The sequence below is a fragment of the Camelus bactrianus genome, chromosome 11 (genome assembly GCF_048773025.1).
Source record: "Camelus bactrianus isolate YW-2024 breed Bactrian camel chromosome 11, ASM4877302v1, whole genome shotgun sequence".
NCBI lineage: Eukaryota > Metazoa > Chordata > Mammalia > Artiodactyla > Camelidae > Camelus > Camelus bactrianus.
The window spans coordinates 80,397,934-80,538,360 of record NC_133549.1 but is presented as its reverse complement, the minus strand read 5'-3'; the positions used below and the strand labels follow the sequence as shown (position 1 = coordinate 80,538,360).

The following is a 140,427-nucleotide window of genomic DNA, read 5'->3' as shown; positions in this document are numbered from 1 at the left end:
CAGGCTGGCACAGAGTGGACTGTCCACAGGCTTGGAAATGAGTAAGCAACAGGTGGACAAGTGCCATTTCCTCACTGAACTTCTCAGATGTCATTTGGTAGCAGACAGCCTGACCTGGAAAGTTCTTCTTGTCTGACCCCAGATATTGAGCGAGTTCCAGCCTCCCTTGTGGAGTGTTTAGTCTGCAGAGTTGCTGAGCTCAGAAGGGATTCTGTTCTTCCTCTAGTGACGGGAAGGAGGGGGTGGCGTAGGCACACCCCAACCAATGCAGTGGGGGGAGGAGATCAAGGTCACTCCCTGAAGCACATGTTTTAGGTGCAAAGCAGGGCCAGGGTAGGGGTGGGGCGCTGGAGTGCAGAGCCCTGGGATGGGGGGTGGTGGGGGAAGGCAGTGTGCCAGGGCCCCGGGGAGCCAACTGGCTTTTCATGGCTAATTGAAGGAAGAACTATAAGGATCCCCATGTATGGGATTTTTTTCAAGGCTACAGTCCCATATGTGGAATGACTTGTCCAAACCATAGTGCCATTTTTGTGTTTCTTAATTCATAAAGCCCAATGGCTTTCTAAAAGCACGATGTTGGTTCCATTGTCATTAACTGTGAAGGTGTCTCTTTCTACCTTGATGGCACCCAGGGTTGTTACCTTAAAAAACTAACTAGCTAATTGGGAAATTCTGCCATCTTGCCTAATTACTGCCCTTTGATGATTAGATGTCAGCGTCCTGCCCTCTTGGTGGCCTCCAGGCACTGGTCTAGACCCCACCTTCACAACTCAGCAGATCTTCCGCATGCCTGCTCCACCCACCTCAGGTCCTTTGCACCTGCTCTTCCCTCTGCCTGGAAAGTAATCCATCTGCACGTCTCATTTTCTCATCTCCCTTCCATCTGCATTTGTTAATGAAGCCTTCTCAGACCACCTTGCTTAAAATTGCACCCCAGCACTTTTTACCCTCCCTGGCCTCTTTATTCTTTCCAGTGTGGGTGAACCCATATTCACAGTTTATAAACTATATTTTCTGCCTATCTTCTTTCCCTGGAATAGTTAGAAGGGCTCATGGAAAGGGAAACAAGGTGAGGGTACAGAGTTGAATGTCAGCTAGAAAGAGAGAAGAAGCCAGCCACATGCATTTCCCTGGAGGCCACGCCCTCCTAGCTTCCTGCTGGCCCCCGCCCCAACTCCATCCATCCCCCTGCCCACCCCCCAGCAGGAAGCCCAGCACTGGCTGCTCAGCTGGACTGAAGGGAGGAGCTGGGGATGCTGCCAACGATGGGGAAGAATAGGGGTGCCTCCTGCTGTCTGATCCTTCTGCTGCTCTTGGGGGAGGACTAGGGGCAGAGAAAGACTCTTACCCACCTCTGCCCCTCAGCAGCATACTAATGCAGGGGAGATCTCTGGGCCATTCCCTGCCCCAGTTGCAGTTTGGGTGACCATGCAAGACATGTAGCAAATGAAAGGGAGATGTGCATTCCAGCTTCACTCACTGGGCAAGGCGTGTCCTCCAGAAGCCACATCGGAGGGAAAGATCACAGAAGGTCTCTGAAAGGCTCATTCAGAATGGAAACCCCTGGAGACATGCAAGGAGCTGCTCCCAGAATTGTGAGTAATGCAGACATCAAGTCCTGTGGAACTGGATGAGTGGGTGCTGCCCTTGACTGAATGGAGAAACAGGGGACACAGCGAGTCCCTTTGGAGGCCCTCTATTTTAATCAGTCTTTCAGCATCAGAAGTGGGGTGCAGCTATCAGTGGGGGTGGGTGGGGAGAAAGCCGCCTAACAGAGTGGGTTTGGCCTTGCTCTGAACTTTGAAGGCCCAGCTGAGGGCTCAGGTGAGATGAAGGATGGGGTCTGGAGTATCTTGGTGGATGGCAGTGCCACACTACTGCCAAAGAGCTGGCCTCTGTATCCTGTTAACTGAATTGAGACTTGGACTCAGAATTTTGGAAAAATCAGTAAAGAACAGGTTTAGACAACCTACAGAATGTGAAAAAAATATTTGCAAATGATGCAACTGGCAAACGCTTAATCTCCAGAATATATAATCAACTCATACAACTTAATAACAAAATAAACAAACAACCCAATCCAAAAATGGGCAGAAGACCTAAACAAGCAATTCTCCAATAAAGACATAGGCACTTGAAAAAAGCCTCAATATTGCTAATTATCAGAGAAATGCAAATCAAAACTACAATGAAGTATCACCTCATACCAGTCAGAATGGCCATCTTTAAAACATTCACAAATGATAAATGCTGGAGAGGGTGTGGAGAAAAGGGAACCCTCCCACGCTGTTGGTGGGAATGTAATTTGGTGCAGCCATTATGGAAAACAGTATGGAGATTCCTCAAAAAACTAAAAATAGACTTACAGTATGATTCAGCAATCCTACTCTTGGGCATATATCTGGAGGGAACTCTAATTTGAAAAGATACATGCACCCTGATGTTCACAGCAGCACTATTTTTAATAACCAAGACATGGAAACAACCTAAATGTCCAGTGATAAAGAAGATGTGGTATATCTATATACAACAGAATACTACTCAGCCATAAAAAAGAATAAAGTAATGTCATTTGCTGCTACACAGATGGACCTGGAGAACATCATTCTAAGTGAAGTAAGCCAGAAAGAGAAAGAAAAATACCATATGATATCACTTATATGTGGAATTTTAAAAATGACTCAAATGAATTTGTTTACAAAGCAGAAACAGACTCATAGACATAGAAAACAAACTTATGGTTACTGAGAGGAAAGAGGGTGGGAAGGGATAAATTGTAAGTTCAAGATTTGCAGATAGTAACTACTATATATAAAATAGATAATAAATTTCTACTGTAAAGCACAGGGAACTATATTCAATATCTTGTAGTAACCTATAACAAAAAAGAATATGAAAAAATGTATGTGTATGTATGACTGAAACATTATGCTGTACACCAGAAATTGACACAACATTGTAAGTTGACTATATTTCAATTAAAAAAAGAGGAAGAAGACAAGAGCCTTATTGCTTGGCAAAGGGGAGTCAACAGCAGGCTTAGAGACTGTAAATCCACCTTGGGGTTGGAGCCCTGAGATTTTACAGAAAAACTGTATGGAACAGAAGGGCCATGCAATCAGAGCATTTTCTGGGGTGCTGTATTTTAATCTTGATGAATCCACCTTGCGCCACAGAGAAACTCCAGAGGGTCTGTTCATTCTTCTGAGGCTATCAGCCTGTGATCTCTTTCCTGGAACACAGTTTCTGGGTTAAATGATAAGCTATTCTGGTAAAGAATGTATAGGGAGAGGAGAGTGTAGAGGAAAGTTTGGGGGCTGTTTAGCACAAAAGCAGTTGAGCAGGTTAAACAGAGATGGGGGTTCATTAGCAAAAAGAAAAACGAGTTGCAAGATTTCTAAGTTCAAATGAACCAACAAGCAGTTTTAGCATCAGGGGAGCCATTTTGTTAGTTTTCTGCTCTTTCAAATCCCTACTGTTAGTTTATTCCTTCCATTTCTATGGATATAGAGAAATGGAGGCAGCCATGACCACAGGTTGGTACCACAAATCCACTGGGTTCCATTCGGGGCCATCTAGGAAAAGCCAGTATGTAGTGAACCAGTCACTGGTTTTTAAAATTATGAGGTGGTCACAATGTTCAAGGCGGGGGTCCACTCTAAATATTGGGCAGAGTTAGCCAGTGATGGAGAGTATGATTCCACTGCTCCCGAAACAGGGGGACTTTGATATGTATTCTACCATATTCCATCCCATACTAATTACATCCTTCCATTGTCCTGTGTGGATCTTGAACAGACATTGGCTGTTTTTCTTTTAATTTGAGAGCCATATTTAAACTTTTCTGGATAATAGCACTTGAGGGAAAAGGGGAAATTGTGGCCTGGCAGATTTATGATATTTTTAATAGGCCATTTTAATGGGTCATAATTAGTGATTTTAGTGTTTAACTCAGTTGGTATCTTACGAATATCATAAATTAGAATGGTCAGCTCTTTACAGTCTGTTTCCTGTAAGGGTGAAACCCACCGAGGAAGCCCGGATGATCCAGACATAGGAATCTGGCCACAAATCCAGCAATTAGAATAATTAAAAGAATCAGCGTAAGAATAAGCCATAAAAAAAGTATTTCCCGGAGTTTAGAGGGCAGTAAGCAAAGAATAAAAGATTAAGAAGAACTAGTTTCATCATGTTGGAAGAGATATGCAAGTTCACCCAGGAGGTGAATTTTCCACTCTGTTTTCTCATCTGTGGGAGGGGAAGCGGACAAGAAACCACACCGCTGGGTGCTTCACCCTGGTGTGGTGGATCTGTGGCTTTGTACCATCCAGCTTCCGCGGTGTGTGGGTGGTGAAGAGCACGTCATACGGACCCTTCCACTTCCAGTTGCTGGTCTGGTCCTTGGTCTTCCCAGACTTTCAGCAGAATGTAGCCTCCCATTTTGAAAGGATGCAATGGGGCGTCGAAACACGAGGGAGACCTGGAAGAGACAAACTCATGTGTTATAGTTAGTATCTGATTTATTTGCTGAACATGTTGTCTGACCCTCATTTCTTGGGCTACGTGTAAATCTTCCATTTTATTTTTTTCTTTCTGGGCACTCAGAAATGGTCTCCCATATACTATCTCATAAGGACTCACTCTAAGTCTGCTTCTAGTGGCCACATGCACACGGAAAAGCGCAGTTGGTAAGGCTTTTCTTCACTTTAAATGGGCGTTTTGGCAAGTTTTTAATGGTCACCTTTAAGGTGTGATTCATTTTTTCCATCTTTCCCATGGATTGAGACCTCCAGAAGGGGTGACATTTCCATTTAATTCTAAGGGCTTGGCTGACTTGTTGAGATATTTTGAAAAGGTATCTACAAAAAATGGTAAGTACCTAAGATACCTGGTTGTTCTGGACACTTGAGTAAAGTCAATCTACCAGTCATCAAAGGTGTGTTCCCCTGTACATTGGGTTCCTTGTGGAAATCCCCTCTTAGTGATTTTAGGGTTATTCTTGACACATATTGGACAATTTTTAGTCACTTTTTGTACAGTCTGTTGTATTTCTGGGTCTCTAACCCACGGTTTTAGGAGGTTCCATTAAGGCATCTTGACCATAATGTGTGTTGTCGTGAAGGTGTTTGATTATTGGCCACACCAGTGCTGCCGGCGATGAAATTAGCCTGTGATCATTCATTTTCTATTTCTGAGTGGGGATCAGTTCTGTTGAAGCCCCAATTAGTAGCTCTTTGATTATCTTGTTCAGAATAAACAGCTGATCTTGGCTCAAGTCCAATAGTGACAAAAGGGCTCCCATCATTTGTAACGAGTATCTCATTTGTAACATGTGTCCCGTTAATGCCACCTCCTTGGCTGCCTTGTCAGCTATCTGGTTTCCTCTGGCTACGTAAGAAGTTAGTTTCTTGTGTCCGAGACAATGTATGATGGCAACTGCCTCAGGTTCTGTTATAGCCCGTAGGAGGGCCAGTATTTCATTTGGATGCTTAATGTCCTTGCCGCCCATTGTTAGAAGTCCTCTCTCTTTCCAAATTCTCCATAGGCATGTGCTACCATGAAGGCATACTTTGAGTCAGTAGAGATGTTTACCCTTTTTCTTTTTGACAAGTGCAAGGCTCAGGTAAGAACAATTAATTCTGCCTTCTGAGCAGAAATCCCAGGTGGAAGAGCAAACACATCAATAACCTGTTGTTCTGTGGTTACAGCATACCCAGCCTTTCATTCTCCATCTCTCAAGAAATTACTCCCATCTGTGAACAGTTCCCATTCTGCCTCTGGCAGAGGTTTGTCGGTTAAGTCAAATTGGTTGGAATAGACAGTCTCCAGGATTTTAAAACAGTCATGTAGTGGTGGCCTTCAGAGGGTGTGGGTATCAAAGTAGCCAGGTTCAGAGCGGTGACAGTTCATAGTGTCACATCTGGGACTTCTAAAAGGGCAGCTTGGTATTTGCCCTGTTGACCGAAATAAAATGCACAGACTATAGGATGAGAGTTACGTTTTTAGTCTATGGACTTTCTAAGGACTCAAACCTGGGAGGCAGCCTCTCAGCTCTCTCTAAGAGACTGTTCCAAAATGGCAAGGGAGGAGCCAGGATATAGAAGAGTTTTGCCACAGAGACCAGGTATTCAGAACATCGAAAGATTACTGTTAACATTAAAATATTTTGTTAATTAAAGAAAGCCAGATATCTCAAGTTAAGGAACTTAGCACTTTTCTATGTATGGGAAGGTGGAAAGGTCTGTGTTCATTGAAATCGTTTCTTTGATATGCACCTAGCTGTCTAGGTAGGGGCAGTATCCTGTTCTTTCTCATCCTGAGTTCCCGCAGGGTGCAATGTTAGGGGTGGTGGTAGTGGCTGATGACTTGATGGCCACAGCATCCTTTGTTTACTGATATGGATGACAATATTTTTGATTCACAGCCCATTCTGCTGGCTGTAAGCCAGTTAACCTCCCTTTTGTTCTAACAAGGTGGTGACTTGATGTGGGACATGAGTGGTTATGGGCTGTCCAAGAGTACATTTTTCAGCTTCTTGAAGAAGTCACAAGCAGCTGCAACCGCCCAGAGGCGAGGGGCCAGCCCTTAGCTGTACTGTCCAGTTGTTTGGACAACTATGCCACTGGCCTTGGGATATCTCCAATTTGTATGAGAATGCCCAGAGCTATTCCTCTGCATGTAGAGCTTAAATTCCTTTTTCAAACTGGGCAGGCCCAATGCAGGGGCAGTTCAAAGACTGTCTTTGAGAGATGAGGATGCCTTGTGGCATTCTGCAGGCCACATCAGAGGCATCCACACACTGGAGTTCTGGTCAAGATGGCAGAGCAGTAGGACCACGAGCTTGTCTCTCCTCATGACTACAACAAAACCATAACCAAATCCTAAACAACCATTGAGAAAAAAGACTGGAACTTAGCAAAAAGATCCTCTACAGCTGGAAACATAAAGAGGGAATCTCAGCAGGACGGTAGGAGGGGTGTGCTTGCGATATAATTGGGCCTCATGCCCGCTGGGTGGGCAGCCCACAAGCTGAAGAATAATTAAGTTGCAGAAGTCCTCCCACAGGAGTGAGAGTTCTGAGCCCCACATCAGGCTCCCCAGCTCGGGGTTCTGGCATTAGGAGGAGGAGGAGTCTCCAGAACTTCTGGTTTTGAAGGACAGGGGGGCTTAACTCAAGGAGCCCCAATGAGACTGGGGGAAATAGAGACTTCACTCTCTTGGGAAGCACACACAGAACTGTACACGCATGGGGTCCAAGGGCAGAGGCAGTGACTTCATAGGAACTTGGGCCAGACCTGCCTGCTGGTTTTGGAAGGTCTCTTGGGGAGGTAGGGGGTGGCTGTGGCCTACCCTGGGGACATAAAAGCTGCTGGCGGACATTCTGGGAGTGTTCATCTACATGAGCTTTCCTGGAGGCTGACATCTTGCTTGGATCATTAGCACCAAGACCTAGCCCCACCCAACAGCCTATAGGCTTAAGTGCTGGGAAGCCTCAGCCCAAACAACCTATTGGGTGGGAATGCAGCCCCACCCATCAGCAGACATCCACAGTTAGACACAGCCCTACCCACCAGAGGGCCAGGCTCAAGCTCCACTCACCAGTGGGCAGGCACTTCTGTTGCCAGGAAACCTGCATAAGCATCTAGTCCAGCCTCATCCACTAGGGGGCGGATACCAGTAATAAGAAAACAACACCACCAAAGCTTGTGGAAGGAATCTGCAAATGCAGGCCAGACTCTACCCTGGGACCCACTGGGCCCTGGCCCTTGGGTGACAAGAGAGGAATATACTGTTGGGACACACAGGATGTCTCCCACAGAGGGCCACTTCTCCAAGGCTGAAAAACATAACTAACCTACCTAAAAATACAAATAGGAAGTTGACAGTATAGGCTGCAGAGGAATATCTTCCAGGCCAAGGCACAAGATAAAATCCCAGAAGAAGAATTAAGTGATGAGGAGATAGGCAATTTATCCAAGAAAGACTTTAGAGTAATGATGGCAAAGATGTTCAGAGAACTCAGGAGTATCAATACACAGAGGGAAGTTTTTAGCAAAGAATTAGAAAATATAAAGAATGCCTAGATAGAGTTGAAGAATATAATTACTGAATGAGTAACAGACTAGAAGGAACCAAGAATAGACTAAATGAGGCAGAAGAATGGGTCAGTAATCTAGAAGACAGATTAGTGAAATCATTAACACAGAAAAAAAAAAAAAAGAATGAAAAGAAATGAGGATAGTTAAAGAGAACTCTGGGACAACATGAAGTGCACTAATATTCTCATTATAGGGGTCCCTGTAAGAAAAGAGAGAGAGAAATGACCTGAGAAAATATTCAAAAAGATAATAGCTGAAAACTTCCTTAACTTGGGAAAGGAAACAGCCACCCAAGTCCTGGAAGCTCAGAGAGTTCCACACAGGATTAACCCAAAGAGGAACACACCGAGGCACACAGTCATCAAATTGACAACAATTAAGGATAAGGAGGAAATATTAAAACCAGCAAGAGAAAAGCAACAAATAACACACAAGGGAACTCCCATCAGGTTATCAGCTGATTTTTCAGCAGAAACTCTACAGGCCAGAAGGGAGTGGCAGAGGCATCCGCATACTGTAAGAGGATCCCCTGATTTAGATTTAGGTCCCTTAAATGTTTTGTCAAGATCTCATTAAAGATGGTTGAAGAGTTTTTGAATCCTTGAGGCAACACTCTCCAGCAATATTGAGTTATTGCTCTGGAACTGGGGTCCTGTCATTCAAAAGCAAACAACAGTTGGGACTTCTTTTCTAGAGGGATGCAGAAAAAGACATCCTTTAAGTCCAAGACAGTAAAATATTCATAGTCACCAGGTATGGTGGTTAGCAAGGTATATGGATTTCGCACAGCTGGGTGTACATCTTGGGTAATTTCATTAATTGCTCTCAGGTCCTGAACAAAAGGACATTCTTCTGAGTGAGGTTTCCTTACTGGCCAGATGGGTGTATTGTAGGTGACCTACATGGTTTGATAAGTCCATATTCCAAAAACCAATTTAGGACCAGTTGAATGCCTTTTAGAACCTCGCTTCTTAAAGGGTATTATCTTTTCCGAAGGGTAGGTGCCCCTTCTTTTAGCTGAATGGTGATGAGGGTAACAAACTGAGCTCATCCTGGGACCCCACTAGCCCAGATGGTTTTACTCACTTTTTGCAGAATATCCTCCAGTATAAGTTTGGCTTCTTTTTCCTGTTGATCCAGGATTTGTTGATCCAGGAATAGCAGAGACTTTTCAGGAGAGACTCTTAGATCGTTTGCTTTTCTGGAGAGAAGGTTATATGTGCATTCAGTTTACATAATAAATCTCTTCCCAGGAGTGGGATAGGGCAATCAGGTACCTATGGGAAGCTATGTTTAAGAGTCTTTTCTCTCAGTTTGCACTCAAAGGGTTGATCAGTGTTGCAATTGCCTAGTCCCCATCCCCAATGGGAATGGTGGTTCTGCTTAAAGAGGTTAATTTACAATTTAGAACAAAACAAAGTAGGTAGCTCCAGTGTCTACTAAGAAATTCACCAATTGAGAATGCAAGGGTCTCTAAGACTGCCAGCAACCCTGGGCCCCTTCATTCACTGTCATCATCCATTTCATTTCTCTGGGTCATCATGACCTCTTGGGGAGGTTTGCCCCTAGGCGTTTATGCCTGGTTTTTAGCCTTACACAGTCTTTTTACCCCGTGCCCTTCCTCTATGCTGTATGCACATTGATTGGTTTCTAAAGGTGAATCCTTTTTCTTTCCTGCCCTGGGATTTCTCCTACACTCCTTTCTTTTTCCCTAGGCCTCATACATCACCCACATGGGCTTTAATTTTCCTCTTTATGGGCATGATACATTTTAAAAGCAATTTCCGCTACCCATCTTGGATTCATAGCCACTGCCCCATCAATCTTATATGATTTCCTTTTGATATTCTCTGTGCTCTGGTTCATATTTACCATTTGAACATTTTCAGGGTCTTCTGGGTTTAGGTCAGTAAACTTTCAATAGTCTGAAGGATTCATTCCAAAAAGACAGAGGAGTTCCCATCAAATTTTTGTTTAAGGGCTTGGGCTGTATTTAAGCTCTTTTGTTTCGAGAATCCGTTCTTTAAGCCCTGCCAGGATGCATTGTCTAGAACGATTAAGCATGGCCATCCTGGTGTCAGTATTTGGATCCCAGTCTGACTCTGTGTCAGGGACAGCTAGCTGTGGTGCGGGTTCCCTCAGGTCTTCAGAATGTAAGTGCTGGTCTTCTTCCTTAGTGTCTTCATAAACCATTCTCTGTTTGTCTCCGGTTAAGAGCATACACATCAGGGACTGGACTTACTCTAGTTCTGGCAGGGTAAGATTTTTTTTTCTATAAACCAGGATTATATATTTAATGGTGCAGTTATGCAGTACAGTTTTACAGTGCGCCTTTTCAGCACTGACGCATTTCATAAGAGGAGTTGCAACGTCCATAGCAATGTTCTTGCTCCCAAAGTATATGAGCAGCCAAAGGTCCAGACAGAGGCTGGAAGGAAGGAGGAAAAGAAGCTCCTGAAGGAAAAGAGCTTCAGCAGCGGCTGGGGCTTTTTTTTCCCCTCTGCCTCCCGTATTCACACCTCAGAGTTCTCGCCATCCATACGGCAGCCTCAATGGCTCAGATGTGGACCCCTTCCTCTCCTGTCCTGGATCACACTGGCTATTTGGCCTCCTGGGGTTCCCCCAACCCTCCACCGGTCCAAGGGAAGCTGGAAAGGGGTAGTCTGCAAGGTGTTAGGTCCAGCCAAGGTATCCAAGCACTGGAAAGAGGAAAAGGGGCGTCCCGCCATGGTTGCCAAACATTGTTACCAAAAAGCTGGCCTCTGTACACCGATAGCCAAATTGAGACTCGGAGGCAGAGTTTTGGGAGAATCAGAAAAGAACAGCTTTATTGCTTTGTCAGACAAAGAGGAGCCGCAGCAGGGTAATGCCTTAGAGACTGTGAATCCATCTTGGGGTTGGGGCCCTGAGATTTCATAGAAAAACTGGACAGAACAGAAAGGCAATAACAATCAGTGTGTTTTGAAGGGTGTCGTATTCTTAATCTTGATGAATCCATCTGGCGCCACAGAGAAACTCCAGAGGGTCTGTTCATTCTTCTGAGGCTATCAGCCCGTGACCACTTTCCTGGAAAACAGTTTCTGGGTTAAATGATAAGCTATTCTGGGTAAAGAATGTATAGGGAGAGGAGAGTGTAGAGGAAAGTTTGGGGGCTGTTTAGCACAAAAGCAGTTGAGCAGGTTAAACAGAGTTGGGGGTTCATTAGCAAAAAGAAAAACGAGTTGCAAGATTTCTAAGTTCAAATGAACCAGCAAGCAGTTTTAGCATCAGGGGAGCCATTTTTGGGTTACTTTTCTAGTCTTTCAATATCTGGTCTGTCCTGGGGAGGAGGGCTCACCCCGTGAGAACAGCTGCAGAGCTGGCAATGCCTGGAGGAGGCGTCAAGGCCAGGGAGAGGGCAAAGTGCCCAGGAGCAGTGACAAAGGAGGTGAGACTCAGGGAAGGGGAGCCTGGGGTGGGGCCGGAGGGCGCAGCCACAATCCTAATGGCAGTGAGCACTTGCCACGTGCTCCACAAGTAGCAACTTTCCACACAGCTCCACATTTAGTCCCCCAGCCACCTTGTGAGCTAGTTATCAAAGATCTGCAAATCCTTATCTGAAACCTTGAGGCCTTAGAGTTTTTAGAATTGAAACTTTCATATTTTAGCAAAATAAGGTAATGTATAGACTGTATCATTTATACCTTCCCAGCAGGGTCTGGGCGGGGGACACCCTATAACCAAATACATCAGTATTTTCTGCAGAGAAATGTATGAATATTCACACTTTGCAGCATCCATAAAGACCACGAGAAACACAAAAAGACTCATGTCCATTCGGGCAGGTTTGCCACCCAGTGAGTTAGGTCAGGACAGGTTTTTGCAGCCACGTGAGTTACAATCTCTTGGCATTTAGTGCTTTTTAGATTTTGAAATTGCAGATCAGGGATCGTGGGTCTGTACTCACCCCCAAACTGAGGTTCTGGGAAGTGAAGTGATGGCAGAACTAGGAAGTGGCAGAGCTGGGGCTCAGGGGCAGGCTCTCTGGTTCCAACAACAGGCTCTTCCCTGTGCAGCGCTGGAGGGCAAACTAATATTGTTATTACACTACGTCTAGGAACCTTGAGGACGTAGCGCTGAGAAGCCAGCTCTCTAAAATCACATGTGGCTGGAAACTTGGCTGTTTGGAATCATGAGCAAGAACAGGACATCCCAGGTGTCACAGGAGGATCCGAGCCAGGGGGTGACTGTGAGTCTGAGAACCAGTCCCCCTCTCCACCAGGTCCAGAGCGCCAGGTGAGGGGTTTTCAGACATAACATCCCACACAATCTTACCTTTGTGGTTTCTAAGGAAACAGGACCCCAGGTCCACATCTCAGTGAAGACTCCTTTGCACACAGCCTTGCTCTATCTGGACTGTGTCAAACGCTACTTCATCTAGATGTGTTCCTACGCTCTGCCCTTCCCCCTAACCTCCCAGTAGCCCTGTCGCTCTTCTGGTAGGACACCCACAGTTCTCTACTGACGCTAGCAGTGGGAAGCAGCCTTCTTAGCTGCAGCAAGTGAACAAACCTGATTTTGTTGGGCTATGGTGGTGCATCCTGAGCGGTCTTTATCAGATGGGCTTTGTTATCACTGATTAACAGGAACCTCATATTCAAGTCTCAAAGCCCTTTCACACATGGGGGTTTCACTGAACCTCCACTAAACACCTGCGAGGTAGGTGTTATTACTAGCCCATTTTACAGATGGAGAAGAAGTGCCTTGTGTTAGTCATTGTGGTGTGCAAGATCTCATGATCTGTGAATGCTGGAGACAAGATGCAAAGCCAGGTCTGCTGACCAGGGACCAGGCTCTTCCCTCCCCTTGTGGCCCCCTGGGAAGGGTGATGGTTTCAGCCTGTCACTGCTGTTGAGTGACCTGGGGCACAGAGCCACTCTGCTGTAGTCCCCAGGTGGCAGGCCACAACCTGGGCTTCACGTATACATCTGTATTTCTAATTTCTCTGGAAAAACAAGAAAATCTGATCACTCAGGGCTCTCTTTTCCACCCGGCAACAGCCCACTGAGCCAAGTAGCAGCATCCTGCTTTAGACAGGGCATTCGATCACCAGCCTCTCACAGGTCCCGTCTGGCTAAAACACCAACTTCAGATGGTCTCCTGCACCCTGTAGGTATTTGGGCTTGTCATCTCTACTCCACCGTGTCTCTGACAAGACGGGCAGCGATCTCTGTTTACATACCTCCTGGCACAGGAAGCTCACTACTTCTGGAGGGAAGGGAAGACCATCTCCACATGCTGACAGCCTAGGAGGTAGTACACACTAGACATTGCTTGATAGTTTGAGAGGGTATCCCACCAGCAATGATGAGTGGAGGGACGTGATTAGATGGAGATGGTATTGCTCTGGCCTGAAATTGTCTTAAACCTTCTCTGAACAGGCTGCTGGTCCAGAGACCACGCAGGCTTAGAAGATTCCATTACTGGTCTTTGCTGCCACCATCTGGTCACTCTTGAGAATGTCATGCTCTCCCGCTGATAACATCAACATTCGTTTGAATTTTAATTTCACTAAGAGTACCCTCACTGGGATACATTTTTTTCCTTATAAATTTCTCGGTGAAGATTTGGTTTATCCCTTGAGCTTAAAAAATCCGTATCAGATCTCATCAATTTAACTTCTACTTCTGTTTCTCTTTAGGGGTTTCTTTAGGGAATATTATCATTATTAACTGATAGATTTCTTCAGTTAAAATTTTTCATTACGCTGTTTTACTTATGGTATTTTGTGTTGTCTTTTAAATAAATTTCTTTTTTCTCCTCAGGCCGTTTGGTGAAAAAGTTACTGGAGATGGCAGGGTCAAAATGTCCTGCTTTGTCCAGGGCACTTAGGATTATGAACTGACCCCTGTCAAAGAAGAACCAAGAAATCTGAAAGCATCACAATTGGAAGACCTGGATTGGAATGCAGGCGGTGCCACCTGCTGGTGTGATTTTGGATGAGTTACTGGTTTTCTGTCTCCTGAGGATTCAGTGAGAGAACGTCTGTAAAGCCACTCACACACAGTAAGTGTTTTAGCTCCTGCAAAGATCTCGGCTGCATCCTCTCTCCAGGCTAGACTGTCCCCTGATGCTTCCTTCTCCCTGAAATGGAAACATCAGGCCACCTAGAGACGGAGTGCAGTCCGAGGGTTTCGCGCCTCCTTCATGCCGGGTTGTACACCTTGCAACACCCATGCATTACCTGCAGAGACAGCTGGGACTCAGGGTCCACATGGCCCTGGTCTGCGCAGCTTGTGGGGATTTCTTGGCAATGGGGCGGGGTAGGGGGGAACACAGTGGGTTTGTCTGTAGCCTCAGTCAAACCCCTCTGAGGATGAGTGAGCAGCTGTTTCAGCAAAAAGGTGGGAATGTTCCAACCTCTATGACTTTCTGGGGCAAAACTGTGTGTCCACAATGACAGCTAGAAAACATTTCCTTCGTCCTGTTTGGGGCATAAAGAGACAAGTCCCCCCAGTCTATTTATTTAGACATCTATCAAAAGAGTAAGTGAGCAGGGTTTTTTAAATGATTTAGGCCTGTCTTTATTACCTATAACTTTTTCAAACTGGTCCATAATCAAAATAAGCAGGATTTTTTAAAGGAAGAGGCTTTCAAACAGAAGATACACGTCCTCCTCCTTTCAAGCAGCTTCCTAGGCCACTTATCTTTTGGAAGACACATAGAGGTCTTGGTGTGCCTTGCTGAAGGACAAGGGGACAGTCCATCTGTCCGTAGGAGACAGAGAATCATTTCCCAGCTGTGTTCAGAGGCACTGGCCACATCCAAGGCATTTTCCCAGGACCTCTCATAGCAGGAAGCATCACCATTTCATTCGGGCTTGGGAAAATGCTGACACGGAACACCAAACCATTCAGTGACTGAAATTTGACGTTGAGTTGTCTAACTTCTTACTCCCCAAGCTCTTTGACTTCTGGCAGTGGGTACATCACTTTTTGCAGGTATTTCGGATTGAGGATGAAGGGCAGGGTCCCGTGCCACATTTAACAAAGTAAAACAGATTTGGGTACGGGGCTGGGGGTGGTTTGTGATTATCACTGTGTTGTATTTTACTCCAGAGCTTCTTGGAAACTTTCATGAACTTATCCAGTGTCTTCCAAACTGATGTGACCACTCAGCATTTTTACTTCTTTTGAGGATTATCTTAAGGGATTGAATGTTGGGGAAGTGCTGGCGTGTTTTTTTAAAAAATGGCTTGGGATTGAAGAAGACAGCAGGCTGGCCCATCTCCATGAAGATTTGCTCTGAGTCTCTTCTGTGTTCCAAGGTTTCTGGAAGGGGACCTGCCCTTTTCCTCCCTGATCCATGACCATTCATAAATCATCCCCAGCTCAGTCCACAGGAACCTGGGGAGGGTCTGACCCTGTGGGAGAAGGTCAGACGTTGGGCCTCAGAGGACAAATGCACTTGATGGATGTATTCATCAGGGTTTTCCAGAAAGATAGGACCAATAGGAGGTGTGCATATATACAGAGAGGGAAAGAGAGATTAATTTTAAGGAATCGGCTCCTGTGATTATGGTACGTGGCTTAGAATCTTGTACTTCTGCCCTCTGCCTTGAGAAGGTCAACTGGCAAGTTCAAAATCTGCAGGGCAGGCTGGCAGACTGGAGACCAAGGGAAGAGATGAGACTGTAGCTTGAGTCTAAAGACTGGAGGCGGAATTCCTCCTTCCCTGGGGGACCTCTGTCTTTTTCTCTAAAGACCTCCAACCTTTGATGCGACTCACCCAAGTTATGGGGGGTAATCTGCCTTACTGGAAATCTACCTATCTGTGTGAAAATCTCATCTTAAAAATATCTTCAGAGCGACATCTAGACAGCTGTCTGACCAAACATCTGGGTGCCATAGCCTAGACAGGCTGACACATAAAATTAACTATCACAATGGTCCATGAAAAGTGAGTGTCCCAAAAGCGGTGGTCAGATTGGGGCAAGGAAGCAGGGCTTTCTTTGTCTTTACCTGAAAGTGTCTTTTAGCTTCACTAAGACAAGGGAAGCAAGGCACTAAGCCAGGTGCTGGGGGTGAGGGTGAAGGTCAACACATGCACAGGGTACACTATATTGTCACACAATTTCACCACTTCATGAGGTTGACCAGATGGATGGTATTTTTTCTGCACCATCTTCCTCCTGTCTGTCCTTGCCACAGCTCACTGCGGGAGGAGTGAACGCCTCTGCCTCTCTGGAGTGGGGTTTGGTCCTGTGACTTGCTTTGGCTGATGGAACTGTGGTCAGAGGCTTTCGTGTACTTGTGTGATGTGGTTTAGAATCTCGTGCCTCTGTCCTCTGCCTCAAGAAGTTTGTGCTCCAGTGGTGCTGGTTCCTGCCTGGGGTCACCCTCAGTCAATCCCAGCTTTGCCACAGCTGCCCACCACTGAGGGAGACAGAAAAAGAGAGAGAGAGAGAGAGAGAGAGAGAGAGAGAGAGAGAAAGAGAGAGAGAGAGAGATGTTTTTTGCTATAAGCTGCTGATCTAGGGAGTTTTGTACGCAGAAGGGCTGTGGTGGGAGGAGACAGTGCAAACCCTACTCCCCACTGGTCCTTGGAGATATGGCAGGAAGTACTGTCCCTCGCTGACTGAGAACCCCTGGTCTCATGTCAGATCTCCTGGGGTCCAGATCCTGGCCACACCATGAAGAGGCTGTGGGATGGGTGCTCAAATGGGGGAAGCATGGGTTGTTCTTTGAGCACCAGGAAGGGGAAGCTTCGTCAGTGTGGAAGGATCAGGGATGGTTTCACCGAGGAATGAAGTCTAAGCCAAGTCAAGAACTGGCATGGTCCAGAGGCCAGCATTAAGCACTTAATACATGCATGTATGTGTGTACGTGTACATATATGTAATTATTCACATTCATAACATATAGCCACAGACATGCACACACACACATTAAGCCTGCCATTTTTCTTTTAAAACCCATTTTGCATCTCCCTTCCCTGTGCCCTATTACTAGGTCATCTTACAACAGCCTCCGCAAACAGAATCATCCCTATTCCGGGTCCTATGTGATTCCAGGCCGATGTTTTGGAGGTCGTGGGTAAGCCTGCTGTATTTGCTCTACCGTTCCATCCCGGTGCTTGGCTGATACACTCAGTCCCCTGGGCCCACCTTTCTGTCATTGTGTCCTTCGGTCAGTTTCTCTGCTGGGCGATGGGAACACAGAGGAAAACAGCCATGGCTTCTACTCTTGAGGTTCCAAACCCAACAGACTTTCCTCATATGTCTTGGCTCACCCTGCCCTCTCTTGTCCTAGAAATCCTATGCACCTTTCCAGGCTCATCCTTCCATGACTTCCTCTTCCGTGATGCTCCCCCTGGTGGTGGCAAGCAGAATCAGTGGCTCCATTAGCCGCTGCCTGAGACTCAAGTCCCAGAATGAATGGATGGGCTAGCCAGGGACAGTCACTTTCTGGTTGTTTCACTAAAATGAGATACTGATTTGCTGTTGGGTCATGAGAGTCAAGGAAATGTGGGGAAAGAAGCAAAAAGGCGATCTCGGCAGCAGTTGGATCTGCTTTTGCAGCTCAAAGCTGAGACCAGCTGCCAACCGGCCAGATTCTAGGATGCTTCCCTGACTGCCCCACTCCACCTCGACAGGCCCTAGGAGGGTGTGAGACGTGTGTAACTCCGGGGGAGTGGAGGGCACTGGTTGTGGAGTCAGGGAGACCTGGCGCCATCTGCTCTGTCCCAGTCTTCCCCTCCAGTGCACGTCCTGCCTCTGCTCTCTGACATCTGCCTCTCCCACCCATCCTGTGCCCCACCGCAGTGGGTGGGAGTGCATCCTCAACTCAGGCACACAAGAACTATGGATGCTCTTTATTCTAATTCCAGTTCCCGGTCTGCAGAAGTGAGAGAATTCTAATCTTAACCAACACAGATTCTCCCACTTCCCTTATGGCTAGGCTGGAAATTGGGGGAAGAGAGGGCTTCTGGTCCTTGGCGTCATTTACACATGCAGGTCATGGGGGTGGGGGGAGAAGCATCCTTCATCTCTGTTGCACAGTCTTGTAGGGATCTGCTGCCTTCCTGTCTTCTGTAGTGCTCTTGTCTCTTGGGAATCATTCTGTTGAGAGGCTGTCCAAGCTCCCCTCTGCTTGGGCATCCAATGCAGCTGTTTCCTCTAGGACTGCCCCTACTGCTTCCCCCAGGCCTCTATCCCAGGCCTCTACCAGGAGGCAGGCATAGCTTGCTTCTTCTCATAGACCCCACAGACTTATCTGGATTCGGATGCATCCTTCAGTCTCAGCCTGGGGACAACCTGCAGGACCACTCTCTTTGAGACCCACACAAATGTACACTTTCACTGTTCTCCCTGCCCCCAAATCCTCTCTTCTGAAAGCCTCAGAGATGGTTTCCCAGTTGGTGGGAGACTGGTGGCAGAGTAAGCTGGGTGGTATCCTTACTCTTACTCATCATGTTTTTCTCCCAAATCCATAGTCTGTGTCATTTTCAGGCCTCCTTAGGTCTGAAATTCAAACCCAGGAGAGGATCCCTTTTTTTATAATAAGCTTGTGGCTCTCCCTCCTTCTATGGGGCCATGAGCACACAATACGAAAGGGCTGGGTGAGGCGAGGCAGGGATAGTCAGGGAAGAATGCTATCCTCCTTACTGCCTCGCAGCACCTCGACTTCCTACACCCCAGGGGCTCCCGCCTACATCACCTGGTGGTGCTCAAACCCATGGCTGTTGCCATGAGCTCACACCAACTGGTGCTCTTCCAGTCCTGCAAATATAACCCCCTGCTCGTGCTCTCTGACCAGGAACTCCAATTACTTAGGCTAACCTACTTCCTTCTTGTCTCGTGTGCTTTTCATTCACCTAGACCTGCACCCCTCCCTTTTCTTCTGTACCAGTTGCTCCCTTAGTTTGAAGACCTTCCCATGGCAACTGCACTGGGGTTTGGATCCCAAGATTAGGTTGGAGAGGAGCAATTTATCTAAGGGGACCAAGAAAGAACACTAGACAGTAACTCAAAGTCATACGAAGAAATAAAGAACTCTAGCAAAGGTAATACATAGGTAAATATGAAAGCAGGTATTACTGTAATTTTGGTAACCCATTTCTTGTTTAGTATGTGACTTAAAAGAAATTATAAACAGGCACACAATAAAAAAAAACAGGCACACAATGTATAAAGATGTAATTTGTGATAGTAACAATATAAAAGAGGTGGATGGAGCTGTATAGGAGCAAAGTTTTTGTATGCTATTGAGGCTAATTTTCATCAGCTCTAATTATATTGTTATAAGCTTAGGATGTTAATATTAATCCTAATTACAGCCACTAAGAAAATACTTATGAGAATATACAGTAAAGGAAATGAGAAGAGATTCAAGGAGGTACACTGTAAGCAAAAAAATCGATTAAACAAAAGAAGGCAGTAATTGAGGAAATGAGGAACAAAAAAGGTAAGAGACATACAAGAAAAAATGGCAAGAGTAAGTTCTTTCTTATCAGTAATTGCTCTAAATATGAATTGTTTAAACTCTCCGATCAAAAGGCAGAGATTGGCAGAATGGATTTTAAAAACATGATCACTATAAAGTGTCTCTAAGAAACTAATTTTAGATTCAAGGCTTGAATAGGTTGAAAGTGGAAGGATGGAAAAAGAGATCCCGCGCAAATAGTAACCAAGGGAGCGAGGGTGGCTACATTAATATCAGAAAAAAATAGTCCTTAAGCCAAAAATTATTACAAGAGATAGAAAAGGTCAGCACATTGATAAATGGTCAATTTATCAAGAAGATATAATAATTACAAACATGGCATATCCATTAACAGAGCCCAAAAATAAATGGAGCAAACACGGACAGAATTGAAGAGAGAAACAGATCATTCTACAATAATAGTTAGAGATTTGAATACCTTCTTTTAACAATGGATGGAACATCAATAAGGAAATAGAACTTAAATCTTACTATAAACCAACTAGACCTAACAGACATATATAGAACCGTCTATCTGACAGCAGCAGGATACATACTCTGCTCACAAGCAAATGGAACGTTTTCCAGAACAGACCATATAATAGTCCACAATGAAACTCTCAAAATTTTTTTAAAGTTTGAAACACCAAACTATATTCTCTAACCACAATGGAATAAATAAATAAATTAAATAAATAAAAGCAGTAGCAGAAGGAAAATTGGAAAATTCACAAATATGTAGAAACTAAACAGCATTCTAATAAACAACCAATAGGTTAAAAAATCACAGGGAAGTTAGAAAATACTTTGAGATGAACAAGAAAAATAACATATCAAATCTTACGATATGTGGCAAAAACAGTGTTCAGAGGGACATTTATAGCTGTAAACACCTACATTAAAAGAAAAAAAAGAAAAATCTCAAACCAACAGCCTAACTGTACAGCTTAAGGAACTAGAAAATAAGAACAAATACAATTCAGCCATAAAAAAGAATAAAATAATGTCATTTGCAGCAACATGGATAGACCTGGAGATCACCATACTAAGTGAAGCAAGTCAAAAAGAAAAAGAAAAATACCATATGATACTACTCAAGTGAGGAATCTAAAAAAAGGGCACAAATGAACTTATTTACAAAACAGAGACAGACTCATAGACATAGAAAACAGTCCAATGGTTATTGCGGGGGGGAAGGGGGTGGGGAAGGATAAATTGGGAGTTTGGGATCTGTAGATACTAACTCCTATGTATAAAATAGATAAACAACAAGGTCCTACTGTACAGCACAGGGAGCTGTATTCAATGCCTTGTAATGGCCTAGAATGAAAAAGAATATGAAAAGGAATATATATATATTTCTGAGTATAATGTGGATTTGTCTATTTTTCATTACAATCCTATCAGTTTTACTTCATGTATTTTTAACTTCTTATTAAGGGTCATAAATGGCTATGACTGTTACATCTTCTTGATAGATTGACCCCCTTTATCTTTATGAAATGACCTTTTTCAACCCTGATATTGTTTTTGCTCTGAAATCTTCCTTGTCTGATGTTGACACGCACTGTAGCTTTTTTTCACTAGTGTTGGCTATGTATGGCATGTTTTCTTTTTTTCCACCCTGATATTTAATGTATTTCTGTCTTTATATTTAAAGTGCATTTCTTTTGGGCAGAATGTAGTTTTAGTTTTTTTTTTTTTTTAAATCCAGTCTGACAATCTCTGTCTTTTAATTGGATGTTTAAACCATGTACATTTAATATGATTTTTGATATGGTTAAGTTCAAGTCTATCATTCTATTTGTTTTCTAAATACCCTGTCTGTTCTTTGTTCCCTTTTAATTCATTTCATGCCCTCTTTGGATTGAATGCTTTCTAATATTCAGTTTTATCTTCTCTGTTGGCCTATTAGCTCTTTGTTTTGTTACTTTAGTAGTTGCTCTAGGGTTTATAATATATATAATTTATCAGTCTATCTTCAAGTGGTATTAAATTTTTTTCACATCAAGTGGTAGTTTTCAACTGGGAGCAGTTTGTCCTCCAGAGGACAATCAGGAAGATCTAGAGACTAGAGACCAATAATGGATAAAGGACAGGGATGCTGCTAAAAATCGTACAATGCACAGAACCACCACTCATGATGAAAAATTATGCAGCCCAAAATGTTAACAATGGTTGAGAAATCCTGACATAAATCATAAGAACCTTATAATAGCATACTTTTCTCCTAGCTTTTATGCTATTTTCATACACTTTACTTTTATATATATTATAAATATAATATATTGTCCTTATTTTTGTTTAAACGGTTGTCTTTTAAATCAACTTAAATGATCATTTTAAAAGTTTATACTCCCTCATACAGTTACCATTTTTGTTTTTCTTTGTTCTTTGTATAGATCCAGATCTCTATCTGGTATTGTTTTACTTCTGTATGATTTCCTTTAACATTTCTTTTCTTTTCTTTTTTTTTTACCTTTAACATTTCTTATATTGCAGGTCTGTTCATGATAAATTCTTCCAGCTTTCATATGTCAGAAAAAGTCTTTCACTTTTATTTTTCAGTTTTTTTCTTGGGGGGGGATGTAGAAATCTAGATTGGTTTTTTTCTATCAGTACTCTAAAGATGTTGCTCCACTGTGCTCCTGGTTGCATTGTTCTCAAAAAGAAATCTGTAGTCATCTTTATTTCTCTGTGTATAACATGCCCTTTTCCTCTGGCTTCTTTTAAGATTTTCTCTTTATTGCTGGTTTTGAGCAATTTGATTATGATAAAACTTGGTGTAGTTTTCTTCATCTTTCTTGTGTTTTGGGTTTGTTAAGTTTCATGGATCTGTGGGCTCATAGTTCAAGTTTGGAAAATTTTCAGCCATTATTTCTCAAATATTTTTCTGCTCATTCTTTTCAGGGAATCTAATCACACACATATTAGGCTGCTTAAAGTTGTCCTACAACTCACTGGTGCTCTTTTCATTTTAAAATTCATTTTCTCTGTTTCATTTTGGATAATTTTATTACAATGTTTACAAATTCATTAATCTTCTATGCAATGTCTAGTTCTCCATTGATCCCATCTATTTTCCATTTCATACATTGTAGTTTTCATCTCAGGAATTTAACTTGGGTCTTTTTTTTTTTTTTTAAATATAACTTTCTTTTCCTCATTATGGATCATGTTTTCCTGCCTCTTTGAATGCCTGATAACCTTTGATTGGATGTCAGACATTCTAAGTTTACCTTGTTAAGTGCTGAATGTTTTCTATTATAAATCTTCCTGAGCTTTGTTCTGGGATGCAGTTAATTTACTTGGAGACAATTTGATTCTTTTCTTGGAGACAGTTTGATTCTCTTAAGTTTTGATTTATGGTTTGTTTGGTGGGTTTGGAGCAGTGCCCAGTCTCAGGTTAATTATTTTGCACTATTGAGGCAAGTTTTTCCTGAGCACTTCTATTGTGAATTACGAGGTTTTCCAGTTGCCTGGTAGGAACAGGCACTTTTCCAACTACCGTGTGAGCATTGGGCATTGTTCCCCAAATAGTCTTGGATGGCTCCTTTCCCAGACCTGGGTAATTTCCTTACACAAATGTGCTGGTCAGTAATCTGCTAAATACTCAAGGGGGACTCCCTGTAAGTCTCTATAATTCTCTCTCCTCTCTGGTAGAACTCTAGCTGTCTTGGTTGGCCCAGACTCTCAGCTCCATGTTCTCAAATCAGAGAATCTTCTGGTTCTGTTGGGTTCTCTGTGTACTGTGGGCTAGAAACTCTCTCCAGGAGGTAAGCCAAGGCAATTGTAGGGCTCATCTCAAATTTTTTTCTATTTCTCAGGAATCCCTGTATTTCATTATCTGGTGTCCAATGTGTTGAAGTCCATCGTTTCATATGCTATGATTGGATTTCTGGTTGTTCCATGTGGGAGGGTAAACATGGTCCTCATTATGTCCTCTCAAAATCTGATTTTGTTTTATTCTAATTTCTCATTATTTCTGACTTCTTAGCATCAAGCACAGAACCTGGAATAGAGCAAGTGATCAATAAAGTTTATTGGATGGGCAGGTGGGTGGATGGATGGTATATAGGTTAGTGAATACCTGGATGACTAAAGGCAGAATATAGTCCAACTGAGTTGCCAGGTTCAGCACAGGGTAACAAAGCCGAGACCCAAGGACTGGAGAGATATGAAAGGACACTGGATAGTCACTAGAGTGCAGTGCAGTGACGGAGAAAAAGCTGACCCAGAGCAAGTCAGAGAGCTGGCACTGGCATGAGAAACAGCCAGAGTAGCTCGGTGATATTCAACAAAGAAGCAAGTCATGGCAGCCAGGCCATGAGAGTGTAGGGGATGTGACATTCTGAAGCGGTAGGGCTGTTTCTGAAATTTCAAGATTTGTTCCACAGGCATCTCTGTGCTTCCTCCCAGGGTGATAATTAGGTTAGCATCAGCAAGAGGGATCAACACCCAGCTACTAATTCTTCTCTCTGGGCCTTGGTCCTAATAAACAGATCAGATACAGGGCCAGCTTAGTGTCCATGAGAATCCAAACTAATACACACAGTCTATTGTTTGTTTTGTTTTGTTTTATGTACTATAGGGAATAAAACACGGGATCTTGTTTAACCTCGTAGAGTTGTATCTGTAGTGTCAAATTTTAAAAGCCAATAGTCCTTTGAAAAAGAAGGATAAGGAGAGAGAGAAATTGTAAAAGAGGAGAGAGACTTAGGGAGAAACATCTGATACAGTATTTTACGTAGAAATTTGATTTTCAAAAGGTTAATCTATTCTGACTCGACGATCTCTGACTTTCATTTGTGCGTGCACATGCTCGCTCTCTCTCTCTCTCTCTCTCTCACACACACACACACACACACACACATAGTCAAGACCTAAAGCTCATGGGTCCATTACACTGAAACTCTCCTTTCGCCCAATCATCACTATGATTGCTACTGGACTTCACGAAGGAAATAGTGCTGTCTCTGCTCCTGCTCCACTATTTCCACCCTAAACTCTCTTGGACAAGAATAGTCACCCACTTCTCTTCCACCCACCCAACCCCCACCCCACTACCACCATCTACTCCTAACATGCAGGCAGACAGGAGAGTTCTGAAAACTGAAATCTGGTATCCTTCTCTTACTAAAAACCAGTTGGTAGTTTTCCTGTTACAACTAGAATAAAATTTAAACAGAGACGAGCCTGTAGCTCACAAGACCCCACACGACCCATCCCTGCCCACGTCTTGGATTCACATCAGCCCTGCTCCCCTTCACGTTCTCCACTCGCTGCCCCTTCTGTTCATTGAATATGTGGAAGTCAGCGAACTTTCCTCTCTCCTTGCACCTCACTCTAGATTTTCCCACATCTGGTTTCCGCTGGGTCATCAGGCCTCATCTCACAGATCTTCTCCTCAGAGCGGCCCTCCCTGTCTGCACTATCCAAGTCCCCTCCTGTCTGTCCAGCCACTGTCTCTCTGTCACGTGGACTTCCGGTATGGCATGTACCACTGCCTGATGTTACTGCATTTATTTATTTGGTTACTCATTTGTTATTTGTCTTTCTTTTTCTGCCTAAGTATCAGCTCCAGGAGAGCTGAGATTGTTTCTTTGTTATTTGCTGTTGTATCCTCATTGCCAAGAACAGTGCAGGCATATAGCAGGCACAGTAAATATTCACTAAGGGAGTGATGGCTAAGGAAACCAAGGCTCCAGGATACTCACTTGCCAGGATGCACATTGAGTGACTGAACCAGGACATCGGGCCAGGCATGTTGCTGTAATGCTCCAAAGCTCGTGGCCTTTCGTGCCCTCAATGGCTGTCATGAGCAACAGTCCCAGAAACCTCTCCTCTGGTTTCATGCATGGATAGGGAGCATGCCCATGGCTTAAGAAAGAGGGCTAGATCTGATGCTCCTGCTGAGGACTTCCAGGATCAGTCACTTAGGGGAGGAGGGGGACTGTGCCCCAGGACATTGGATGCTGCAGCTGAGTTTGTGGAAGCCAGGCAGCCGGCTGCAAGCAGCAGAGCTGGCAGCGTGTGCAGTGGGTTGGGTACCATCACTGGTGCGATGTGCTGCTGTCTCTGCAGGGAGGATGCTGCTCCCATAGAACCGGGCTGTGCACAGTGGAGGGGCCTGGGTGTTCTTTCAGGAGGCTCTAACCACAGAGGAACTCCTGGGGCTCTTGGAGCATGCTGTCCACCATCTAAATGGAATCAGTCAAGAAGAAAGGTAGAGTTTAGCTTTGGGGATGTTTAAAGAAATCTCTCGAAACTATGAAGTCCATGGGGAGAAAGTATGGTCCACAGGCTGTGGTCTGGTTTGCCACATAACCATAATTCCCTGAGGAAGAGGTCTGGCGTTTTGACAGCTAAGGGTAACAGGGGTGGGGACGACTGGGACACTGAGTAAAATGTGCCACCTTCTCAAAGGGACTGTGATTTATGAGGACAGCACCATGGTCCTCAGCCTGTCCTTCACTGAGTCTGGGGATGATAATCAGGGCTGGGAAGAGAGAAGGACAAGAAGAAATTTTCAGGCTCAAAGGAAATAAAGGCTGGGTGCAAATGCACAGCAGAAAGGAGGGGCTCATTCTAGGCGAAGCCTGGCCCGTGAGGTCTAGTGACCAATGTAGATGGAGGCTCGGTAGCACAGGTGGACACAAGGCCACTCCGTTCTTCTACCAGGCCTGGAAAGGCCTGCTTGCAGCCAGCTGCCTGGCTTCCACAAACTTGGCTGCAGCATCCAATGTCCTCGGCATTCAGCCCCCCTCCTCCCCTAAGTGACTGATCCTGGAAGTCCTCAGTAGAGGACCTTCCGAATCTTCCTTCTGGAGGTCCTGCTCCATGGAGGTCCTGTCCTGGCTGTTCTCTGTGCCCCTTCTTTCCCCCATCTCTCAGAAGATTTTGCTGCACCCCAGGAAATCCTGATGGGTGGTTTGTTTGAACGGAAACACAGCTTCCCTGAGAGCTTCATTTAACTAGAAGGATGTGGGTTCCTGGGGGGCAGAAGATGCATGAGCCCCCAAAACTTCATTTATCTCCATCCTAGCACCCCATCCCATGTCTCCACAGAAGCAGTCCCACGCAGACCCAGAAACCCCAATGCAGCCATTTTTCTCTCACTCCCGCTCTGCGAGGCTGATGTGCTGAAGAACTGCTCACACCGGGCACTTGGGCTGCCCCATTTCGCTTCTTCTGAGAATGCATGGATCTGACAGTCCACACCTTGTAGTTTTCAGGTTTTATGATGTCAAAGATGACTCATTAGGTTGACGCTAGCTTTACTGATTAATCTTACTTATGCACGTGTCTTGTTTTTCCCTGAAGGCTTGCTGCGAGCATTTATTTCTGCTACACTAGGAACAAAATCGCAGGCAGGTCTCAGGAGCATGGCATAATGCAGACACCATCTCTTTGGCCCTCCACATTAATTTCCTTCAAATGACACCAAGGGGCCAATATGTTGCACACATACCTTCGCTTTGATGAAATTTTTGCTTTCATTTCTAATCCTTCCTGTAAAAAGCTCTGGGTTGGGTTTGCTTAGACCTTTTGGGCAGGGAATTGATCTCTTCCAACTCATTTCCAAATTGCTTCCACTTTGGAATCTTGCTTAGCCCGGCATTTTCTCTCTGGGACCAAAGGCCTCGATTGTCATCAGTCAGAAAACAGCACACACCATGCATGCTACAACTCCCAACCCTCATGCCCAATAAGGATTAAAAAAGTGTTTTTTTTTTTAATTAAAGCTGTGATTCCCAAACCACTCGTTGTTTGAGAGCATTTTGCATTCTTTTCTTGAACATTGTTTTGTTAAGCTGGGATTTTTCCTGGGACCTTTGCTGATTTCTGTACCTTTGTTCCTCCATCCCTACCTCTATTGCTTCTGTATTGACTGGGGCTAGAACAGCCAGCTACAAATACAACACTACATTCCTCCAGCGGGAAAAATGTAACAGTGTAACTTTATGTAAGATGTTACCACTGGACCCCACAATAGTTATTCTGATGGGCAAAACAGGCCAAGCTGAGGGCAGTAACAGGAAGTAGAGATAAATGAAGGAAAGGAAATGTTGGCTAAGCCTGGGGTGGGGGAGAGGTACATGAGGATGAGGATGAAGGAGGAAAGGAGGCTTCCCAAGGGGTGAGGAATCAGAAGTGCCTCCCCTGGTCTGGAGGTCCCGGAGGCCACCTCTCACCACGCGTCAGGCCCCATGGAGCTAGGGAGACAGTCCTGTCCCTCCTGGGGATTCCAGTTCTGGGGATCTGAGGGGGGCCTGGGAATCTGTGTTTAATAAGCACACCCATGAGGCGGATGCAGGTGGACCTCAGACTATGCTCTGAGAAGCACTGTTCCAAGCTAAGAAGAGGGTGCTAGACCCAGGGAGGTAGAAGGAAACTCTCCGACAGACCCTTCCGGGACCTCATGTGCCAGCCTCCCATGCATTTCATAAACCCCAAACCAAATCGCATCTGAGGCATTGTGTTATTGTGTTAGGCAGGGAGGATATGGAGGTACATATCCTCAGGCTGTGTAAGAATGGGACACGTACACAAGCCTTATAACACAGTGTGAGGCATCTTCATGCTGATAGAGCATCATACTATAGCTTAAAAATATTTGTGGAGCACGGGAGAAACCACTAATCAACTGAAAAAACAAATGTCATGTTAATATTCACTTGATGTTTCTTAAAATCTGGTCTTTAAAATAACTAAAGTGTCGGTGGCAGATGGGGATGTGGTATGGAGCCTCATTGTAGGTGAACTGCAATGCAGGCCCTCAGGATTGTGGAGTAAAGCCCTGCCATCCTCCACAGATAACTCCTCTGCCTTTTGAGAAGCAGCTCTTGGCCAGTCACTGGATTTTAGTAGAGACGGAACACTTCACCACAGGCCACCAAGTTGCCATGTGACCTGGGATGCCCATTATGAACTGAGTGTTATCTGACCTACCAAGCCATGCCGTTAGGTGGGCACAGCCACGTTCCATCGTAACGTCCAGAAGTGGTCCAAAAGCCCACTGGTCCCCATCCTGCTGCACTGCCTTCTCTCTCCCAGCCTGCACCTGTGGCCTCTTGAGGAGTTCCTTAGGACCAGCTGACAGAAGAGGAGAAGACTCTGGACTGGTTTACTGAAGGTTCTGCACGATATGCAGTCACCACCCAAAAGTGGAACAGCCAGGGTACTGCAGCCCCCCTGTGGGACAGCCCTGAAGGACAGAGGTAAAGGAGAAGCCCACCAGTGGGGAGAAGTTCAAGCAGTACATCTGCTTGTTCACCTTTCTTGGAAGAAGAAATGACCAGACATGTGATTGTGTACCAATTCCGTGGCTATAGCACATGGTTTGGCTGGATGATCAGGGACTTGGAAGGAGCATGTTTGGAAAACAGGAATTTGGGGAAAAGATATGCAGATACTCCTCTCCAAATGGGCAAAAAAATGAAGATATTTGCATCCCATGGGAACGCTCACCAAAGGGTGACCTCAGCAGAGGAGGACTGTAATAATCAAGCGGACAGGATGGCTTGTTCTGTGTGTACCAGTCATCCTCTTTCCCAGACACTCCTGTGATCACCCAATGGGCCCATAAACAAAATAGCCATGGTGGCAGGGACGTGTGGGGTCAGTAACACGGACTTCCACTCACCAAGGCTGACCTGGCTATAACCAGCACTGAGGGCCCGAGGGCCCAGTCGGCTAGCAGCAGAGACCAACACTGAGTCCCCAGCGTGGCACCATTTCCCAGGGTGATCAGCCAGCTACCTAGCGGCAGGTTGATTACACTGGACTGCCTCCATCGTGGAATAGGCAGCATTGACCTTGCTGGAAAACACTTTATCTGGATATGAATCTGCTTTCCCGGCACGCAATGCCTCTGCCAAAACTGTCTGTGAACTCATGGAATACCTTATTTACTGTCGCGGTATTCCACACAGCAGTGCTTCTGATTAAGGAACTCACTTCATGGCATCAGAAGTGTGGCAAAGAACCCAAGCTCATCGAATTCACTGACGCCACCATTCTGAAGCAGCTGGCTTGGCAGAATGGTGGAACGGCCTTTTGAAGACTCGGTTACAGTGCCAGGTAGGTGGCAATACTTTGCAGGGCTGGGGCAAGGTTCTCCGGAAGCCTGTATATGCTGGACAATCAGTGTCTAGTATATGATGCTGTTTCTTCCACAGCCAGGATTCACAGGTTCAGAAATTAAGAGGCAGAAATGGAAGTGGCACCATTATTACCCCTCGTGACCCACTAGCAAATTTTTGGCTTCCTGTTCCCTTGACTTTGTGCACTGTTGGCCTAGAGGTGTTAGTTCTAGAGGGAGAAGTGTTTCCACCTGGAGACCCAATAATGATTCTACTGAACTGGAGGTTAAGACTGCCATCTGGCCGCTTTGGGCTCCACATGCTTCTGAGTCAACAACCAAAGAAGAGAGTTATTGTATTGGCTGGGATGATTGATCTTAACTACCAAGGGGAAATTGGACTACTCCACAGTGGAGGTGAGGGACTATGTCTGGAGTACAGGTAATCTCTTAGGATATCTTAGAATGAGAACTGTAACTGTCATGAGTATTTCCTCCTTATTTTACTATGGGTATGCTTGTGTTTGTAATATTATACATATTATAATTTATATACAATATGTATGTATATAAATATATATATATATGTTTAAATGTGGTAGCACGTGCAGCTGGAGGTGATTCCAACAGCTTACTTGGTTGGTTGACTGAAACCTGGACTCAACGCTGGCCTACATTCAGTAAGATTCAGATGCTAGAGGTGTCCTGGCATGATACAAAGAATGGAATTCAAAGGCTAGGGAGGTAAGAATATTGGACTAGATTTATCATGTGCAACCTGCACATCTACACCCATACCCTAGCTTACTGACTTTCCAGAAGGCCAGAAGACACTCTCTTAACTAAGGCATTGAGAATACATTAGTGAGCAGAGCTCCTGCACCCCTGCAACAGCTCTGTGGTTGCTTTCTCTGTAGGTCAGATATGATGGTAGGGGATGCGTTCATTGAGATGGACTCTCTGGTTTCACGCAGGGATGAAGTCCTAAAGTAGCAGAGGCTACGACTTTGTCAAAGACACGTCTCCTGTGGCGGGATGCAGGGATGGGCAGGCAATCGGAATGCCTTGACCAACATTTGACAAAACATCGCAGTGGCTCAACTGACAATATTATGCTGGTCAGATCCGATGAGCAGGAAGTAACAAGTTCTCTAAATACCTTCGTAAGGTAAGAGAGGGTGAGAGAGAAAACCATTCCTGGTACCAATTCTGTATCAGTTAGGGATCAAACAGGAGTGAGAAATCACATATTAATTTGAATATAGACAGTTTAATATAAAATTTATTAACCAACGTAGGGGAATGGAATAATAAGGGATTGGGTAGTAAAAATTAAAGAACTCTAAAGAACACAGGAATAGCAGACTTAAGGAATAGCCATTCTTCTAGGGCAGAGATAATGCACCCAAGGAAATGGTCCCCTAGGGATGGAAATCATGTGATGTAGCAGGGGCCTTCCTTCTGGTGACCTGCTCTCTCCTTCAGTCAATGGGCTGAAGAGCCATAAATTGGCTCAGGTCCAGAAACTGGGCAGAAGATTATGTTATATGCTGATGTTTGTGTTCCACCCAATTCACATGCTGAAGCCGTAACCTTCAATGTGGTGCTATTTGGAGAAGGGGCCTTTGGGAACTAATTATAGTTAGGTGAGGTCATGAGGGTGGGGCCCTCATGATGGGATTAGTGCCCTTATAAGAAGAGACACAGAGAGCTTGTTCCCTCTTTCCCCACATGCACACAGAGAAGAGATCATGGGAGCACACAGTGAGATGGCAGCCAAGAGGAGAGGTTTCAGAGTGAAACTTACCATGCTTGACCTTGATCTTTGACTTCCCAACCTCCAGAATGGTGAGAAATAAATTTCTATTCCATTAAGCCACCTAGCCAATGGTTTTGTTATTGCAGCCTGAACTGACAAGAGACAAATTTTGTTTTAGTTGGCTTAGCACTCATCTGGCCAGGTTATACTGTGACTTGACCCCGGTCATTAGTCTGGTGATTAGCAGAGGAGGTAACAGGGAGATCCTGAGGAGGTGTGTGTTGTCTTGTAAAGCATAGACCTACCCTGTCTTTAAGCAAGGTGGGGGAAGGTCCTGGACTCTAATAAGGAGGCGAATACTTCTGAAGACTCAGAGAGTGCAGAGGGACATGGTCTCAAAGTTCTCAAATGCATCAACCCAGATGTCTCCATCCCTAACATCAGGGTCTCACTCCTTCTCATCCCTGGCTCTGACCATGGCATAGGAGACTTGCTGGGGAGGAGAATTCAACCTTGCTTGGAGTTCTACTACTTTTATAGTTAACTCCTGGGCTTGATTTCAGCTTTTGCTGCAAGAGATGAGAATCTACGTCGCTAAGAAGGCTCTCTAACTTTCACACTATGCCTTTAATCGATTATTTATCACCTTCAGCCCTTCTTTGCCTTTCTTTCACTGGGCATCAATAGTAAAGGCCAGTCAATTTCATTGTTTTTATGGTCAATACCTCTCTTGAACTTCTCAGAAGCCTGAGACATTGCACCTGTAATATTGTTTTACTGCTGTCCCTTTCTGTGCATGACTGGTGTAAGTTTTGAGAATTGCCCTGCTTCAGCATGCTAAGGGCCGTCTACCCCACCCTTACCCCAGTTATGGGGTCCTCACTTGTCGGCCAGTGGGTGATACAGCCCTAAAACCCCATTGCAGAATCTGCTTCCTTGAACCACTCCTGACTCCAGCTGTTTCAGGTCACGATCCCTGAGGAAGAGACTCTCAGGCTGAAGAAGTTTATCAAGGAGTGCTCTTGGTAAGAGCACAGTGTGGAAGTGGGGGAAGCAGGACTGGGCAGAGAAAGGAAGTTCAACTGGAATGCAAGAAACTAACCCTTTCGGCGTGCTGGAGTTAGGCTGTTTTCAACTGTGCATGGTGGCTGCTCTTTGGATCGCTACATCCATCAGCCATTAGAGGGCAGGTAACTTTGGACAAGGTGGCTCCTGTTAGCTAAGGACAGTTTTCGTGGAAGGATCACAGACCCACCCTGTGGTTATTTTCCCTGTCCCCAAAGGCGCAGTTGGAAGGTACATACTTGATAGTTGACCGAAGTCCCACAGCAGTCCCTTGGCCTGTGGGGGTAAGAGCTGTCACAACAGGGGAGGCCACGTAGGAGTTTCTAGAACTGCTCTTCCTCATCCCCAGGCAAGACAGTAAATCAGAACCAATACTGCATCCTAGGGGAAATGAAAAAATGCAGCATCCTCCTGCTTCAATCTGGAGGGCTATCCCGGTTCCAAAGTTCCCCATGGGCTGAGTCAAGGCCTCTGTCAAAAATTACACTGAAGTCCAATTTTCCCCTATGCCCAGTCTTGCTTCCCTCAGTCCCCTTAAATCTCTGCACACAAGTCTCTGCTTTAGTGCCTGTTTGCTCTGGGACCCAACCTAAGACACGGCCCATGACATGACTGAGAAAAGCAGTTTGTAAAACCGCATTCATTGTGAAATTCGTCTACACAAAGCGGCAAAGAGGTAACAGTTAAGAACACAAGCTTCCGGAGTCCAACTGCCTCAGCTCCCATCCAGGCTCTGCTACTTACAGCAGGGTGATCCCGGGAAATTCGTTCTGTTTCTCTGGGCCACAGTGAATTGACAGTAAAATGGTGACAAGAATTGTACTTATATTCTTATGTGTTGCAAGGATTAAATAAGTTACAACGTGTAATGCATTCTGCACAGCACTCAGCCACAACAAGCCCTCCATTAAAATTAGTTATTATGTCAAGGGATTCACCACCATCTTGCATAGATCCATGAAGGATGTAAACCAGAGTTGACAATGGTTGTCAGTGTTAGGACTTCTGGGGTTTTATTACTATCTTATAGTAGTGAATTTTCTATAACAAGGCTGTGCTGTCTTTACACACACACACACACATGAAAAAACATTTTAAAGAGAACTTACCACTGATATTTGTACCTTGTCAATATGGTGGCACCAGGCTGACTCTCCCCCTCTTCTTGGACCATCCATCTTCCCCGGCCTCTGGGTTCTGTCTGGGCCCCTGGGCTGCACTTTCTTCTCTGTTAGGCCTTGGCTTCAGCTCCTCCCAGGTGCTGCTCCTCAGATCACCCTCCAAATACCCCACCCTGTTGTCCTCAGGAAAACAGTGCCTGCTCGTATTAATGTCATATTGCTGCACAACAGATTACACACAAACCTAGCAGTTTAAAGCAGCACTGTTTAACAGCTCCCAGCTTTGTAGGTCAAAAGCCCAGCGTAGCCAGAATGGAAGACGGCATGACTGTTGGGAGTATCACAGGCTGGAATCAAGGGTCAGCAGGACTGAGTTCTCAATGATTTTCATACTCAACACGTTGGCATGAACAGGGGTCCTCAAACGCATCTGATCCAATGCACTCATTTCTGTAATGAATACTTCTTAACACTCCCTACGCACTTGCACGCAGTTTTTTGAAATCAGTATAATGCCCTGGCTGCATAAAATAAAAGGGAAGTAGTTCATAATAAAATAATATTCATTTCAACATGTAAATGCTTGGGCAGGCCTCCACTCTGGGACAAAATGAACTGTAAGATCCTTGTATCTGTGTGTGGACTCACCTTGAAAGTGACAAGCTATGGCTGAGGCTGATGCAAGTCTCACATCATACTGGTGGATGCTGGGAGGAGGGTTGGCATGGGGCATGGGACTTTTGAAAGGTCCCAACAAAGTCCCAGCTTATCTCGCTCACACGGTAGTTGCATGTCTGGAAGATTCCTCAGTCAAACTGTGCCAAAAGGACTCGGCGTTTACATGGAGTTCAGGTCTAAGCCCAAACAGTCATAAACAGTTACCTACGTGAATATCTGGGAGAACATCTGAAAGTCAAGTAGGCTGTACAATGCTTCTTCCTTTCGTATCCGACACATTGAGAAAGTCAGAATTCCAGACCCCCGCCCGCTAACACCCTACAGTGCAGCCTCCTCATTGCGTCCCCTGCTCCCTTCCCTGAGGACCAGGACATCAAAGTACACCAAGGATACACAGGAATGGACATCCTGTGTACCACTCTCCCCCTGTTCCCTTTTCTTGGGAAGGGTCAGAAAACTGGAACAGTTCCTGTGCAATTAATTAATAAGATATACTAAAATGGGGATTCCACCCATTTGTAAATTGCACCCGGGGTGGAGGAACTCCCTGCGGCCTCGTTTCTGCTGGCTCTTCTCTTCTGCTAAAACATATCATGCACCGTGTGACATTTTCATTATTTACTGCTCTGAGGCTCAGAGAGTAAGATGGCCAGGCTGGTCTCCACTCACTCGTTCATTAGTTTTAATTAAACCCTCTAATTTTATTTATGCTGCCACAAACTGATTAACAGTTTGTCAGCTAAGAGCAGGAAGTCTTAAAAAACATCTTGAGGAATCTGTGAGTCCCTAAACACAGCCCTCATAGAAATGAGGGCGGTTGCGGGTAGGGGCTCATGCCAGACTACAGGGGGCATATTTTTAAAGCTCCATCACTTGGAACCACCTTAGAACAGCTGATGGCTCTGAGATCTGTGGTCCCCAATGGGTCGATGAATTGAGAGGCAGCATCTGGACCTCTTTATCTGAAGTGCTTGACAGTCCTCGTGCTCTGGAGGGGGGAGTATGAAGTGGAGCTGAGGAACAGTCTTTACTTTTTGGTCACATCTCTACCATGGCCTCCTTCTCAAAACAGTGGGGAACCACCATATATCCGGGAGAAACTGTTTTCATTTTCAAGCATGAAAACTAGTATCTTAACAATGCATTACTATTTTCAATATTTTACACAAGAGATCACTAGAATTCTTCATTCCTTTTTAAAAACAAGTTACATTTTTATGTGAGATGGCTCCAGGCTTAAGCAGATGGGCCCTGCTAACAGGAGAGATACAGTGGTATGACTGAGCATTACCAAGTACAAGTACACTTCCCAACCCCCTTTTCCTATTGTCCAACTTCAGGCTTCAAAATGAGGAAGACATGTCCTTACCCAGGCCCCAAAGATCCTTCCCACAGTAACTGCCACTCCCAGAGGGCTTTCTTGCTCTGGACCCTGGAAAATCCACCCTCTCCCAGAGCAGCAATCCCTGAGCTTAGAGGCTGCTGTTTGGCACACCCATCCTGGGCTGCTCCTTCTTCAGGGGAAGCTCAGTTTCCTTCCTCTGTTCTGAACCTGTGTGTGTGTGGACATTTTTGGTTCTTCAAATGCTCCAAGGTCAAAATCTCAGCTCCTTACCACTTTGGTCTGAAGACAAATATTAAATGACTGACTCACTAACACAATCAAGACATTCACGTACGCCCACTATGCACACACAGCACCCCGCACAGGTGTGTGTGTGTGAAGCGGAGAAGGGAACCAGGGTAAAAGGCCCTCTCCCTATCTCTGACAGGCTAACAGTCGTGCCAGATGACCAGGAAAGGCCACAGCATCAACCGTGAGCGGCTACTGAAATGTGAGGCGCTCAAGCCAGCTCCCTTCCCCAAGGTTACTTTCTCTTTAGGGTTCCCTGTTAATTGCAAGCACTTGATTTAGTACAGCACACTTGTACACGTACCTCTCTTTTTCTGGAAACATGCTTTGTAATTCTTATAACCGCCTTTCTAGAGGTATGAGTGAAGCGCTGGCCACAAGCCACAGGTCAGGAGCCGAGACAACATTCGCAGCTGTGACTCAAGCAGATAAGGAGGCGCTTCATCCTCTGCTTCAAACCACGTGGCCTGGCCCGCGGTTCAAAATAAACCGCAGCCGGCGCATGCGTCCTAGGCCCCAGCCGCGCAAGCCCGCCGGGTCATTTTTGGGGGCGGTGCTTACGGCGGGCAGACGGCGCACGCGCTGTGGCCGGTCCCAGACCGGGTTCCACGGCAGCTGACGGCGGCGGCTGCGTCTACGTTTCCGTACGGGTGGCCGCGCGGCCCTGGGTGAGTGTTCTGGCGGCCGGGTTGAACGTCGGGCGGGAGGTGTCTGGGGCCCGCCCGGGCTCCCCAGGAGGCCGCTGCCCCGCCCCGACTCCTGGCAGCCGGGAGGAAGCCGTCCGCCCGGGCGGCCGGGAGCCGGCCCGCTGGCCCGGCGCGCGCCTTGCGTGCCAGCGCACCTGCGGCCGGAAGTGACGATGCTGCGCGCTCACCTGGGGGGCCCGGGGGGCCCATCCTCTGGCTCCGCCGTGGGCCGGCGATCCAGCGACTGAGCATCAACTTCTCGGCTTTCTGTCCGGCCCCGCACGCAGGGTCATCTGGGCCCTGCTTGATCTCGATTAAAACACTGGAGTTGTCATTTGAAAGACAGAATCGGGGTAAATACGACTCAGGCACTTCAGACATTGATATAATCAGGTGGGTGCATGTGGAGGAGGATTGAGCAGTCCGCATAAAATTGCTGTAACAGAAGGATTTCCCACGTAGCATCCGTCTTCACTGCTGTCATCCTGTTCCAAGCTGCTGTCACTTTTCACCAGTATGTCCTCCCAGCATGTCCATGTTGCACCGTTTCCTCCAATCCGTTGTCCATACAGCAGCCCAAATGGACTTTTACAAATATAAGTTGGTTCATGCCATTGTCATCCTTTTAAAAACTCTTCAGTCACTCCGTTACACTTGGAGAAAAATCCAAGTTCATGCTTTCCCAGGCCCTGTGTGATCTGGCCTGTGCCTACCCCTCTGTCTTCACTTAACACCCCTTCTCCTCCCCAACAATACATGTATACAACCAGACCTCCAAACCAGAATCCCGCTCATCCCACAGAAGCCTCTGTGCTTCAAGGAGGACAATGAAGATATTGTTTTCTCAGATGATGAAGCCTTGCAGAGTGTTAGAAGATATTCTGTAGAATTTACACAATAAGTGGAGTCATTATCAGCTCCTTTAACTCTTATTATTCATGTGAAATAAAGTAAAAATTCCTCATTTATGCTCCAGCCTTCTTCCATTTTCCCAAACTCATCAGCTCTTACCAGCCTTAGAAATTAAACATGCTATTTCTTTGCAAAATGTTCACTTTTGGCCTGTTAACTCCAGTTCATCCTTCAGATACTGGCTCAGATACCACTTTATCAGAGAGGCCTCCCTGACCTCACACCTCCTACTTCCACAATGTCAATTAAGTTCCTTTGTTACTTTGTCATAAAGAGTCCTGCACTTCCTCTTACAGCAGTGACCACAGTTACATTTGTGTGTGTATAGTTTGTATATAAATACACATATTTACATATCCTAAAATATGTGCCTAAGCTCTATGGGGACAGAGACTAGTTAATGTAGTACATTGTTTGGTGTAACTGATTCTTAGTAAATATTTATTGAATGGATAATTTATTTCACTTCTGAACCTCCTGGTTTTCAACTCCTTTCCCCAGGAGACTTGCCCCTTGTTCCACAGTCATTTCCCAAGTGGCTTTTTGGCTTCCTCCCTCCCTCCCTTCTTTCCTTCCTTTCCTTAATCCCTCCTTCTCTCCCTCTTCCAGTCCCTTCTGTCTTTTTTTTTTTAAGCTACCCAGCTTGGACCCCAAAGTCAGTTACTTGAACTCTTCTCCTCCTCAGCATCTTCACCCAACACCTCCATGCCCCACACCGTTTTGTCCTTCTACTGCTTCTGCTCTGAAGACCCCCATCGGTGTCATTTCCCCAGGACTGCGCATTACTGAAGGAGGAGATTGTACAGCCTTGGGGATTGTTGGCAATCCATGGTTTTAGGGGGCCAGCCTCAGGTAGACCCTCCACACCTCTCACCAGTGCTCCCCATCACCTTTTCTCTCCTACAGGTTATTTTTTCCAGATTATTCTTCTTCTCCAGCCCTCATCCCATCTTTGTCCCCTGACTCAGGAAATACCTGAACTTCCTACCTTACGGGATATTTTCTCTACGGTCCACTCCAGCTTCTCTTCTCTGAACTTACAAATTTAGGTACATCAGAAGCCATCCTTCTGCTGGAGTCAGAGAAAGATGTGCTGTGCCTTCTGTTTACGTCTGTACCTGATCTTTCCCTGCTGCTCTCTTGTACAACTTTCTGAGTAGGTTACCTGCCCGTTCCCTGTCAGCTATTGATTGTATCCTGTAGTTTTCTTGACCTAATTTGCCTCCCCAAGCCTACGGTGACATTATTATCCCAGCTATTTCCCTTCCATAGCCAAGCTCCTTCAGGGGATAGGCTACCCATTTGTGGCCTCCGTGTCCTCACCTACTCTCTTCTTAATTCACTACAGTCCAGCTTTTATCCCCATTGCTCAACTAAAACTTCTTACTAATTTTTTTTTGGGGGGGGTGATTAAGTTTATTTATTTATTTATGTTTAGAGGCAGTACTGGGGTTTGAACCCAGGACCTTGTGCATGCTAAGCATGCGCCTTACCACTTGAGCGATGTCCTCCCCCACCAACTAAAACTTCTTTTACTGAAATGATGAGTGACCTCATTTCCATCTACTTTCTAGTTTCTGTGTGAAGTTGCCATATTATTTTTTCACTTCTAACCATTCCCTGTTACTCATTTTCTATCGTTAGAGGTTTTCTCTGAACATGATTATTTTAACCTTGCCATTATACTACAATATTATTACTTAATATTTTTGATTGATTTAATATCTTTTTTTTTTTTTTGGTAACTGAGAAAGACATTCTTGTATACAGACAAATAAGAACAATGAAACAGAATTGTTAAATTCCAGCTCGTATGAAGGCTGTGAGCCAGAATCCTGCTCTCTCTATTGCAGGTGGAGACTAGCTAATGCTACAGCACCAGGCTGATCCTTTCTCCTGAAAATAATCAGAAGGGCCCCAAATGGAGGAACTTTCTTACTCTGCTGCACACTTTTAACCCGCTCAATGTGAGCCTCTTCTTAGCCTCTGAAAGGATCTCTGGTATCCGTGATAGCCCTGGGATCCCTGAGGCTGTTTACTCTGCCGAGACACCCACATCTTGTCCAGATTGTCTCTAGAGCCCAGATTTGCATTTCTGACTGCACGCAGGACACGTTCCTGGCAGCTCTCCACCAGCCCCTCTCCCGCTTTCCCATCTGCTTCCTTCTGATTCATATTTTTGTGACTGAAATCACCGGTGACTCAGTTGTCCAGACCAGACTTGTTATGTTAGACTCCTCTCTGAACCTTAATTCCTTTCCGCATGTGTTGAACACCTGTGTTTCAGGTCCTGGGTCACATGTTCAAAGCTTTAGTTCATCTATGTTCTTTGAACCCCTTTCCCAACGTGCTGTCCCTTTTCTCTGTGTTCACCTGGCTTCCTGTCTGTGCCTCTCCTGCCGACCTGCCCTGCTGGGTTATTACTGACCTACTTCTTCATCGGGGCAGGATGACACTGTGTTCTGGCATCTTTGTATCCCAGCACTTGGCCCCTGGGATCATTTCATTTAATGAGGAATGAGTGGGGCTTATTAGAAGAACTTGGGGTCACTTCATAGAGATAAAAGTTTTAGTGCTGAGAGAAACTAGTTTATTCATAGTTAAGTAGAAAGAAAGGCTGTCACTGGTTTTTTCTTTTCTTGTAATATAATTAAATGTATTAGATGGAGTTATACAGGCAAGATAGCAAACACATTTTCATTCAAGGAGTTTCTGATTATTGGGAGGAAGATGTGAAAGTTCCTTTCCATTCTTCCCTGTTCCTTCTGCTTCACTCTCGGAATTGTTGCAGATTTAATATGTATCACTAGATCATTTTGAATGCATTCCAGATACACAGATGTGGATACACATTTTTTTTCAATATAAATGCCTTCATACTTTTACATTTTTCTTGGCTTTTGTATCAGTACCACTGAAAATACTTAATGCCTTTTTAAAACTGTTTAAAAACCATGTTACAATAAATATCCTTGTGTCTAGGTGAGTATTTCTCTGGAATAAATACACAGTGATGTGCATTTTAAATCTTGATAGATACTGCGAAGTTGCCTTCCAAAAGAATTTTACTAATTTACACTCCTACCAGCATTGTATGAAGGTGGATCTTTCTTGCCTACACTGGATATTGTCAGTCTCTATGTTTTTGTCAGCTTGATGGCGAGAGATTTTATCATGCATTGAAATGGGGTTATTTTTGAGAATGCTTTAATGAATCTTCCTCAGAATCTGATTTGAGTGGTGCTATTTATTATCTCCAATTCAGAGTTTCTATTTGTTGGAGTAAATATTCCCCCTAAAAGTTTCTAGTGTTAGATTTGTACAGAATCTCTTTCCTTCTATCACTAAATCTGTATGTTACCTCTGATCGTGCCGCTAAATGTAGGTCATTTGTGCTGTAATGCAGTGAAGAGGCTAGGTTAGAAAGCAGCATGAAATGACTTCAGTTGATTTGGATGGAGACGATTCTGCAGGCATCACTTTTGGCTTCTGGCTGCCAGCTTTCTTAGCTGGCTCCCGCAGTGTCCTTTGTTAATGATACTGCATTTCTTCTTCTGATTTTTTTTTTCTGTTGTTGTTCTTAATTTTTCTTATTTATTGTCAAGAACTCAAGAAGATACAGGTTTTGCCCTTTTAAGAAAAATAATACTTGGAAGCTTGAGCGTATGTAATTGGAGAATAATTTCTTGATCTTTTGAGAAATCGGTCTGCTTTGAAGCATTTAAAAAACTATATAAATATCCATTCTGTATACCCAAAGGGCATCTTGAAAATTTTTTTTTCCTTTTAGGTGGTGTGTAGAGGATGTCGAATGAGAGAATCCCCCACTCAAGTCAAACTCAGGATCAAGCTGGTGTGCAGAGTCAGTATGTCTGTGAGAGTGAAGGCGTGACAGTCAAGCGGGAGAATGATGGCGATGCGGAGCTGGGGGAGAGCCTCCCTTCTTGTTCCTCTGCCAGTGGGCCATCCACTTCTGCCGAGGGGCGTCTGTCCGAAGTTCCGAGGCGAGGGCCAGGCCTGCTGCACATCGACAGACATCAGATCCAGGCAGTGGAGCCCAGTGCCCAGGCCCTGGAACTGCAGGGGTTGGGGGTGGATGTCTACGACCAGGACGTGCTGGAGCAAGGTGTGCTTCAGCAGGTGGGCAGCGCCATCCATGAGGCCGGCCGCGCGGCCCAGCTTGCGGACGCCGAGAAGGAGTATTGGTCAGTCTTGGACGACCTCACGTGAGTGTGCACCACCTTCTCTCTGACTGCAGAGTTTGTATTTACATATGATGGGGAAATTCAGACAGTAGTTGTGATAGTGCAGACATTTGGGAGATTTATAGAACCTCTTAGTCGGAGGATGGAATCAATAAAGAGGGTCCTTGACCTTGTGTTTGAACCCCAGCCCTGACCCTCAGGAGCATTGTACACAGTAGTTAGCGTCTCAGTTCAGTTCCCGGCAGCCTGTGTATGTCCTGGAGAGGAGTGCTCTTCAAAGGGCCCCAGATCTCACAAGCTTGAGCCCAAAATGGTTCTCAGGAGAAGTGTTCCTAAAGTTCTGATGTGTCCTACTCAAGGTACCAGGAACACACCTGCCCCCTCACATTTCCCTCTGTCCTATAGTGTCTTTCCAGTTTCCTGTCCCTAAACTGAGTGCCAGTCTTCTGGTACCCCTTCAGGTTTGCGTTTCTAGAAATGGTGAGAAACAACTCCCTGCGTTTCCTTTCTTGTGTCCTACTTTTGACTCCGTAAGAAAGGGTGAAGTCCCGTGGAGACTGCATTTGCATTTTAAGGGAGAAACAAATTGGGGCCATGTTGAGCATAACATATTGGTGGGGAAGGGGGACCCTGGACCTGGGCTAGAAGAGGGGTCAGAGGATTGAGCTCACTCTCCATTGCCAGGCTGCTCTCCCTTGGCTAGTGTTCTGGCAGTGTCAGGCAAGCAGGAAAGAGAGGGGGAGGACTGGATGAAGGGATGATGTGGTCTCAGGTGGGAGTGGCTGGGGGAGGGGAGAGGAGGGAGGAGCATGGAGCTGTTGGCTACCAGTGGGGGACGCTGTGGTGCAGGTGGCTGTTAGCACTTAAAGGACGTGTTTTCTGCCAACAGTTTTCTTGCGTGTTCTTTGGGCCTCTTGAGTAGCAAGTGTTCTCAGATAGTTGTAGTCTGACCTTCAGGTGTGAGGACCTCGGTTCCTTGTAATGAACACTCCTTTTACATTTGACCTTGGAAACGTGTCCACTGCTTGCCAAGCAGATAGAGCAGGGTGCTGCAGAGTCACAGGGCAGGTGAACACTAGGCAGGTGGTGACACGTGGTGCTGAGACCACCAGAAACTTGCTTTGATCACATCTTTTTTTCCTGAAATCCACAAAGGATACAAACAGAAAATTACACAAGGGTCAAGATTGAATTTGTGTTTTCCAAATTGAGAGTTGCAGTTCTGTGGTATCAGTTTTAGGAGCAATGTATTATAAATTGACTTTTTTTCTTCATACTACGGAGTGTAATACTATAGCAAGTAAGTCTTCTAGTCATGCAAAAGGAAAAGGTGGTCACAGATGCCTGACTTATGTAAGAAAATGTTGAAGTGTTTTCAGTACTTTTCCAAACTTTGGAAGACTTCCATAATGGGCTTTAAAAACCCATGTATGGGTTGTTGACAACTGGGCAGGCTGTGCATATTTGGGGTAAGGAATCTAAGGGAAATCTCTGTGCCTTCCTCTGAATTTTGCTGTGAACCTAAAACTGCTCTCAAAAATAAAGTCCTAAAAAAAAATATGCATTTTTTCATCTCAAAGGACAAGTTATTGCATGTTGTTTTTGCAGTCTCTTGAATAAAGTACACACTTAAAATGCTTGTAGAATGAATGAATCAGCCTGCAAGTGGAAATGGGCTGATTAAAATTAGCCAGATAAAGTAAAATACTTAACAGTCAGCTTAGACTTCTAACAACCCTTCAAGTTCTATTGGTGGCCAAAAACAATATGTATTCTTTGATCTTTTACTTTCTTTGGTCTTTTAGTTGATAAGAGGTAAAAGGGACGTGTTTTTAGCATTTCTTTCTTCATTTTATACTGTAAAAAATATTACGGGTGGGTGGGAATAGCTCAGTGGTAGAGCATGTGCTTAGCATACACAATGTCCTGGGTTCAATCCCCAGGACCTCCATTTAAAAAAAAAGTTACAAGTGGAAAATAGACATTTTGTCTTATTTTTCAGGTCATGTACGACATCCCTAAGGCAAATCGATAAAATTATTGAACAACTTAGCCCTCAAGCTGCCACCAACAAAGACATCAGCAGGAAACTGGATTCCGTGAAACGACAGAAGTATAACAAGGTGACTCCAAGTAACACATGAACTCTTGCATTTTTGAAAAAGTCATTATTCGGGCTCATTGAATGTTTAGGAAATGCGTATTCTGAAAAGTACTTGAAAGACACGAAGCAAATTTATAATAGAAAATTTTGAGTTCCTTTTGTAGGTTTAATTTTTCAGCTGTTTCCCTTTAACATCCTCTGTTTAAAGAGGGTTTTTAAAAATACACATGCATGTGTACACATATGTGTGTAATTGAGAAAGACTTCCCTTTTTTGGCTTTGCGTGCCTTCTCGCCTGTGTGCTTTCATAGTCTTGTGTCACCGCTTTCTTGCACCCAGGGCGGGTCCCTGCTGGGCGTGCCGGCCTCTCGCTCAGTCTCCTCGTGGTGCAGGAACTTTCTCTTTTTTCTGCTTGGCACCTGCTCGCACTGACTGTCTGCACCGCGCTTCCTGCCGACACAGCCCTTGCACCTCACGCACCCCTGCTTACTGTCCCCCGAGACCGGCCTGCCCCAGCCCCACGGACCTGGTCAGCAGTTCGGGTTGTAGGACTTAAGGGTAGGCACTGCCTGTTCCTTAGGACATCGTGTTTATGAGGTTTGAAATGTCTTTTAGAATTTATGTACACTTCCCGCGAATGCATCGCAGTGGAGAGAAAGGACTAGTTTGGGCCATTTTACTGCTGCCATCCCAAAGGACTGACAGCTCGCCCTGTGCTGGCAGCTGCTTCACTGCAGTGAGGACGGTCCTCACAGCCCTTCCTTGGGCTCTGCTGGCGGGGTGGGGGGGTGGTCAGCCCCAGTCCCTCCTTTTCTTTCCACTCACCCGTTCATCGTCATCACCACGCCATCTCTCTCACGTAACCCCACAGCAACAGAGCTCCCAGCGGCTGGAGGCAGCTGGGGTGTCACCAAAGCAGAGGCGGGGCTGTCTGGCCTCTGTGGGAGCGCGTGAAGAGTGGGCTTCTGGTGGGCCGGGGTGTCGGGGAGCAGAGAGGCGCTCTGGGTACTAGTCTAACGCAGTTACGCGTTCCTTGCTTCCTTCAGCAGCCCTTTGATGTTTAGAGATAGACTATTTAAAGAGGGAGGCTGTTTCAGTGAGATTTTGCTGAGAGAAAAACTGCAGGAGAAAACAAATTGCAAGTCATACAATATGGCGTTTATACTCAGGATGTCCCTTTGCCCCCCACTCAGATCTGGTGTTTGTTTAAACGGCCTTGACCTTGGGAAGAAGAACCAGCTACCACGGGCCTGATTAACCGGGCAGGCCCTAGGGATGGCCGAGCTCTGGTGATGCAGAGGGAGACAGGACAGAGGGGCCTGGGGAGGACAGGGTAGAAGGGTGTATCAGAATATATTTTCCTGTTAAAATTCTGTGTTGTGCAGAATACTGTAAAGGACAGTCATGAATATGGTAGGTTATCAGAGGGGACCGACTTTTTCAACTTCTCGAGTATTTGTGTTTATGTTTCTTATCCCTGCAGCCTGTTGACCTCATAGCCCATTGGCTGCTAAGGTCAAACAGAGCAATGTAGTGATTCACGCAGTGTGTCACGGGGAAGCCAAGGGGAGCGGTTCCACCTCCGAGGTCAGCGGGGAGTCACTGCACCTGAACTGAGGTGCTCAGGCGTGTGGAGAGCTGAGCCACCCAGTCAGGACAGGGGGTGGGGCGGGGGGTGCCCACCCACAGGACATGCTTTGAGGCTTACTTCCTGTTAGAATAAAAGTGGACATCACTCAAATTACGTTCTTTGTAGTAATGGTAACGTATGGAAGTTCCATTTTATTTTCATTTTGCTCTTGATGAAAGTTTAAAAAATTTTGTAACGCTGTCTTTTGTATTCCACAATAAATCACTTCGTTGCTGTTTGCTGTATTCAGTATTTACCATTTCAGGAACAACAACTAAAGAAGATCACAGCAAAACAGAAACGTCTCCAGGCCATCCTTGGAGGAGCAGAGGTCAGAGTTGAAATAGAGCATGCCAGTCTGGAGGAGGAGGAGGCAGGTGAGGGGACTGGGAATAGTGTCTCTGTTCCTGCATTGAGGCCCAATGCCTCTAACCACTGGAGGGTCTCTCTTCAGTCCCGGCCTGGATGTGGGAAAAATACATTTTTTTACTTAGTGTCAAAACAGAAATGGGAAAATTTTATTTTCTACAGTTGTAGAACCAAACCTCTTTTAAGTCTTAATGGGTTTTAGAGAATGAAAGTGAATTTTTAACTCAGTCCAGTAGAGGCTGCTGGTGCACATTTAGTATGATGTTTAAAAAACTAGGAATCTTAATATTCTTGTATAATTAATTTCATAAAGATAACTAGCATTTTGATTAAATTATTTTGTAGACCCAGCATCATTTGTCACCATCCATTCATAGAGTTGCTTTCACATACCTTTTTGGGACATATTTCGTAGGCTTTCCACGCGTCAGTTCTGTTAAGAAAAGGTGTCTTAATCCAGGTTATATTCCAGGGCCATGATTTTGTTTATATCACTGTCCTGGATGGCTGTCTTTTGGAAAACCTTTTGGGAAAATCATGAAAGTGAAATCTTTGTAGTCAGTGTGTGTGTATGTGTGTTTAGAAATTGTGTGTAGCTGCTCAGTTATTTACTACCTGAAATACAGATTAAGACTTCTTAGCATTTAAGCCCTTCAAGCAAATACTTTCTGCTAGCTCCAGAAGTCTATTCAGTAAGACAAAAGAATTGTGAAGAATTAATTGAGGTGATGGAAAATGTGCTGTAAATTAAAGTTCAGTCTCAGAATTCACTGGGCGTATGACCAATATTTTTTGCTGCTGAAATACCACATTTCTCATTGGTAAAAAACTTTGTTCCTGTCTGGCTACCTAAAACTAGCTGCTGTCTTTCAGTTCCTGTTGCTTATTTGGGAAAACTTGGCCCAGGATTGATTGTTACTTCCCCAAATCCAGAAGTTCCACGTGGCCTGTCTGTAGGAGCTGGTCCTTCCGTGCCTTCCAGGATCCTTGTCTCTCTCCTGGCTTCCCTTTCAGCCCTCTGACCATTTCTGTGTAGTTAATTTTGACCAGCTTTTCTGGGCTTATCGTAAATGTTGATTATTCTCAGGATTTCTTGCTGAGCCCTCTTCTGCTTCTACTGCCCTTCCCCAGATAATCTCATCCATTCCCTGTGACTTCTGTGGCCACTTGGGTTCTAGTATCTTACAAATCCGGAGACCCCTGCCTTGCCCCTTTCCTGATTCCTGGTTCCCATTATGTCTCTTCACTGGGGCTCCAGCCAACACCTCAGACTCCTGTACAAAAATAAATTCCAAATGGATTGTAGATCTCAACATAAAACAAAGCTGTTAGAATATAACATAGGAAAACACTTTCATGATCCGGGGGCAAAGATTTAGCAAAGCACAGAAATGCCCACTGTAAAGGAAGAATTTCGATGAACAAACTATGTTACAACTAAAACTTTCTGTTCATCAAAAGATAGCACTAAGAGAGTGAAAAGGCAGCCGCAGAGTGGGAGAAGATGTTCGCAGAATCTGTATCAAAGGACTTGAATCCAGAATGTATGAAGAACTCCTTGAAGTTTTTTCTTTTTAAGGCAGACTGCATATGAGAAAAATGGGCAAAAGACTTGAACATTTTCTTCAAAAGAGGCTATCCAAAAGATTAATAAATCTATGAAAAGTCTCCCTAGTTTATTAGTCATTAGGGAAATGCAGATTACAGCTACAAAGTGGTGCTACAACATACCTACCAAATATGCTAAAATGGAACAGCAAGAATGTGGACCAGTTGAAACTCTCAAACGCTGTTGATGGAACTTAAAACTGATAGGACCACTTTTGGAAATCTGTTGGGTAGCATCTACTAAAGCTTAATGTATCCGAAGAATTATATACATAATGTTGCCAAAGGATGTGTACCAGGATACTCATAGCTGTGTTATTCCTATTAGTCAAAACCTGGAAACTACCCAAATGTCCATTAACAATGGAATGGAAAAATTGTAGTAGAGTTATGTAACAGAATGCTGACAGCAATGAGGATTAACAGACTGCAGCCATGTTCAACAGGTGTGAATCTCACAAGCATAGTGTTGAACAAAAGCCAGGCACGAGTACAAACATTTCCATTTCCATCAAGTTCAAAGCCAGGTGCAACTTGTCCACAGTGTTAATAGATCAGTCGCTATTTTGTGGTGTAGAAGTCCGGGAGGTGCCATGAAGGGCATATCTGGGGGTCCTAGTAATTTATGCTGCTTGATCTGGATGCTGGTGTACAGGTGTGTTTTTTTTTTCTTCTGAAAATTCATTGAGTTGGACACTTAGGATTTGTACACTTTCTGATATATGTCTTTCGTTACTGCACATTTAATGAAAAACTCACTGTGGTATTACTGGTCTGTAAGAAATGTAGATTTAAAAATATGGCTTCCTTCCTGTGAATCCTTACTTCTTTGGGTATTTTTGGCTTTGGGTAAAGTGATTTTGCCAGAGATTAATTTCAACTAATGAAAGAGGGATGATTTCTGGGTGGCTTTATATTGTTAGGGCATCACTTCCAATTTCAGTTCATTCCTTCGGTTAACGAATGTTAACGCATCTAACACGGTGCGGTCCAGTAGACCTTCTAGGAGTAATAGAAATGCTGTCTGTCTGTATTGTCCATTGTGGTAGCCTTTAGCCACGTGTGGCTACTGAGCACTTGAAATATGGCCAGTGCAACTGAGAAAATGAGTTTTCAACTTGTATTTAAATAGCCACACGGTGACTATCCTGTTGGACAGTGCAGAGCAAACATTTATGTTTTACCCCTTTACGGGCATGCTGATTCTTCTGATGTCTGTTTTCAGACACTCCCCGTCTCTTGAATTTAAGTTCATCTGAATGCTGGTGTATAAGCAATAATGTGGAAACTTGGGAGAATGCTTCCTCAAGGGCTACTCTTTAATTGTTAAGGAAACAGCAAAATTTCTCTCTATATGTTGCATATGGCTAGATTTATCTTTGGATGCACAGAGAGTATATTTATAGTGCATTGCCTTGGGAAAAGTTCCTGAGAAGTTAGTTACCTTTTTGAATAGGAGTATATTAAATGTGCCATGAATGCTACAGTAAATTTCATGCTGTTCTTTATATATAATACGCTTTAGTACATCAGTGTATTTTTTTTTTTAATCTGTGTATTGAATAAGTGCATGCATCTGTTGTTCTCATGGAAGGTTTTGTGTTTGTGCCCGACGCACTGTCATCCCTCTTTCAGCCGCGGGGCCGTCCTGCCTCGGCAGCATGCTCATGCCCGCTCAGGAGACCGCCTGGGAGGAGCTCGTCCGCACTGGCCAGATGACACCTTTTGGTACCCAGATCCCTCAGAAGCAGGAGAAGAAGCCCAGGAAACTAATGCTCAATGAAGCATCAGGCTTTGAGAAGTATCTGGCAGATCAAGCAAAGCTGTCCTTTGAAAGAAAGAAGCAAGCTCGTAATAAAAGAGCAGCTAGAAAAGCTGCGGCCCTGGTCACTTCTGAACTGAGCTCAACACTCAGTGAAAAACCCAACAAGAGCAGCAAAGTTCTCTCGAAAACAGATAAGCGCTTGAAAAAGCACATCAGGAAACTCCAGAAGAGGGCTCGTCAGCTGCAGGGGCAAGTGGGGTTGCTAAAGGGAAGGAAACCCTTGGGGTCTGACGCGAGGCCGAGGGCAGAGGGAGACTCTGAGGGTGAAGAATCCGAGTACTTGCCCACCGAGGAGGAGCGCGAGGAGGCCGACCTGTCGGGGGAGGGCACCGACTGTGATCGGGGGCCGGTGCTCAGTCGCCGGAAACGGCAAAAGAAAGTCACAGAGCAGGAGATCGATGATGACTTTTTCCTGAGTTCCGGGGAGGAAGCTGACGCTGCAGGCGGAGGAGGAGGAGGTCGGAAAGTAGTGAGACGCCGAGATGATGGAGATGAAGATTATTATAAGCAGCGGTTAAGGTGAGTCTGCAAGGACAGTACTGCTTGCTTTACTGTCGGTGGTAGGTTTACGAATAGAGAGCTCTGGTCCCCATTCATCCCCAGCTTGGGGACCCTGCAGCCCTAGCCTGCTGGAACCATCAGAGCCCCTGAGCCCTCGATGGGGCTCACCCCTAATGCTTCTCTTTCTGGGTCTTCATTCACATTTGGGGGCAAGTCTAAGAAGAAAAGATGAGGGGCAGGGCTGGGGCAAGAGGCAGGCGGAGGACCAGGGCATGAGCTGTGTGCCTTTACACAGCGGGTGGGGCCTCGCTGCACGGTCAGGGGAGGGAGGAGGTTGGCGAATGCAGTGTGTGCTGGGTGAGAGGAATTTTAGGAGACCTTCCTTCAGAAAAGAGCTGAAATAGAAGCTCTCGTGTATGAAAGAATAAGCTTGCTTTCCTAAATCCCTCCTTCCTTGTCTTGAAAAAGGAGTTCTCTACAGAATTATAAACCATATCGTGCCAGAAACAGGCCTGGTAGGCACCACGCACCCTTCCTGCTCACTGTCTTTTTTAATGCTAGAGACTAACTTTGACCTTCTTCCGTGACTTTATCAGTATAGGGTGTGAGATAAAAGGAAGGCGAACACGTTTGTTCATGAAGTCGGCATCGCGTGTGGCCACACGTTTTCTATGAGCCAAGAAAACCAGTCCGTGTAGGTTTCTCCACCGAGACACTTTGGCTTACTAAGAGCGCTGAGAAACTCGGAGGGATGGGAGAATCTGCTTAATGGATAACTTTTAAAATATTTGCTCCAGGATGGCTTTTCTCCAATCCTCGCCAGTTTTTTGTTGTTTCTCAGTGTCAGGAGACCTGGTTTATTATAATTCTTGTAGCTTTCCCCTGGCCTTCGTGAGTAGAGATTGACCTGGCGTCTTCTGCTATTTAGAAGTGCTGATGCATTACATCCAGGCTGCTCCGTACATTCCCTGACCTTTTAGAAGCAGCTGCAGCATAGTTCTTTTCACAAATCATTTGAGGGCCTGCATCCTAAATCCGGTTCCCTAGAGCTGTTACACTCAGATTGTAGTGGTACCTTGTGCAGCGAGACTGAGTTGAGGAGTGGCTTAATGTTTGTCATCTCTCATCGCAACTGTGATGTTATTTTGCACATTTAACATCTATAAAGTTGTCCAAGGGATACTGCTCAGTACTCTTGGACAGTGAATGGTGTCAGTCTTTTTCTTAACTACTGTAGAGAATTAATAAAAGTGTTAATCTCCACATATTGATTATTAACGGAGCGAATATTCTTCCCATTAAGTTGAGTCAATATTAAACATATTTTAAGTATATCAGTATTGCGATCAAGAGCAATTTATTTTGATTGAATTTTAAATACGGGCTTAGTTTAAATTCCTGAAATATGTTTTTCTTAATAATGTTAAAATTGTAAAACTGTTATTGCCAAAGCCATGTCATAAGCTAGTTTTTTGCTCAAGTTAGAGTAGAGTCTCAAATGAATTTCCAAAATATCAATAAGTCTAATTGCCACCAAAATACAATAGCTCTTAAAATTTTATAGCTGCAGTTATAAGACAGTTGTTAAACTGCAGATATCCACACTGAAGTGTTTATGCTGCGTCTCCTTGGGTATTCCATGGATTGGGGGGTGTTAAAAAAAATAAAATGCTTAGGATTGAGAAGCGTATGAAGAATATTTTAAAACTGCCAATCATTCTATATTCTATTTCTTGTTGATCTTTGTAGACAGAGTGAAACTATAATGCTATTCCCTTGAGTAAAGAAAAAACACTTCAGGATTTCTTAGCAGTGGTTTGGTGATGGATGAGCAGAAAAAAGCCCTATATAGTTTACAACATAGAAAATGAGTTTTTCCTTATGGTTAGAATTTAGGAATGTGTACCCAGGCTAGTTACCTTTTGAACTTAAATATATATTGGGTATAGCTCTGCTAATTGTAATGCTGTTTTGAACTCTTGAAAGTGGAAATGGGCGACTCTTGGACATCTCGTCTGTTTTATTCTCTCAGCTGGAGAGTATGAGGTCTCTCGTTAGCTCTAGGGTAGACCTAACTAGGCATCGTGGTTTTAGCTGATCCTCAGTGGGAATTTCCTATCAAGCCTTTTCTGCAGCCTGACCTTTTCTGGATCTGAGTAATAGCACATATGATCCTGCTTTCTCTGATTTAGCCCCAAACCTCAGAGCAGTCTTGGAAGTTTTAACCATCTTTTACGCCGCCTGTGTATTTTGCCTTTCCCACATTTTTATCCTGCTTCCTTTTCTGTCCTGTTGCGTTTGGAGGCTGTCTCCCCAGTGGTGTTCGCTGACTCACACCTCTGATAACGCACCATCATGAATGAGCCACTTCTTAGAAGCAAATCATTCTGCTGCTAGGCTGTTCAGGGGAGCTGAGGCCTGTTTGGGTTCCCTGGGAAGCAGCACCACAGCGCACTGGTGATGTCTGCCATGGCACGGGGACCGCAGGGCGGCGCAGTGGCACTTACGCCAGCTATTTGCCAAACTTGAGACCTAATGCAAACAGAAAAAGGTCACCAGCTCTTGCCTCTTTCCCCAGCAGGGGTCAGCACTGCTTGGGTCAGACTTGGGGCGTTAGATCAGGTGACATCCCGAAGGAGAGGATGCATTTCCAAATAAGTTGTCTCCTGGTGGCGCGGCGAGGGTCAGTGTTTGTACGTTGACTTAAACCCATACCTTGAAGCTCTTCTTTCTGTTTCCATTTGCCAGCCATTGCTGTATAAGTTGCTAACCTAACAGCCTGTATTTCCTTGGTGACAAGTGTAGACTAAAGCAAAGGTTCCCAGCCCATGGGCTCATTGTGCAGAATCACCTGGAAGCCCCACCCTCGGAGGTGCTGATTCAAGAAGTCTGCGTGGGGCTCCCAGGCAGTGATGTACGAAGGCTTTCCCAGATGAGTCTGATGCACTGTCAAGTTTGGGAACTACCTGACATATGTAGGTTGGTTTTATATATTCTTTTCCTTTCTGAGGCTATAGCTTTTGGCAAATTCAGTTTGTGTATCATTTTCTCTAAAATCCTCTTTTATGTATCCCGCACAATCATTTTTACACAGGAGAGGACCTGAGGAGGAAGCTTGGGGTCAGTTTATTCAGCTCCGTGCTGTGTATAATGGATCATCTGGTTCTTGGCAAGGTGTGTGCTTCAGAATCACCTGGGAGCATCTTCAGGGCTCGGCCTGGGGTGGGAGGAGGTGGGCACTGCACTTGTGCTTTGACCGAGCTCCCAGTGATTCTGAGTTATAGGCTCTCACTGTGTTCCCATTTAGGAAACCTGTGAGGAGGTTGGGAAGAGTGGTTGGCAAGGGTGTTGGGGTCTGAGGATGGAATGCTCATCTGTAGCCCAGAGTTAGCTTGGTACTGGAATCAATCACCACCACCGCATCCCCAGTCAGTGAAACACAGTAGAGTTCAGGAACTGAGTCTGCTCAGATTACCTGGTACTCTTGAGTCCCAGCCTGAAACTGATTTGAGGTGGTACCTCCTAATAGGCAGGGTTTCCACACCCTGCCCCCCATCTTTCACTTTTGATGATTCCTTGGTTTTTCAGTAGTGAAATTATGATAATACTAAGATGAAAAAAACTACTTACACTTCTTTTTTTGGTTACTTTTCTACAGTTCATTCCAGTCTTTGATCCTGTGTGTATGTATCTTTCAGTTGTTACATTTATAGTAGGCTGTACAAACACCCTGTCTCGGCCCTTTCAGGTTGATCAGCCTGCCCATGATCTCACTGTTTAAAGGGGTAGAGCTGGGGTTTGAAGCCAGGACAGGGTTGTGTAAATGTCACTTTCCTTTCATTTGTGAAATTGGGTGGAATGGGCAATATCTAGATATGGCCACAAGGTGGTGCCAAGAATCAGGACATAGCTGCCTCTACCTCCCTGAACTGGAAACCAAACCCCAGCCCAAGCCAGCTGGATGAAGATTTGGGGCGATTGCTAGGGAGTCTGGAAAACCTGACAAGTCCGGTGTGACAAGTCCAGTGTGGGTGGGGATAGAATTTGCCTCATGATGTGGTGTAACCTGATCTGTAGTCATGATGCCTGTTGGTGGAACTGGTTGTTAATACATTTTGACATTAAAGGTTTTTCTTTTGCCCCATTCTTTTTTTTTTTTAACATGCTGGTTGTTCTTTTTTTTTTTTAAATTGAAGTGTATTGATTTACAGTGGGCCATTTTTTACTTTATTTAACGTGAATAACTTTGACTTAAGAAGGGCTGATGGCTCCATTCATTGTGTAAATCTTACAGAATATCTTCTAAGCTTCATCATCTGGGAGAAGATTATCTTCATCATCCTCTCCCTTGAGCCCTGTGGCTTCTGTGGCCAAGGGCGGGCTGGATCCCTGTTCGGACGGTTTGGCTGTATACATGCATAGTTCTAGGAGGGCAAGGCTGTCAGTATTTTCAGGTGCCGAGTGGGGTCAAGCCAAGGAGGATACATGTTGAAAAAAGTCTCCTGAGTTTGGAAATGTGGACCCTGAGGAAGGGTGGCGTCTGTTGCGGGTGGGAGGATGTTGTGTTAGAACAGAGACCTGACGGTACTGAGTGCCCGCCACTGGGCCATGCTTCCCTTTATACAGGCCTGTTGGTTTAGTCCTCACAACCCCCTCGGAGATGGGAACCCAAGGAAGCTGAAGTAATTTGCCTGAGATGACAGTCAGTGGAGAAGCCTGGAAAAGGGGAGGGGCCTGTCGGCGGTTCGGGGCAGGAGGGAGTGTGCTCTGTCAGCTTGGTCTGGTGCAGTGGACGCGCGGAGAGCATCGCCTCGGTGACTGGTCTCTCCCATCACCTGATGGGGACCGACCCCACGCTCCTGTGGGTCCCATTCCTTGCTGGAAACGCTGCTAAAGGCCATGCCCCCTGGAGCCTCTTTGCACTTTACTGTCCTCATGGAACCTCTCTCTCTTCCTTTTGCCAAGAGCGGCTCCCTTTGCATTGAGATTGTCCCATGTTTATCCTCCAGTTGGATCTGTGTTTGTACTGGACGCAGATTGAGGTCACACTTAGGCAAATGACATTAGAGCTTGCTTGCTTGTACCTTTTTTTTTGTAACCCAAATCATCTGAACTCTAAAGATCTGAATTTAGTTAAAGTTCAATCTGGATTTGATCTGGAAACCTAAATATAATTAATTATTTGAAGATTGTTCATATCATCAGTTTCTGGGAGTTAATTTCTTTCTCAAGAAATAAACATATATTCTTTTTCTTTTTTTCTTTTTTTTCCCTAGAAATCTATATTTTAAAGAGAGAAGAAAAAGTTAATTCCCTTAAGGAGTTTTCTTAGAGAGCATCTTGACTTCTTTTAAATGACGAAGCTAAGACACAAATGAAGACTATTTCTGCCCCTTGCTGTGCACACGCCCCTCGTCCTCAGCTCCAGTGCATAATTGTCTGCATCAGTCTTAATTTACTCTGTGAGATCTGGACTCCTAACTGAGGGTATTTCATCTGCTCAGATGTGCCAATTAAGTCCACCCAGATAGACCGTAAAAAGGCAGATAAGAAAAGTAAAACCCCGAGTATCTCAATTTAGCAAATTAGACTAATCTGTAAGGGATTCTTAGCTGTCTGAAATAGAAAACCTATTGCACCACAGAAATGCAAACTATATTAAATACCCAGCTTGGTGCCTTGAATATATTTTTAAAAATCAAATTGTACTCACTGTGCTTCTGTTGTAGAATTTCTTTCATGGATATTGCAATAAGTGGAGAATGGTCCTGAGATTAAAATTTCACCTTATATTAAGAACAATGTAACTGTATGGTGTGTGACTTTTCCCTCACAATCAGTGCAGATCTGAACTGCTCCGGGCTTGGTGGCCCTTGCAACGTAAAAATAAATAGAGAGCAGTAGGGTCAGTTGTGAATTTCAAGCAGCAAAATAATGTGACTTCCTTGAGGTTTTGGAGACGGCATGTTCATTTTATTAATATAGGATCTCAGGCTACTAATTTTTGACAACTCCCCCTAATAGTTATATTTTCCTTTCTTGTGGGTTGGTGTAGGCATTTGAGTAGCGGCAGACCTCCTCTGACTGCGTTTTGCTTTATCTCGCTTCCCAGATACGGAGTTTTTTGCAAATTGAAGGTTTGTCGCAACCCTGCCACAAGCAAGTCTCTCATCAGTGCCACTTTCCCAATAGCATTTGCTCACCTCGTGTCTCTGTGTCACATGCAGGTAGTTCTCACAACATTTCAGACGTTTTCATTATTAGTATGTTTGTTATGGTGATCTGTGATCAGTGATCTTTGATGTTACTTTGGCAAAGAGATAGGACTCCTGAAGGCTCAGATGATGATTAGCGTTGTTTTAGCAATAAAGTATTTTTTAATTAAGGTGTGTACATTGTTTTTCTAGACATAATGCTGTTGCATACTTAATAGACTACAGTGCTGTGTAAACATAATTTTTACATGCACTGGGCAACCACGCAGTTCACACGACCAGCTTTATCACAACATCCGCTTTGTTGCAGTGGTCTGGAACTGAACCTACAGTATCTCTGAGGGGTGCTTGTGTATTGGTTTGTCTGATGAGTGTATCTTAGGTGTTTGTTCAGCCCAGGTTATCTGTAGCCAAAAGAACTATTAAGCCGACTTTATTGTTACTTGGAAAAGTTGGCAGGTGTCCAGGGAAGGGTGAGTTTTGACTCACCCTGTGCAGCATCAAGGTGGGGAAGGAGTCCCGTTATGTACAGAAATGGAGGCCATCTTTTCCCTCCTTAGACTTTAGTACTGACATTGTTTAAGACAAGTTTGGTCTGAAGTCTCAGAATTTGATTTGCTCTTGGACAGTTGTTTCCATTGGATAGCCTTTAAAGAGGTGATTATGGACCTTTTGGCTGGTGCTATGAGAAAGGGGGTGGTTTTAGGAAGTTTGAAAATACTTTTTTCAGAGGCAAGATTATACAGCAGTTAGGAGCACAGACTGGGTTTGAAGCTTCACTCTGGTGACCTTGGGCAGGCTGGTGACCTTGGGCAGGCTGCTTCACCTGTCCCTGCCTACCTTCCTTTCCCTGTGAAAAAGACTAAGAGTGGTATCTGTCTCAGGAAGGATGAAATTATTTAATGCGTACAAACACTTAAAGCAGTGCCCAGCACACAGTGAGCATCAGTAACTGTTAGTTGTTATTATTACTTAGAGTTTGTATAATATGGCTGTATATCTAATGTCTAAACACAGCATGTCCAGAGCTCGCCAGCGTTACTTAAGGAGGTGATGTGTGGCGTAGGATTAGAAATCACAGGCCGTGGAATCAGACTGCCAGGGTCTCACCCAGCAGCTCTGAGATCCTGTGCGTCTCCCGCCTGTGAAACAAGGATCCCAGCAGTTCTTCTGTCAAGGGTGATGTGAGGATTACAGAAGGTAATACCTCTAAGAGATTTGGCAAATGTGAGACACGCAACAAATATTACCTAGTCTTGTTATTCACATCCCACCAGGCACAACATCTACTGCAGGGATTCCATCAAGCCAGTAAGAGGGTCTGTGAGGAGAAGAGCTTACATAACCAGTGATATCTATGGAAAGGTGACCTCTTCCCAAGGCAGAAAGCACTTTAACGACTGATATTAACAGACACAGTCAACTCATTAGCTGTTGTAACTTAGTTCCGTTGATGTTAGGCTTTTCTTCCCTTTCATATGTTTTTTATTAATATGATTAAATTAGTGATATGATTAAAGTCCATTTAGTGATACAATAGCTATGTGACTGTAAGGACAGTATCAATAATTGGAGAGAATAAAAATGTATTTCTCCTCTGAACACACTAGGGGGCACTAGACATCTGCCCAGAGGACTTTCTTCCGCCCTCACAGCCAGCACACACAGACAGGTGCTGAGCGTGGGTGGATGAAGGTTACGCTCTGGTTCCTTCCATTTCTCTCTATTCTAAGGTCAGTGTTCCAGATTCTTCTGTTGTACTTTATAAGGCTTGACTTCCACACTTCTTGCCGTGCTAGGTGTGTAGGGCGCGGTGTCCAGAGTGTTCTAGGGCGATGATGACTGCTAGTGCAGGTGCAGTAGCATGACGGCCTCCTGGACCTGGGGGCTGCACTTAACTGCTGTCTGCCCAAGGTTGCATTAGGGGTTTTGACGTTTGTTACTTTGTATTCACATTTAACCTGCAATTAACTACAGTTTCTCAATTTTACTTTTTTGTGTAACCTCCTGCCAGTAGTTACAAGATAGTATCCAACACATATGTAGTATTAAAAAGAAAAATTTACAAAGGGTATAGTACATATATTATCTTATTGAGTCCTGTAGGAACCTATTTTTTGGCTCATTTTGTGGTTGAGGAGACAGATGCAGTGATGTTAACTGAAGTTTCTAAAGTTCGGACCTCCCCTTGCTAGTTATAGACCTGTGATGTAGTTTTCTGCCTGCATCTGGTTTTCCCTTCCCGGTGGATATCTTAACTTTCTTGCTGAGTTCCTCTCTAGCGGCTGCCACTAGAGTGTGAGGGACTGTAGGAGTAAGAAAACCTCCCAGTGAGTAACGCACTCACTTCCTTTTATTTGGTTGCAGCTGTGACTATTAACATGTATGGATTAAAGAAAAGGGTGAAAGAGGGAACACCAGAAACATTATTTCCTTTCTAGTCATGTCAGTACAGTTTCGGGCCAGTTAAACGTCTTCTTTCCCCTGCTAGAAGATGAATTCTTTCATAAAAACTTGAATCTTTTGCCCAGCCTTTCCCACCTGGTCCTCTGGAAGCTTGGACCCAAACTCAGGACTCTCGATTTCTTCCCATCAGCTTGTGTGCAAAGACAGTCTCCCTGAAAAGTGAATCCGCTGGGAAACCCTTGAAACAGAAGTCAGGCTTTGAAAATAACTTACAAAATTTTTGTCATTCATTGTAATGCGCTTACCCTCCTCTCCTCTTTTTCTCTCCTTAGAAATTTCTAAATTAAAAATTGCTCTGACTTTGCAGTTGCATTTTGCCATGCCTCATTCCTTGCAGTTGACCCCAGCCATGCTTATGCAGTGGCTGTGGCTCGGAGACGTGCTCTGAAGTCACCGTGTGGAAGGGGTGGGAAGCGCAGAAGGAGGTAGGCTGTAAAGAAGATGAAACAGAGTGTTTCTTGAACCTATTTCTGAGTGACCCACTTTGACCATTTTTAAGCCATGCTTCTCTGTCGCTGGTGTCTGCCATATCCCTGGCCCAATTCTGAGCCTCCTTCATTTCTTCCTTCAGCATTTATCAAGCATCTGGTGAAGCTGGCATTATGTAAGTATCTAAAGATATGAAAAGGGCTAAGACCATCTCTGACCTGAAGTGGCTCCTTGTCTAACGGGGGAGACAGATACGGATTTCAGAAGATGCTAACACTTGAGTAGGTGCCAGCGTTCTGGTAGAGACGTCAGGTGTGCTCCTGGGGAGGCACCTGGCGGACAGGACGCCTAACCCGCTGGCCAGCGAGGGCTGCTGCTTCCAGAGATGCTACTCGGGCGGAGGTCTGAAGGGTCCACAGGCGTGTGGATGTGTGTGTTGGGGGAGGGAGGTCGGGGCCCGCACAGGGCACACAGATGCGCAGAGATGAGGAGGCCGTGAGGCATCTCATAACGGCAGCTAGGTGTGCCGTGTTTTCCTGCGCAGGCATTTTGGGCATCCTTGGAATGCTAGAAATTCTCCTTTGAAAATAAATCAACCTCTCAGGCATATTCTTAGGGTTCTATTGACAAGGCATGGCAACTGAAGGACATGTTCCTGGGGCAGCTCCACTGGTTGTGCTGTACAGTGTTGCTAGCAGTCTGGCCCTGGGTCTGCTGGGTCTGAGTTGCTTCTGACGGATCATTATTGCAGAATCAGCCCCGGGCCCCACAGCCTGGGCCAGGTTCTCATTCCTGCGTGAATGTGGCGAGGCCAGGGAGCATTTTCTCTGCCTGCATCTGATTGGAATTGTCAGTTTATGTTTATTACTGGGTTCTCTTCTAAGTGGCTGCCAGTGGAGCCACCAGCGGGCTGACTATGGCAGTTGTGTGAGGAGCTGGAAACCCTGCCAGTGAACGCCATGCCCGCCTGGTTTTATGTGGCTGCAGCTGTGACTATTACATGCATGGCTCTTTTAAAACAAGAGGATAAAACACATGAAAAAGGTACTTCTTTTCCAAAAAATGTAAATATTGGACTCTTTACTGCTCCCTTCCACTTTTAAAATCAGTTATGTAGCTTGTTTATTGAAATAACAGACTCTAGACATTTTGAGGCTGTTTCTAATTTTTAAGATTTTCAGGTCACTTGGGTCCAGGTCTTAATTTTGACCTGCCCTCAACTAATTTTAGGTCATTCTATATCTATCTTTTTGTTGCTGTAGAATAAAAGGTGACCATACTTCACGGCAATTTACTGTTTGCAAATCTGTTATAGAAGTTTAAAATCGAGATATTCTAGCTGATACTTTCTGATGTCTAGGTGTCTTTATTCATGGTGATCATAATATTCATAATAATTTTACTGAGCATCCGCTTGGCAGACTATCATAGTTTTGTTCAAATGGACATGTTCAGGGTTTCCGTCAAGCATTTGTGGTGTGTTGCGTTACCACGTGCAGATTGGACGATATATTGCCTCCATTTCTTCCTCTGTAAGTGAGCATAGTAATGGTTCTCTCAGGGTTGTGTGAAGATTTCAGTGCATAGATATGATTATATGTAGTAGTATATTAATTCATTAAGCACTTACTGTATTCTAGCCTCGTGCTAAGTGCTTTACATGTGGCCCCTCATTTAACCCTCCCCACGTCCTGTGAAGTCAGAGCCGCTGTCCCCATCTCAGAGTCGTGGAAACTTAGATGCTGAAGAGGTTAAGTTACTTGCTGAGGGCTGGAGTGCTAACACGTGGCAGTAAGGATTTGATTCTAGACCAGAGTCTGAGTTTGGGCCTCTGCTCATTGCATATGTCAAACCTGCGTTATTTATAGCACAGAATCCCCCTTTACACCTGCTGGCTGGACTGATCGCTCAGCCCACCAGGCTGTAGGACCAGCGAGTTAAGCACACTAAATGGCAACTTTAAGACCCTGGTGGCATCTCAGATGGGAAAGGCATCTGTTTCAGAATTCAGGTGAATCTGGCACTCCTCCCCACCCCCATCCCCACCCTCATGCCCCACTGTGCCCCCTCGTACTTCTTGTCGACCAGCACTTGGTGCTGCCTGCTTCAGTGGGCGCCGGTTTGACGGTGGGGTCTCTTGGCTATAAGCCACGTGAGGAGTTACTGCTTTATATAACAGGAGAATCTCTTAGCCTGAGCCACATGCGCATGTGGTTTTATGGCTCTGATAGTCTCTGTCTTTAATATGTGTATATGATTCTACTGGGGCGATTTGTCTTTACAATGATACCAATACTTGTAGGCAATAATGATTTTTCCCCACCACCTTTAGTCATCCGTTAGCCAGACAGAATAAACGTTGTCTCTTTTCATCTTTCTTTACGAAGCGGAAGGCACTGGGATGCAATCATCTCTGTAGTGGCTTATGTGGTTTCCTAGGTGCTGTGTGTTCTGTGGTGACATGATGCCTGTATATTTTAGGAGAGAGGGAGGGGAAAAGAGGAAGCCGAAACACTGGTGAAGCAGAGTGATGCATGGGAAATTTAACAGCCGCAAAGACTAACTGGCTAAGTCTAAGGAAATAGCCATCATTTATCAATGAAGTTTAATGTGTGATAGATACTCTTTTATGTACAATATTTAATGATCTTGTTGTGCCAAACTTCTAAAGCCAGCATCTTCTGGTGTTTTTCTTTTTCTTCCTGTAATACTATTTTTGAGTAGTTGAAAAATGAAGTATTTTCAAGTGGCTGGGTTTTTTGTGTGATTTTTGTGATTTTTCCACAAACTTTGTGTTATCCACAAATTTACTAAAAACGAATATCCTTTATTATGAAGATATTTGGTTCCGAGCTCTGGTAAGAATTTGATTACTGAGGACTATCTCCTTATCTGAAATTGCTTGCTTGCTAAATTTCAGATAGTGAGCAGCAGAATTCAGATATAGACATCATTTTGGCTTCTAAGTTCCGATGTTAAGGGATACCTGTGTACCAGGGTTTCTCAGCCTTGGCACTGTTGACATTTGAGACCAGGCAACATTTTGTTGTAGAGGACTGCCTTGTACTTCGTAGAATGTTTAGCAGCATCCCGGCCTTCACCTGCTAGATGCTAGGAGTTCTCTTCTCTCCCCGCAGCAGTTGTAACACCCAGATGTATCTCCAGACATTGTCAAATTACCCTGGGTGGACATCGCCTGTGGAGGATGGCCAGATTGCCCCTAGTTGAGAACAGTTACGGTACACCATTGCATTTACCTAAATTTGTAGATAATGTGAAACCCAGAAGAGTGGCATACATTGTTACAGCTACTTAAAGGTACTTCATTTCATCAATTGCATGGAGATGATTTTTAAAGAAGAAAAATACAAATAAAAGAGAGGAAGAGATTGCCTTTAGAAGTTAAGAAAAAAAAGGCTGTTAAATTTTTTTACATAAAAAGACTGTCACATATTAAAACTTACAGTTCTATGATAGCTGTTTCCTCAGATTTGGTCATATACTGCCTTTTCCATCAGCTGTTCTCTGCAGATCACCAACAGTGCTTGTCTGTAGGTTCTCTTAGTACCCTGCGAAGCAATTCCAGATCACCAGCTAGTTCTTCTCTATTGATCACCATTAAACCTCAGTTCGCCCTTCCTTTTGTTACTTTGATGAGTTGAAATTTTCAACAAGGCAACAGTTCCTCAGAGGACGTGCTTTAAGGTCCTCCAGCAGCTCCCTGCATGGGGTTGCCTGTTGCTCTTGTGTTTGGCGTCTGTGCTGGTTTGGTAACTGGTACTGGAAAACATGCCGTTCCTCCAGCCGGGTGGTGTGTGTGGTCTTACTGTTCCATTGTCTCCTTTACCTTCCCTTACCCCCCTCTCTAATTCGGGCAGTCAGTGGCAGATGAATGCCTTCTTATATATGTTTCTGTTCTCACTCCATTCCTATGAGCTTTTTACTTTGAAGGCATTTTTCTGTGTTACTGGTTTATTTCATTTCCACCATTCTGTGAAATTCACAGTGTCATTTGCATGCATACTGGAAAAAGCCATCCTTCTAGTTTGGAAATGACTAGAATGTGAGGCTGTTGGCTTTTTTTTTTTCACTCGTGACACCAGTGTCCATTATAGGTATATGGGTGCAAAATTAGTCTGGCTGAATGGCTGCACCTGCCCAGCAGCCTTGGTGTATCGCCAAGACTTTCAGATCTTTAGACATTTTTTCTGTTACACATAAATAGTGTCTTCTGAAATACAAATATTCAGCTTACTTGGTATCTGAAAAGCATCGTATTACTAAATTTACAACTTAGATTTTTAGTGTACACATTTTCTTCTCAGTGGTGTAATTATCAGTTCTTTTATGTTACTGATGCCTCCCCCAATTAAGTAATCAATATGTGAGCCTGATATATAGTAATTTTGGGCCAAAATTTGCTTTTTGTTCAAGATCCTGTGCTGTTTTTGCTATGACTGTCACATCGTTAGCACAGAAATAGTAATTATAAATAAAATCTATTTTTTCTTACATTGTCATTTTGGAGATGCAACATTTAGCATCTATAAATTTAGTTATATTGAAATTTTCACTGAATCTTTTCTGGAATTAAGTTCATATATCTTAGGAACTAGCAGGGAGATTTTCCCTTAGGGTATGCCAGGAGAGGAGCAAGTAGTTTTGATAATGAAATGAGACCTTATAGAAATATTTCTAGAGCAGCTATAATCATTCAAATGAGAATTGAATTGAAAAGGAAGGAAAAGAGAATCAGTTGGGTTTTGTTTTTTTTTTTTCTTCTTTGAATATCAGTGTTTTAGGTAATCTGATGGCAGCAGAAGGCTAAAAGACCATGCTAATTTGTCTGTTTTTTCCTGAGCATTACTGAGAACTCTCTATTTTAATCTGGTTTGGAAACAAAGTAACGGAAATGTGATTTTTGTTTCTGTGGCAGGAGATGGAATAAACTGAGGCTGCAAGACAAAGAGAAGCGTCTGACGCTCGAAGAGGATTCTGAGGAGAGCGAGGCCGAATTTGACGAAGGTTTTAAAATGCCGGGTTTTCTGTTCAAAAAGCTTTTTAAGTACGTGCCATGTGTTCTTTCCTTTACATCCGTCATCAAGCCATTGTGTACAAATTAGTATTTTAGGAATTACATAGTCATTACCTGTGGGCCTTTACGGTACTTGCAGCAATTTATTGCTAATATAGATACTGTCAGATGAAATTTTAGCCACATGCTGTTCATTAAAACGAGATGATAATAAATTGGCCAGAGTGCACATTGGGTATGTTTGTAAACTGATGAATCTGTGTGGACCTGTCTCAGCAGACTAAAAGCAACACATTTAAAAGCCATCTACATTGAGTTATTTTTTATTCTTAGCAATTTTAAGGGGCCAGACCTCTAATTTCTTAAATCAGATTAATTAAGAAGAGTTGCCTGTTAAAATCAATATCGGTGAGGGTTTTTACTTCTAGGTTGAAAGAAGAAACTGTGTAGAGATTGTTTTCTGAGCATCTTCTATTGTGCTTCAGGGTATAATACTTTTGAGCCAACCATACGTGCTTCTAAATACTTCGTGTAGATGCTATTCTGGTATCAAAAGAGAAGATATAGGCAAACACCTATAGGATTAAGTTGCTATTTGAAAGTGACCGTGTTTCTCATGTGAAGTGGCCCAGGGTTGCAGATAACTGGATGCTGCGTGGTACATGCATGCCTCTAGCCTGCAAGGCCCCGGAGAGTCTCCCTTGATGAATGTAAATACTGAGCCCCGTATTCAGCCTCATCACTCCTGGGGTTTACTTAAGAAGGTACTTTAGGAAGGTTTCTTCAATGCATATAGGAAGTCAAACCATTAACTAGCTTCTTTCTGTCTCTTGTGTCATCACTTGGTAGTTGGGTGCAGGATGCAAACTTCTTTCTTCAAGACCGTTATGTTTGCTCTCCTTCATAGATTCAGCTGTCAGCCCTGCCCTGAACTTGTGCAGGCATGCTTTTATTATCATTTTAATTTTTCTCTTGGGGGTGGAGGGGACAAAGGGAGTACTTATTTTATCTCACTAAACATATAGGAAAGCTGAATCCTAAAGATGTAAAGTGTCTCAGCTGGGGTGCCACAACTAGACAGAAAAACTATAGAGAAATTCGAATCTGAATCTTCCTAGGAATTTTTGTAGATATTTTAGAGCCAGAGAGGTGGCCGCTCTGTTGATTGCTTCTCCCAAATGAAAATGAACTATGGAAAGGTAAATAAAGATAATATGTATTGGCAACTGTTTTCATCTTCTCTAAAGTGATTGCTTATTAAGGAACAGGACACATGGCATTAGTGTTGTAATAGCAAAAGGAATGCCCAATTATAGAGTAAATTGATTTAATAAGGACAGGATACTTCTGCATGTGTATTAAGTGATTTGACAAATATCCTCAAGAATCAAGTTGAATGTTCATTTTTGTATAAATGTGAGATTTTTCTAGCAAGGAAATTTCAGTTACTAGAACCAAACTTTGCTTTACTAAGAATATATAGGATTCAGTGTGTGGACTATTAACCCTTTTGTAGTTAATGTAAATACATGAGGGTTTTTTTGTAAATTTGTCTTAATTGCATATTCCTGGAAAGTATTTTGTTTTATCTCTCAAAATCAGGACTTTAAATATTTCATAAATGTTATGAAACTTCTATTTATTCTGCTATATGAAAAAAAAAAGTAATGGGATTGATAGAGTCTCCATTTTTCTTTCATGATTAAGTTTTAGCCAGGTCAATTTAATTTTAAGCTGTAGATATATTTTTACTGTATTTACCGCACTCTGTGGAATTAAATTAACAAGGTATATCTGTACACAAGGGAGTCAGCAGGCATAGTTATCTATTTAAGTGCTATTTTCTGCAAGATCATGGTTAACTTTTAAAATTCTGTTTTGAACGTCTGCCCAGCAAATGTATTTGATGGTGTGATTTGGCAGTCAGATGACAAAATTCAGTCTTTTGACTTTGCTTTTAGCCACTCTAGTAAATGCTATCTTGGGTTAATGTGACAATGCTGAAATATACCAATTTTCTGTGGCTATTTTGTGATGCTTCAGTCTTGTGATTGAAGCAGTTTCTTTACTGTTGTTTTACAATAGTTTGTAAAAATCTTTAACATTCCCTAAAGAGTAATTTTTATATGTTTTCAAAGGTTCTGAAAACTGAATTCTGTAGCCTGCTTTCGTTTAAAGTATGTAATGTTTTAGAATGTCTCTTATTAGGAAATTAAAGCAACAAAACCTGAGTCAGTTACTGCCCCTGCTGGAACCAGAACCCAGGCTCACTCCCTAACTCCTCCAACAGCAACTGTGCCTGCCAGCCGGTGTGCTGGAGCAGCCCGAGGGCCTTTATGGAAAGAGCCACTCTTTGCATCTTTGTACTACGTCCCCAGTCGTGGTTGGGGATTTCCATGTAGTGATGTGACTTACAGGGCTGCCCAGGAGCTAAGTCATTTCTTTAGTGCTAATCATCTTCTTGCAACACACAATCATACACTGTTTGAACACCCTTGGAATTAACATTTGTCAGTGAGGAAACACCTGGCACACTGTCTCTGCCTCTCATTCCTGACTCCCTCTGGGATACCATGTGGGTCACCGTTTTTTATTCCTTTTCTGGTTTCTCGATTGCTCCTCTCTAGATTCTTCCCACTTCAAGTTGGCTGGCCCCAGACAGAAAGAGGTCTTGGTCTGTGTTGGGTGGAGGCAGTGTGGTGTAGCGGTAAAACACTGGAATGATCACCAGGAGATTTTGGCGCCTACTCTGCCCAGAGGAGCTGGTCCCAAAGTTGTTCTGCACCTCAATGAAAGGAGATTGTTTGATTAGAATTCAGTGATCCTGAACGTACATCAGTTTTTTGGAGAACTTTTTGGACTACATCTTTTTCCATGGCTGAGATCAGTCCAGTGTAACTAGTTCACAGCCAGCTTTTATTCTTAGATCAGAATTTTTCGTCCTCAACACAACTGACATTTAGGGCTGAATAATTCTTTGTTGTAGGGACCATTATGTGCATTGTAGGATGTTGAATAGCATCTCTGGCCTCTACCCACTAGAAAACATTTGTACTTTCCTAGTTGTAACAACCAAAAATGTCTTTAGGTTGTGCCAAATGTCCCCTTGGAGAGCAGTGTACCCTCCCCCCAACTCCCCAATTCCTGGTTGAGAACTGCTGGTCAAGATTATCTCCTAAGTGAAAGCACTTTGGAATCAGAGGTTCTGGATTTCAGTTCTGGCTTGCTCATATTTTGTGCTAGCAGTGTGACCTTTTACACATACCTTAACCTCTCTGTGCCTTCATTTCCTAACTATGAAATGGGCTGATCCTCATTGTGTGGGCAGGTTGTATCCAAACCACCTGGTGCCTCCCCGATTGGAGGCCCCTGAAGTGATCGGTAGCCTTTATTCTCTTTATTCTAATTTATATAGTGTGTGTTCATAGAACTTGTCCTTCATCCCAAATTAAGTGATGTTTTATCCATACTAGACTTCACTGTTTTGATTTTACATCTTCTCCTCCAGGATGCATAGTCAATGTGTCTATTATAATTAGCAAACTTAAGCAGCAGAATTCTCATTCGGAGCTTTCCTTATGTGATAGGTAATGGCAGCAGCTAGAGTCATACTTTTGGAATTGATTTGCAAAATACTGAGGGAAAGTTAATTATGACGTATTTACTAAGAGGAGTGTGAATAGAACTGATTTAACAAGGACTGAAATCCACAAGGAGATTTTAGTTACACCAGGGTGCAGAGAGTAAACATCTGGGCAGTAAAACAGCAAAACCACCACCCCTGTCTTTTAAGGTGGGCAGCTCATTAGCCTTGGTGTTTTGTTTGGAGGAGGGGGTAGAACCCTTCAGCTTTCTTTCACTGTCTTTTAAGCATTTTTTTGCTTTAGTTTTTTTTTTTTTTTTTATATAACTTGGTATATATCTTCATATCATTCCATGATGTTAAATCTTTCTTCCACTCTCAATAATACATTTTGCTTTATTCCTTTTTAACTTCATTTTTAGATTATTGAATTAAATATACCATTGATGGAGAAAGGCAACTGCCAACTCTTTCTTTTTAAGAGGGGAATGTATTATTTCTCTTTGACCTGTACTCCCTATTTAAAATTTTAATAGCTCTGACCTTTTTGTTTCTATGATAAAGTCCTTGAATCAAGTTCTGCTTTAAAATTTTAAAAGACCTTTTGTATTGAGTCTTTAAACTGTTTGGTTCTTTTTTCTTGCATCTGCTAGTAATATGACAGAATCGTCTGTTATGTACTAATTTTGTGAGCAGCCCTATTATTCAGACTTGTTTATGGTCTTAAAATTTAATTTAATTTTTCCCATAAAAAGATAATACGATTACCAAGTGACTTCTCAACAGTATATGCTGTAAATTGGTGTTCTCTGTCCTGCCTTTTGATGCTGTTCACATTGCAAAAGCAAATGTTAATGCCTCTTTTCATAAAAAAATTATTGAAACTTTACATAACTGAAAGTATTTTGAGTTTTTTTTTCCATAGAAGTATTGAATAAAAGATAATAAGTTTATGCTTGTTTACCAGGCTATTTCTAATGTTGGAAAAGAAATGAAATAGTCCCTAATTACCCCATCTATCAGTTTAATTAGAAATGTGTTAACGTTTCTGTAAAGAAAAATTTGTGATTTTATGCCTAGGTAATCAAAAATGTATGACCTTATAAATATAATACTCATGTAAAACACACATCCGGCATGCTTCTCTGACTGGTGCTAGAACCTCGCCAAATGATTAATTCATGAGTACTTGCTGTTACGATCTGTATTATCCACCATTTGCCATTTTCTTTTTCTTGTTGGTGTTTGTTGTTGTAGGTACCAGCAGACAGGTGTTAGGTGGCTGTGGGAATTGCACTGCCAGCAGGCAGGAGGAATTCTGGGAGACGAAATGGGATTGGGCAAGACCATCCAGATAATTGCCTTCTTGGCAGGTCTGAGCTACAGCAAGATCAGGACTCGTGGTTCAAATTACAGGCAAGTGCTCCTCTGCAGACTGTCAGTCTGTGGAGCTCAATTAATATTTCATCAGATGTATTGCTGTGGAGGAGGGTCTTGTGAATTATTGATGACATTTCAATTACAATATTCCTTTAATTCTTTTAGTGGGGGACATCAAAGGAAAATTTTTACGAGACAATGGAGCTGTAGGGCAGGAGAAATTAAACATGTAACACTTTTAATGAATTCCAGGCATTGATGCTTCATTTTGCAGATGAGCCCCACTAGATATTTTGGGTCAATACAGTGTCTAAGGTTAGCGTCTGCAAATGGATTGTTTACAAACTCAATTATGTTAATATCAATAGTTTACACAATATGGAATTTTAAATTAGACATAATACCTTTAGTTCCATTTATTAAATTTTACATTAAAATATTTGTTCTGGCAGGGGACCAGGTGAGCATTACAGTAAGTACAAAGTCTCTTCATGGGGAAAGTTGAAGCTTTGGAGAAGCCATTCTCCCGAATTTCTTTTGTAATCATTTTGCATGTTAGCATTTGCAGATAGGGCTTTCTTTTTTAAATGAAGTTATGTACTTGTGTGCTCACTATGTTGTCTACTTCCTCTCCCAGTCCTTAAGAATTTTATGTAAATTCTAAAGCCAGCATCTAAGCAACCGGCTAAAATGATAGAAAACGAATTTTAGGTTGTAATCTTTATTCTCTTTAGGAATTTAAATAAACTGTGAAAGCTTTACTATTCTGAAAGAATAAGCATTTAAAACTGTGTTAGTTCTGAATGATAGGACTGAAATACTTTATCTTGAAATATAGTGGGCATTTCCATCTTTAAGCTGTAAATTGGCTTTATGGAAATCAGTGTTGGTAAAAAATAATGCTAGATTAAGTTATGTAGGATATTTAATCTTGAACGTAGATAATCAAGGACTCTTTGGATTCCAGTAGGCTTATCTAATGAGTAACAGCAAGATATTTACGAGATGGGTACGTCACAGAAACCTCAGGCACTCGCTAGATATGACTGGGTGACCCTTTGACAGGGCACAAAGTTACTGTCCTGCACGCTGGTTCATCAGCAGAGAGATACTTAGTCAAGAGCCAAATACAAACTGTAAACCACTGAGTAAAGAATTTTTTTCTTTGAATCTTCCGAGTTTTGTTTTTGTTAATTTTGTGTGAAAATATCCCATCCCAATGGAAAAATCAAAGATGAAAATGGGCATTAGTGTTTTCTTAACTATAAATGTCATTAGTTTACTGTTTTAAAAAATGCTTTTTTCTGTTCCTAATAAGCTCTTTGGTTGGCTTGGCTCTCCACCTCTACTTTTTTTTTGTTGTTTGTGTTTTGATAACTAGAATTAGCCCCAAGCTGCCCCAAATAGTTTCTAGCACTGTCTTTCTCTACTTAAATGGTTTCTGGGATTTTCTTATTTCCCATCTCTTTTCTTCCCCTCCCTTCCTATCACCATGAAACTTGTGTGGCGTCTAATACGCTGGGCCTAGGAAACCTAAAGTCATCCCTGCAGTCTAGTTTTGATCGAAAAATTAAAACATGCTCTCTCGAGTGGTGACAGTCCTACCAGGAGTGAAGTCAGGGCTAATAATGAGCAGCAGCTGTAATCAATTAACTATCAATGCAGCGCTCCTCTTTCCCATAATGAAGTAGTGTGGCACGTTGGACTATAGCCCAGATCTCTTTATTAAAATGGCGTTGGTGGAAGTGGCTTCCCAGAATGCAGTTATACATCAACCAAACAACCGGGCTCTTCAGGAATAGAGGTGCACGGAGGAGCGTGGTCCCCTCCGTGTCCATGTGCCGAAGCGAATTGTGTGACATTTTCTCACAGTTTTATAATACGTCCTCCTCTGAAGCTAGATGAACTTGGAGTTCTCCTCTATGTTTGTGTGCTCAAGAAAAACATTCAGATGAATAGTCAAACAAAGTTCTGTGTGAGCCAGCCTTGCATCGTTGGCTTCATTGTACATTTCCTCTGAACTCTCATGAGCTGTGAATTTGGGGGCCCTAATTTGAGATGGTCTTAGTGTTGTAATTTTAAGGTCAACAATCACTGAAACCATGTAAGTTTCTCAGGCACCATGAAGGAACTTCGTGGTAAAGGAAGTTTTAATTTTTGTTTATTTAACGTGTCTTATATGTGCGTTTTTTTTTTTAAAGAGGGGAAAGCATATTTACACGTGATTAGCAAAAATCTAAACTGGTTGTTTTCTCAATTCATAATGTGTACACTAGCTTCTTTTCACTTTGCCATTCATACAATAGTGCTAGGCTCTCAGAATTTTATGATGGAGAGGAAATATATTAGTCACCTTTCCAACTTCAGTTAATACTTTGAAATCTTGGATATCATTTAGTAAATTCCTAATTACACATAACTAGCCTGAAAAAGTTAATAAACTTTCAAAGGTAAATATTTTTACTTTGTAAGTCCTGGTAAGGGCTTACAGGTTTCCATCCTGCAAGTTGAAATCGGAGCTATCGGCATGGCGTAAACTCATTAGGTAATCAGTGATAATCGAAGATGAAAGGAATTGCAGCCAGTTTGGTAATTGATGCTAATCACTGCAGTGCATTTAGCCGTTTCTCCCTCGCATCTCACCGGTACTGAGGGCTGCAGAAGGGTGGTGCAGCTGATGTGAACGTTAATGGGTCTGATAGCCCCTTCTGTGGTTCAGGAACGATCTAGGTCCACTCCCAGATTTCCACTCAGTGGGAAAATCTCCTTAGTCTTCTAATAGACAGAATGGCAGAAATTAAAGGGCATCATAATGCCAGATAGATGTTCAGCTAGAATAAAATACTGGCCTTAAATGACAAAGTGTGAGGCATCAATGTAGCAGTTTATGGAGAGCGTGTTATAAAAAGAACAGAAATGATCTATGACCTACGAAAGCATACGTATGTATTTGTGTTTGTTGGAAAGCGAGTTTGTTTTTAAATATTTTAGATGGGCTTTGATTGGTTGTTTCTTAATCCTTGCTAAGTGAGTATTGATGATAACTCTCTTTGATTCCCCTCAGAGGATATGAAGAAGCTGGTGCATTTAATCCTTTTAGAAAGGAATATTGTCACGGAGTGGGCCAGGGTGGAGTCATGCTCTCCCCTGGGAGTTGAGGGGGCGCCTGCCTGGGACCTGCCCTTGGGGAGGAGCAGAGCAGGGCTTGGGAATTCTGCGGGAAGTGTCAGCAATCCGAGGGGCAGGGGCAGTGACTTGTCACTGGAGGTTGAGAGGCTTGAGAAGTGGGTGGAGGCACGTTGTTACACTGGGGTCTAAGGGTAAGCCTCCTTTAAGTTATGTCTTGTTTTTCTTCTAGAACTGCAAGGTATTTTTCAGTTGTGCAGAAGAAGATTATTTTTAATTTTTCAAGCACTATGTGATTTACTCTAATTTACAAAAAATTTTTTTTAAGTTCAGGGATCATTTATTGAACAGTAGCAAGAAAATGTAAGTCACCCATGATCCCCCCAAGTCAGAAATAATCTCTTTTTAATGTTTCAATATAATTTCTTCCAACCTTTAAAAAAAAATTCCATTTAATAAAGCCACTGTCCTTTAGTTATTGCCTGTGGTCTCCTGTGCAGGGAGATGGTTTGAGGGAGAGGCTGCCTCTGTACTCTCAAGGAGCCCGGTGAGGGCGATGCTTGTTATGACGGGGTTCATATGGGGTCCTAACTAGTGTGCACGCACCGAGGAAGGGTCCTTAACCTATGAGGAGAGACAGGGACAGGGAGCGCGCTGTAGAAGAATCCGAGGGCTGAAGGGCAGGTACAGGGTGGCTGGGAGGAGAGGCTATGAAGGGAAAAGGTGAAGGTTGAGAGGTCGGAGGAGTATGCACTTTGTAGTAACTGAAGACGTGCTTGCAGGGGCATGCTGGACCACAGGAACCCTGAGAGGTGAGGCTGAGGAGGTGGGCCGCCATTAGGTCCTTGTGGCCTTATGTGCCAGGTTAAGGTACCTGGACTGTTCTGAGGGTAGGGGGCAAAGGGATGAGTCATTCAGATTTTGCTTTCTTGAATGATTGTGCTAGAAAGTATAGTAACCCAGTAAGAGATGAGAGTGGCCAGAAGTGGAGTTATCAACAGTGTATTTGCAGAGACACGGTGACTCTGGGAGGCGTTTAGGAGGTGGACGTGTGACACGAACCCAGTCCAGGTTGGGAAGTGCAGTGGAGAACAAGAAGGGCAGAGCAGGGATGAGGCCTGGATTTCCAATTTGGGTGCCTGGAGAATGGGTGACAGTTCTTCCCACTGAATTAGGAGACATGGGAGGAAGGCAAAGTAGGGGAGGTTGCAGTGTGGTGCCATGGGGACAGCTAAGTGGAGAGATCAGCCAGCAGTTGGACCTTCAGGCCTCTGGTACTTTGGAGTTTGGGACAGGGATTGGGCTGGAGACCTAGACTGGCATCGTCAGTGTCTAGGGAGTAACTTACACTTGAGAGTTACGAGAGGGCGTGGGGAGGGTGTGTGCAGTGGGTTGGTGCATCTAGCTTCAGATGTTCAGCAGCCTTGTTGGGCGGAAAAAGGTAGGGAGCAGAGAGTGACAGTTTAAAAAGTGCCGGTGACTCTGCTCCAGAATGAGTGAGAGGTGGACCATGTGGGTTTCCAGGGTCCTTTGTCAAATCTTGGCTCCCAGTTGTCTCTGGTAGCGTGAGCTGGGTGTGAGTCTCATGCTGAAGAGAGCCACATAGTTAGACTTTTGCTTAATGTTCATTTTATGCACCAGCTAGCACCCATCTCCCAGCAAGACTGAAGTTGAAGCAACTCCAGTAATGGGAGCATCGATGTCGGGAGGGTGTGGGTTCAGACAGGAAAAGGGACGCCTGTTCCATGTAATAGCAGGGAAGGGGGGCAGGATGGTACAGATTCAGTCAGGTGCCCGTGGTACGTAATTGATCAGGGTATTTTGATTGCAGGTAAAAAAAAAAAAAAAATCCTGGCCCTACATTGGGTTAAATGTTCACAAAATGTGTGATATACCTAGAAACCTACAAAGAGGGTAGGCTGTAGACACAGCATGATCAACATCCCAGTGATGTCATCAGGGGCCCAGACACTTTAATTTTCTCCTGAGGGCAGTTCTTCTTGTGGCCATGAGATCTCTTTGCACTGGAGCCCAGCTGCCAGTGGCCACTGGGCTCAGTTTCCTTGTCCACATGCAGCAGGGGAGACCAAGAGAGGCGATTCCACAGCCTAGAGTGTTAAGTCCTTCCTTACCCTGTGCGAGGCATCTTCCCAGCCCCTCAGTGGACTGGCGAGTGTCACCGGGGGAGTACTGTGTGCTGAAGGGCCGCAGGCGTGGCTTCACTCCTCTTCGCCATAGCCAGACAATGGCCAGAGTCCCACCAAGGACATGTCTGGGAAGGAGGAGGGGGTGCCTGCACAAAACTGTGATTCTGTTCGGAAGCAGAGAGAGGAGAGATGGATGTTGAGATAGTGGCCGTAATCAGTTTACTGGCTCCCTGTGTGTAAGTAAATTGGGGTGATTCCATAAAAAAGGTCATTTTTTAAAAGACTTATGAGCATTTTTCAGGTTTTAAGTATTCTTCATTTTCATGGTTATATGGTGTTCCATCTTATTTAACAAACTCTAGTATAGTATCTACTATATACTGTTCCAAGTACGTTATAGATATTGATTTAATCTTCGTGTAACCCTGTATGATCAATATTATTATTATTCCTATTTTAAGATGAGACACCGAGGTTCAGTTAGTGTATGCAGAGCTGGGATTCAGACCCAGACAGTGCTCCTAACCACCAGCCTGTGCTGTAGTCAGATCAGATGGTTTCTGTAACCCTTCTCTTATTTACAGATGTTCAGGTGGCACCCACTTTCCCCGCAGCACAAATAATGCTACCACGTGTATCCTGACCCATCAGTGTTTGTCTGGTCAACACGCCCCTTGTTAAGGCTCTGGCCATGTAACGCTCAGCTGCTTCCCCTGAAAACCGCGCAACTTGCTGTCTGTTGGCGTGGGCTTTCTAGAAGTGGTCACTGTGATGCTCTCCCACTGGTATTTTTTATCACATGGAGGAGCCAGCAGCATGATGTAGTGAAAGAACAGGCTGCAGCAATCAGACGACCGACTCGAGGCGTTGCTCCGTCTCCTGGGACCCGTGTCGCCTTTGGCCCGCCAGTCTTCAGCATCCCCTAACAGTGCAGGATTTTGGTTCTGCTCACTTCCCAGGGCTGTGAGATTGATTGACAGCCTCTGGGTGGAAACTCTGGGTAGACTATAAAGCTTCCAACCAATCGAAGCTACTCTTATGTTCACGTAGTGTAAGATATATCGTCTAGTACCTTCACTGGTCTGGAATAGAAAGGAGAGAAAAGTATTTTTGTCACGTGATTTTTGTTTGATTTTCTTTTACTTTGCAATAGACATTACCTTTTAACGTGTTGGCAGGCCGGCATTTCCCCTTAACATCTGCACCCACTAATTGATGAATAGGGTTGTAGGGATTTCACTTAGTGGGTTTTATCCTTAAGACCTTGTTCTTTAAAGAAAATATCAGTAAATTTCCATAACTAGGATTTTCTTATTTGAACTGCTAAGTTTTTGTTTGTTTCTTTTTTTTTTCTTTGTTTTTTTGGCAGTTGATGACCCATGTGCTGTCATTCATGGTTGTCTTTTCTTCTTGGACACTGCATGCAGGTTCGAGGGGTTGGGTCCCACTATAATTGTCTGTCCAACGACAGTGATGCATCAGTGGGTGAAGGAATTTCACACGTGGTGGCCTCCGTTCAGAGTGGCAATTCTGCACGAAACCGGGTCCTTTACCCACAAAAAGGTAACGTTACGATACTTGAGTACCTCTTCTGCTTGTTTTGTTTTAAAGCCTTGCGTTTTACTTAATTTCTTTTGCTTTGATCCATGTATTACTCAAATGTATGTTTCTGTGTTTCTTTCATGCATTTAAACGTATTGTTATTGATTTAATTTGGAGCTCTGTATTTTCAAAACAATTATGAACCTAGTCTTGCTCGTGCTAACTGTCCATAGGAGGCGTTGAGACATGTTTATTGTCCCGTGAAACACAACTGGGCACACACAGGGTGCCACTGGCCTGATAGCGTGAGTGGGACTGGAAACAGGGACTTACGCAGCGGTTAACTGGCTGGATTTGGGGCATTAGTAGCTTTAGACAGTTTTAGGAAAGTGGGTACAAAAGTATAGTAACTCTTGATTGGTAAATGCATTTGTTAACGTGCTTTTAACTTGTTTTAATGAACAAAAGAACAGCCTGCCATTTTGAGAATTTCATAATTTGTATTGGTACCTTTGAGTTAAGTTGCTTTTTGTTCTCTGAATTCTTGATCGCCATGTAAGTATAATCAGTTTTTTTTGAAAGTCACATTTCCTCACTTACTCGTAGTTTTAGCCACATTATCAAAAGAGAGTCTTACCATCTCTTACCCTAGCAGGTCGACCGTATTATGCTTTTTTTTATTCTCCTCTGACTTACCAGCTAGACTGTATGCTCTGCAGAGTAGGGATGTCTTCCTCATTTTTTGTATCCCAAGTGCCCCATAGCTGAATAAATAGTAATTACACATTGTCACCGTGGGTTTGCAGGTCACTCTGTAGACAAGAAGTGGCAGCTTGTTGTGCCTTCTTTCTTTGCCGAGTCTTCGGAGCCCATAAGTGAGCTCTCGGCGCCCCCGTGAAAGGATGCCCCCTGAAAGAGCTGTTGAACGTCGGCCTCACTGGGTTAAATCCACGTGAGCCGCTAACCTCCAGTGTCTTTGCAGTTCTGCCAGTACCCCCTTTCCTCCAAATTCCCATTCTGTTCGTGATCGCAAGTAAGTGGAACTTTTGGTAGTAGTGAATCAGAGTATCTGTAATTTCGTAGCTCCAGTTTGATGCCACAGAGTCTTGCTTTACTACCTGTTATTAAAATCAGCTAACTTTGCCCTGAATTTTAAATAATAAAATGGAAAACAAGTGAGTTGAAATAATGAAGTAGGGTAAATGCCGCAGTCAAAAAAAAAAAAAAGGTAGTGATTTTTTTTTTTAGCAGCATGAAAATAACAGTTTTAGATTATTTTTGTAGTCCAACTAAGTTGTTGTAACTATCCTGTCATCAGATCACCCTCATAAAACATTTTTGATTCCTTTTTTCACTTCTGTTGTCTGTTGACATTTCATAGTGTTTTGTATTGGAAAATCCTACACTTGGATTCATTCATTGATGAATGTCTTTAAAAGGCAAATTTTTCATATGTTCCTCTTTATCCTTTCATTTCTTCTGCACTGGTGGAGTGTGTATTTCACACCTTCACCGTATCATGGCTTCCCTGCGTTTCCTCTGTTACTATAACCTGAAAAAGAACCTTCATGAAATACATTGACTCATTAGTGGAGATAGAATTGACATTGGTCAGTGTCTCTGTTGGTGAGACTTGCTTCCTTAATTTGTTTGGCAGACAAAACCTTGAAGAATGTATCATTTCACTTTTGTTTACAAAGATCGCACCTTCTGAGGTGGTTTTGCCCATACAGACACATGCATACAAACGCTCGTCCATGCCTTTTTTTAGTGCTGAACAGTTTACCAAGGACTTTAACTTGCAGTTTGTCACTTGACTTTTGAGGAAAAGCAGTGGACTTGTTTATTTACTCTGACTCTTAACTCTTTTGACAGTTCCTTTTCCATCATAAAGTATCTCAGATCTCTAAAGATATGTAAACTGTTATGCAAAAGATGGAAAAGTCCTTTTGCATCTTTCAAACCATACTCTCCACTTAGAAACACAGTTTACTGTTTATTGTTAATGTTAATATCAGTTTATTATTTGTGAGGGTGACGCATTGAGAATGTATTCATTCCTTTGCACAAGGCCTGGTTAGTAACACTTACAAGATCAGAGCTCTGGCTTCTGGATTAAAACACTGAGGTGGCATTTGCTCCCTTTGCCCCTTCCTTTTATATTTGTATGTACAGGTCTTGTCACCACCCTGTACACACCTGTTGGCTTATAGGTGTGTGTTGCATTGCAATAGAGTTTACATTTCTTAATCACATTTCAGATGTTCTACCAATGCTGGTCTGTCCTCTAACCCAGCGTCTAATATCTGACTTCCTTTCCATCCTTACAGGCTGAGATTCCTCTTTCCATGGGGCAGCTTTCTGTGCCCACCAGCTGTCCTGTCTAAGTGTAATAGCGGTGTTCCAGCACAGGGGCCTTCAGCGCTGCAGAAAATAGGGAAAAGAAGAGAATTTCTCTTTTAGGGAACTTAAAGGCATCATAATGCCAGAAGTATTCTGCTTTTCGTTCAAATAGATCATTTTTATTTTTCTAATCATTCAGAATTAAAAATCATTACTTTTCTAATCAATATGGTAAGAAGTAAAATTTTGTAAATTTTTCATTTAGGAAACAGAGATCAAATGATCAGTTTGTAAACGGAATATATCTGTCATTCTTCCTCCCTGCATTGCCTTTTAGCTTCCCACCTCTCTCACCACGTGATCCTGTATCATCTTTGTTAATATTCTCTTTGGTTGACAGCATAATTTAGAATTATCAAATGCACACCCAGCAACTGTGCAAAAAAAAATGTGGCTAATATTTTCAACCAAATGATCAAATCAGATAAAGACATTTTCAGGCTTCTGAATCTCCTTTAATGGTCAGTTGAAATCTCATTTAACAGGAATCAAGGATTTTCCTTTTCTCATTATGTTTTATGATCTCTTTTTTGTAACAGAGAGAAACTTGATCTGTGAGTGGATTAATATTTATTTGTTGAATAACTATAAACACAGTATTGCAGGTATTTGATGTTATTAGGGCTCCAAAAATGGATATGATGTTTTTAACTGACCTTGAAAAGCTCACCATTTTCTTGGGGAAAGAAAATAATATGAAAAGATAATAAAAGAAGGCAGTTTTGTGATACTTACCCCATAACTCACAGTGGGTGGTGGCATCTTTAGCACTGTGTTGTAAAGTTCATTTAATTATTAAGGACCCTTTTTTCAATTTGTTGGAAGATGTGTGTGAGAAGTTTCTTGCTTATATTCTGAGATAGTTGTCACTTTATAGCTTTCCCACCTTTCCCTGCTATGTAGGGTTTTGTAACTCTGTGGGATATTTTTGATAACGCAGAGAGATTTATCATTTTGATCAATTCATGGCATTTAGAGGCATCAGATTGAAAAATGCAACCGTGGCATAAAGGCTTAAAAGCATAGATTTTATAATTTCCAGAGCCAGGGTTTGAATCTTGGATCTGCCATTTTATAGCTTTGTGACCTGGGGCAAGTCACTTAGCTTCTCTGAGCCTAGACTGATCTCCTGAAAATGGGTAATTTTGTGAGGATTTGTTGGGTTAATATGTGTGCACAGTAAGCTTAGTGTGGTCCCCAGCACAGAACGTTTACTTGGGTAATTCCTACTATTAGAAAAAAGAATGTAGTAGTCCTTGTCATCTCAGTACCTGAGAAAAGAAAAGAGGCTCTGATGTTTCTAATGGATTCCGTATAAATACACTTGATAGAAGATTTGCACCTGCTGTATCAAAAATATTCATAGTCTTTCACGTCTAGACCTTTTCCCCTCATGTCCAGATGTGTTGGCCCCAAATGGAAACAGTGAAATAGAATGTTAAAATTTTTTGAGAAATGCAAGGGGTGATTATAGAACAGACCACACAGAAAGAACACGACCATTTGATGCACCTGTCATCACGTGTTCTTCGAAAAGGTTCATTTTCTAAAACACTAGTGTAAAAAGACTTGGCTTTTTAACAGGCTGGAAGGGAGTCAACTGAAAACATAACAAATGAAAGTAGGAGAGGGCCACACGGTTCCTCAAGCATCCTCAATATTTCAGACCCATTGCAGGTACACAAATGATAACACAAAGTGATGGAGTTCCTATTAACTTCAGCGACGGCGTATACACTGAGTACAACAAGAAATGATAGATGCTACCTACGCTCGTTCTGTGAGGGCTATTGTGAAGTTGTGTTGCCGGAGCCCTTTTTTCCTCCATTGTCAGCACAAATCCTTGTTTATTAAAGATTTAGCTTGAAGGAAATTTTAATTAATTACAGGTGCAGTAAATCCTGCCTGGGAAGCCGCCGTGCTGCTTCCCGTGAATGGCCTTCATGTGCCTGTGCTCCACGCCGCTCCCCCCGCTGCCTGACAGCGTGATTTATGGCTGTTGTTTTCCACCAGTCCACTGTTTGCCCTCTAGGAGGGACTGGTCTCCTGAGCCTCCGTAATAACGGCGGCGCTTTCACAGACATCTTTTAATGACAACAGCGCTGCATTCAGTAAGTCAGGCTAATTGCAGATGTACCCTATTAATTGCAAAAACTAGGAGAGGTTACATATTTTACAAGCTTTTAATTTGAAACCGCCCGAGATGATTTGTCTTAAGTGTTTGGATAGAGACGTCCATAATATTCAACAATTCACCATTATTGAAACTCCAGGCTAGGCGGTTATAGAATCCTGAGATGGAATCAGGTGAAAACAAATAGTCTTGGATGTGTTTTTACCCAGTGGCTGTTAAGTGGAGGTTATATTTTCAACGGGGACATTGGACGATTTTTACTTTTTTTTTATAAAAGCATCTTCTTGATTCTTCATCCTCATACATCTTTCTGAATATGGTAGAAATTCTGTATTTCTGGAGCTAACATTACAGAATTAACCTCAGTTCTTCAACATGCAACAGAAGGAAACATCGCTTCTGCGGTTGAGCCACTTGAGAGGCTCGGCATCTCGTTTGTTTACTGGTGGCAAAGGGATGTCCAGAGTCGGGCTCGGGGTGGTGTTCCTTGGAGGGTAGTGGAATGATTGTGGCGCATCTGTGCGTCCAGCAGTTAGGAGTCCCAGGGCCGTGAGCCAGTGGACCCACGTGGGCAGGATTTGGCCACGAGCCAGTGGACATTTTATGTGACTGGTAATTTCACTTCTGCTGTACTTCGGGCCCCAAACAGTTGTCATTGTTCTCCTGTCCCATTCCTCTCTGTGCACACGCGGTACCGTGCCTGGTGTAGAGCGGGCACGGAGCATTCCCCTGTCCTGGGTGGCTGTCGTCCCCCGTCCTACCTGCTTCTTGACTTCTTAGCAGCCTCTGCTCTCCTAGGAGGAGGTGGAAATGAGGATGGAATGGGGATTGCTGCCTGCCCGGAATCTCAGTGGGAGATAGACATGTGGAGGAGCTATGGAAGCTCCTGGCTTCTAAAAGGCCCAGGACCGGTGGGATGTGTTCAGGGTGGAGCAATGCGTCTTTGGACAGCCTGCTTTTCTTCACTGGACACTCGCTGCCGGGGCGGGGCTGGTGGCAATGGAGTAGCAGTGTCGCCCCAGAGAAGTGGGTGGAGGCGAGGCCTGGAAGAGCCCGTACGTGCGTTTGAAAGCCTGTGAGTCCTGAGGTGTTTACTGCTGCATTTGTCATAAGGTTAAGAAGTCAGGAAGTGGTTAAATCAGATGTGGCCTTCAAGGTAGGATTGTGCAGGCAATGAAAACTGTGAATAGGAAGATGGCAAAATAATAGTCATAATAACACAGCTCTCACCAGTCAAACCTTTAATCGTATCCGGTATTAGAGCTCTTAGCTCTGAAGTTTGAGTGTATTATGACGTGAGAAGACTTTCTCTTTTCCTCTTTCAAAATTTTCTTAGCCCTTGTTACACCCTTTCATGTTCTATTGAACTAAAAATATTCGAATCCTTGTTTATTAAGTTAATACCACTTCTAAGGATGTTGAATTTTAAATTTAATAAATTTAAAATTTGTATGATTATGATTACATGAATTGTGGTATTAGTTTTCCTAGCATTAAGCTATTCTTCTATTCCTGCGATGCCTTATTAGCTTAATATAGTGCTAGATTTTATTTATAAAGTAATGGACCTCTAGTCAGGGTGGGGCTGCGGGTACGTACACAAGTGTGTTGCGTCCGTCAGTTTTGAAAAGAGGGTTTTGCTAGCCTTAAAATAATGACTTGGAATGCATTCTGTCTTTTTCTGTGTTTCAGAACAGTTTAAATAACAGGGTTGATTCCTACTTCACTCTAAAACTCCTTGGGTCTGGCAGGCTTCTGGTGGGAAAGTATACCATCTTTTTCAAGTTCTTCAGTATTGGTCTGGTTGGTTTGTCTCATTTTTCTTGGGTCCATTTGGTAATTCATTTTTTTGAAACACCCGTCCTCTGTCAATGTTCAGGTTCTTTGGCGTTAGATTTGCACACAGCATGGGCTAAGATTTCAGTTCTCTGCATCCGCGGTCGACTCCTTTATCGTTTCTCACGCTGCCCATCCGAGTGTTCCTCGGGCTGACTTTTCAGAGGTTTGTCTGGTTTTTGGTCTTTTCAAAGAGTCACTTAGGTTTTTGCTTTATCAGCTCTACCAGGTTTGTTCCTTAAGCTTCACTAGTTTTTGTTTTTACCTTACCGTCTCAATGTGCTGTTTTCAGCCGACGGCATTGGCCGCGGGGTTTGATCTCAGACCCAGCGGAGAGGGAGGATTCTGTGTGGGCTAAGGCTCTGCTGAGAGCTGTTACAAGGAGCCCACTGCTGGCGACACTCAGATCTTTGGCTCCTTATTTTTAAATTTGCGATTATCCTTAGTCTGTCTTCCTGTCTTCTGACCGGCAAACTCAGAGGCCGTGGCCGCATCTGCTGCGGGTAGTGGATGAGCCGCTTTGCCAGCGCAGCTCCGAGGGCTGTGCTTCGGGCAGGCAGTGGCTCTTCTCTCTGGTGTGCTGTCTCCTTAAAATGCAAACTAGCCCTGCCTTTTCTGTTCAGTTCTTTTTGTCTGCTGTTTGTATTTCTAATCCTGCCCTTTTTTTTGTTTGCGTTTCCTTGGTACATCTTTGATAGTTCCCTTATTCTTAACATCCCGGCGCCAGTCTGGTTTGGGTCTCTTAAACACAAGGCTGGGTTTTGGCCATGCTCTCCCTGCTGACAACCCGCCGGTGTGATTGTTTCGTCTGAGACCAGCTATCTTATTTTCTGTTCATGATATTGTCTGTTTTTTATATTTCCCTAATTGTTTTTCTATTTCTTATTATTTTTTTCCCTGATAGTGGTTTGATAGCTCTATAATCTATTTCTTTTCTAGTATTTGTGCTGAAGTAGCAACTATTAATCAATAAATGGGGTTAAATTTTTTTTACAAATGTATTTCAACCAATTTTTCTCTCCTGATACAGAATTTAATAGTATTCATCACCTGTGCCCCGTTCTGCCCTTGGATAAGAGGAGAATTTTAATACACTCTTATTTTCCCCTCTTTTCACTCTAGGCTTTGTTAAATTAAACTGGAATTATAGTAATGCAAAAATATATCCCTTTTTATATTTTAGATCCTTTCTTAACAGCTTCATTAATATTTAAAACAGTGTTTTAATATTTACTTAATTACTGTTTTAACAGTCTGTTTTAAGAACTGGTCGATATGCTACATGTGATCTTCCCTTACAAGGGTTTTCTTTTGTAGTAGAGTAAGAGGCAGTGTTGCCTAATAGTTAATAGTAACCAGCTCTGGAGTTGGCCGCTTTTCTGCACTCAGATCCTGGCTCCATCACCTACCAGCTGTTTGACCTGATGTTATTATTTACTGCGTCTAAGCCACGGTTTTCTCATCTGTACATCGGGGTTAATAAGGACATCTGTCCTGTCGCAGCGAGTGGCAACAAGCGCTCCATTGGGGCTGAGCACCGCGGTCGGGAGCTCTGTGTCTGCGCTTGCGCAGAGAGCAGTGGCCTGGGCACCCTCCTTCTCCCGCCCACGGAAGGGGCTGCCTTCATTTGGCGACTGCACACTTGCCCTGGCTGGACTTCGGGAGCTGCGCCTAGCCCGTCTCTTGCTGGTTTGTCTTCTGTCCTTGCCTGTCTGAAGGTGGAATTCATTTACTTCTTTCTGTCAAGCATGACTGCTAGTTTGGATCAATGCAGGATTCCAGGGTCACCGCTTTCTCCCTAGAGTTATGGGAAGGTTTTTCCCTTTGCTCTCTGACATTTTTAGTGTTGGCAGAAAAGATAATCCAACGCAGGTAGAATCCTTTTCCTCTTAAGGGAATCATTTCTCTTCCTGTTTTGTTCTGACTGGAAGCTACAGCATTTTCTCTTATTTTATTTTTGGAATTCAGACATCTAGCAGGTGTATACCCAGGTGTATGGCTTTTTCTGTATTTCTGCCTGACAGTCTAGGCTGTTTTACTTTGTAGACTCCCAGTCTCTCCTCAGAATTTTTTTCTATCATTTTTTAAAAATCACTTTTTTAATATCCTTTCTACTCTTCCCTCCTGAAATTCACATTGTATGTTGTTAAAGCTACTGGATTTGTTGCATCTCCTTTCTTGCTTTTGTTTTGAAATAATAAATCATTTTCCATCTATGTTTGAAGTTTAACAAGGATTGACACAGAGGATGTTTTGGAAAAAATAAAAATTGGGCAAGTGTTCACATGTTATGCCTTTCACTGGTCCTCTTTTGAGCCCTCCTCCCCCGCAGTAGTGGATTTGATAGTCAGTGTTCATTACTTACAGATTAATGAAACATAAAATAAACTTCCAGTGCTGATCAGGTAGAATTATGTTGTATGTGTTATGTTTGTGTACATTTATGAAAGTGCTTTCGATTGCATCACGATCGCAAGGTTGATTTTAAGAGTCATGCTCATTTAACTTCTCATTTCCAACTGGCTTTACTATTTTGTCATCGTTTTAGGAGAAACTAATTCGAGACATCGCTCACTGTCATGGAATTTTGATCACTTCTTACTCCTACATTCGACTGATGCAAGATGATATTAGCAGGCACGACTGGCACTACGTGATCTTGGATGAAGGACACAAAATTCGCAATCCAAATGCTGCCATCACCCTTGCTTGCAAACAGGTGTGACCTCTTACAACAAGCGTGGTTTCCACGCGGGTAATATTTAATTGAGAATAAACTCTCTGCTTGGAGTAACACACTTATTGAATCTTTCCTTGTGCTTTTTGCAGAAGGAGTTTGAAATACACATTTTGCCTTAATGCAGAAAACGTTTTATTCTTGCTTTAATCATTTTTTCTAAAATTCAAATTGTTCACATTACTCACTGTCTCTTTTAGGGGTCCATTGTTAGAATGTAACCAAATCCAACTCTAGTCCAGGGTCTTCATCTTGAACAATAAGAAAAATCCTTCCCTGTATATATATTTTTATTTCTATGTAATCGGAGAATTAAAGTTGCATAAAATGTCTGTGTTTGGAGGAGACCAACAAGATATGGAGTTGTGTTCAATAATAAGATTGACTGGGAGAGCTTTGGGGTAGGGTCAGTGATCATCTGTTAAAAGGTGAATTTAACTAAGAGAAAAGTTCTTTCTTTCCCCGCACAGTTCCGCACCCCTCACCGCATCATCTTGTCGGGTTCACCGATGCAGAATAACCTCCGTGAGCTATGGTCGCTCTTTGACTTCATCTTCCCAGGGAAGCTGGGCACATTGCCCGTTTTCATGGAACAGTTCTCCGTCCCCATCACCATGGGCGGGTATTCCAATGCCTCCCCCGTGCAGGTAACGTATGCTGTAACACTTTTGGCATTTTGATATTCAAACCGTTGCTGCTAAATACTGTACTTTGTGGCCAAGTCATTCAGAATGTAAGGGAAATGGTATCTGATAAAAATCACAAAATTATTTTTGCTTGAAAGCTCATAATTTTCCATGTGGGTTTTAAAAAGATCATGTACAATATTCAAAAAGCAGTCAGGAATTACGAAACAAAAGTGGATTGGTTCTGGACAGCATGTAATAGTGCAAACTGGGGTAGTGCATCATATAAAGTAGCGTAAATGCTTTGAAAAGGGGAAGCCAGGGAAGACTTAACGAGACATTTGTCTTTTAATCTGATTCTGGGAAAACAGGTCGGGAAGAGCAGAGCATTCTAGGTTAGAGCAACAGTAAGAACGCGGCCACGTTATGTGGCTGTGGGCGTTGAAGAGACACGCTTGATTGGACCAGAGATGCTTGTGGGGGAGTCGCAGGAGAGCTGTGGATGCCGGCAGTGGGGGCCTTGACAGGGAGGCTGAAGGTCTTAGGCAGGGAAGAGCCACTGAAAGTGCCTAAGCAGGAGGCTGGGAGTGGGCAGTTCTCCAAGGGCTACTCAGGCTGCTGGTAGTTATGGGAGGGAGCTTGGCATCGAGGGGCCTGTGGGAGTTGTTGGGGGTGAAGGTGATGAGGGTCTGGACCTGGATGTGAGTAGTGGTCCCGAGAAAGAAGGTGGAGAGCAAAAGCCCAAAGTGGCATTTTTTCATGCGGAACAAACAAGATGTGGAAATTGAGAAGATAAAGGAAGTGGGATGTGGGGAGGTGGGCGAGCTTCTCGCAGCTGACCCCTGAGGTTTCAGGCCTGGGTTACTGGCGGAATGGGGTTGTCACAGATGGGAGTGTCAGGAGGAGAAGCTGGCTAGAGGGCAGTTTGTGGCATTTGGGGGCAGGTTCCAGCCTCCAGGAGAGGCAGGGTCTCTGCACAGCCCTCAGGTAGGGGGGCCTGCACCTGCCAGGTTAAGACTGAGCCAGAAATAAAGCCTGCCACCAAAAGAGACATTCACATATTTTGAAATATTTAACTGGAAAAATAATTTTAGGCCTTTAAAATGAGAGGACTGTCAAAAAACATTTTATACCTTTTCAATTTTGAGATTGAATGAGTTTTGATTTTTGATTAAATTTTATAAGAGCTCTCTTTCTTGACTGAATCCCTATTGCCTTTCATTTATCCTGTGGGGTTTTTTTTTAACTTTTTATTTTAGAGTAATTTCAGATTTAATGGAAAGTTGCAAGAATTGTAAGAAGAACTCCTGTGTACTCTTCGCTCACATTGACTAATTGTTAGCATTTTGCTAAATTTTACCACATTCGCTTTATCTTTCCTTCCTTCCCTCTCCCCTACCTGTCTCTTATTTACACAAATTTATACTTTTTTATTTTTCTGAATCATCTGAGAGCAAGTTGCAGACCCATTGCCCCTTTCCTCCAAGTCCTTCAGTGTGTATTTTCTCAGAATAGGGACATTGTCTTACATAACCATAGAATAAACATCAAAATCGGGGGAAATGTAACCTTGATGTAATTCTGTTATCCGCTCTGTGTGCCGTTCACGTTGGGCAAGTTGTTCCTGTCATTTCCATGTCTCTTTAGTCTCCTTTCGTCTGAAGCCATCCCTCTAATCTTCCTTTTGCCTTCATGACCTTGACACTTGTGAAGACTGCAGGCCAGTTATTTTGTAGAATGTGCCTTGCCTTGGGTTTGTCTTCCGTTCTTCGTGGTTCGATTCCGGCTACGTGTCTTTGACGTCTGTCCCAGAAGTGACGTCTTCCTCGGTGCTTTGTCTCTGGAGGCACACGCTGTCAGTTTAGCCCGGTGGTCTGATACTTTGGGTAAGGTGGTGTTTGCCAGATTTCTAAACTCTTTGAAGTTGCTTCTCCTTTATAATGAGTAAGTCATCGATGGGGAGATACTTTGAGACCATGTAAATATGGTCTGTTTCTTCCCCGAAGTCCCTGTTTCAGGAGTTTGTGCGCTTAATCTTTTTTCCTTTTTAGACTGTAAAGTCCTTGGGTCAGAGGTGTGGTTTTTATTTGCTCTTTTTTGTTGACATCTATAGTCACCAAAAATGACCGAGTCTCCAGAAGGTAGCCTGTCAGCAGATATTTATTGTGTCAGGCTGGGGCTGAAATGATGGGAGATGGCTGACAGTCAGAACCTGCCCTCAAACAGTATTCCCAGCCCAGGGAAGAGTGCGCGGAGGGGAGGTGGTAAGGAAACAGATGATCAGGGTGCAGGGTAGTGAGGACTGTGATGAGGGATGGTGCCAGTGTCAGAGCTTGTGGGAGGCCAGACAGGCTTCCTGGGCAAGGGAGGATCAGGACCTAAAAGGGGCAGGAACAGTAACTGCCAAAAACATGGGCCGCTTCTTGGATTTGTGTGTTAAGCTCGTGCAGGGGAGTTTAGATCTGAAAAGAACCCGAGCAGACATCTGGTTGAACCTTCTCGTTTCGTGCTCAAGGGCATTGAGACTCAGCATTCTGGCGACTTGCCTAAGGTCACTCAGCTCTGGAAGAGGCAGGACTGGGGAGTAGTTACCACTCTGCTTTGTCAGGAGCAGGAAGGAAGTGGGGGCGTGCTCAGCATAATGTCCACTTTCCGTGGCACTGGGGAGGTGGGAGTGATGGAGAAACACAGCTGGAGCCCCACCACCTGCTTTTACTCACAGAGACACCGACACAAGAGACAGTCAAGAGTTGACCACAGAGTCATCTCTATTGCCGGAAGCACAGGAGCCCCAGGAAAGCTGGGCTGGAGAATGTGGCCTGATGTCAAGACTAAAACAGGGTCTCTTGGTCTTCCCTGTTCTCACGTCCCCGCCCCAGTCTAGAGCTTCAGATCTTCTTCTGGGGAGAGCTAGGTGTGAAAAACAGACCCATCCCCAGCCTGAGCTCCGACCCTGGCGAGTTCACCGCAAATGGGCCAGGAGCAGGGGAGGGGGAAAGAACTCTCCAGAAGGGTGGGCAGGCAGGAGAGAGCGGGAGCGGACTGCCAGGCCACTGAGCAGCCCAGCCCTGGTTTTCCAGCGCCACCACAGCTCCCTCGTTCTTCTGGAGGAGAGAACTGGGGGTAGACGCCAGCATGCGAGCAGTGTTTCCTTAACACACGGTATGTATTTTTAGGAAGATTTTAAACAATGTACTTGCTCCCTTGGTAGGACTGCAGTGTCTTGTTTAATTCTGAAATTTAATCATCTCTGCATTGCAAACCATAAAATATACCTGATCATTGTAAAGGTAATTTTTATCAAGGTCTGAATGATACATTTACAGGGTTCTCGTTAATTACAAGTTGTTGATTAGTGGAGCTTCTTTGCTGTTTTCCTGCTGGTCTGAGTAAAACTGTTTTAATATTTATGCATACAAGGTTTACACACATGCATGCACGTATGTGTGTATTGACTTGAGTGATGAGGTGTTCTTAGGATCTTTTAAAATGTTTTATTTTTTTACCACGTTAATCTTATTGGCATGAATTTCTGTATGGTTGATCTCTTTTTCTTATTCACTTTGCAGCTAACTTGGCTCAAATTTAAGCATTGCTTGGAAATTTTCTTATTCCATTAAGTAGTAATTTACTAGGTTGTTAAGCCTGTTTAGATTTTTTTTTTAAAGTATCAATAATTTAGTGAATTCTTTGTTTGCCTTTAAGTGACTTGCAGAGGGAGTGGTTTCCTGCGCTGTGGGTCTTTGTTTTCCTGCGTACAGTTAATACCCATCTCGTGCGGCTTTGTACCATTACGGACCCATATGCTCCATCTTAGGCTGGAGTGACCTTTCGTTTCTGGGATCATAGGGCTTTCTTGAGCTCGCTCTCCGAGTCTCCAGTGGGCAGTAATCTCTACTTATTGTCTGGTGTTCCCATTGCGACGGCGTTTCCCCCGGGTTAGCGTTTGATCTCCAGTCTTGTGGAGTAGCAGTTCCTTTTAGCTTTGGAGAGTACAAGATTATAAGCTGAGATTTGTTTGAAAGCAGTTTTTTCCCTAAAGGGTGGTCGAGAACCGAACAACTCTGCTTTCGAGTTTAACTAAATAATAGTAATTAAATAGAGGTGGAACAGGGCACAGAATTACTGGTTGTTCTTTTGTACATTTTGGTTCATAAAAAGTTTTTATTTTCACTAATGATATTATTATAAAAGCTATCACCTCCTGGGAGTACCTAGAACTTAATGCTAATTTTTACCAACCATTTTCCAACCACGTCCAACAATTCTGTACAACCATTGGTCATTCTTTTAAAAAAAAAATTTAAAGCATCAGAATCAGTCGAGAGGTAGGAATAAATGTACTCCTCAAATGTGTAGTAATTGTTTCCCCATTTCTCTTATTAAAGGTTAAAACTGCTTATAAGTGTGCGTGTGTCCTACGCGATACCATAAATCCGTACCTGCTGAGGAGGATGAAGTCGGACGTCAAAATGAGCCTTTCATTGCCAGATAAAAATGAACAGGTCTGTAAATCCAAGGGCGACCAAGCAAGCCTGAGGCACAGGTGTGCCTGTCCATTCACTCTCCTGTTCACACGCAGGGTTGGTGAGGCCAAGGGTGTGGTTGCTGGCGCTGTGGGGCGGGCTGGTCTACATCTGTGTGTGCCTGCAAGTCCCCAGTTCATGCTACAGCTTGTATTAGGCACCAACCCCATACCTGGGAGATAGCAGCGAGCACGCACCCGTTTGTTGCCAGGGAGCTCACGTTCATTCTTGTGGGGACAGAGTCATACAGAAATATCAGATGGCAAGTGGTGATAAATGTGGATTAAAAACAAGCAGGGGGTTTAGGGCGGTGCCAAGGGCCAGGATTTGGGGAGGCAGGCTTTTCCGAAGGGGTGGTCAGAGAAGAGTGATAACCTGACCTTTGAGCAGATGCCTGAAGAAGGTGAAGGAGTGAGTCATGGGGGTTTGGCAGAAGAGCATTCCAGGTGGTTGGAATGTGGCAGGGTGCTGGTACACTCAGGGCCCAGCAGGGAGGCCAGTGTGGCTGGAGGGCAGGAGCCCCGAGGAGGGCAGTTAGAGGGAGAAGCCAGGTTGCTGGCCAGAGGCCAGATCACAGGGGCCTGCTGGTCATGGTGGGGACTCTGGGTTTTACTCTTGATGGGGGAGGCAGTCCATGGGGAGCTACCAAACAAAGCAGTGATGTCGCCTGACTCAGGTTTTAAAAGGATCATCCTTTTAAATTCCATCCTAGTGCCCTATCATCTTAGTAGATGACTACACCTTCTGTTCAGCATCTAAAAGAAAGTGCATCGTAGATTTTGTTGAAATGATAAAAGATCTTGGAGCTCTGTCATCAAGGCTGCTTTTGTCCCTGCCTCTTCCCTCTCCCCAGAACTCATCTCCACGTTCAGCCCTTGACCTTAGCGTCCCCTTACTGAGCTCCGTTTCCTGCCAGGTACTCAGGCCACAGTGCCCTGAGCTGTCTCACTTCCACATCAGCCAGTTGCTGTGGACCGGATTAGTTTTTCCAAGGCTCCTCATCCACCTACCAACATACCTTCCGTGTCCCTGTCCCCTCCAGGAATACTGATTTAGCTGATTTGTACCAATTTATTTTCATTGTGGAATCCCAGAATGTCTCCTTGGGTTCCACGAAGTAGCCAAGACAAATCTCTTTATGTTTTCTAAACACTTGCCACTTGGCTTTGTATTTACATGTTATGTCCCCCCCCCCCACAGCTGGGATTTCTATCCCCCAGCAAACACACAGAGAGATGCTAAGATCCCACAGGGCTCTGCATGGGAGTCCCTGCTACACGGGGACTCCCTGAGGTTGGGGCTCTGTCTTACCCATCTGAAAATGCCGTGTAACCTGGAGAAAGTGATATGCAGACGATAGACAAATGAACAGTTTGGTGAATTGATTCGTTTATTCAGTTAACTTTGTGATTGAAAGGAAGGATTTTTCTCTTGCCGTTGTATATAAAGGATTGAAATGTGAATGTAAGAAATTAAGACTATAAACACTCAGGTTCATAGTTTAGAAAGATTATCCAGGCAGTGTATGAAAGCATCGGAGGGGAGAAAAACTGGAGGCCAAGGGCTGAGTCGGCCAGTCCGATGGAGTCCTCAGGAGGGGAGAGGAGCTGGCCGGGCTGGCAGGAGGGGGCTGACAGGCCCAGGATGCCCAGGTTTCCGGATTAGATGCCGGATGGCTCTGCTGCACAGAGGCTTCATGAGGATGAGGATGCAGAGGAGACAGCTGGTGAGCTCAGGCTGGATGTACTGGACGTGCCCATGGAGCACCTGCTTACCCGAAAGGCAGTTACCTGTGGGCCCAGAGCCCTGGGGAGAGTTCTAGGCTGTCGCATAGCCGTGACCTTGGAGCCAGGAAGATGTTAAAGTCAGGCGTAGGGATGGCTGGCTGAAGGAGTCTGTGTAGAATGAGAAGAGACACGCAGCCCAGGGGAACTGCACACTGGGGAGAGGAGAGAAGAGGAGGAGCTGGCTGGGAAGACAGGAGACCGAGGCAGGGCAGCAGGAGGTGGGTTAGGGGAGGTGGAATCGTGAGGCCATGGGAGCGCGTGTGTCTGGCGGCTAGGAGGGCGTTGGTGAAGCCGTCCATGGCAGGTTCACTGGTGTCCGAGGAAGCGCCCTCCAGGCTTGTGCCGGATCAGGAATGGCTGGGAGGGGAGGAAGTGGAGGTGGTGATCATACACATTCTTTCAGGGAGTTTTCCCCTCAGCCTCCCGGAGTGTAAGGCGTGGAGCACTGCCCTGAGGGATGTGGGTGGGTTTCAGATCTGGTACAAAGATGGGAGGGCTGTCCTGGATCCCATGCAGGGACCTCTGCGCCTGAGATGAAGGCAAAACCACAAGGTGAAGCAGATGAGGAAGTAGCTACCTTTTAGGGAGTGACGATTGGGGAACTGTGACTGATGGCTTCAGGTTCTGTTTCTCTTGTTTTGTATCTGTTTGATGATGTTAAGTGGAAGCTGAGGCACATGTGGGTGGTGGGTGGGTGGCTTGGGGAGAGAGGAGCTCGTCATAGCCATCGGGATGTGAGGACGGGCTGAGTAGGGGTCCTGCCTAGGACTCCCCTAGTGACCAGGGGCTGGCAGTGGAGCACGCTGCCCAGGTGGGATGGGCTCCGGTAGTGCCCAGCACTTACAGAAAGGAGGAGGGAAGGCAGGCAGTTGAGTTGTTCTTCGTTTGGAAGTTTACAGGGCAGATCAGTGGGTGGCAGAGGGGTAGCTGAAGGAAAATCCCATGGATTTATGACTAGCCAAGGCGCAGTCAGGCCGTGAGGTGGTGGCAGTGGTCTTGGAACAAAGAGGTGGGCTGAGAGGCTGAAGTCAGGGAGGGTGATGGCATGGGGTGGTGGGCACAGTTGGGCTCGCAGGATTGGGGTTGTTGTCAGAGCCGAGTCTGGTAAACTTGTGTTTGGCTTAGAACTCCAGGAAAGAGGGCAAGCCAGGCAAGGGTAAGGTCCCTGGTCAGGTGTGCTGAAGTCAAGTTGAGGTGAGGGGCTTGGGAGCTGAGGTGGTCTGGGCACTTGAAGGCTAGGATGGAGGAAACGCTGTGCACCTGGTCTCAAACTTTCCTGTGACCAGAAAGCCAGTCTTTGGGGACGGGTGGAATAGAGGGGTGGGGACCAAGTGGCATGGGGACCAAAAGGTGGATGGATGACAGAAATGGAGGGGGCTGTGGAGAGGGGCGAACTGTTCTTTGTTCAACTCTGAGATGCAGTACTGGTTTTTTTGTTTGTTTTTTTTTCTGTTTTTAATAAGAGTTACGTTGTTTAAATTGTGTACACTGTGCTTTTTTGATTAGAAATTTTGTTGATATTTTAATTATTTTGTTCTGTTAAATTTTTCTTTTCAATTCTGTTTTTATTCTCCCGCTAGGTCTTATTTTGCCGACTCACAGATGAGCAACATAAAGTCTACCAAAGTTTCATCGATTCCAAAGAAGTTTACAGAATTCTCAATGGAGAGTTGCAGGTCAGCTGAAGAATGGAAGCTGGAGAAATGACTTGTGGTCCAAGGGAAGTGAGGGGTGGGTAGGGGAGGAAACAAGCCCTAGTCATGGATTCGCTGTTATTACCCTCTTGAAAACACCTGGGTGTGAACCTTCCCTCTATCTGAAGCCCTTCCAGGAGTGTGAGGACCCACAGTTTCATTTGAGCACGCTCCCTTTTTATCTGTACCGCAGCAGTGTTAGGCTTGAACCCAGCACCGTGTGGTCTAGTGGGAGAACGCAATGGACAGCAGGATCGGCGTGGGGAGTCCGACAGGGACTGCTGATCCTGTCCAGAGTGTAGGGGGCAGCCCCCGACTGCTGGGGTTAGCAGGTGCACAGAGGAAGAACTATTATTACACGTTTCTGTTTAATAAGTAGTAACATTTTAGTTACGGGCTATACTCAGCCATAGCTGTGAGTAAATGTCTGTTCATTAAGCACGTGCAGTAAGTTCATGTAAACACTTGAGCTTCTTTGTGCTTCAGTACCTTAAAGTGTGAACTGTACTTTATGTGACATGCAAGGCTCCCTTAGTCCTTGGTCCGTCCTTGTCGGGAGTGTAGCTGAGTAGCAGGGATGCTCTGAAATGCACTCTGCTGCTTTTTTACGTGGAGGCAGAGGGAGATGAATGTGGGTGGCGAGGCTGCCTGTGTTCTGCAGCATCACCTGATTTTTCTTCCAGATTACGTCATTTCTGTTCTTTTAACCATCTCTCACAATTTATTTCATCTAGCATGGAGACTTTTAAGTCATTCACATTTATTCCTCTCTCCTGTATCTCCCCTTAACTTATCTTCATGTGCCTCCAAGTTGTGAAGCCTCAGGTGGCCTATCACAAGCCACACGTGTAATTGTGAATGTTCTAGTCATCACAGTAGAAAAGATAAAAAGAAAAAAAAAAGAAAAAAAGAAAAACAGGTGAACTCAATTTTGGTAATATATTTTATTTAACCTGATATGTCTAAAGTATAATTTTAATATATAATTAAAATTTTAAAATTACAGAGATATTTTATTCTTTTTTATACTGTCTTCAAAATTGGGCATTTTACATTGGGAGCACCTCTCATTTGGAACTAGCCACGCTTCCTGTCTTGGCAGCCACGTGTGGCCGGCGCCTGCCGTCCTGGGCAGCACAGATCTGGAGGGGGCAGGCGAGCGCTGGCACTGTTGCTGCTTTGTTCAGATCTTTCATTGCTTATTTAACTGTTCACTAGTTTAAAACTACCGTACTCTGATTTTTGGCTTGCTTTATGATTTACCTTTTTCCCGTTTGAGCTTCTATACTGGTGAGTGTGATCTGAGTCACATGCAGAAAGCTGTGAAAGATGCCCTCTTGCTGGGACGGGCGGGCGGGCGGGCGGGCTGTCAGTCTGGGTCTCCTCTCCTGCTGCGTGAACCATCCTGCATATCCTTCCCATCCATGTATTTCCTGTGCATTTTCCCATCCGTGTATGTTTCCTGATACACTAATGTAAAGGTAAATGGAACTTCAACCCCTGACTCATATATTAAGCTATGGAACTTTCACTGAGGTCCTTAGGAGTGCAGTATTTAAATGCATTCGCTAAGTTACATGACAGATTTCTCCAAGTATTAGACGGGCATGACATTTTTTATTTATATTTGAGAGATGAGTCAGTTTTTTATATACTGTGAACTGCGTACCTTTTTTCTTAGAGGGAAAATAAGTTGTTAGCCATTGAATATGACGGTGGTAGACATGTTTGGTCCGACGGGGTTTTTTTTGTCTTAGAGAACTTACCCTATCAGGAAAAAAGAGGATGTGTAAGGTTGGTTTCTTCCAGCTCCTAACATGCTGTGATTTGGGAGGAAACTAAGAAGCTGATGAAGAATTACTTTTTAATCTGTGTTGCATTTCAAACAGCCTCCTTCCTTTCCTTCCCGAGTGAATGTTATTTTACATGGAGTAATCTGAGTGCACGTAATTCTTTTATACCATAGATTTTCTCTGGACTTGTGGCCCTAAGAAAAATCTGCAACCACCCTGACCTCTTTTCTGGAGGCCCCAAGAATGTGAAAGGTGTTCCAGATGAGGACCTGGAGGAAGATCAGTTTGGCTACTGGAAACGTTCTGGGAAAATGATAGTTGTTGAGTCCTTGCTGAAAATATGGCACAAGCAGGGCCAGCGAGTATTGCTCTTTTCTCAGTCAAGACAGGTGCGTGTACAAACTTCATGTGGAACCATGCCAATTCTTTGTACTTACAACCATTAATTCAAAAAATGCGATTTAATCTAAAATAACGATTCCAAAGGCAAAGCCACCCACTGGTACTGAGGTGGCAGCCTGCACATCTCTTTGGGGATTGGATCTTTCTCTAGAATTTGTGCCCAGAAGTTGGCTTTTTTAAAAAGGCTTATTTACCATGTGATTCTGGGGCGCTGATGAGTTTGGGTCTGGACTCAGATAAATGCCCTGCTGTTTACAAAACTTGCAGGAATGAACAGTATGGAAATACCAAAAATTCTTTTGTAGTGGTTATATTTATCTGCCTTGAACCAAGAAACCCCTTTTAATTCCAGCCTATTGGGGAGGGTGTGAGTGTTCACACACAGGTGGAGAACTCACTGCAGGTGTGCATTTGATTTTGAAGCTCTTATCCCCCACCGCCTCTCCCATACAGATGCTGGACATACTTGAAGTATTCCTTAGAGCCCGAAAGTATTCCTACCTCAAGATGGATGGTACCACTGCGATAGCTTCAAGGCAGCCACTGATTGCAAGATACAACGAGGTAACAAGTGAACGTAGCGGTAAAGTCACATAGCGCCCCCAGGTGCGGACGGCGAGGGAGGAGAGGGCTGCGCCCACAGCACCTACATCTGGGATTGGGCAGTGGGTGCTTTTAACTCGGTGCACTTCTGGATTATTTGGGGTGTGTATGTGCTTAAACAAAGAATGTGTATTCCTTCTTGAAAACCCAGCTTTTAAATATTGCTAATATGATGGATATTAAAAGTGGGAGCTGCGAGGTGGGATCTTGACTGACCAGAGGTCTCTAGGGCATAGCCCTTTGCTCATATTGGGACCCAGTGTCCATGTGTAGAGTGTGGCAGGGCAGCGGGGAGGAGCTGTGACTGGTGTCAGATGTGCATACTGAGTGTTGTGCATCTTACCTCTAGGACACGTCCGTATTTGTGTTTCTCCTGACCACTCGGGTGGGTGGCCTAGGAGTCAACCTGACGGGGGCAAACAGAGTCATCATCTATGATCCTGACTGGAACCCAAGTACAGACACGCAGGTCTGTTTATTTATTTATGTATTTAAAGGAGTGTGTCAGTGGCATACCGTGTCACTCAGCAGTGTCCTTTGGTGCCATGCTGGCTGGCCTCAGTGTCTAGCTCACATCTTGGCTGTGCCTTGTCTTCAGCTTAGAGGGGACACCCTGAAGTGTCACAGACAGGAAGGGTCTTCCCAGTTTGTCCATAGCGCCCACACTAGACCTGGATAAAGAGAGAATGTGGGTGGGGACGGACGCACCTTGTGTTTCAGGTAGAGCCGGCCCGGTCAGTCTCTGCCACCTGCCTGTTTATCTCCTCAGTAAGCCTTAGGTCTTTCTAGCCTCATTAGCCACACTTCTAACTTCGGGAGTGGAGGGAAGCCACCAGCTGTTAGTCAGCGCTTGTCGCAGAGAAGGGCCCTCGTTGAGACGTGTCTCTCTGCCGCAGGCCCGGGAGCGCGCGTGGAGGATTGGCCAGAAGAAGCAGGTGACGGTGTACAGGCTGCTGACCGCGGGCACCATCGAGGAAAAGATTTACCACCGGTCAGTGCGCACGGCCGCTCCCCACCCCGGGGCCGCTCCCCTGGCCGCGTGTGTGCGGGACGCCCCCAGCGTCTGCTGCAGGGGAGTTTTAAACTAGTCCTCTAAGATGTCTTTCCATCTTAGAGCAGTAGTTGCTATAATTTACACGATATGTGTGTGTGTGTGTTTATTTTGTTTTGTTTTTTGTATTTTTTTCATTAAAATAAGCTTAGATGGCTTATTGTGTGTTTTTTTAAAAACGTGTTTGAACCTGATTGTTTTTCTATCTTATTAAACCTATATGTGTAAACTTTCTGTTAACTGTTGTTTGAGAGAAATGTTCCTGCCTACTGCCGTGCGCCGTCTTCTTTCACAGAAGTGTGAAGAGGTGACCGAGGTGAAGTTCGCACTCACTGCGGCTTACACCCCCCCCACGCGGTGTGATCAGGGCGGGGCTGGCGGGCTTTGGCGCCGATGCCGCTTAGAGGTTGACCAGGACACCTGCTTCTGGCTCCATCTCACTGCACAGGGACCGGGGGGTTCGGCAGGGAAACTTCCCTGGTAGCGTAGGGATAGTGCCACCTTCTCCCCAGCCCCTGCAGGGAGGCCCCCCGCTTCCCACCGTGCGCAGGGCCACTCCCGGTTCGTGTTCTTCAGGCGCCTTGTCATGAGAGGCCTGGAGCCGAGTTGAGTCCTGTGAGGGAGAGCTTCCTCTCAGATGCACACTTCAGCCTGAAGAGTAATCACCTGGGAGAAGGCAGGACTCCTTTGTGGGTGTATCTGGGCCAGAGTGACGGTGGTGTGGAGCTTCGGCGTGGAGTGTGGACCAGCAGGTGGAAGCTGGGTGAGAAGGGCCCAGGTGAAAACTTGGCAAAGCCCATCAGACAGTTTCCTGATTCCCGTCACAGAAGGATCCTGAGTAGGACAGGGCAGGGGGAGCCTGGGGGCAGGAGGCAGGGAGGCCGACCCCCTCCAGCTCAGAGAGGCGGCGTCAAAGGATGAACGCGTGTGAAAAGGTGTTTCTTGAAATGTGATGAATCTTGGAAGTTGAAAAATCTCACTGGGTGTAAATAATAATAAGGCGTTATTTCTAATTTAAATTCTGTAAAACATAGGAGACCACCTGATGTTTTATGTTCTTCCTGAATTGTAATTTTCTGAGGCTAAAAGTTTGGGGGATTATTTAGATATTTGTACAGCTACAGTTAATTATGTCTCTTATATTGTTTTATAATTAGAATTTTGAGGTACAGCTAAACATTGTTTCATACTGGTTTAATTTTTATCTTTTTAGACAAATCTTCAAGCAGTTTTTGACAAATCGAGTCCTAAAAGACCCAAAGCAAAGACGGTTTTTCAAGTCCAATGACCTTTATGAGCTGTTTACTCTGACTAGTCCCGATACATCCCAGAGCACTGAAACGAGCGCTATATTTGCAGGTATTACAGAAAATAATTTAACTTCGAGTAATGAATGACGTGAGAGTTACGCAGCGTAACATCCGCATGGTTTCCCCCTTCACAGGAACTGGTTCAGATGTTCAGACACCCAAACGCCATTTGAAAAGAAAATTTCCACCGGCCTTTGGAACAGACCCTAACGTCCCGATGGGCAAAACGTTTCCTGATTCTAACACATCTGCAAATGATGCCGCGTCCTCTGAAGAGAAATCTGCAGCTCCAGGCGCTGAAGCGAATGCAGTCATTTCTAATCAAGGTGGTCCTCCGAGTGATGGCCCCGAGACACCTCGCAGTCCCGCCGGCGGGGAGAGGCTTGGAGAAGAGCTGGATGTGGCGTCCAGACCACAGGAGTCAGCAGGGACGAGTGGAAATGGGGAAGGTTCAGATTCTCCAAGAGTCAGCAAAGCATGCAGGGCGCCTGGTGAGGACAGCATCGATGAGAGGGAGGGTCTTTCTGATAAAAGAGAAAGCTGCCAGGCTCCGACAGAACCTCTTTGGGAGAATGAGCAAACAGAAAATAATTTTCACAAGCACAAGTCAAAAACGAAGCATCGTGTGGCAGAAGAAGAGACCCTGGAGAAACATCCGAGGCCGAAGCAAAAGCCTAAGAACTCCAGACGTGGCAGAGATGCCAAGTTCGAGGGAACCCGAATCCCACACCTTGTGAAGAAGAGGCAGTACCAGAGGCAAGACGCTGAAAACGAGAGTGAGACCCAGGAACCCAGCAGTGACGATTATGTTCTGGAAAAGCTTTTCAAAAAATCAGGTACTCCTCTTGCTGAGTTTGCCACAGGTGTGCTAGGAAGAAGATCACGTGTGGGTGCAGAATGGGGCTCTCAACTCAAAAAGGATTTCTTCTTCTAAAACCCAGATTTGAAACATATTGACATTTTTGAAAATTATATTCACCTGTCTTTCCTGAACACCTAGGGGTCTTTGAACCTTGGGAGAACAAAAGTGCTTGACTTACTAAGCACATCCAGGAGGGTTGCAGGGCTTAAAATAGATTTGTACCATCGGAACATTCGTAGGAGATGTCTCTGCATGCTGTGTTTATCTGATTTTCCAACCACAGGAGATTAGAGTGACAGATCCTGGGGGAGAGAGTCAGGGGCATGGCCAGAGGCAGGCACCCTGGGAGTAGGAAAGCTGACGGCTAATATCTAGGGAGAGAAATTAGAGATGCAGACTCCACAGTTGCTCAGGGCCCTGGGGACAGGTGGTCCTGGGGAGCTTAGTCATCCCTGAGACTGTCATCTCGTTCAGGCCTCACCAGTCACCGTCTTCCCAGTGTGACGGCCTCAAGTCACCAGAGATCGCTGAGTGGGCCTCTGTTCAGGAATGCAGGTTTATGTACGTGTGGCATCTCCATTGCTAACTATTTTTTCTGCAGTTCCTGGTCTGTTTCCTAAGAAGTGAGCTATTTTGTCTCATTTTCAAATTCCTTTACATGGAGGCACAGAAATCACTCTTGTAACAATTTTTTAAAAAATTGGCTTCTGTTTCACGATACTTTCCCCCTTGTCATTTCTAATTTTGTATATTTTTCTCCCTTTTTCCTTGATCAGGTTAAGCTAGTAGTTTATTTTGTGATCCCCTCCCCCCCCCCAGTAAACCAGGATTTTGATTTATTAGTTAGATCCGTGGTTGTTCTCTGTGTCATTAATTTTTGCTTTTATCTTCATTACTATCTTCCTTGTTGCTTTCGTTTTTGTTGTTGTGTTTTGCTGAGCTTTTTGGTCTTAATTTTTATAAAACTATTTCATTTGGAACTTAGTTCATTTATTTTTATTCTTTCCTTTTTATTGCTGTTAAGTATTTAAGGTTCTGAATTTTCCACTGATAAATGCTTCAGATTCTTCTGATATGTAGTGTTTTCGTGATCATTACTTTTTAGAAATTCTCTAATTTGGGTTCATATTCTTATATTTTTCCCCCTTCAATAAAGAATGTATTAGTAGAAGGTTTTATTATTGTCCAGATAGCAGGGAGGAGGCGGTGTTGCAGTGCGGTAATGAAAATGTTATGCTTCAGTTATTACATAGCGGGGACAGTCGATGGTCCCTCCTGCGTCCAGCAGGGATGCTGGTGAGGCGCTGCAGCATCTGAAGGTTCTGAGGTCCCGGAGGTCCCAGGGAAATAGCAGCCAAAAACATCCACTAGTTTGTCTCCACCGGCGGTGCCCCAGACTGTACAGAAGAAGCACTTGATGGTGTACGAAATACCAAAATAACACGTTCGCTGTCTCTCTTGCTCTCGCAGTCGGCGTGCACAGTGTCATGAAGCATGATGCCATCATGGACGGAGCCAATCCGGACTACGTGCTGGTGGAGGCGGAGGCCAACCGCGTGGCCCAGGATGCCCTCAAAGCGCTGAGGCTCTCCCGGCAGCGGTGTCTGGGAGCGGCGTCCGGTGTTCCCACTTGGACCGGCCAAAGGGGCGTGGCCGGTGCACCAGCAGGAAGAAAGTAAGAGGTTGCGGCCCCGCCATGCTTGCCCAGGCTGGGAATGAGGTCAGGGCAGGTGGACACCTCCTCCTGTTCATCTGCCGGGGTAGAACATCTCTCAGGGAGGGACTGGGTCAGCCCGATTTGCGTGGCGTGGGGAAGTGCACTTACACTCTTACCATCTTGGCTTTCAGTTCCTCCTTTCCGAAGCTGGTTTTTCAGGGAAGGGAGAAATGATCTGTTTGGCTGAAGAGATATCATTAAAAATAGTAAGAGATACTGAATGAGGATTAAACTTTAATATGATGAGTCACGTTTCAGCAACCAGTAATTCCTGTGCCGTTCAGTGCGCTCTTTCAGAGTGGTTTTCCTGCCTAGAACTTGTGGGTGGTTTCCATCATGTGTTGACCAAGGATCTTAGTGGTCCTTACTTGAGAAGCAGTAGTGGCTTCCCGGGGGAAACAGGCGTCTAGGGGACAGAGCAGAAGCGTCACGCACGGCTGTGAAAGAGTAACCGTGCAGAGGGGAATTCGTCCACGAAGCTTTTCGTGGTGGACAGGGCATTCTCATCTCTAAGTCACGAAGTAAACATTTTATCCTCTGTGATTCTTTTCCTCATTTAGGAGCCGATTTGGTCAGAAAAGGAATTCCAGCTTCTCTGTGCAGCAGCCTCCTTCAGCATCTCCGAAGGAGAAATGCCAGGTAACATGATGGCCTGTCTGCTTTCCCCTTGTGAGACTTCATTGAACCGCCATGAGAAGTTCCCCCAATCCCGCAGGTGAAGCAAAGCGCTGGCATAATGACATCTGGTGTTTGTCTTGTGTGCTCTGATTCATGGAGCACTTTCATTTGAACTTGAAAGGGCCAGCCAACCTCCTAGAAAAGACAAAGTCTTTAACCCAAGATCTACAGTAGGATCTCTCTTTTGCCCTCCAAAAGTTGATACAAGGATAGGTGATGTGTGAGTTGCTGCGCATACAGCCAGCCCCACCCGCAGGTGAAGTCCTAGCTCCAAAGGATCAAGGTTGAAAAAACTGCCTTGAGTGGTTTTTCTTTTTTTTTTTAGTTAAAAATTTTGTATTGATAATACATAATCACAAAGTGTATGTGTCCTAAGTGTGCAGTTTGCTGAATTTTCACAAACTAAGAACTTCCAGTCTATTATAATTTCACTGTTTACATTTTTTTTTGATTGGCAGATACTAACTACTATGAATATAATAGATAAACAAGTTTCTACTGTATCACACAGGGAACTTTATTTAATATCTTGTAGTAACCGATAATGAAAAAGAATCTGAAAAGGAGCACATGTTCGTACGTGTACGACTGAAACATGATGCTGGGCACCAGAAACTGCCGTGGGTGTCGTTTGTAATCTACTGGCTGCCGGGGCTGTGTGCTGGTCTCCCCCTGCCCTGTAAGCCCCGAGTGTTCACCTTGAGTGCTTCCCTGAGAGTAAATACTAGACCTTACTCTTCTCATTTAATAGTCTGTTTTTTTTTTTTCCAGTTAAGGGTCATGTTAATTATAAAATTTGAGAACTCCCAAGTTCAGATTCCCGTCTGAGATGAACGCGAGCACACTCAGGAACAGAGAGCCTGCTGTGACTTCCCACGTTCCGTTCTTTAGCAGTCGGAATGTGAAGGGAAGTCAGAGCTGTGTGGCTGTTCTAAGGAAACTCACATGAGGTGTCAAGTAGTAAAAAAAAAGATTTAAAAGTGAAGGGAAGGGGGAGGGTATAGCTCAAGTGGCAGAGTGCATGCTTAGCATGCAGGAGGTCCTAGGTTCAATCCCTGGTACCTCCAGTAAAAATAATAATAACTAAATAAACAAACCTAATTACCTCCCCTTTCCAAAAAAAAAAAAAAAAAAATAGAGCAGGGTTCAGCAAATATTAAAAAATAAAAAAAGTGAAGGGAAAGAAGTGCAGCTACAACAGTGTTCCTTAGCCCCCAGGGCCCAGGTCTGGGAAAATGTGGGCGGAAGAACCGGAAAAGCCCACAGAACCCGTGCCCCCGGCAGGCATTTTCCTAGACTAGAAGCCTTCTCGGGAAGCCCGGCGTCCACCCACCCAGCCCTCCCTCTGGTCTCACCACTCAGGGTGGTGATGAAACAAATAGTGTAGTTTTGGGGTTTTCTGTTTTCCTTAGGAAGTGTTCTCTAGGAGCGGGTAGATTTAGACCTTTGTGTTAGACGGGGTCTTGTTCTTTCCCCATCAGCCGCAGCGCCCGGGGCACGGGTGTCACTTTATGACCCTCGGAGCCTTTGGGGAAATAAATGGGAGCAGAGGCTGGACATTAAATATCTCCATGCATTGGTCTTCTTCCTCCAGGATGGCATGATGAAAAAAGATGGAAAAAACCATGTTTCTGAGCATTTTAGTGGAAAAATGGAAGATGCAGAGTCTTCATCCGGGGCCCTGACTTCATCCTCACTGTTGGCTAAAATGAGAGCTCGAAATCACCTGATTTTGCCAGAGCGCTTAGAAAGTGAAGGTGTGCCCCTTCCAGAGGCTGCCGCCCCGCCGCCCTCCAGCGCAGAACACGATGACCTGCTGGTAGAAATGAGAAACTTCATTGCCTTTCAGGCCCAAGTCGATGGCCAGGCCAGCACTCGGGAGATACTGCAGGAGTTCGAATCCAAATTATCAGCGTCACAGTCTTGTGTCTTTCGAGAACTGTTGAGAAATCTGTGCACTTTTCATAGAACTCCGGGTGGCGAAGGAATTTGGAAACTCAAGCCAGAATACTGTTGATCAACATTACTTTCTGAACTTTTGATTGACTTTTTCTAGTGAAAATTTCTGATTATTAATCTCATGATTAATAATCATATGTTTTGTCAATGGAAGTTAGCTGCATTTGATGCTTACTTTGAATGATAGCTACCTCACAATTAAAACTTTAAGGAAGAAGAAATTCTTCTCTGAAACTTTAAAGTTTTAAAAATACCTGGGTTGATTTTTTTTTTCCCCCAAAATGAATTACAAAATCAGGGACCTAACTGTTAATTCTTGGAACAGATTTGTTCTTTAACCGCGAAGATGCTGTCAGGGAACACACTACTACTCATTTAGAAGCTTATACACCAGAACCCTCAAGAATTTTTATCGGTGCTAAACATGTCTTGTATTTGGTTAGACATGTTCAATAAATCGGTTCATCAGTATTTGATAACACATTGTTTTTGGTACCTAGCTTTTAAATGTTAAAATTTATCATTTGCCACCCAAAAAGAGATTAGGTTTGTTACCTTTTGAATCATATTAGTTGCCTTTAAATGACCTTCCTTTTAACGTACTGTTAAATTAGAAGGTATTTTTACTAGTAAAGCATGAAATAGCTTGGTAATAAATGATGAGACGTGCATTTGCAGAAAGTTGTAGTTTCCTCAGTTTACAATAGCTTTTTTTTAAGCAAAGGGCAGGAACCTTTTTCTCCCCCACAGTGACTGTTGGTTTTAGGAAAATGAAATGTGTTATCTTAAAAAAAAAAATTTCAAGCAGAACCAAAAGTAAGTAGAAATAAGCCCCCCAACACACACACATGCCCACAACTGTCGCTCGAGACCACACCCAGATATACCGTCATTACCACCATTACCATGAAGCACCATTCCAGCCCCTCTCCCTGCTTGCACGCTGTGCAGGGAACTTTGAACATTTTCATTTCATTTTAGTCCTTGTTTGCCTTTCGAAGGATTCTGATCACTTTCCATCGGGCATCACTGTCCTCCTGCTCAGCCGTCTTCCTGTCTCTTTTCCGTTTGCACTCACCATGACTTTCCTGTCTCAGAGGTTTGGTTTCAGCTGCGTCTGTCCTGTGTCTGAGAGTCCGGGGATGCTGTTGTTTTCATCCTTAGTCTGTTTTCTTGGGCTTGTGTTTCTTTCCTGCTCATTGGCGTTTTATCATCTCAGCGCTGAAGTCTTGTTTTCTTAAAGTCATTGGATTCCCAAAGTGTCTCCCGGAGCTGTCAGCAGTGCATTTGGTTTGTTTCTTGGATTTGTTTCCTCTGGCCTGTTCTCTTCCCTCTTTCTGATTTTTCTGTGTTAGGCCTGCCTTGCTCCCATGCCATTTGTTTACATCTTGCTCGTGCTGTTAAGTGGGCAGCTGGGTCCAGATCTCCTGTATGCTTTTTCCTGCCACCCAGAGAGAAAGGGTGTGGGCTTGGGGGTCAGGGAGAGCCTCTGCTGTCAGCGTGCAGCCTTTGGACGGAGGACTTGGGTTTTACTTTTCTGTTCCGAGACTTTGTTGAATAGCTTGGCCATGAGTCCCTCCCCTTAGACAGGAGATGTTACAGACTCATAATTCCCACCAGGATTTTCTGCTGCTTTTTTTGGATTCTGGCTTGTTCATTTTATTCTGTTTTTAGAGTGATTCGTCATTCAAGGAGCAAGATTCTATTACTTTCCTCATTCTGCCATCGTTATCTAGAAATAATAGAAAAGACCTTTGAACAGGTCAGTACCTCCTCAACTTGACCACTTGGCCCAGAAGGGAGTCAAAACTCGTATCTTTTTTGGGAGGGGGAGCTCTTTTTTTATTTTTACTTTTGTAATCATTAGCCTATAAGAAAATTGCATCCCTCTTGTTCTCAGGCTGAGGTCCTGATGCAGTTTCCAAGTGTGAAGTCCTTGGGCATGAAAGCTCTATTGTCTGAAATCTAGACTTTACTGAGCTAGGGAAGTTGTAATCTTCACATCAAATAGAAAATAAGGTCAAAAGTTACAATGCATTCAAGGCAAGGTGGTTCTCGCTCTGCCACCAGCATGCTGTGACCTTGGGTAGGCACTGCCTCGCCTGTGTCTCAGTGCTGGTGTCTGTAAACATTGTCTGGCCTCTGGGTGGAGAGACTTAGAGGAACATGCTCTCAGTGTAATGGTTTTAACAACGCAGAGTAACTTACTCATTTAGATAGAACCTAACTTTGAGAACTTTAAAAGCTTTGTACAATGTAGGTAGATTTAATGTATTTAACATGTTATGTTGGTATCAAGCTACAATAAAGGATTTAACAATTTTATGAAATTTTTAAAATTCCTGAGTTAATACATGAATACACTATCACTGTTGTAAATAAAATTCCAAGCAATACTCTGCCTCCCCACCTCTCTTGTTCCTGTTCCAGAGATAAGTACTGTATTCGGTGTGTATTTTTCTGGGCTATTTTCAATGCATTTGCAAGTACACGTGGCAGAGACTGCTGCTGGAATGTCTGTTTCCCCTTCTTCCTTTACACTGGTAAGAGTCCTGAATTTCACCTGGACACGTGGCTGCTCAGCTAAAGACTCTACTTCCCAGCCTCCCTTATAGTTAACTGTGGCCACATGGCCAGGCAATGGGATGCAAAAAGAATGTCTAAATTGGCCCTTAAATAAGGAGTTGGGTGTAGCTGCCTCTCCCTACTCCCCCTTTTGCTGGCAGAGAGACCGGTGGGAGCTTCAGCAGTGACATGAGGTGGACAGAAGTCATGTGGTGAGGACGGAGAGGTTGGCCCCTTCCTGTCTTAAACTGCTTTCCTTTCACCTGTTACTGAAGAGCTAAATAAATTCCTGACTTGTTTAAACCACTGTCTTTCGGAGTCTCTTTTGTTACAGCAGCTGGTTTTGTTTTACGTATGTGATTTACATAAATGGGATGATTATCATCCTTATTATTTTGCAACTAACTTTTCATGTAATGTTTTATGCAAGACATCTTTTCATTCCTGTAAAGTATAACTCCATCTTCAGTGGAACTGCTGGACTTGAAATTATGTAGATTTTTTATTTTAACAGACATAGTGAAACTGCTTCCTTCAGTTCACACTCCCTAAGCGGACTCCGTCTCCACACTCTTGCCAACAGTAGGCAGTATCAGGCTCTGGTGATTTCTTTTCCCCCTCTCCTAACCAATACTGTGGTTGAAAACAACGTTGTTTTAATTTGAATTTCCCTGATTATTTATAAAACCAAACATCTCTGTGTTTTTTTGGCCATTTGTAGATCCTCTGTTACAGGTTACCTGTTCATGTCATATTTGCTTACTTTTAAATTGGTTATTTTCTCTCTTAGGGTTACCCCCTGCCTTCCGAACAAAAAAGAAAAGGCAGTTGTTCCTAGTATCGCTGAATAGTTCAGTCTTTTCTCCACCCGTTTGGATTGCCAAGTTATCACACGCTAACTTGTCTGTTTCTGGATGATGGACCAAGATTCTATTCTGCCGACCGCATGCGTCACTGTCATTGACTTTGTAGTATGTTTTGCTATCTGTAGGCAAGTTCCCCTGCCTTTCCCCCCACCTTCTTCATGCCTTATTCTCGTGCATTTTCTGTTTCCAGAAATTAATTAAATTAAATTAAGTTCCGCTAAAATTGTGTTGCCCCTTTGATTGGGATTGCGTTAGTTTATACATTAATTTGAGGGTAATAGACTTCTTTTAATTAATGTGGTTTTCCCCATTATCTTGTTAGGCCACATCTTATTAGATTCTTATTTTATATTCTTAGATTGGAATTTTAATAACTTTCTTCATGAGCGTTGTGCACATTTCCTGTTAGGTTTATTCCCAGCGATTTTATACATTTTTGGTTTTGTTGTGGACCTTACTTTTACATGAAAATGAGAATCAGAACATAGAACTTTGTTTATGATGTTGTTCTTCATACAGTAGATTTTAATTTAAATGTAGTCAGATTCAGTCTTTTCATGTTTTGTTTTATTTCCTTACTGAAGAACCCTCTTCTAACCAAGTCATGATAAAATTCTGCTAAGTTCTTTTGTAAACTCCGTACGGATAGTTAACTTTTTCTAGCCTCTTTAAAAAAAAATATTGCATCCTTTCCCTCTTGATTGGTAAGCCTTCCTGTATCATTATATCCAATTTCCATGTAATTATAGGGATGTTTCTGGGCTCTGTACTGTGTTAAATTGGTCCACTTAACTTTGCCAATAACCCACTGTTGTAATCATTGTAGCTTTAAATTGGCAATCATGTATATTAGAATGATTCCTCTCATCTTCCCAAAATGCCTTAGTTATTGAATTTTATTCCATGTAAGTTATGGGATCAGCTTGTCACATTTGGATTTTGTTGTTTTTGAAACGGTAATGACTGATTGTACGGGTTAGTTGGGGAGGATCGTTTATGATACTCAGTTTCTCATCTATGAACAGGGCACATCACCCCATTTATAATACGCATTTATTATAAAGACATAATTCCATGTGTCTTTCACTTCTATTTTATAAGATCATGCACATCTTACATTTATTCCCAGTTATCCTACAGTTTTGGTTGCTATAGTAAGTGACAGTTCTTTTAAAATCACATTTTCTAGTTTATAGGAGTACCGTTGGAATTTACACATTAGTCTTGTATTTAGCAACCTTGCTGGACTTTTGTATCAATTCCAATAAGTATAAAATTGCCCTTATGTAACAATCATGTCGGCTGCAAATAATGACAATTGTATTTTCTCCATTCCAATACTTACACTTTATATAGTTCCAATATGATAATGAATGTAAATGACAGTTGGCTTCTTTGCCTTACTCCTGACACTGAAGATAAACGTCTAAAGTTTTACTATTATATACGCAGTTGCTGTTGTCTCCTGGCAGATGACCTTTATCAGGTTAAGGAAGTGCTCTTCCCAGTCCTGAATCCAGTGCTGAGTTTTATTCAGTGCTTTTCCTGCATCTATTGATTTAATTGTGTAGTTTTTCTCCTTTAATCTCTCTCTCAGTGTTATAAAGTTCACAATTAAGTTTTCCAACATTAAAACATCTTTTAGACTTCCACTTCCAGAATGGCTGGATAAAGGACCCTGCAGATGTGCAGTCAGGAAAATAGCTAAAAACTGGACAAAATTCTAGAAGACAAACCACCCTCCCCACTCCTGAAAATTTAATATTTCTGGATAGTCCTAAGGACCTACTGTAAATGAAGAGATAGTCAAAAAAGTCTACTAAGTCTGCGTAAGAACAGCAAAAATTTGGGACTCCTGAGCCACAACGTATTCCTCCCCTTCTTCCTCCCCATCTCAGTGGGATGACAGACTCCCATTATCCAGGTGGGATTAGCCAAGGAAACGGGGCTTCTTCCCTCAATTCCCAATCAAAGGATACGGTATCTCACTGGGAAGGGTGTGCTGCCAGCATTTCTCATCCTCTCCAGCTCCAAGTTGTAGGGACTAAGTTCAAGGAGTTAGAAAGTATAGGAAGTAACAAAGTTGGGCTCAGCAGTAGGCTTGAACTGGCAGAAGACAGATTCAGCCAATCTGCAGATAGATGGATAGAGATCATGCTATCCAAAGAGGAAAAAAGAATGAAGAAAAATGCGCAGAGCCAAAGAGAAACGTGATACACCATTAAGTGCACCTGTGTATGTGTAATGGGAGTACTGGAGGGAGAGGAGAGAGTGAAGAGAAGAGGAAATATTTAAAGGACATTATGGGGAATGATTGTTTAATGAATATAGGGTGACTAAACTCAGACTATGATGGAAAATATTTCTCACTAAAAATGGGAATAAAATTATGGAAGTGACTAAAGAATGATGCAGTGAGGGTGAAGGGTAAATAAGATCAGTCCGTCTAACAGGAGAAGCTCTTCGTCCTTCTCTGACCTCTGCTGCCTGGCATGTTCAATCTAGCAGTCTTGTCCCAAACCTTTCATTCTGCGCATTTCCCCTTCCCTGTGTTGTGGATTTCAGATTGGAAAAAAAGGCTGGAATCCAGCTCCAATTTTGATTATTGCTTTGGATGGTCCCTGAATTTAAGACAGAAAAAAATTGGACCAATGTGTCTCGCTAGCCTTGGCACTGTCCATGGCAGTGTTGCTGGTTATAATTTTCTGCTTCTTTGGAGAGAGAGAAAGAGCGGCACCTTAGCTTGGACCTTGGAGTGAGGAATGGTGTTTCTGAACACGGGCCACCACCATTTATTATTTCCTTCTCCACCACGAATTGGGTGCCCTCAGCCTTGGAAGTATTCCACAAGGAATTCTACAAACTGACTTTCTGCTTTTCCAAGGCAATTAGGGTAGACAAGACCCTCCAGCCCACAGGGACTTCTGCACTTGGCAGCGGGAGGCGAAAACCCTGGAGAGACCGTGGACCAGGTTCTCAGGTAACCCTGACCTTACCTGTCCCAAACTGAAAATTAGAGGATAGCGATGCCCATTAGAAAAACTAGGCATTTGTTGAATTCTCCTGCCTGGTGGCAGCGGGGTGGGGGCGGGGGGGAGTTGGACATTTTCTACTGTGGCGATTCAGTTGTTTTCTCCGGAGGCTAAAACCTCCGGGGGCAGGAGTCTTGTGTGGATGCAAACACCCTGCGTAGGTGTGTGCTAAAGCCCAGAAAAGATCATCCTGAAAGAGGAAGAGACGCCTCAGGTTTCCCTTGCTCTCAGGAGACTTTCTGGTTTATCTCACAAAATAAAGTTTTACTTTAAATTTGAAGCACCTTTTCTCTCTCTGCCCTTTGTTCCTTCCTGGTTCTTTCACATTCACTCCTTGCCTCCTTTTGATTTGCAGTGGATCGTAACCAGTCATCAGAATAAACAAAGCGCCGTTGAAAAACCTGTGAAATCGGGAAAACACCTTTGTAAAGCGGTGCTAGAGTCCAGGACGCGCTGCAGGTACCGTGGCCCGGAACGCAGCCCCGGACGGCACCCAGGGGTGGAAATCTGTGCCCCTGTCCGCACTGGGGGACACCAGGAGGGCATGGAATGGCCCCCACAGAGGGAGAAAATCGTGGGACAGCACGTTTTATTGTTTAAGAAATCAGAATGCAAAACTGTACTCCGTGTAAAATGAGTTTGTGTCATAATACAGAGTTTGTAATAAGATATCAGAAGAAAAGAGGAAGCTGTAAAGAGCTTATTCTGATTTTACTAAGAGGACCAAGTGGGTTAAAATCTTTTCATTAGTTGTACTTTTAAAATAGTCACATTTTAGAAACGACTTATTTGCATTAAAAACGAGGCTCCCTCCTGTTGATAACCAGTTGGGAACAGGAAGCATGACTGAGATGTCAAGGTGGGAAGGCTGTGTTTTCCATAGGGTTTTCCAGCTGCTTCTCCTCCCTCACCCCCATCCCTTCCAGTAACTTCCAGCTTTACTGCTCATCAGTTTCTCCTCTGAGATTTCAGCCCCCCTGTTCCCTCAAGTTTCTTACTCCTGAGGATAAATCTTTATTCGTGTGATGCCTTCTCCCTCTGCATTTCCCCCTGTTTCTGAGCAAATTCTTACTAGTTTTCAATGAACTACCTTTAAGGTTATTCTCTTTTGTGAAGGCAGAAATAAATGATATCTCATCCGTGTCTCTCTTGCCCAGACTTAGCAAGTATCCAGATTATGTAAAATTTGTTTCAGATCTTTTTCCTTAAAGAAATTAATGTGACAAAAAAGAATTAACCATCTCATTTCTTTTTCACTTCCTCTCTCCCCAGAGGTAACTGGATACCCAAAGCTGATATATATTAATCTAAAGTTGACAGATATTAATCTCAGGCATATTTTTATTCATTGGCTGTATATGTATATATTCATACACTAAATAGAATATTGTTTAGAAAATTTTTAAAATAAACGGAATAGTGTCATACTACACATATTTGCTGCAACTTACTTTTCATACACTATGCTTTTGAGATTTGTTCCATGTTGGTAATGCATAATTCTTATTTGTTCATTTTCACTGCTGGGAATCAGATTACAATGGAATATTACACAGCAGTTAAAATGAAGCCGAGGGTTTACTTTTTTTTTTTTTTTTTTTTTTTGCTGTTACCAAGAATGATGCTGTCAACAGCATTATTCCTATTACCTTGTGCACACAGGTGAGGGCTTTTCTACAGTAGACGTCTAGATGTGAGGTTACACTTTTAGCCTCTCTAGGAACTGACAAATTGCTCTCCATAAACGTACTGATTTACTCTCCCAGTAAGTTTATGAGAGCTATACCCTTGCCAATGCTTGTTATTATATTGAAAAGACATTTGCACATTAAAAAAAATTTAAAAAAACATTTTAAAAGAGTGGATAGCTAGTGAAATTGTATCTCATCGCTTATTTTTGTTTATCTGATCACTAATAAGTTTGAGCATCTTTTCACTTTGTTAAGAGATCATTTATGTTCCTTTCCTGTGAATTGCCTTTTTATATCATTTGTTCATTTCTATTAGCCTTTTCTTACTGATTTTAGGATCTTACATATGTATTTTAGATACTAATCTTTTATCTGAATGTTACAAATTTTGTCTCAGTGGTTTGTGTTTTTACTTTGTGTTACGTATATTTTATCACAGACATATTCAGTTAGCAGTCTTTTCATTTATGGTATGAATGTATTGTGTTATGTTCATCAACTCATTCCCTCTCCCCAGTGCCATAAAGATCATCTATATTTTCATCTATAAGTGTTTTTTTTTTATATTTAGGTCTTCAATCTGTGTGGAATTTGTTTTTGTGGGTGATGTGTGTTAAGAGTCTAATTTTATCTTTTTCTATATGGATAGCTGATTGACCCAGCACAATTTATTTATTCCTTCCCCATTGATTTATACTTTTACCTCTGTCAGATAGGTAGTTTTACACATGCACACATATGTGTGTGTACATACATACACACATACATGCTTATGTATATGTGTATGATTCTTCATATATATGAATTGAAACAGTATATAATCTCTGTACCATTAGGATAGTTCTTGCTGTGTGAAGTAGAAACTCCATCATCTCCATCTTCACCAGGGACTTGGCTTTTCTTGGCTCTTTTTTTCCACTGGAATTTTAAGATCAGCTCTTCAGTTTCTATGAAAAAATCTTGTTGGGATTTAAATTAGAATTGCATGGAAGTGACCAATTATTTTAGTGTGAATTGCTGCATTTATGATCTTGAAGAGCCTATTCAAACATGATAAAACTCTCCATTTATGTGGGTCTTTTGTATCTTTCTATGAAGTTTTACACTTTTAGCGATGAGTTCATACACATCTTTTTTATTTGTAGTTGTATCCAGTTTATTCACTTATCTCCCTTACACACCAGACTTCACACCCCAAAGCAGCCAGTTTCCTGCACATACCTAATAAATTAAACTCAAAAGGCAGTATTTAAAAGGTATGGCATAGAGGGTGAGGGGAGGGTATAGCTCAGTGGTAGAATGTGTGCTTAGCATGCACGAGGTCCTGGGCTCAATCCCCAGTGCCTCCATTAAAAGAAATAAATAATTAACTAAATAAATAAATCCCTAATTACCTCCCCCCATCAAAGAAAAAAAAAAGTCTTTAAAAAAAGTTATGGGATCAAGCAAAGGGTTAGACAAATTGGCATTCAAATAGCAGAAAGCTAAAGCCTCTAGGCGAAAAGTTCTTGGGGGAGCATTATACCGGATGAATCAGGGAGACACCACATGAGCCCACAGAATCTTAGTGTCACTGAAAGAGGGACAGGCAGACCTCACACGGCTCTGATGTGATGCAACAGATGTGCAAAGCGCCACCTGTGAAACCTTCTCAGCAAAACATTTAAACTTGAATCTATTCAAGCACCATTAATTTAGGAAAAATAGAAGAGATGGAGAAACATGTTAAACAACATCACAAGGGTACAATCTGCAAACTAGAACATGGGAAATTCTACGGGACAAAGGATCCATTTCTTCAACAAACAAATGGCGTAACTAAAGGAAGGTTAAGTTTTATAGATTAAAGATACTTAAAAGGTGTATCAACCAAAGGCAAAGTGTGGACTTTGGATCCTGATTTGAATAAGTCAAGTGTAAAAGATATTTCTTAAATAACTGGGGTTAACTATGCATGAACTGGTTATTGGATAGTATTATGGAGTTACTATTTATTTTGTTTACTAGTATTAATTTTGTTGGGTGTAATAACAGCATTGTAGTCATGTTTGAAGGAAAAAAATCCTTATTTGTTAGAGATTTTTAAAAGCCTGTATGGATGAAGGAAATATGATAAAACAGTAACAATTACTAAGTCCTTATAAGAGGTGAGCATTAATTATCCTAATCTCTATTTTAAGTGTATTTGAAAATGAAAAGTCAAATAACATAGTAATAACATTCTGCAGACACATCTTTTGTTAAACTTGTTCAAAAATACCTATAGATTTTACTGCTATTGTGATTAATGCCTGTAAAAATGACATTTCCTAATTGTTTGTTAATATATTTTATCAGTTGGTGATTTAATCCTCCTCTTAGTTTTATTAGTTTTATCTGTAGATTCTTTTTCCTTTGTAGAAAATTCTTATTCCTTGTTTTAAAGGTGATGCCTTCCCAGGGGGGGAGGGTATGGCTCAGCGGTAGTGTTGCTGGTGATTACATTCTTGTCCTATCTTGGAAAGGATCCAGAGATGAGACATGGAGGTTAAGAAAGTAAAATGGGTATTTACTTAGGGATGGATAATACACTCTCAAGGGGAGAGCGGGCAGACTCAGGTGAGCAGCTGCCCTGAGTTTCCTTGGCAAGTTGGTTACATAGGATGTAAAAATGAATGGGTGGAATATTCATTGGGGAGGGAAGGGTTTGGGATCGTATTTGCTGATTTTCATCCCAGCTCCACCTTCTCAAGGGGAGAAGGGATATTTGTCCTTATTTAGTCAGGATGAGAAGTGTCATGGCATCTGTGCCTGATGGGTACTTCTAATCCGCAAGGCTAATTTTATTGAAATAAGGGCATAATGAGCAAAAGGTTACATTTGGACAGTGGAGACTCTTGACTTTTCCCACCTTGCTTTTTCAGCCTCAAGGCCACTTTGTCATCCCAAAATGTGTGATGGCTTATCAGCCCAGAGGTTCCTGCTTTTCTTTCTCTGCTCATATCTAGCTATCTGTCTGCCCCAACAGTAGAGTGCACGTCATGCATGAGGTCCTGGGTTCGATCCCCAGTACCTCTATTAAAAAATAAATTAAAAAATAAATAAATAAGCCTCCCTCCCAATAAATAAATAAATATGTAAAGGTAATGCTTTCAAAGCTTCACTATTTGTTTGCTTTAGGCTCTGACTGGCTGGCTTTTATCAGACCAGGAAATTGCCTTTTCTGAATTTGCTACGAATTATTATCACAGGTGGGTGTTGAATGTTATCAGATGCTTTTTCTGTGGCTATTGAGGTGATTGTGGCTTTATTCATTCCTTGAATCTTTTAATATGATGAAGCATAAGATTCATCTATGCTTCTAAGGTGAGATCATCTTTGTGTTTCTGTGATAAACCCTATTTTGTCATTTTTGGGGGAATACACCATTAGCTTTCCTGTCTCTGTTTTATATATACCTGCTTCTGTGTTCATAGGTGAATCTGGAGTACAATTTTCCTTTTGTGTATTGTTCTTATTTAGGACGTATGTTAAATTGGGAGAGTTTTCCTGCTTTTTAACTCTTTGGAACAATTTGCCTAAGATTCTCTGTTCCTAGAAATTTTGGAAAACCCACCTGTTTTACTGTCTGTTGTGGGAAGAGTTTTAATTACTGATTCAACTTAAATAGATAAGAATCTATTCTCCATTTCGATTTCTTCTTGTGTTCCTTTTATTAAGTTATATTTATGTAGAAAATGTTTCATTTTATCCAAATTTTCAAATTTACTTGCGTCAACATTCTCATCTTATTCTCAAATGAGTATTTAAATTTTGACTGTATCTGTAATTATGTTCTTTTGTGTTTCTAAGATTGTTTTTGTGTTTTCCCTCCCTTCATCTCAATATCGTGCTAGAAATTTGTCTTTTATTAGTCTCTTCAAAGAACCAGCTTTTAGGTTTTGTCATTCTATTATTTCTTTGATGACTGTGTTATTAACATTCTAATGGACCCTGGGTGCTCAGATTGGATAAGTGAGAATTCTTGGCTCAGAATGCTCAACACTATCCTATCATGTCCTGTTTTATTGTGTTTATGTAATAATAAGGACATAGGAACCCACTGTTCAACACGAGAGAAAAGGCATCTTCAATAGCTCACATCTGTTTATTTCACCCCTCTTCCGCCAAGTGAGTAACCACTGTTCTGCCACAGTTTATCAATTCTCTTATTGAAAGATATTTGGCTATTTTCAGGTTTTTACTTTATAAATACTGCAGCTAGCAACATTCTGATACATTCTTCCTGGTATACATGAGCAAGATCGGACATGTTTTACTGAATATATAACAGGAGTGCAATTTGTACCAATAAATTACCCCTCAAGCAGAGTATAAGAAATTCTGCTGACTCATATCCTTTCCAACACTTCATGCTATCAGTGGATAATTTTTGTGGATCAAATAAATACAAAATTTCATCCTACTAAAACTAAAAATAAAAAACCCTGAAATAAAAAAAATAAAATCTCATCCTGATCTTATCTTGATTCTCCCTGTTCACTCATGACTTTGAACATTTCTTCATGTGTGTTTCCTTTCCTGTTAATTTCTTTTTCCTGTTCATTTTTATTGGGTTATTTGTCCTTCTCCTTGATTTGTAGAGGTTCTTCACATTCTTGATACTAATCTGGTTTGATTATACATGTTGCAAACATTCACTTCCATTTTGTAACTTGTTTTTGCTCTTTCTTTGAGGTGTTTACTGAAGAACGTAAGTTCTTAGTTTTGATGTGGTCAAAATTATCAGTCCTTTATTTTAATGCTAGTTGCTTGCTGTGTCCTGTTTTAAAAAAAATCTTTCCTACAGTAAATTCAGAAAGATATTTACTTATATTTTCTAATAAATGTTTTACTTTTGTCATTTAAGTACTTAATCCAGCTGGAATTGATTTTTATGTGTGGTGTGAGGTAGAGATTTAATTTCACTTATTTTCCCAAATACTTTTTATCATTTTCTTCCTTCTCTGGTTTTGGAGTTTAGCCTGGTAGTCTTTTAATAATGTCTTGAGTTGGGCTCTTGTTTCTTTTTTTTTTTCCCCAAGGTAAATAATATTTTAATGTAATATTTGAAAAAAAATCAAAATTAAGTCCAAGCAAGCATCCATGATGGACAAAATGTCAACATTTTAGATAAAGACAAGATTAGCACTATCGATTTTTTACATTTTGCTTCAGGCTACAGTATTGCTCAGTATATCATGGACTCTTGTTTCATGATTTTTCAGTCTTCCTTGTTTTTTAATACATGCATGTAAAGCTAAACATTTCCCTCCAAGGACTGTTTTAGGTGTAGTCTATATTTTATAATGTCATACAGTCATCATCACTCGGTTCTAATTTCTAATTTCCAGTATGATTTCTTCTTCACCTCATAAGCTGTGTAAAGGTTTTGAATTTTCACAAACAAAGATTGTTTTCTTTTTTTTTAATATATATATTTAATTGAGTTATAGTCAGTTTACAATGTAGTGTCAAATTCCAGTGTAGAGCATAATTTTTCAGTTATATATAATCATACATATATTCATTGTCATGTTCTTTTTCACTGTGAGCCACCACAAGATCTTGTATATATTTCCCTGCGCTATACAGTATAATCTTGTTTATGTATTCTGCATCTGCCTGTCAGTATCTACAAATTTCGAACTCCCAATCTGTCCCTTCCCACCCCCCTCCCCCGGGCAGCCACAAGTTTATATTCTATGTCTATGAGTCTGTTTCTGTTTTGTATTTATGTTCATTTGATTCTTTGTTTCTTTCTTCTCTTTCTTTCTTTCTTCTTTCTTTTTTTTTAGATTCCACATATGAGCGATCTCATATGGTATTTTTCTTTCTTTTTCTGGCTTACTTCACTTAGAATGACATTCTCCAGGGACACCCATGTTGCTGCAAATGGCATTATGTTGTTGTTTTTATGGCTGAGTAGTATTCCATTGTATAAATATACCACTTCTTCTTTATCCAGTCATCTGTTCATGGACATGTAGGCTGTTTCCATGTCTTGGCTATTGTAAATAGTGCTGCTATGAACATTGGGGTGCAGGTGTCATTTTGAAGTAGGGTTCCTTCTGGATATATGCCCAGGAGCGGGATTCCTGGGTCATATGGTAATTATATTCCCAGTCTTTTGAGGAATCTCCATACTGTTTTCCACAGTGGCTGCACCAAACTGCATTCCCACCAGCAGTGTAGGAGGGTTCCTTTTTCTCCACAGCCTCTCCAGCATTTGAAATTTGTGGACTTTTGAATGATGGCCATTCTGACTGGTGTGAAGTGATACCTCATTGTCATCTTGATTTGCATTTCCCTGATAATTAGTCATATTGAGCATTTTTTCATGTGCCTATTTATCATTTGTATGTCTTCCTTGGAAAATTGCTTGTTTAGGTCTTCTGCCCATTTTTGGATTGGGTTGTTTGTTTTTTTCTTATTAAGTCATATGAACTGCTTATATATTCTGGAGATCAAGCCTTTACAAAGATCGTTTTCTGTTATTGATTTCTAGTGTTATTTTACTGTGGCCAGAGGACACAGTTTGCATGTCGTTGTTGTGGTTTAAAATGGATATTTGTTGAGGCCAGCTTTGCTGTCCAGAAACTGAGCAGATTATGTGATTGTTAGGGGTGCTATAAATGTTTATTAGGTCAAAGTAACACAGCAGCTTAGCAAATGAACCAGAGACCTCCAGTGAGGAAGAATGATTGAGGTCATAGTTATCTCCCCTCCTTCCTGAAATCATGGTGTAGACCCACAGGGCATAAGAACAGGGGAGGAAACAGTGGACGAGAAATACTAAAAATATTTTTTAAAGACAGAACATAGATGAAGGAGAGTAAGGAATTTAGCAGGATAAGTTTGAAGGGGAAGGAAGACAATACACTGGATGGCCAGAAAGGCTCAGAATTAGAAGCACAGGGACTGCTGGGGGCTAGACTCAGGGGAATCACTGCCGAGTCTGAAAGTCCAAATTCCCACTGCCCCCTAGCACAGCCGAGGCACGCTGACCCTCTGCGGAAATGAACTGGAGGAGCTGTGGGATCTGGGCATCAGGCATAGCAGAAGCTGGGGCTATGAAGACATCAGCAAAATGGAAATCAAGTGGACATTTATAGAAATGGTGGGAGCTGAGCCACCTTCTCCAACTTGTGTCCAGACTCCGATGGCCAGACTTCACCCCCTAGCAGGAAATTGGCAGATTCTTCTCTGGGAAAACTGAATGTTATAGAGAAAAGGCCTCACTGTTCAAGTCTTCCAGGGAGATGGTGGGGGCCCCTCCTGGAAAACCCACTGGCCAGCCTGCCCCGTCCTTGAACATGGGGCTTCAACTTCTGGTGACTCCTCACTCTGCAGTAAGGATGGACAAGTAAGGATCTGACACTTGAGGACAAGTGCACACACCCGTGGACTCCCACCCCAATCAAGTCATAGGATGTTATTGTTTAATGATCAGCTTTTAAGCACTATTTGACTTTTAAGATATATACATATATTGCTCTGTTTAAAAATTAGATTAAAGAAGGACCAAAGAGTCCCATTGCTCTGAGGGATTCTTTCATCTCTCTAACCATGCACTGATTCTCTGGGGTGAGTGGCCCCAACACAGCCTCTGTCTCCATGACACACGCCCACAGGCCCTGGCGAGTGAGCTGATGTGCTTGGAGAATGGAGAGAGGAAATGGTGTCTGCAGCCCCACTTCCTATGGCACCAGGGCTGGATCTCGGTGGTGAAAGTTGTGAGGGACACCTGGGGCTGAGGAGCAGTGGGGTGAGCAGCCAGGAACTTGTTGGTTTGGTTATATTCCCAAATGATGGCTGAGCGAGCATGGAGAAGCTAAAGGAGTTCCCAGAAAACTGAAAGGAAAGTGTCCCTGTGGCCACTTGGTTTTCTCATCAGCGGACCTTTTTGCCTGGGTAACTGTGAGCAGGGCCTGAGTTGGGCTCTCAGGGTTGGTGGTCTCCTTTTTTAGGGGCTTGGGGTGGGCAATCCTAGGCCTGGAGCTTCCTATGATCCAGCAGGGGATTTGACAACCACATTCTGGCACTAGCTCTGGAGTCCTGTGGGGAGAAGGCCAGGTGGAGCTCAGCTCAAGGGGCCTGGATTCTGCAATCAGATTGGGATGGTGATGGGGAGGGCAGAGCCAAGTGCCTACTTCTGGTTTGGATGATTTCAGTTGACTTGTAAAGATTCTTGTTAAGGGGTCTGGGGTGTGGTACCCAGATCTTGGTGTATACATAATATTCCCCCTAAAAGGAAAAAAGATCCCTGGAAAAATGGTTCATTCCAGAGCTGGGGCAAGTTAAATACAAGAGAAGCTTGCAACATCTTGTGCCAAAAATTAAGGACATGCCCACAAAACAGCAGGGATGTGTTAAAAGGACGGAAGAGCTGGAAGTCCTAGCCACAACAATCAGAGAAGAAAAAGAAAAGGAACCCAAATTGGAAAGGAAGAAGTAAAACTGTCACTGTTTGCAGATGACATGATACTATACATAGAAAATCCTAAAGGCGTCACCAAAAAACTTTTAGAGCTCATCAACAGATTTGGTAAAGTCGCAAGATACAAAATTAACACACAGAAATCTGTTGAATTTCTATACACTAACAATGCACTATCAGAAATAGAAATTAAGAATTAACAATCCCATTTTTAATCACATCAAAAAGAATAAAATACCATACCTAGGAAAAAATCTAACTGATGAGTTAAAAGACATGTACTAGGAAAATTATAAGATACTGATGAAAGTAATGGAAGACAACACGAACAGATGGAAAGATACACCTTGTTCATGAATTAGAAGAATTAATATTATTAAAATGATTATACTACCAAATCTACAGATTCAATGTAATACATATCAAAATGTGAATAACGTTTTCCACAAAAGTAATTCTAAAATTTGTATGACCCTGAAGAAAGACCCATAAAATAGCCAAGACAATCTTGAGAAAGAAGAACAAAGCTGGAGGTATCACATTCCCTGATTTCAAACTATACTACAAAATTACAGTAATCAAAACAGTACGGTACTGGCACAAAAACAGACACAGAGCTCAGTGGAATAGAAGAGAGTCCAGAAGAGGACCCACACTTATGTGGGCAATTAATCTATGACAAAGGAGGCAAGAATATACAATGGGAAAAAGACAACTTCTTTAATAAATGGTTTTGGGAAAACTGGACAGCTACGTGCCAAAGAACCAAACTGGACTGCTCTCTCACACCATGCACAAAAGTAGATTCAAAATGGATTAAAGACTTAAATGCAAGACCTGAAACCATAAAACTTGTAGAAGAAAACGAAGGCAGTAAGTTCTTTGACACTGGTCTTAGTAATGTATTTTTTTTTTTGGATATGTCTCCACATGTAAGGGAAACAAAAGCAAAAAGAAATAAGTGGGGTTACATCAAACTAAAAAACTATCAACAAAATGAAAAGATAACCTACTGAATGGGAGAAGATATATGCAGCATCTTCTTTATCCAGTCATCTATTGATGTGCACTTAGGATGTTTCCATATCTTAGCAATTGTAAATACTGTTGCTGTTAAAAAATGAAAACAACAAAAACAACAACAAAACCAGGCTGCTCAGAAACCAAATCCTGGTTACTGTCTGGACATTAATGCCTTCATTCCTGAAATATTTGCTAAGCATGAGCCCTGCATCACCTGTGAACTGAGTGCTGGGAACGCAGGTGTCAGCTCAAAGAGGCACAGGGAGAGCCCCAGGGTGGGGCAATTTCACACTGAACAGAGGGCCAGGGAGGAAGGGGGCAGGATGGGGTGGCAAGGTCAGGAGGGAGAGTAGGAGGTGGTGGGTGAGGACAGTGGGGGCAGTTTCCTGTTACAGAGGGAACCGGGGGAACCATGCCCATCCTATGGGCCACTGCAAAGACTTTAGCTTTTATCCTAAGAGTAAAGGGGAAGTGGAAAGGGTCAGCTTTGCATTTGGAAGGATCCCAGAGGCCATAGAGACATGAATGGGCTGCCCTGCCTGTGAGGAGACCATTTCGGAGGAGTGCAGGTGGGAGGTGATGGCCTAGCACCGGGTTGGGGGAGATGAAGAGATGCCAGGATGGTGATGATGAAGATGGTGATGATGCTAATGATGAGGCTGATGGGGGTCGGGTGAGAGCCTGCTGTGAGCACAGCACTTAGACAAGTCTTAGCACATTGGAGGGCTCCTCCCAGCACTTCCTTACTAGTCAAAATAACAACCCCCTGAGATAGGTATGACTGTTGTCCCCATTTGACAGGCAAAGAAACTGAGGCACCGAGAGGTTAACACCTTGCTTAGTAAGAAGTGGAGCTATAATGAGAACTGAGGTAGTTGGGGGATGGACTGGATGGCATGTGGGGAAGAGGAAGTGTTCCAGGCTGACTTCCAGGGTCCCCTGTGTGCAGCCCACCAGGGCTGGGTGAGGGGAGTAGTGAGAGTTTCCTGACAAAACAGTGCTGCAAGCAGCAGAGTGAGGAGAAAGCCCTGAGTGCTGGAAGGAGGGGCCCTCTGGCTGGGCCTGGATCCTGCCAAGGAGGTGAGGAAGGGGTCTGCCTGGCTCAGAGGCCCCGGTGAGGGGTCAGGAGCCCCTTGCTGGGTGACCTGGGACAGTCTCTCTTCCTCTCTGGGTCCTATGCTGCCCTCAGACTATAAAACAAAGATTCAATGTCATGCGTTTCAGCAGTATTTCCCTCGTCTCTGGAAAAATGCTCCAGCTTCCTTTCCTACTTGGGAGAACTGGCTTGTGTAATCGAGCAGGACCCTGGGGACCTTCAGAGGACAGACCCCTTCCCCATATCCTCTGCGGCAGCTCCTCTCTGATGTACCCAGATAGTAGTATCTCATGGATATTTCCTGAGTTTTTCAGATGCTAAAAACCACCACCAAAGAGAAGAAATTAACTACTTGATGATCAAGAGCAGGTGCCTGCCAGACCTTCCGGTGCCTAAGGATTGATAGCGTTGACCGCCCTCTTCCCTCAGCATCACCCAGAGAACTGGGCACGAGCTGATCACGTTCCCTGCGTGCGCAGTGTGTGCACTGTTTCCATTTTCCCCCTGTTTGCTTGCACACACGTACACATTTTTGTTCCTGACCATTTGAGAGTGAGTTGTAGACATACCGCTCTGCCCCTAAATAATTCAGTGTGTTTTTCCTAAGAACGAGGACTATCTCTCAGATACCCACAGTACAGTTATCAAAGGCAAGAAATTTAACATTGCTATAATGCAGTGCTCTGACACGAAGTCCATGTTCAGATTTTATCAACTGCCCCCTCTGTCCCCTGCAGCTCCTGCCACCCCCTCGTGCAAGACCACACACCGTCTTTGGTCATCCATCCTTTCCGTCTCCTTTAAGGGCGACAGTCCCATCTTTCTTTGGCCTTCCCGACCTTCACAACTTGGTCATTGTGGAATGTCTCTCAGTTTGAGGCCGCAGGGTGTTTGCTCATGTTTAGGGTTTAGCGAAGCATCTTTAGCAGAGGTTGTGTGGTGTCCCCTCAGGGCATGGTCTTGGCAGGCTTGATGAGCCTCTGTGGCCACACTGGTCATGTCAACCTTGACCACTTAGAGATGATGGGTTCCCCCCAAGTTCCTTCCCTCTAGGTTATGCTTTACCCCCACCTCCCCTGGTTATTTATTTAAAAAAAATTTTTTAATTGAAATTTCACTGGTTTACACTGTGTTGATTTCTGGTGTACAGCATAATGTTTCAGTCATACGTGTACGCACATATATTCATTTTCATATTCTTTCTCATTATAGGTTACTACAAGGTATTGAAAATAGTTCCCTGTGCTCTACAGAAGAAACTTGTTGTATATCTGTACCCCCACTTCCCTTTGAGCTCAGTAAATATTTGTGGGGGAAATGCTTTCGAGACGATGTGGCTGCCCCATTCCTCGTCAAAATTTTGCCCACTGCTTTTGACCTTCATTGTTGAGATTTGCCTGAATCTATGATGGCTGCCAAAGGATTTTCTAACTCCATCATTCCTTCTATATTTATTATTGGCATTTACTGGAAGGAAGAGCTGTTTCTGCTTGTTTATTTATTTAAAGCAGAATGGACTCAGAGAGTCTTATTTTGTTCAGTAGACGATAATCCATTAGTATCATCATTTATTTTGATGCTCAGATAGTCCCAGTCTTGGCCAGGAATTGCGTTAAGTGTAGCCTTTTGACATGTTCCCATAGTTTTTGGCTACTTCCTTCCCTCCTGGTGCATCAGGACGGTTCAGGCTCAGAGTGGACTTTCTCTGCCCGAGCTGGAGTCGGCTATTTCTGTGAGGGGTCGTGTTTCCCCCATCCCTCTCTCAATTTCTCTCTCTCTCTTTTTACTTTTTATTCTGAAATAATTCCACACGTACAGAGCAGTTGCAAACCTGGCTCCTGTTTTAGTGGAGAATAGTATTAAGAGACCGAGCACTGTGTATGCTCCTTGAGATCGTATCATTTGTACTGTGTATTTATTTTCAGTCCGTCCTCAGAACACGAAGATACTGGGTTAATGCTGCTGCTTTCAAATGTTCATTTAAAATAAATTTTGGGTTACCAATGTGAAGTGATTTATAGAAAACGATGTCGTCAACAGTGGGGCCTGGATTGGTTGTATCACATTGCAAAGGTGGGAAATGAATGAATGAAATCATTTTACTGGAGTTGGTTTTGAACCCCAAGGGGGCACTGAGTGCTGGCAATGCCCAGCTCATGGGAAAGTTGGCTTGGGCTAAGAAAGATGACTCATCCATACCAAGTCAGAGGAATTTAATGCTCTCAGCAAGACTATGAGGTTTATATCATTTTTACCGCTATTGTATAGATGGGGAAATCGAGGCATAAAATGCCACTCAGTGGTCCTTTGGGGCTGCCATAACTCAAATCTGTGACGGTGACCAGGGATGCCAATCTCTGCTTTCTTAATTTGGGGTGTGGCTTGTGGGACTGCGTGACATTTAAGATCTCTTCCGTTGTTAATACACAAAGATAAAATGTTTACTGGGATTGTCTTTCCATTAAAACCATGCACTGGCTTGCGTCTGTTTAGGCAGAAAACCAATGACTTGCTCATTTGGTTTGTTTCAGGGAAACTGGTTCATACTGAAGACACTTCCTTGTCTCTACACATCTTATTATTTTTTTAATGGAGGTGCTGGGGACTGAACCCGGGACCTTGTGCGTGCTAAGCCTGCGCTCTGCCACTGAGCTCTACCCTCCCCCTACCCGTCTTAGTTTTAAGTTTCGGATTCTTTATATGTAAAATGGGGATGAATATAGTGCCTACTTCATGAGGTTATTGTGAAGATTGTTTCAGATAATGTGCTTAAAGTACCAGGTGCCTGGCACATGGAAAGTTCCCAGTAAATGCTACCCATTGAGGGGGAAAATGCTCAGCTAATAAGAACCAGAGTTTGGACCCAGGTGGTGGGGCTGCAGGGCCATCCTGTTTGATTCCTACCTGTTTGGACCCTGGCACTCGGATGTCATCCCCAGGTATCTGTCTGGATCCAGGGGAAGGTCTCAGTCAGGAGCTTTCTGGCCCTGACCACAAAGCACATGGGCACGCCACAGGAGGACAGCTATGCAGGACCAACCGGAAGTGGACGGGAAAGGGACCAGGAATTCCTTGTGTGACGTCCACACCAACAGCAGGGGCAAGGAGCCCCCTGGGGGACTACCCAGCCCTGTCCAACAGCAAGGACAGCCTCACACTCAGCCTGAGTGGGCAAGAGCTCTACTGACAGTGTGCTGGGTGTCATGGGTCCCTCTGACAGGCAGGAGAGGCACCAGACAAGAGGGTGCCCAGTGGGCCAGGAAGGGGGTCTGGCCAGAGGGAGACCCAGGGCCCGGGTCTCAGCAGGCAGCCCGGCGACACTGTCAGGCCCCCATCTATGGGTGACACCGTGCATTTGCAAAGCTCCCCTATGTCCCCCCTCTGATCACACCAGCACAGAGATTTTACCAAGAGGTGACGGTGGCGTCTTTCAAGTGGGCAACAGGCACAGAGAGGCCAGTTGGAAGCTGGATCATGTAGCGGTTATGAACAGAGACTTTGAAGCCACATTGCCGGGGTTCAGACCCTAGTTCTGCCCTTTACCTCCCGCTGACTCGGTCCATCTACTCAGGCTGTCTAAACCTTCCTCCCGTTTGCAAAAACTTGGGTCAGTTTGGGACCTCTTGCAGGGCTGAATGAGTTATTTAAGCTCCTTCAGACCAAGTTATATGACGTTAGTGTTCTCAGCAGGCCTCTGAGGTGTATTATTATTGCTATTTACAGAGCGGGAAACTGAGGCACTTTAAAAAGGCCACTCAGCTAGTAAGAGCCAGAGCCAGAGTTTGACCCCAGGTGGCATGGCTGCAGGGCCCTCCTATTTAACTCCAGCCGCCTGGAGCTGGCACGTGTTGTATATCTGTACCCCCAATTCCTGGGGTCTGGCCCTTGAGTGTCGCTGCTCACAGCACACAGCGGGGAGTGGGTGGGCCATCACCTGCAAGGTCACGGGAAACCCTACCTGTACTCACTGCCCCCTGGAGGACAGAGGTGGTAGGTGAAGGCTGCGGCAGGCCCAGGGAGTGGGGCTCAGGCCAGGCTATGCAGATCGCTGTGCTGCCCTCCGCAGCTCTGCCGCTGCCCTCTGAGCTATAGCGGCTGCCCCAGCAAGAGTCGCCATCATGCATCGCCGGCGGCCCCCTCCCAGGTGGCTGCGGAGTGTGAAACTCAGCTCCAAGGGATCTGTGGCCTGCCAGAGGTACCAGGGCTGTGTTGACTTCTAGGACATCAGCAGGGGAAGGGGAAATCGAAATTTGTACAGAAAGCAAATAAAAAGGAGAGAGAGACACTCACCTCTGGTGAGGGAGACAGAATAAACACTAGGTCACATAAAAGGTGGCAAAGAAGACGGTGCGGGGCAGGGCTGGGAGAGCCGAGGAGGAGTGTGTGTTGCTGGACCTTCTGCAGTATGAGGCCTGGCACAGAGCTGGGGTTTGGGACATGTCTGCTCCTTAAAGAAGACACCGGGGAGATAATGGGGCCAAGGGGAGGGAGAGGAGGGACCCACGGAGCCTGGGGTAGGGGAGGCATGACGGTAGCGGGGACATTAGAGCTGGCACATTGTTGCCACTCAATAAATATGTGTCAAATGAATGAATGGACGAATGAACAAGCTGGGTGTACAGCAGGGTTTGTCAATTTTAGTACTATTGGTGTTTGAAGGTGAGTGGAGGAGTCTTTGCTGGGATGGGGTTTCCCCTGCATTGCAAGTGTTTAACAGCATCCTCTTCCTCTCCCACCAGAGGCCAGAAACAACCCCGTACCCCTGCCCCAGTTATGACCAGAAACAGCTCCAGACTTTGGCAAATGTCCCCTGGGGACAAAATTACCCCCGTTGAGAAGCACTGGGCTAGAGGGATGGGTAGGACCTCTCGCAGGTGAGAGGGGAGTCGGGTGTTGTGGAAGGCAGGCAGGGATGCTGTCTGAATGGGCAGGGGTGTGCTGGCCACGGGCCCAGATGGAGCGGAAGCTGCAAGCAGAGTCCTTCCCCAGCCTTCCCTGGGCTCCACCTCTCCCCTTTCTCCTAATCACTATTCTCCGTAGGGTCCTGCCCGCCTGGCCAGCATAAAACTCCTCAGGCTCCACTCACGGCACAACTCCTGAGCCCTCAGACCTGGGTTCCCATCCTGGCTGTTTTTCTATCAGTCCATCGTGATGGAGTTGGGGGTGGACTGGCAGTGCCTCATCCTGCCCCAGCTCAGTCCCACCACAGCTCCGTGGTTTTACCCTCTTCTCTCATCTTCTGTGGGGCTGGGGCCTGCAGAACCAGTTCACTTTCAAAGACCCCGGCCCATGGGTCACCCAGCTCCCAACCATCAGTGTCCCTGATTCCCCATCTCAGACAGAAGTTTATCATTTTGCAGTAAAAACCCAAGCACATCAGCACGAGTCTATGGGAACACTGGTTGTCTGCAGAGCAAAATGGAAAAGGATTCTTTGGACCTGCAGAATCTGCTGCTGCTTTACTGCAGAGATGCCTGGACAGCAGGACGCCTCCGGGCATGTCTTGGCCCCTCCAGACTGGCAACAGTTTTTTTCCCCATTTAAAAAAAATTGAAGTATAGTTGATTTATAATGTATTGGTTTCTTGTGTGCAGCATAGTGATTCAGTTATACGTGTATATATAGATATAGATATAGATATAGATATAGATATAGATATACACATATTCTTTCTCATATTCTTTTTCATTACAGGTTATAACAAGCCATTGAACATAGTTCCCTGTGAACAGTTTGTTGATTGACTAGATGAAGGCACACACAATACCTATGTTCTTCAAATAATCCCCTGGCTATAGTTAGGGGCCAGACAAACCACCCAGCTCTTGCCTCTGTCCCCTGCCCCCAAGTATTTTTGCACTCAGGACCAGAGTCAGGCTGAGCCAGGACATCCTGTGTGAGGGGGCGCCTGCCCCTCGCTCCCAGCGCTCCAGCTCTCACGGGTCAGGGGCAATTTGTGAGTGACCAGATGTGGCTCTGCAGAGTTGAGAGTCACCTCGGCTGTTTCCAAGTTCCCCCCACTTTCTCTGCAGCTGACACAGCCCCCCAAACTCCACCATCAAACACTCCTTTGAGGGACAGCAGTGAGAAAGCAGCCCTCACTCTTTCCTGCTCATAGACCGACCACAAGTTTTCAAATCTTTCTGTGAACACAAGTAGGACAAGCCATGGTGGAGGGGGTGCTCAGGTTCATCTGTGCGGTTTTTCTGGAGAGTTCTTTTTCTCCTGAATTCTCTCACTGGTGCCCCAGGGCTGTTTTTATCCTTCCCCAGCCCCTTCCTAAGCAGAAGAGGAGAGTCAAAGGATCCAGGAGCCTAAATGTAAGACTAGAGTAGAGTGAGTGGCTGGGAAAACAGAGATGCCGGCACACAGGACAGAGCTGGTGTGTGTGTGTGGGAGCAGTGATAGGGGCAATGCAGGTGAGCTTGGGTCCTCCTAGGGGCTAGGGAGGAGGGGGGTTCTCTCTTCCTGGGTAGCCAGAGAACCAGCACCCGAGTGAGGAATGAGGGCTCCGCCTCATGAGATGAGATGAGAGCTGTCAGGGGACAACCCCCACCTTCACCGAGGCAAAAGCCCAGAGCAGTTGGGATTGTCCCGAGGGGACACACAGCCACTGCCACACAATAAACCTAGAAAAACGTCTGTAACACAGATGAAAAACAAAGGAGTAAAACCTTACTGCATCTAGAGCTCTTACAAATCATTAATCTTCTAGTAGGAATCATGACCCCTCCAACAGGAAAATAGTCATGGAATAAGAAGATTTCCAGTCCCCACCCTGAAAGAAAAACCCCCAAAATATACAATACAGTAGAGGCAATATCTGTACAGTTAACTGCTTAACCCCATAAATTTTTTTTTAAAAAGGAGAAGATAAAACTGTTGCAGCAAAGTGTGTTACAGCTCAATGCTACAGCTCAGTTGTGACAGCAACCTGGATCCGGGCGAGAGACCAAGCAGCACTCGGAGAGTCGGAGAACTCAGGTTTATTACACTGGCAGGCCCAGAAGAGTTAACACTGCAAGCTCTAGATGCCGTCTGTAGGTTTACACAAGCTTTTATAGGCTGCCAGTCTATACTTTGCAACATCAAATGCAAATAAGGTGTAACAAAGTTGACTAATTAGGAATGAGCTTTGTAGAAATGAACCAATCAGAAGTGATAGAAATGGACCAACCAGGAGTGAGCCCCATGCAAATGAGGTACTACAAATGGACCAATCAGGAGTTAGCTCAGGGAAACAATAGAACCTTAGGGGTAAGTTCTACTTTCCCAGAAATAAGCTGTTTCAGAGGCAAAAAGTGAGATAATGCCCTCGGGCCAGGGAACTGGATGCTGCTGGCAGGAGAGTAGTGGCCTTGCCTGGGGATCCTGCAGTCTTTTTTCATGGGGCTTCCCACCTCAAAACAAGATGCCTTTTTTAGGTATGGCTTATCAGACTGTCAGAAATTGCATAAAAGTTGCCCACTTGCCTCCATGAGTCTGGGGAACAATTCAGGCACCCGGGCTGTGGGTGCTTCTATTGTCCCCGTGGTCCCTGGTTTCCTGACTGCTCTCCACGAGGGCACACATCCTGCCGGGGTGGCAGGCTCAGAACCAAAGGCAGAGAGGGATGCTGGGTGGGTTGCTGGGCGCAGACAGGCAGCCAGATTATAGTAAATGAAACTCGAACAGCAGGTGAGGCACTCACTCACCAGCAGCTCTGCACCAGTGCCTCCTCTAAACGATCTTCCTTCGTGCACCCTCACCATAGTTTCATTATGGCTCATTAAACAGTGATAATTAAAACAAAATATATTGGATTTGTTTATCCTGGACTTTGTAAGAGAAGGTTTGCAATGGGGTGGTGCAGAGCTAGGACTGTAGGGCTTACCATGAGCAGGGTAATTAAGGAGACATTTCATTTTTGTAGAGTAAAGGTCCACTTCTGGGTAGGGGGTGGGGGTGGTGGGGATGAACACTCCCTGGTGGTGGGAGTCCTGGCCGGGGTGGCTGGGGGAACAAGGGACTGCATGAAGCATGTCCAGCTGGGGAAGGAGCTAGGATTGGTTCAGTCAGCAGAATGCTGGGTGCCAGGTTTGTTCTAGACCCCGGGTTGCACCACTGAGATTGCATGCAACAGGGAGATGGACCAAACACGTGAGAAAGTGTTGACAGCTAAAAGGAAAATTAAGGCAGAAGAGCAGAAAGTTGGAGAGAGTGGGGGCAGTGGGGCTGTGGTGGCCCTGAGAGTCTTCTCTTGAAGAGATGACTTTGAGCAGCGAACGGATGAAGTGAGGGCCAGAGCCTGGAAGGCTTCCCAGACAGAGAGAAGAGCCAGGACAGGGGCGGGAGGTGACCAGGCTGTGGTGGGGACTGGGTACAGGAGGGGCTTCTCTGATTGCCCCAGGTAAGATGCAGCATTAGGACACCCCAGCGACCTCTTGTTGGTCACCCCCTTGGTGTGGGGGTAGACCACCAATGTGTATAGTAAAGACCCTCTCCCCACACTGTGGACCCAGGTGGAGCCAGGGGCTGAGGCACCTGGGAAGGCCTGTTCTGGAGTTGGAGCTACTTGTGAGGCCGAGGGTACACCCCCAGCCTCATCTGTAGTGCCCACTTACAGGAGAAGTGCCCAGCTCCGGCAGGGGGAGCCAACTCCATCCATCCATCCAACTGTCCATCCTGCGACCAGAAGACATCTACACATTTCCTGAGCTCTCGCTCAGTCGGGGAGCAGGCAACACCCAGATAAATCAGCTGGGGCTCCAGCCTCGGACATGAGGCTGTCTGTACAGTATTTCCTGCCGAAGGGGAAGGAGCTACTGTCTCTGAAGTTTGGTGCCACCTGGTGGCTGCTGTTGGCTCTGGCTTAAATCCGTGGGGGTGACTCTGGGGTGTGGGGCTCTGTGGGACACTGACAGCACTTTGTCAGCCCAGTGTGAGGAAACAGGGCTGGGAGAAAGAACTGGGGACACAGAGACCCCAATCCACTTTTCCGCTGCCCAAGATGGGGGTTGCTGAGGGTTTTCCCTTCCTGCCTCTCTCACACTTCCACTTTTAATCTGAACTTACGTTTTGATGGAGTTTACAGTAATGAATGGTGACCCAGGAATTATGGTCCCCCGGTGGGGGTGTAAGCAGAGCACCCCATCTGCTGGTGGCAGAAGGAGCTGAGTGGGTTCGAGCAGATCCTGACGACCGCTGCTGGATGTCCGACCTTAGGGAGAAATCAGCCGGTGGTCTGGTGTCTTACCTCCCTTGGTGTCTGACCTTGTTACTATTGTCCTCCTCAGCCTGGGAAAGAGAGCCCTGACCTCGTGCCTGCTCCAGGACCTGCCTTCCAGCCTCTACCCCAGTGTCCTTTGGCCTTCGGTTTCCTGATTGTGACCTCTGTCCCCAACCAGCCTCCCAAAGGTCTGTTTGGGGGTATCAAGGGCTGCCATCCAGACCTTTGTCCCCTGGCCTGCTGGTCCTCACCAGCAGTTATCTGACTTTCTGGGCTGTCCTCGAGGCCCTGCCTGGCTCCAGAGTTGCCACCCGAAGCTAGAAGGGGCTGAATCAGGCTTGTGGGATTAGTGGGATGGGTTTGGTTTTCAGTTCAGGGCTGTGCTTACTGAGGTCTACCACCCATGCAGACTGGTCCCCTGATTAAAGGATGGAAAGTTGAAGGGTGCTCAAGCTGGAAGGGGAATATTTAAGTGGGTATGGCTTTCACAGCATCCAGAGGAAGTAGGAATGTCTCGGGAATCTTGGGAAACCATAAGCTTATTGTTCGATCAAGCAGCTTATCTATTGAAAATTTGTCTTAAGAGAATAACAACGGGTGTGTGAATGTCCCACCACAGCCCACCAAATGAAACAGTGTTGGGGCAATCACTGCCAGCTGTCCCCCAGTATCCATTCTCCTTTCTCCCATGATAACAGATATATTTATCTGGGCATATGGATGCGCCTCTAACAGCTGGGTGCAGCCACAGTCCTGGCCAAGAGGAGGAGAGTGGAGATAATGCGTGCACCTTCCAGGTGCCAGAAGGGCTGTGCCTTCCAATGAAGTTGTGCCACCCACCCGCCTTCTCCATCCTCCCTGGTGGCTGCAGGGCAGACATGGGGAGGGGTCCTCTGGGGCCATGAAGACAAGGCGACACCTGAGGGATGGGAAGAATGCAGATTAAAGGGAGCTCTGCCACCTCCTGGAGCAGAGCCACCACACCAGACTGGGTATCTGGACTAGACGGAAATGGACTGTCTTGTTTAAGCCACTATTGTGGGTCTTTATTTCAGTCACTAAACCTATAACCTAACTGTGTAGAACCACTAAGAATATTGTGGAAGAAGGGAAAGACACTCATCATACACCATTAAGTGAGTAAGAAAATCCAAAACCAGGCAGTGGCATGATCACATTTTTTTTTTTCTTTTAAAAAGCAAGCACAAAACAAGTTCATATAAAATTACATAATAAAATGTGAGTAATGGTTCTTTTAGGTTGTGAGATGCTGGGTGTTTTTAATTTCATTATCTTCCCCAATGCACTTTCTTAAAAAAATCTTAACATTTAATTCATTGATTGATTGATTTTTTTTCCTTTAGACAACTTCTTTTCTTTTTTCCTGAGGAGCAGAATGAAAGGAAAGTCAGCCCCAAACTCAGCACTTAAAAAAAAAAAAAAGTCCATGAATGGCAAGTTCAGTTGCCTTCAGAAGTCAGACAGAAATTATCGTTGTGTGAAGGGACAGGGTAGGGACCTTGGTGAGTTGTGTTTTGTACAATTGTTTTCACATTTTAAACACTGTGAAAGCAGAGGCAACGTGTGCACTTTTTAAAACAGAGCCAATATTGATTCTGGAAAAACAAAAACAAACAAATAAACAAACAAAGCATCCACTGTAACAGCCAGGGGACTACCCCTTTATAAAGTAAGACATGAGGGGTCCCCTCACCTTTTCTGATTATCCGCTCCTACCTGCCCCGATCCAAACACTACTTCTTGGTTAAAGGGGTGAAAATGGTGAGCAGCCAGAGCCAACACAGACACTCTTGGGGGAGGATGTGAAGGTGGAAGGGCTATTACCCATTCCCCATCCCTGCTCCTCTTCAGTTTTATGAAAGGGCGCTCACGCATGCTCACTACCACCACCACACGTACAGGGCATATGATGTTCAAAAAGCTAAGATAACTCGGGAGCTGGAAAGTAGCAATGGGGATTTCAGACACCCAACACCATGTGCGTTCTACTCCTCCAGGCAGCAGAATGGGAAGAGAGAAGGTTCTAGAATTGCTTGTGAGTGGAGTTGGGCCAAACGGCCCAGGAGAAGTGCTTTTATCCGGCTGTAGCCTTTTCTGTAAGACTGGACAGTGTGTCCATTTTGCTCATGGACCATCTTGGAGGTGACTGCTTGTGACTATTTGAAAACCCTCAGCAACATTTAGTAAGAGTTACAGGAGAGAAGAGACAATTGATTGCCCTTGATTCATATACTTCTTTATGCCCTGACTCGTCCCAGAGAGCATCAAAGGACACAAGACCGGCACTGCAGGGAGAGGCATGGATGGCCCAATGCTCTGTTCATGTCTGTGTTCTCTTGGACTCGAGCCCGTAGGTCTTGTCTTATTCTGATGTGTTCTTTCCTGCAAGTCTAGTGAATGCCAGGCATTGGGCTAAGGGGTAAGAATGTCATGATGAACCCACACTGACCTGTTCTCTACCTTCATGGCATTTAGCCTACTTGGGGAGATAATATTAGTTAAAAAAAAAGTCACAGTATACTATCTGAAAGGTTTTAAGCACAGCGGAAAAAAAGACATCTCTTTTCTCTTGCCTGCAGCATAAGTCTGGTACAAACACGGTTCTCAGTGAGCATCTGTTGGAGGAGTGAGAGGGTGAAGGAGAAGAGGAATGTTTGAACTATAGGATGGACCTGAGGGGGAAGCTGTGCTGGGACCCTCCACCTCCCCAGCAAAAGCCTGCTGCCCTCCTGCAGCCGTGGGGCTCAGCCTCTCTGGCTGGGATGCTGGGCCATGCAGCTGGGAGGGTAGGGGGCAGCCTTGGGCAGCCGGGTTCCCCTTCAAGGGTGCAGCCTGTCCCTGGAGCCTGGGCCTTGGTAAGCACCGCTACAATAATTATGAGAGACTTTCCTGACACACCAGCCTTCTCAATCCTTGGGGTCTTATTTGCAAGTGCATCCCTTAAATGCACCTGGCACAAACCTGGTGCCCCACAGCTGTCTGTGGAATGAAGGAAGACACAGATGGGTAGACAGGTACATGGTGAATGCCCTGGGTGTGTATCAGTCCAGTCTGTCAAGCAGAGCCTTGCCCCTCACCAAGCTGGCTTGTGGGGCGCTGCAGGATGATTGGTGATGAGGCTGAGAGGTGGGAATTGCCTGCACCAGCCTTGCTCAGACATCAGTCAATTTCATTCAATAAATATTTATGTTGGGATGTAAATGTGCTCTGAGAGCCTGCCATTGAGTGAGGCCGAGGGCAGCAGGAAGAAAGAGAAGCAGTGAGAACCCTATCCTTGAATGTGCTGAGAAGTCCTGCTATATACACACACGGCCTGTCTGTGCTCGGCAAGGCCAGGGCGAACCAAGTCACAAAGGGAGAACCAGACAGTGTGAGCTGAGCTGCGGACTGGGAGTGGGGGTGGCAGATGGCATCCTGGAGGGGTGGGCTATAACCATGGATGGGACTGGGCAGGTCAGAAGGGAAGAGGGAGGTTCCTAAAAATCTAGTTTCACAAAGAAGTCACAGAGAAGTCACAGTTATGAAGCACTATTGTATGTGTGTGTGTGTGTGTGTGTGTGTGTAAGAGAGAGAGAGAGAGAAAATAAGGTACTGATGTTCTGATGTACTGATGGTTGGCCAGATCCTGAAAGGCAGGCATTGTCAGTCCTACTTGGTAGACAAGGAAAAGGGGTTTTAAGAAAAAGCCAAAGTTGACCCCCTCGTCTGCCTGATTGAAAACCTACTCCCCTCCCACCATAGATGTTTACATAATTCAAGACTATTAGAAATTAGAAGGCTTTCATTGTGCTTACTAATCATTCATGGAGCAAACTTATTTCAGTTCTTTAATAGTCATTTCAATTAAATTCTGCACATTTCTTGAGCACTTAGCATGGGCAATTAACTGTGCGTTTTGTTTTAGGAGAAACATGTCTGATTAAAGAGGGCGCAGCAAAGAGTGCTGGGCTTGGGGATGGTAGATGGATTCTGGTCCTGCTTCTGTTGTTAACGAGCTCCTGAAGATTTCATCTCCCCACTCCTCCTCTTAACCTTCTGCAACTCTGTTCTTTCATTCTTATGGAGAACTGTTTTGCACCAAAGAGCTGACCTTGAAAGTTATTTATCCTAGAGGTTCACTGGTGAGATAATTTAGATTTGGAGACAGATCTTTCTTCTAGTTTTGGCTGGATCCTATTTGAGATTTCCTTGGATTGATTTCATTTTCTTATTAGCAATTCATTATTACATCTTTAATAATAGCCGGCTAGACTTATACCAACTAAATGTTTCTAAAAGGATTTTGCTCCAAGTCAGTGACTCCAGTAAATCCATCAGTGTAGTCCTAGATGGTGGGATCTTAGAAATTGAATCCTATATGTGCATCGATAGGATGTATCCTAGACTGTGGTCCAGCCCTCTGAGAGTCGCCCTGCAGCTGGAACTGGGAAGCAGGAGGGTGAGCTCTGTCCAGATGCTTGGACTCTGGTGTGATGACTTGAATACTGGGGACATAGGGAAGACTGGATCCATGGACTCTGGGGAGAGGGGGTGCTTCTCCATCTGAAGCTGCATAAAGATGTATGAGCATGGGAGCCCCTCTCCCAGCTAGGAGTGGGCTGTATTCTGAGAGTTGCTCTTCCAGAAAGGTCTCCAGGGTAGAGGAGGCAAGACCCAGTGAATCCAGTGCCTCTTGGTGTGGTACCAGATGGTGCCAGTTTCCCTTCTTCCTGCTACTCCATCTCTCTTCCTAGCCAGAATCTCTAGGGACTGGCTCCTGAAGCCTAGACATCAGGTCTGCATCCCCTGCACCTAGCAGAGAGTCAGTGCTAGGTGAGTGTTTTTTGAATTGGACAGAATTAGACTCTGAAACTCAAGGCTGTGGACTTAGTCGGCCTCAATACACATCCTAACATTTGATAATAAGGCATTATCAGTCTGGAAATGATGATAGACTCACACAGAATTTATGTCAGGGGTAGGAAAGTCAGATGTCTGCAGGATCCAGGTGGATCACACAAATGTGAGAGGTGACTTGGAGGAAATAGTGGGGCCTATGGAGAGTTCACATGCTCAGTCTAAAGGCACTCAATTTGAACTTCTAAAAAATTTCTGTTGGCCAAATAAAATGTCTCTGATTCAGCCAGAAGGCCCTTGGTTTGGGTTTTCTAGTCAAATATATGTGTGCTGAGTAAAATTCAACAAACCAAGCCATGAAGCCTGAAGGGGAAAATGTAAGGAAATAAGTGTGGTAGACCAGCAAGCAGGGGGAAGGAGGAGCCACAGAGGAGCTCTCCCCACGGTGGCACTGCTTTGGGCCACGGTGGACTCATCTTGGAGACAGCCAGAAGAGGCAGGTGCCATCTGTAAGTATCCAAAGCAGCTCAGGGCAGCACCTCTCCAGGAATATGGCCCCCTAGTGGGCCACTGTTGTGGCAAGACAATAATATCAATGACAGTAGAACAGTTAGAGCTGGTGTCTAGTGAGTAGTTGTTGTGTGTTGGGCATTGTTTTCATCACGTTTCCCCCCTTAATTTAAAAAAAATAGACTTTATTTTTAGAGCAGTTTTGAGGTACAGCCTCCTCATTATCAACTTCCCCCATCAGATGTTAGTCAATGAATCCACATGGGCACATGGGTCACAATCACCGAGAGCCTGTAGTTTGCATTTGGGTTCATTCTTGGTGTTGTACATTTTATGGGTTTTAGCAGAAGTGTCATGGCATGTATCCACCCCTGTAGTATCACACAGAGTATTTTCACTGCCCTAAATCCTCTAGCACTGTTTTTTAATCCTCCAAACAGCACTTGATGTAGGCATTTTTATCCCCCTTTCATGGAGAAAGTCATGGAGGTTCAGAAAGAGTACATGATCTTTTCAAGCTTACCTTGCTCATGAGGACTGGAGCCTGCTTGAATGAAGAGAGGTGGGTGCAGACTCCAGGCAGTGGGCCTGCCTCACTGCTTCCTTATGTTGGAAGGATTAGGCAGACTGGAGCTGAGTGGAAAGATTCCCTGAGAACCACACAGGAATACACTTTGCCCTGTGGTCACTGCAGGTGAAGTTATTGGAAGTTGGCCTGTATTTAAGCAGCTGCTATTCCTTTTACATGACAGTAAAACTAATGAACAAGAGGAAATTTCCAAGATAATAAAGTGCATATCTATCCCTTGTTGTATATATATATTTTCCATTTATAGTCCCCTGTTCATCTGGAATTTCAATTAGCTGCTATTTTCCCCCCACATATTCCATCGTGTTTAGCTAACCCAAACTTTCTTGGCAATTTCCAAAACCACAAAATGACAATGATTTGCCGATAAGTAGAGAATGTGCGGGGTCCTTACTGAGCATGCGTATGCGTCACCTTCTGTCTTGGGAGAGCTGTGTAGCCACTGGGGATCACATCAGAGAGGCTTTTAAAAAGAATTTAACAACAAAACAATATTGTAAATCACCCAGACACTTCTAAAACACATAATTAGGAATTTAGTATGGTTTTTTTTCTCCCTGAAAATTGAAGTATTTTATCTGCTCTACTTGTTTTTAAACCAAGTCTACTAAAATTGTTTCTGCTAAAGAAAATATAAAAAGGGAAGTTGGGAAATCTCTTCTGAGCACAAGTGAGGTGCCAAATCCAGCATATGTTCCTGCACTTGGGCTCAAAAGATGTTGACAGTCATGTCTCCAAATGTTCATCTGTTTTCCTAGAACAGAGCAAATAGTAAGAAACAAATGCCATGTGTGGCGTCTGAAACACTGACCCGGAGCCTCCACTCCCTACATTTTCTAAGGATTTGGGATTCTTTTCAGGAATCAATTAAAAATAGTTCATAATTCAACTAAAAGACAATTTAGGGCTTCCAGGTATAGCTACTCCAGTTTTCAGCATTTTATTGCTGCTCTCAGTGTTTTTGAGATGACAGTTCTCCTTTCATAGAACAAGCTTAAAATTAGAAAAAATCAAACACCCATTAGAGGAAGCAGATTTACTCTCCTATTAATTGATGCAGAGATGGAACGCTCCCATCACCCAGACGGGAGCCTAGCGCATCCCCTGCAGACATTTTCAGGGACCAGAGCCTGGGTCAGCAGCAGCCCACTCGGCCCAAGCTGGAGCTGCCTGTCTTTAAGAGCGGAGGCTTGAATTTTCAGCGGTAGGGATGCGCTGCGCTGGGGGAGCCACTCTGCAACATCTGTACCGAAATCTCAAGGTGTGTGTTACTCTCTTCCCTCTTGCTTTTATTTATTTATTTTTTTAAAGTGAACAACCTTGAAAGTTGAACTTCCCACTTCATCCCGGCTTCTCTCTGTTCTGTTGGACAGGAGGTAAAGTAGCACGCCTGTTTAGTAACCAGAAGATGATTCTTGGAATGGAGACTGTGGCTGCCGTGTATTAAGTACGGAGAGAAGGCACGTTGGGGACCAGCCACAGAATTGTCTCCTTCCAGAGGCTGGGAGCGACCCGGGTGGGGGTGGGGAGGGCCGGCAGTGTGAGAATCTGTTGAAATATGACCCGTGGTTTTAACTTTAAATAAGCATTTCCGTCCTAATAGAAGCCCCCTCTAATATCTCCTGCAGCTTTGATTTTGGAATACGTCACATTCCTCATTAAAGCAATCACTGTTAAAACATAAAGCAACACAGGATTTATTTCTTCATTAAACTGATGATCCGTATACGAAGCCAATTAACATTATGAGTCTGGTGAACGTCAAGTGTAAAGAGGTTAGAGAAAATTAAAAGCAGTCACCTTGGTCTTTAGATAAAGAAAGTACACTTTTAGGTTGTAAATTACTCGAGTGTCCAAGCAGGACAGATCGGTGAATTTGGTTAATTGGAAAATACGTTTTACAGCACAAGAATTAAGGAAAAATAACCCTTTCGTTACTAACGCCCGTTTTTTAGCGGGGAGGGGGACGGTAGCGAATACATATTAGTCACCTCTCCCGCCCCGAGTGCCACCGGAGACAATCGGAGACAAGAAGGGGCCCGCGTCATCGAAGTTTGCTGTAGCCTTTCCTTTCTACCGTTGCTTGCTTGGTTGTTTATTCTTTGTTTTGCCAACAGGAACGAGCCCGGCCTCGGGGTTTCGGGAGAGGGACTTTGGGCCAGACGAGGCCCAGGGTCCCGAGCGGGCTCCGAGCGTCGCGCGAGGTGGGTGTTTTGCGGGAGATCGGCTGTGTGTCCCACAAGGGAGACAGCCAGGCTTGCGTCGGGGACGCTGGTAAGGCCGGGACCAGGCGGCCACCCGCCGCGGGACGTTTCCTGGCTGGAGCCGCGGGGCAGGAGATGCGCGTGGGGCTGTGGAGTCCAGAGTTCGGGCCCTACTGCGAGCAATGAGTGCGCGTCCCAAGTAACTTTCTCAGGTTTGGGTCGGGAGAGGATTGGAGTAGGTTCCTCAACACCCGGATCCGGCGCGGCGCATCCAACCGCCGCGTGTCCGGCTGCAGCGCAGCGCGGGGCCTCAGAGGGGCCCCTGGGACTGGCCTCTTCTCCCTCCGAAGCGCGGGAGGAACCGGTGCCGCTGTCCAGGGTTCTGACCGGTCGGGAGGCTCGGGAGGCTCGGGAAGCGCGGGGCCCGCAGACCCCGGACAAGCCTGTTCAGCACCCAGGACATCTCTGGGCCTCGATAGAAATCTGAATCTGCTTCGGAGGATGTCAGGGATGGGGAGCTGAGACTGGGGCTTGGAACTTTGGTTT

General features: G+C 44.2%; 1 protein-coding gene across 2 annotated transcripts; it reads left to right on the top strand.

Moving 5' to 3' along the window:
* The first annotated feature begins 36,448 nt into the window (after positions 1-36,448).
* Positions 36,449-106,650, top strand: ERCC6 (ERCC excision repair 6, chromatin remodeling factor). Of its 2 annotated transcripts, XM_074374376.1 has the most exons (21): positions 36,449-36,569; positions 41,290-41,725; positions 43,707-43,827; positions 45,704-45,815; positions 49,051-49,759; positions 63,788-63,916; positions 68,727-68,885; positions 75,550-75,685; positions 84,586-84,756; positions 85,245-85,421; positions 89,789-89,905; positions 93,294-93,389; positions 95,374-95,589; positions 96,056-96,166; positions 96,555-96,674; positions 97,102-97,196; positions 98,470-98,615; positions 98,701-99,402; positions 100,899-101,103; positions 101,706-101,784; positions 103,418-106,650. In XM_074374376.1, the coding sequence occupies exons 2-21, from the start codon at positions 41,304-41,306 to the stop codon at positions 103,838-103,840; spliced, it is 4,446 nt and encodes a 1,481-aa protein (XP_074230477.1). In that variant the 5' UTR covers positions 36,449-36,569; positions 41,290-41,303; the 3' UTR covers positions 103,841-106,650. The 2 variants fall into 2 exon arrangements, with proteins under 2 accessions (XP_074230477.1, XP_074230478.1); XM_074374377.1 differs by lacking the exon at positions 68,727-68,885.
* Positions 106,651-140,427: the final 33,777 nt, after the last annotated feature.

What these genes read in the sequence shown, in the direction of transcription:
- ERCC6 (XM_074374376.1), top strand. Translation starts at nt 41,304, where the DNA reads ATGTCGAATGAGAGAATCCCCCACTCAAGTCAAACTCAGGATCAAGCT. An exon ending in AACGACAGAAGTATAACAAG is followed by an intron (nt 43,828 to 45,703) that starts GTGACTCCAAGT and finishes TTACCATTTCAG; the next exon opens with GAACAACAACTAAAGAAGAT. An exon ending in ACCCAAGTACAGACACGCAG is followed by an intron (nt 96,675 to 97,101) that starts GTCTGTTTATTT and finishes TCTCTGCCGCAG; the next exon opens with GCCCGGGAGCGCGCGTGGAG.